This window comes from Salvelinus alpinus, chromosome 12 (assembly GCF_045679555.1).
Source record: "Salvelinus alpinus chromosome 12, SLU_Salpinus.1, whole genome shotgun sequence".
Classification (NCBI taxonomy): Eukaryota; Metazoa; Chordata; class Actinopteri; order Salmoniformes; family Salmonidae; genus Salvelinus; species Salvelinus alpinus.
Window position 1 is genome coordinate 16,931,600 of NC_092097.1, and position 120,093 is coordinate 17,051,692.

At 42.7% G+C, this 120,093-nt stretch overlaps 5 protein-coding genes and 3 non-coding genes across 11 annotated transcripts in view; 2 read left to right on the forward strand and 6 right to left on the reverse strand.

The window, feature by feature from the left end:
• LOC139535624 (inter-alpha-trypsin inhibitor heavy chain H3-like) overlaps positions 1 to 6,129 on the reverse strand; it is a 10,296-nt gene extending 4,167 nt beyond the window's left edge. Inside the window, exons 1-15 of the mRNA XM_071335222.1 lie at positions 5,917 to 6,129; positions 4,361 to 4,384; positions 3,786 to 3,940; positions 3,518 to 3,622; positions 3,028 to 3,190; positions 2,819 to 2,929; positions 2,572 to 2,700; positions 2,356 to 2,472; positions 2,046 to 2,214; positions 1,701 to 1,826; positions 1,376 to 1,557; positions 979 to 1,164; positions 650 to 789; positions 209 to 369; positions 22 to 48 (exon numbers count right to left, since the gene is read on the reverse strand). Coding sequence (XP_071191323.1) covers positions 22 to 48; positions 209 to 369; positions 650 to 789; positions 979 to 1,164; positions 1,376 to 1,557; positions 1,701 to 1,826; positions 2,046 to 2,214; positions 2,356 to 2,472; positions 2,572 to 2,700; positions 2,819 to 2,929; positions 3,028 to 3,190; positions 3,518 to 3,622; positions 3,786 to 3,940; positions 4,361 to 4,384; positions 5,917 to 6,018 — 1,897 coding nt within the window. The 5' untranslated portion in view covers positions 6,019 to 6,129. The remainder of the gene's footprint in view (positions 1 to 21; positions 49 to 208; positions 370 to 649; positions 790 to 978; positions 1,165 to 1,375; positions 1,558 to 1,700; positions 1,827 to 2,045; positions 2,215 to 2,355; positions 2,473 to 2,571; positions 2,701 to 2,818; positions 2,930 to 3,027; positions 3,191 to 3,517; positions 3,623 to 3,785; positions 3,941 to 4,360; positions 4,385 to 5,916) is intronic.
• A 3,949-nt stretch (positions 6,130 to 10,078) lies between these two features.
• On the reverse strand, positions 10,079 to 12,280 carry mustn1b (musculoskeletal, embryonic nuclear protein 1b). The gene is made up of 3 exons (XM_071337215.1): positions 12,111 to 12,280; positions 11,762 to 11,885; positions 10,079 to 11,195 (listed from the first exon to the last, which is right to left on the reverse strand). The coding sequence occupies exons 1-3, from the start codon at positions 12,117 to 12,119 to the stop codon at positions 11,089 to 11,091; spliced, it is 240 nt and encodes a 79-aa protein (XP_071193316.1). The 5' UTR covers positions 12,120 to 12,280; the 3' UTR covers positions 10,079 to 11,088.
• Positions 12,281 to 13,471: 1,191 nt separating this feature from the next.
• trnae-cuc (transfer RNA glutamic acid (anticodon CUC)) lies at positions 13,472 to 13,543 on the forward strand. Its single transcript has one exon. It is a non-coding gene; the product is annotated as a tRNA-Glu (tRNA).
• A 3,341-nt stretch (positions 13,544 to 16,884) lies between these two features.
• Positions 16,885 to 41,276, reverse strand: LOC139536575 (store-operated calcium entry regulator STIMATE-like). The gene is made up of 8 exons (XM_071337214.1): positions 40,071 to 41,276; positions 38,224 to 38,272; positions 37,913 to 38,008; positions 35,283 to 35,404; positions 34,679 to 34,791; positions 34,412 to 34,489; positions 34,036 to 34,185; positions 16,885 to 24,045 (listed from the first exon to the last, which is right to left on the reverse strand). Exons 1-8 carry the CDS (start codon positions 40,270 to 40,272, stop codon positions 23,911 to 23,913), a joined length of 945 nt encoding a protein of 314 aa, XP_071193315.1. The 5' UTR covers positions 40,273 to 41,276; the 3' UTR covers positions 16,885 to 23,910.
• Positions 24,376 to 24,447, forward strand: trnae-cuc (transfer RNA glutamic acid (anticodon CUC)). The gene has a single exon. It is a non-coding gene; the product is annotated as a tRNA-Glu (tRNA).
• trnae-cuc (transfer RNA glutamic acid (anticodon CUC)) lies at positions 25,146 to 25,217 on the reverse strand. Its single transcript has one exon. It is a non-coding gene; the product is annotated as a tRNA-Glu (tRNA).
• An 80-nt stretch (positions 41,277 to 41,356) lies between the features above and the next one.
• On the reverse strand, positions 41,357 to 58,864 carry LOC139536574 (scm-like with four MBT domains protein 1). 2 transcript variants are annotated; one of them, XM_071337212.1, is made up of 22 exons: positions 58,756 to 58,858; positions 58,349 to 58,413; positions 56,124 to 56,181; positions 55,935 to 56,029; positions 55,591 to 55,834; positions 55,350 to 55,438; positions 54,932 to 55,184; positions 48,050 to 48,147; positions 47,840 to 47,941; positions 47,283 to 47,445; positions 47,087 to 47,169; positions 46,835 to 46,961; positions 46,568 to 46,681; positions 46,367 to 46,409; positions 46,172 to 46,239; positions 45,928 to 46,067; positions 45,609 to 45,718; positions 45,278 to 45,453; positions 44,694 to 44,872; positions 44,390 to 44,611; positions 42,494 to 42,622; positions 41,357 to 42,380 (listed from the first exon to the last, which is right to left on the reverse strand). In XM_071337212.1, the coding sequence occupies exons 3-22, from the start codon at positions 56,146 to 56,148 to the stop codon at positions 42,240 to 42,242; spliced, it is 2,601 nt and encodes an 866-aa protein (XP_071193313.1). In that variant the 5' UTR covers positions 56,149 to 56,181; positions 58,349 to 58,413; positions 58,756 to 58,858; the 3' UTR covers positions 41,357 to 42,239. The 2 variants fall into 2 exon arrangements, with proteins under 2 accessions (XP_071193313.1, XP_071193314.1); XM_071337213.1 differs by lacking the exon at positions 58,349 to 58,413 and having other exon boundaries at positions 58,756 to 58,864.
• Positions 58,865 to 68,662: 9,798 nt separating this feature from the next.
• On the reverse strand, positions 68,663 to 107,038 carry LOC139535625 (protein kinase C delta type-like). Of its 3 annotated transcripts, none has more exons than XM_071335225.1 (17): positions 106,829 to 107,038; positions 82,344 to 82,476; positions 81,895 to 82,164; positions 78,025 to 78,190; positions 77,072 to 77,103; positions 76,801 to 76,886; positions 75,908 to 76,037; positions 75,653 to 75,753; positions 75,421 to 75,535; positions 74,664 to 74,788; positions 74,181 to 74,354; positions 73,955 to 74,046; positions 72,315 to 72,377; positions 72,054 to 72,192; positions 71,699 to 71,887; positions 69,679 to 69,807; positions 68,663 to 69,521 (listed from the first exon to the last, which is right to left on the reverse strand). In XM_071335225.1, exons 2-17 carry the CDS (start codon positions 82,450 to 82,452, stop codon positions 69,363 to 69,365), a joined length of 2,079 nt encoding a protein of 692 aa, XP_071191326.1. In that variant the 5' UTR covers positions 82,453 to 82,476; positions 106,829 to 107,038; the 3' UTR covers positions 68,663 to 69,362. The 3 variants fall into 3 exon arrangements, with proteins under 3 accessions (XP_071191326.1, XP_071191324.1, XP_071191325.1); XM_071335223.1 differs by having other exon boundaries at positions 78,025 to 78,193; positions 106,829 to 107,037; XM_071335224.1 differs by lacking the exon at positions 106,829 to 107,038 and adding an exon at positions 82,646 to 82,750 and having other exon boundaries at positions 78,025 to 78,193.
• Positions 107,039 to 120,093: the final 13,055 nt, after the last annotated feature.

The window sequence follows — 120,093 nt, forward strand, 5'->3', positions numbered from 1 at the left end:
CCATTCATGGCAGGTGCTTACCAACTCTCTGGGCTTTCTGCCTTTCATCTGTCAAACAGTAGCAGGAGAAAACAGTCAGACACACACATTTGACAATCGATGCAAGGATTTCCATAACCACTGAGATAAACATGTCAGATAAGACACGCCAGATCTACTAGTGTCTCCCCCTGCCCCTGCCTCTCTCCCAACCCACTGGGTCACATACCCTCGGTCAGCTTGTTGGCGATGAGGGGGCCCTCTGGCCCCTCGTCAGTCTCAGGCTTGGTGACCACCATGGAGGTAAGGGGGGTGACGAAGCTGTACTGCAGGGACATCTCCAGAGCCTGGGCAGTGGCATTCCCCTTCTCCTCCGCAGTACCAGTCTCTCTGACAATAGAAACATAGGACGAATGGTGTTATTGCATTAGGTTTGGATTAGAGGTTAGGTTCGGTTTAACTTGGGTTAGGTTTGGTTTAACTTACACCGCAGGGCAGAAAAGAATGTAATATTTACGAACTGAGTTCCTTTAATATACCCAGCTCCATTCATTAGATCCCAAAGCTAAGCTCTCATCCACCAGTGAGTTTTAGGCATTTGGATAATGCTAAGAAACCATTCAGTTCATTCACCAGACATCAGTAATAGCAGTTAGCTGATCACACAGACCTCTTGCTTAACAGTTCTTGGATGGTGAGGTAGGCCCAAAGACGCTCAGTGAAGTCCCCAAATATATACTCCTGCTCAGGGTACAGTATGTCCCACTCCTGGGCACTGGCCTGGCCTTTGACAATAAAGTCCTCCTCAAACTAAAAAGAGAGTGAGGGAGTGAGAAAGAAGAGAAAGAGGTGTTAGACACAGAGAAGGAGTGAGAGAGAAGCATTAGTTGGGTTGAGCATTGTACAATACTTGAGTCGCAATGCCCTTCAGGTGCAAAGAAAGATCCATATTTCTAAGCTCAGTATCCGGGTGGTGTGTTGTGCCTGTCTGCTCCTCACCCCCTGTGCAAACACCTCCACCAGGAAGTTATCCAGGCTATAGTCAGTGAGCCGGCCAGCTACCACAATCTCTGAGCCGTTGAACAGCTGCTTGTAGTGACTGGTGGTCAGAGAGTTCACCAGGTTGTCAGGGTAACGTAGGTCCACCTCGGAGAGGAGGGGGCTGGCTACTTCATCATAGAAACCCTGGGACACAAATGCACACATCACCAAGTCATTTGTCTATTGTAATTTTTGACAGTACATTATCAATAATGCCAAAAAGTAGGATCGATATAAGACCTCGACCTACATAGTTTCGTCTATCCTGTGACGCTCCCCATAAGTGATATGGTCAAACCAGAAAGACACAGAAAAGTGACTATTGTGAGATTTCAGACAGAGCCCTGGTCCACACCTGAAGCTGGACGGTGGCATCAGAGCCCTCGTAGATCCTCCGGGCCAGTCCCTGGTTCTGTCTAGACATCACATCCAGAAAGGAGTAGTCCACGTCATCCCCAAAGCCCAGACAGAACAGAGACATGTTCCCACCCATAGCAAGAAGGACATTCTCCTGAATCCGTGGTACAGAAGACTCTCCTGTACACAAACACACGTGGCATGTACCATGACCTTACTGGCTGAATCTGATATAGAGCAATAAATCAGATGGCTACTTCAATGTTAAAATGGCAGTCCCAAACAAATAAGTAAGATCAGAAGGGAAGGAAACCTGTACGCACCTGAGTTGGGCATTCCATCTGTCATTAAGATAACAATAGACACACTCCTCTCCGAGACCTTCTTGTCTCGTATGCCTTTCATTATCATGTCCACAGCTTTCATCACAGCATCATTTATATTAGTGGCTAAAAGGAGAACACCCAAAATCAATCCAGATGTTATCAAAAATAAATATTTGATAGACAGAATTTTGTAACATAAATGCACCTCACTCAGTTTTATCAGACTGCTTGCCCAAGTGTTGTACTGCCATAATTTTACTACTAAAGTCCTAATGACAGAAACATCATTAATGATCCATCTCTGTATGTCACCCTGTTCACATGAAACACATAATGGCTCACATCCCAAATCAGTTATTCCTTGGATAAATTTTTGGGCTTCAGACACATTTTCCTTGGTGGCCTTGGTAAGAGATTCCTTCCATGTTGAGATGCTAGCGTCAAATAGGACAATGCCGAAGTAGTCGTCCTCAGCCAGGTCATTCAGGATGGTCAGCATAGCTTCCTTTGTCTATGAGGGATCAAAGGCTCTCAGGTCAATCTGAACATGAACTACAATTACAGCACCAAGTGATATGTTTCCTGTATCCTTCTCTCTTTCATCTTCTCTGATCTTTCTTTCATTCGCTCAGACACACTGTTTCTCTCTTACCTGCTTCATTTTGATTCCGCTCATTGACCCACTCCTATCGATCACAAACACCACATTTTTTGGAACTCGGGGTAAGTCCGGAGGCGCAAAGAAGTGCACAAAGTACCCATTCACTATCTGAAAAATACATACAATGAATATCATTATGACATGAACACCCTGAATTGATGGAATTGACCCCAATATCGATTCTATATTATATTCAACACAGCTGACCTGGATGTCACCGATGGTCTCAGCTCGGTTCACGTCATATTTGATGAAGAAATCCCCGTCAATCAGGGTGCCTTCACAACCCAGGCACTTCCTCTGCTGGTCCAGTGTTGGGCAGAATGAGATGTGTGCCTGAGTGAGGGAGGGCAATACAATTAAACACAAAACAACACAGCAAAATAGTATTCATCTCTTTCGGAGGATATGTTCCATATGCAGTTGTTTCATAGAACAGAACCGCATCATATACCTTTTTGTCGGTGACTGTTTTCTCCACCAGGGGGAGAAGCTCGTTGGAGATGAAGGTTCCATAGGCCTCCAGGAAAGCAATGCCCTGGGGTTCATAGATATCTGCCACAATCTGTCACAGAGACATGAACAGGACTGATGAGACACAGAACTGAGGAGTCAAAATGATGACAAGATGTTTTGGGGTATAGGGTGTAAACATCTACAGACCTCAAAGTGCTGGACCAGCTGCTTGGGTTTGACTCGGGTCATGATCTCGTATTGGCCCAGTTTACGCTGAAGCAACTCCTCATGGGTCAAAATGAAGGTGACGTTACTATTGGCCGCGATGTTCACAGACACAGTGAACTTCTCCATCTTCCTCCCTGATGCCCTAGAGTACACAAACACAGGCCCAGTAGGAGGACAATCACATTTTAAACAAAACACTCTCACACAGGCCCAGTAGGAGGACCATCACATTTTAAACAAAACACTCTCACACAGGCCCAGTAGGAGGACAATCACATTTTAAACCAAACACTCTCACACAGGCCCAGTAGGAGGACAATCACATTTTAAACCAAACACTCTCACACAGGCCCAGTAGGAGGACAATCACAATTTAAACAAAACACAGGCTGTGATAAAAGAGAATAGGAGTGCTTGGTGTAATGGAAACATCATGTTTGTCCCCTCCTCATTGCCCTGGTCCACTCACTTGACCAGTCCTGCGGTCTGCCCTGTGGAAACAGCTTTCTGATACTGCTTCTTGGCTTTCTCCTTCGCCTTCACCTCACCCGTGTACGTCTGACCCTCTATCTCCCTGAGATGCAAAAACACAGTCATTCAAACAAACAGAAACACATATGCACTCACACGCAGATATACACACAGACAAACACAGCACAGAGTAACAGTCCTATGGATTGGTGTTATCATTTCTAGACATAACGTGGCTTCTACACATGCTGTGGGTGCTGACTGACATGCTGAAGTTGGTGATGAAGGCGGTCTTGGGCAGATCCACCTCGAAGAACATTTCCTGAGAGGAGTTGGCCTTGTTCAGAGCACTGGAGGTTATGACCGTGTGAGCAAAACGAGAAGCAACCTTACAGTCCACCTTTACACTGTACACCTCCACCTGAGAGAGTAAGAGAGAACATAAGAGAGAGAGAGAGGAAGAGAGAGAGATAGAGAGAGAGGATGAGAGACAGGGAGAGAGTGAAAGAAAGAAGAAAGAAACAGAAGGGTTTTGAAATGTTTGCTTGTGTGAGTAATGACTGTCTAATGTGCCTATAAAACGTTCACATACTTTCTCAAAATGTATTTTCCTGTTACAGCTGAATAGTGTGAAGTAAGCTGCATTGACTACAAGATTACTGCCAAAACAAATGATTACCGCTGTACTCTTGTGAAAAACATTAACTCAGTGTTTCCAGTAAAAAGACTAGATGAGTCCATCTAGGTGAGCAAAGGCACGGATTTCTAGTGTTGAAGATAGTGGTGGCGGTGCATCATCATCATCCTCACAAATAGAACGTAAATATTGTGATTTCCTTACCTCCGCATTATCTGTACTTCTTTTCTGCAAAAAAAGAAGAACATTTAGACACAGTATTATAAAATGAGTTTTTTACAGAGTACACTGTACGACTTAGACATGTTTTACTTTTCAAGTGGCGGAAACTTCTAGGTGCCAATGATACTGCTGTATTTACTGAAATAGAGAGGAGGGTAACCGTGGCAAAGAGCGAAGGATTTCCTCAAATATTTACTCAACCACGTTCTCAAAGATCTGTTTTTGGGAAAAATACAAATAACAATATATTCATCAGGTATCATCAGATGCACCACTGGGTGTTCAAGTAGAAGTCTGACGGATTCTGCAACAGATTCCTGTTTTGGATTTGTGTCAGACAGTACAGTTTATGTCGATGCTGAGCTACCGTGATACCTTTAGTAGCCGTGTAGCACCATCAGAGCCATGGGATACAAAGCACAAGGGAGAAGTTTGAATTTAGGGTCAGAATGTCAACGTAATTTAACATCTCACAGTCTAATTCATTGTAAAGCATATACATATTGGCATGAATATAAATCGATTAATGTACACAGACGCATGCACAGACACCCACACCCACATACACGAAAGTAGACCAGGTATGAATCAAAGTAGAGATGTGTTAACAGAAAAGTAGATACGGTACAGATACATATCAAGTAAATAGAGTAACAGAGAGAGTATTGCCGGAGGTGTGAGATGTAGTAACAGCAGAGTATAGCAGGAGGTAAGAGATGTAGTAACAGTAGCGTATAGCAGGAGGTAAGAGATGTAGTAACAGTAGAGTATAGCTGGAGGGGAGAAATGTAGTAACAGTAGATAATAGCCGGAGCGGATAGATGTAGTAACAGTAGAGTATAGCAGGAGGTGTGAGATAACAGCAGGGGAGAGATGTATTAACAGTAGAGTATAGCAGGAGGTGTGAGATGTAGTAACAGTAGAGTATAGCAGGAGGAGTGAGATGTAGTAACAGTAGAGTATAGCAGGAGGGAAGAGATGTAGTAACAGTAGAGTATAGCAGGAGGTGAGAGATGTAGTAACAGTAGAGAATAGCAGGAGGGGAGAGATGTAGTAACAGTAGAGTATAGCAGGAGGGGAGAGATGTAGTAACAGTAGAGTATAGCAGGAGGGGTGAGATGTAGTAACAGTAGAGTATAGCAGGAGTGGTGAGATGTAGTAACAGTAGAGTATTGCAGGAGGGGAGAGATGTAGTAACAGTAGAGTATAGCAGGAGGGGTGAGATGCAACAGTAGAGTAAATACTACAGATGTTGGATCTTAATTTGAGCCATATTGCTACAGCAGGAAAATAATCCCGCAGAAACAGGAAATGTAAATTATTATGTGGTTTGTAATTCATGGACATTTTTGTAGGAGTTGATTTTTCTTAAGGGAAAATCAAGTTTGACATTTCAAAGTGGAAATTGTAAACTTCCAAAGCCTTTTTAAACCTCACATTCAATACAAGTTTAACATGTCCTGCAGTGCAGTAAGTCCTCCTGCAACAGGGGGATCAAATTGAGAACCTGCATCTTTATAGTAACAATGGAGAGTCACCTGTGGTGTGGAGGCATCCTGTGAGATAACCAGAGCTCCATGCGACAGAGGCGGGAGAAAGACACATCCCAAGAGCAGCAGCACAGTCCACACTCCAGACATGACCAAACTGCAGCTGAACACTGACTTCACTGCTTAGAAAACTCAACTCTTTCCTACCGCCCAGCTCAAAGGAGAAGTGGCAGAGTGTGTGTGTTTGTCTGCTTTTATACTGGAGCAACGACCAGAAGACCTTACCTCAGCGTGGCAGGAGGCCCGAGGTGTGTGTAGGTCTGTGTTCTTGTATGCCTCTAGGGATGTATGTGAGCATGTTTACATATATTTGTTTGTCTATCTGTCCACATAGCCTACTCTCTCTACCTACTGTAGTAAAAAAAAAGCAACTGAACATTTGAGGTTGCTTTTTATTCTGACTGCGTGGAATCTGGTAAGCACAAAAAGTAAATAAGTTAGTTTTTGTAAGAGCTGTTATGCAACAAGTATGGGCTTCATTCTATCGGTCAATATAACACCAGGCTACTTCAACCTCTGCTTGTCCATTGTTTGTTAGTTCTGTTGACAAACAAAGTTTCTGAGAAGGCTCTATCCTAACTGGTCAGTGGAGTGGCCTTTGACCAGAGTCGTTTTTGCCTCTCCACTCTGTGTATATTCCTTTGCATGCCAATGGCCTATTCCCAGAATACATTGCAATTCAGCAAAACTAAAATCAATACACACCGAAGTCCTGTATTCACCACCCATTCCTGTCCTTCTCTTTGGCTCACACATTGCTCCCACTGGTACAGTATTGTATGTGTGTTCCTGTTCTCACTCATTACCAGAGAAGTGTGTACATACAAGTACAGTAGGTATATGTTCCCTCACTGAGGGTTGATTGCAAAATGCTAAGAAAATGAGTAATTTTGCCGACTCATGGAGGGTAGAGCTGGAGAGAGAGATATATTTGGACACCATATCAAGGAGGGCTCTGTGTGCCCGATACTGAAGCTTCATTCAGACCAGAGGGGTAGACTAATAATCTTGCTAGATGTACTCAAGCTTTTCTGAATTGAGCAAGTTTCAGTTAGTTACACAATCCAGATCAGGCTTCATCCATGTTACGAAGGTAGATATTGATCGTGCACCCGCCACACTTGTAACTGTGTGTGCATGTCGCATATGGCTAGTCGAATGCCAAACTCTTCATTGAGACAATGTTGAAACTTAATTCCTGGGCGAGTCAGTGACCCATTTTTTTATTGATGCCGAAATCAAAATGAAAGAAAAGTCAACATGCAAATTCATCAGGCTTTGTTGTGAAATGGCCACATAGAAGTGCTGTCTTTCTTCGCATATTGTTAATTTGGTGCGCTTATCAATGCACAAATCCCTTTTTTCCCCCACTACTCAGTGGCGTGTACTCATGGGTGCTAAGAGAAACTAGTCTTCCGCAAAAGAAAATTGACCAAGAAAAAAATACAACATAAAATATATTTTGTCTCTCGGTGTTTCATCATTTCCCTTCAATTCGCAAGCATCCGAGCGAGCTAAACAGCAGCCATCTGTCTCTCTACGTGTAGGCCATCTATCTGATGCTGTCTGGTCCAAACGAGTGTGACGACCCTCCCACTCTGTCTTCCGAATTCTTTCTCTTTGCTCTTGTTTTCCTTATTAGGATGTCGGTGGGCGTAGCCGGGAGGGTCGTCAGCAAAATAGGGCACACCTGGGCCCGGTTGTGTCCTGGGATAAATACACCTTTTTCCTATTCATTGAGGAGACTCTCTCCCTGCAGACACACTGTTTTATTTTGGTTTGTTTGGGCATCTTTCAACACTCCTCACATCTATACACGCAACCACTCACTTACACACACCATTGTAAATTGTATATACAGTTGAAGTCGGAAGTTTAAGTACACTTAGGTTGGAGTCATTAAAACTCGTTTTTCAACCACTCCACAAATTTCTTGTTAACAAACTATAGTTTTGGCAAGTCGGTTAGGACATCTACTTTGTGCATGACACAAGTAATTTTTCCAACAATTGTTTACAGACAGATTATTTCACTTATAATTCACAGTATCACAATTCCAGTGGGTCATAAATTTACATACACTAAGTTGACTGTGCCTTTAAACAGCTTGGAAAATTCCAGAAAATTATGTCATGGCTTTAGAAGCTTCTGATAGGCTAATTGACATACTTTGAGTCAATTGGAGTTGTACCTGTGGATTTATTTCAAGGCCTTCCTTCAAACTCAGTGCCTCTATGCTTCACATCATGGGAAAATCAAAAGAAATCAGCCAAGGCCTCCGTACAAAATTGTAGACCTCCACAAGTCTGGTTCATCCTCGGAAGCAATTTCCAAACGCCTGAAGGTACCACATTCATCTGTACAAACAATAGTACGCAAGTATTAACACCATGGGACCATGCAGCCGTCATACCACTCAGGAAGGAGACGCGTTCTGTCTCCTAGAGATGAACGTAGTTTGGTGCGAAAAGTGCAAATCAATCCCAGAACAACAGCAAAGGACCTTGTGAAGATGCTGGAGGAAACAGGTACACAAGTATCTATATCCACAGTAAAACGAGTCCTATATCGACATGACCTGAAAGGCCGCTCAGCAAGGAAGAAGCCACTGCTCCAAAACCACCATAAAAAAGACAGACTATGGTTTGCAACTGCACATGGGGACAAAGATTGTACTTTTTGGAGAAATGTTCTCTGGTCTGAAAAATATAACTTTTTGGCCATGATGACCATCGTTATGTTTGGAGGAAAAAGGGGGATGCTTGCAAGCCGAAGAACACCATCCCAACCGTGAAGCACGGAGGATGGCAGCATCATGTTGTGGGGGTGCTTTGCAGCAGGAGGGACTGGTGCACTTCACAAAATAGATGACATCATGAGGTAGGAAAATTATGTGGATATATTGAAGCAACATCTCAAGACATCAGTCAGGAAGTTAAATCTTGGTCGCAAATGGGTCTTCCAAATGGACAATGACCCCAAGCATACTTCCAAAGTTGTGGCAAAATGGCTTAAGGACAACATGGTCAAGGTATATTTTATTTGACTAGCGGCACCACTCGGTGGTTCTAAATCAATTGTTGTTTAGTGTCAAATAGTTATTTAAAGTCAAACATTAACTTGGCTGACCACTCTGTAGGTCATGTCTGTTACTGTACATGCAATATGCTTTGTGGACTTCACAGGACAGAGGTTGCTATCCGGTTTTGTGATAAAACAAAGGTGTGGTTTTATCCTGTTACCGTCTTCTTGTCTCTGCCTTTAGGCCTATATATCACGGTCGCAAAGCATCTGAATTAACAGGTTATAGAGCAAACAATGCAATTATCACAACACAGTTGTAATATGGCTATCGATAAAATTGTAATATGGCTATCGATAAAATTGTAATAAGTCATACAAAAGTTTCAAATGCATCCTGTCATTACTAATTACTTTGTGTGATATTGCATTTCAATACTATAATTTTTCAACTCACATTTGATTAATAAAATATTTAAAATCAGTCATCTGCCCCAAATATGTTTCAGGAGAATGAAGGGATGATGGTGCACTCTTTACGGCAATTGCTAGAGGGAACCTAATTTGATTGGTCCTTAACTTAGGCTGCTCCGGGGCAGGTTAGTTCTGAAGGATTCGTTGCCATATACATTTAGCAGGTTGGCATGTCATGAAGCTTGTGCTGGAGGCAGCTCTGCAGAGTGGTTACTAGCTGGCACAGCCACAGTCATAAAACCTGATTTTAAACCTCACACACACACAGCTAACCTTAATGCCTAACCATACATTTTTATGATAGCCAATTTTGACTTTGCAGCTAGCCCATCTAGCAGAAATAATTTAGTTCTGCCTCCAGTGTAAGATTCATTACAATAAACGTCAACCTGTAGAAATTTGCCTGGCTTAAAGGTGAGTCACTTTCGTGTCAAAAGATCCCGAGTTGAACTCAGAGCTGACCAAAGTTAGCTCACTAACTACTCTGTCTAGATTCAAGCCAGATCCGGCCCGTATGTTTGACACCCCTACTTTTACATGACTTTGTCCACGTGTTTAAGACGCTAATCTTGTAGTAACAACATTGTAGTGTAGTAATGCTGTGACATTGCAATATTTTTTAACACTCCAAACAATGGGATACAGAACCAATAAGTAGGGAAGTCATTCATTTGTTTATAAAAACATAAGACAAATATTTCAGCATTTACAATTTGAGCAACTTCATAGTAAGGTCAACCTGAACATGAAAAAAATAGCTTATTTCCTAATTAAAAACTTTCATATTTAGCGAAAATATTTAACATATTTTCACTACACCCGCAATAACATCTGCAAAATATGTGACCAATAAAATTCTATTTGAATGTGTGTATTTTGAAGTAAAGACTACATTTGGCCTTTATAATTGCCAAATTTAATTACTACAAGTAGGCTACATAGTCTCAAAATAAGTATTTTCAGTCAACCATATTTCATAGCTTTTGGCAATGGCTCACAGAACTTGTTTTGGTACTCACATCTGTCCCTCTGTTTCTGACCAAGTCGGAAGGTTAATGAAACACATTTTTGTCCTTTGATTGCTAGTCTAGAATTGTACAGTCTGGTGAAGATAGAATGCTGATTTGGACATGGACATCTGGACATGTTTTGAGTATGATTGTATGCAAACTTTCTGTGCAAAGCTAACTTCATCAAGGGCTTATGTGATGTAGAACTGGTTTCCTTTCTCTCTGTAGGTACTCGTTCTAAGCGTAACGAATGTGACCGCTACGGACACGTCATAACATGATCAATGACTCACTAGTCAGCATTGCTGTGTAACGCAATCATGATATCAAGTAGAAATGTAAGTGCTAAGTCAACTCTGTGAGACATTTTGTTTCTCATTGTGTGTGCAAATATCACATCCATAATGCTGGAATTGCCCTTGAAATTCTCAATCATAAACAGTCATCATACAGTATGAACAAACCCTACTATGAACAACCTGCTCAAAATGAGATGGGCCTATTTCCGTGCTGAAAATGGAAAAACAGGTATCAAACCATTCAATAACAGCAAGGTTTGGCTTCTTCATTGCCATTTGTCCATTGATGCGTCTGTCCCGTCTCTCCTCTAGACTCTAGCGCAGTGATGATAGCCAACACTCCACACTGGACGGCTCTACTTGCCAAAGATGCTGGCTCCTGGGGCTTTAGGCTTCTCCAGTACCGTCTCTCCTCCAGACTTCACCCCACTGAACACTGAGGGAGCCACCTTTCCCATACGCTCTGTGGATGGACAGAGACAAGGCTGTGAGCAAAGATAGTGCTTGGCATGCCACACTACCACAGAAACATGACACAATATACACACACTGACAAATCTATATACTGAAATGTGTCTATAACCTTTAGAAGAAGTGCTGTAGTTGTTGTATTTTATCCTCCTTTCTAGTTATCTTGCCACCAACTATATATACCCTTGGTCTTACAGACTGACTATACAAGATTCAGTCTCTATAGAAGGAGTGGAAACTTTGTCACTACCTCAATCCGAGCTGGGCTCGGGCCAAATACATGCCAGAGTTCAGAGATAACATTCTAAAAAGTATAACCGAGCTCACGTCTCACTTGACTGTAACTTTACTCCCCCTGATATGTTCCCTACGCTAGTGTCTACAACTAGTGAAAGTGATTAATTACTTATATTTGACACACAAGTAGAAAAAAATGTTAGGCAAGCAACAGTACTATAGGTACTGAGTCTGTAGAGCCAGAATGGAAACCTACAATAGTGCCAATGTGTAAAACACTGTTCCGATGACACACTGTGGAGTGGTAAAGCTCCTACTCACCACACTCTACCATGACTTCATAGGTCTTACTCTTGGGCTCGCCCTTTAGCCCCAGTTTGCTGCGGGCTCCTTTCAAGTCCTCCTCCTTCATCACAGGACGCTTCTTCTTCTTCACCTCAACGGGCTATGAAGGGCAGGAAAGAATGGAGGTTAAAGACAGGGCAAAATCTCACACCTTTCTCTGATCCTACAACGCTCCCTCTGATTTGTCTCAATCTTTCTATTCTAAAGTAAACATTGTGGAATCCTTAACATAGGAAATAATATGGAAATGTAGCTATCATCAAAAACAGTGACAAATAGTTGATACAGTAGGTCAGTACTGTAGGATACAGGGAAGTTGGCTTACCTGAGACATGGTGTATGGGTTGTGTCTTAATCCCAGAGTTCTGGTCACTGGAGCTGTGTGCGCGCGTTGGTGTATCTGGACTGCTCCTCTCTGTCCAGTCCATTATATTTATACCCCCAGATCCTCAGGGGGCTATTCTCTCTTATTGACCCTGTGAGTGAGTCAGTGGACCCCCACCCTCTTTCTATTCCTCTCTCGCTCTATGACCATTATCAGGGTGTATTATTAAGTCTGACGTGAGTGATTGTGCAGCTGGAACGGGTCTTCCGTCGTTTACGATGTGGTTACAGCGAACAGCTGAGGGAACGAGAAACAAATAGCCCTTTCCCCACAACATTCTGCTAGGAGTGATTCCAAGGAACAGAAATAACTCTGGGAAGCCACGCTAGTCCCTAGTGGTCAGGATTCAGCACTCACCACTGTGGCCTGGGTTTGATTCCCAGGCAGGGAATGTCCTTTTGGGCCTCATTGAATGCACTTCAGCTCAACTGGCAGAACACATTAGATGAATTCAACATGACAAAGTAACTACTAACCCCATAACAGGCCTACACCCAACTGCACAATACAAAGAAAACGGTTTTATTGTCACATACACCAGACTGGTGCAGTAAAATGTGTTTTACAGGGTCAGTCATAGTATGGCACCCCTGGAGCAAATTAGGGTTAAGTGCCTTGCTCAATGGCACGTCAGCATATTTTTCATACATTGTCAGCTCAACTATTCAAACCAGCGACCTTTCGGTTACTCTCTAACCGCTAGTCTACAGGCAGAGTTCTTCTTCCATCACATTAAACATGAGGTCAAAAGTACTTTTCTGAATGGATTACGGATTACCTAAAGGTGTAGAGATTTTGCAGACAACACTTGGTCATACAATTTCGAGAGGGGGCAAGACCATACATACCACAGGGAGACTAGTGAGTCAACCTTTCTGTTTGGGAGAAAAGCCAACGCTTGCCTGTCAACATGTGTCTGTGTGCAGTCAAATGGCAAGCGAGTCAGGACAAGAGGCAAAAAGTGTTTGAGAGCCAGGCTTGTGTGTCAATAATAGTTTGAGTCATTTTGAATGCTTGAAAAGTCTGTAGTGAGGAGTCTATTTGTGGATACTGAGACATTACTCTTGGAGTCAGTGTACTCCTCTATGGGAAGAAATAGGTCCTCACTCAGTGCTGTATGTCTCACTGCACCTGTTACTGTTTACTGAGGGCCCACTCTGTCACTGTGAAAATGTGTACCCTGTTGGCAGTCTAGAGTATTACGAAGACCTATGATCTCAGAGACTGTCATGTAACTCTCATTGTCCACCCGCTCCATTCCAAGAGACTTATTACTACAAATCATTCTATGCTCTGGCAGCTCCCTGGTGGTCTAGTGGTTAGGATTCGGCGCTCTCACCGCCGCGGCCCGGGTTCGATTCCCGGTCAGGGAACACACGTTTTTTTAAAACCCTGCTACAACCCTACTAAATTGACAAAACAGAACACACTCTCTGTTCAGAGACAAAATCTGTTATTTCAGTGTTTTAGAAACTTTATTGTAAAATCATTTTTAATAGTAATGTAAGTCCATCATTTGCCAGTCATTTTAGTTTTTACAATAAAATCCCTCTGTTGAACTGAGGACAACCTGCACCACCGTTTACCAAACCCCACAGTCAGTTATTCCTTTGCCTCAGCCAACAACATCCTACTCAAACAGTTCATCATCACCACATTTACTGTATCACCACTCCTTACTTACAGAAGCATTAAGACAGACACTTGGTGTTGTGTTACAGGTCACCTAAAGCGAGACAGATTCAAGACCTAGACCTGAGGAAGAGGGTGAGACAAAGTCAAGACCAGAAAAATGCGAGTCCAATTCAAGACCATGAATGTTATTGTCAATTCACCACCATAAGAGTTCAAAATGTCCAGTATTTCTGTGTTCATATTTCAGAACAACATATGGATACTTTAGATATTCAGAAGTTAAAATGCATGCGGAGTGTAAATAGAGCCACTCTACAAGTTATTACTAACCCAAACACACTGGGGAACAATGGGGCTAAGGATTTATAAAATAATAATAAATTATACTATTTTAAAATGTTGTTCTGATTTAATCATCAGTTTTTGTTGGATGGAAAGGGTTAACAGTTTACAGGAGCTGCAGCAGGTGTTATCAAAGAGGATGTTGTTGCTAATTTGTTAGCTTCTCCCATTTCAAGAATAACTTTCAACAAGAAGTTTCAAATGATCATCATCTGGTGAGTGGAACTGTTTTCTATTGCAGCGTGCTTGCTGTTAGCCATCAATCAATCAAATGTATTTATAAAGCCCTTTTTACATCAGTCGATGTCACAAAATGCTGTACAGAAACCCAGCCTAAAACCCCAAACAGCAAGCAATGCAGATGTAGAAAGAAGCACGGAAATAACTTATTTGTGTGGAACACTGTTGCATTTAAAGTGGAACTGACCGCATTTTTTCAACATGAAATCTTAATCTGTTCATATACACCCCCAGGAATAATAACACCTTTAAAAAACTATTCTGACAAGTGACAAATTAGATATGGTCATTTTCATGGTTTCCTAAATTCTTAGAATACATAATTCCAAAACATTCTAAGGCATTTGTGAAAATTCTATAGCAATATAGAGTGGGAAAGCGGCCGAGCGTTTGGACAATTAATAGACACTGCAGTACAAAAAAACGAATAAAAACATTGGTCTTGTCCAGGACCGGAGTCGACACAGACCGGTAGCTAATCAGAGCTATACAGTAGACCTTCATACAAACAAGCCATTTGAAACACGGTCCTGCCATCATTCACTTTGAACTGGACTGTGTGTTTACAGGCAGTTGCAACAGCGCGACTTTAAATCATTATAACGCATTCAACCAAAAAAATACACCTGACTGGATTTCAGCAAAACGTAAACACCACGGGAGTCCTCTTACATTTGGGAACTTTACGGTCCTATTGATCAAAGTTTACAATTGGCTCATTCATCCTGTGGGGTTTTATAAAGGTTTTTTGACATGCTTAACTAACTATAAGCTAGTAGGGCTTCTTATGTATTAAGGTTTGAATTGCTGACTCTTGTGAACCTGCATTTTCCATTGTTCTCACTCTTACCAGTGCTCAGGGCCTAACCATGAATATCAGCCTGAATTGTGTGTGTGTTAAAGATAGCGCTGTACTGTATGAAATATGTGTGTGTATGAAACAAATGTATCAGCAGTGTGAAGCTGTACTGTGTGACCGAGACTGTGCTAATCTTAGAGAGACACAGGAGGGGTTGAATCATGAGACTGCTGACTGTGGTGTACAATGGACTATAACTGTTGATAATTGGATATGGAGAAGGGCGAGCCGGTCAAGGATCGATTCGGACAAGGTGGTAAATTGTATGACAAGCGACAGCTTTATTTAAGAGTAAAGATATCTGGTACAAGCGTATACGGTCTCGTTCCTTTAGCTCATAGAGAACCTCCAGAAAAAAGCCCAGATAACAGAGTGCATATACATTTTATACAGTACAGAAAGTAGGTTGAGTCTGGAAGTTCTGGTCCTCTGGTTGGTTCTGATGAGTTGGGCGTCATCCTTCTGAGTCTTATAGCAAAAGTTCTTTGTTATCAAATGTTCAGCTAAGCAGGAGATTTTGTGTGTGCGTAGTCAGCCCTCTGTCCTTGGTTATGTGTGTGTGTCTCATTATTTCGTGAAATGCGGACCCAAGCACTCTTTTGATCAAAGCCTTTCCTTATCAGTGTTTATGAAAGGTTTACGTCAGCCCTCTGTCCTTGGGTGTGTGTGTGTCTGTCTCTGTATCTGTTTATAAGTGTGTGAGAAACCCTGCTTAGAAAGAAGTTAGTTATAACAATGTAATAGCAATATGCTTGTGTTATTTTAAATGGTATTTATTACAAATCCCTCTCTTCACGTCTCCAAAGAGACGTGACATAAACTAGGTAAAAGTAAGAAAAGCAAAAGTAAACAACCAGGGAAACTTTCTCAGAGAGAAAGTTTTGATTCCCTCTCTTCACGTCTCCAAAGAGACGTGACATTCTCCTTAACTCTGTGATCATTCGGCAGTGTCAGTGTGTCTCACCCTCCAAGTGCGATATGCCCCCAGGTCGAGTGAATCACCTTCTCCTTTAATTCATCTGTAATGCATAAAATCTTGGACATACAGGTTTGGTTAACAAACAGTTTCTCATTTGTTTTATCTGATTATATATTTAACTTCTATACCCATTTGTTAGCTAGTAATTTTAAATTAGTTTATTATCCAATAGGCCCCATCCTATCCTAGACCACAATGTACCCCTCCCCCGTTTGATACCTGGCTCTGGCCAGGTATCAACCTTACCTATTCTAAATAATGACTTAGTAAAATATTCTTATGTTCTACATTATTATGTAGGAGCGCCCCTTTCATTTTCCACATGTCCAATTCTCCCTTTTGTCTCCATTCAGTAACTGTTATCTACCCATTCTGTTATCTCTGTCCTGGCGCCCCCTTCCAAAACTCCCTTCTCTGCTCTCAAACCTTCAAGGTCTCAGCAGTGCGGGGAGGGCCACTCTGTCTGCCCTTTCCCTTATCTGTCTGTAGCTTGGTCCCAAACATTAACTAAGTGTCTCACTGTTTTGACTTTATCTAAAATCATGGATTTAAAATTAACAACATGTCTTATAGTGTCAATCTCTAAAGTCCTTACATAACCTTAATAAACCTATCTCTATCTTCTTATGGCCAAAACAAATGCTAACCATATAAATTCCTTTCTTTACTAATAAGCTCTCTATCACTTTTATTTCCATGCCCTATAGGCTTAAAATATCTCCTGTTCAAACCAATTCAATAACAGCCCATTCAAAACCGTCATAGCCAATGTTTAAAACCAGAAACCTGACTCCTCTGTGGTTAATTGCAATTATGGTCAAGAGTTATAAACTCTATTATCTCAAAATTAGTATTCCAAATGACCACGATTTCATTATCCTCACTACATTTCCCTGTGGGTGATCAAACCACATGAAAATGCAATGAAAATAGGTCAAAAGGTTACACCTACATTCGTGTTCCATGCCATATCTAGACATACCAAAAGAACTGGGGTGCCACTCTTCCAGTCTTGTTCTTTTCCCCCTTACTTGTCTTGTATCTTCTGATCTAGAAAATCGTTAAATTTTAGCTTTGGAGTATTTGGGGTCGTCATATTTTATTTTAATGCAGTGGAATTTAGTACAGAATAGTTTTGGTAATGTGTGTGTGTATATCAGTGTATATGTTTGACTATCCGACTGTACTTAGCCCGTCACTGGATAAAATCCAGAATCCAATTTTTTTTTTACATGTATACATTAAACATTTACATTTTTCCCACTATGAACATTACCCTTTAGACGTTGAACACTTAGACTTTAGACATTGGAAACATTACACTTAAACATTGAACATTTTTCAACCTGGCGCCTACAAACACAAATAGACTATTCTTCACCGGACAATCGCCTGGACTATTGAATAAGTCTAGCCTACTCCTCACCGGACACAAGCCGGACCATACTAATAGGTCTTGACAAACTTTACCCCACTCGTCACTGGTCACAGCCGGACTATATGAATGGGGATGGAACAAGCCTATCCTTCACCGGCTGAATAGCCGGACTATTGAATAGTGCCTATCCCAATTTTAAGCCTACCCTTCACCGACTGAATAGCCGGACTATTGAATAGTGCTTACTATATTCCTCACCGGTCACAAGCCGGACTATACGAATAGATCTTTTTATCACATTAAGCCTATTCCTCACCGGTCACAAGCCGGACTATATAATAGCGCTTTTAACACAAATTAAGCCTATTCCTCACCGGTCACAAGCCGGACTATATAATAGCGCTTAAGACTTACAAATTATTCCCACATATGTTCACTTCACTGTCGTTCACATGTCATCTATGCTCATAAATTTAAACAAGAATTCTTACCCAGACTCGGTACCACTGATCAAAATTTGGAAGAACTATACGACAATATGCAAAGTTTGATTTAACAGGTCTTGCTTACCTTATTTATGGTCGACCAGGAGATCAGTTTCTCGAGCTGAGCAGAACTGCTGTCCTCCCCCCCAAAAGATTTCACCTGTCCTCCGTGAACCTTCCTTTCACCAACTCGCCCCCTCACATCCACATCAACCACTCTGGACCGGGTATCTAGATAACCATCCTCTGCTTACCATGTTTCTGTTGATAATTGGATATGGAGAAGGGCGAGCCGGTCAAGGATCGATTCGGACAAGGTGGTAAATTGTATGACAAGCGACAGCTTTATTTAAGAGTAAAGATATCTGGTACAAGCGTATACGGTCTCGTTCCTTTAGCTCATAGAGAACCTCCAGAAAAAAGCCCAGATAACAGAGTGCATATACATTTTATACAGTACAGAAAGTAGGTTGAGTCTGGAAGTTCTGGTCCTCTGGTTGGTTCTGATGAGTTGGGCGTCATCCTTCTGAGTCTTATAGCAAAAGTTCTTTGTTATCAAATGTTCAGCTAAGCAGGAGATTTTGTGTGTGCGTAGTCAGCCCTCTGTCCTTGGTTATGTGTGTGTGTCTCATTATTTCGTGAAATGCGGACCCAAGCACTCTTTTGATCAAAGCCTTTCCTTATCAGTGTTTATGAAAGGTTTACGTCAGCCCTCTGTCCTTGGGTGTGTGTGTGTCTGTCTCTGTATCTGTTTATAAGTGTGTGAGAAACCCTGCTTAGAAAGAAGTTAGTTATAACAATGTAATAGCAATATGCTTGTGTTATTTTAAATGGTATTTATTACATAACCCAATACTATAACAAACGTGATTAGCAACTATATCATATGTGATTGAATAATATAACAAACGTGATTAGCAACTATATCATATGTGATTGAATACTATAACAAACGTGATTAGCAACTGTATTAAATGTGATTGAATATTAGCTAACTGTTGGTCTGGGCGCCTGGGTGTCTGTGTGTGTGTGCCGAAAGTAACAGTTAGCTCAGATAAGAAGCTGGGAAGCTGTAGTTAGCCTTGAGCGAGAACAGTGGACATTGTATAACAGGTGTGAATAGCTCAGACAATATTACAGAGCTGTCTGACCCCAGTCTTTGGGGTGAAGAAGCGTAATCTACACAGCAACAGCGACGGGACAACAGAGAGCGCAAAGGGGCTAGGACTAGCTTATGTGCCAACATCAACGATAGGCTGGGTGAGTCTAAACCACGCCCAGTCTCTACTCTGACAGGCCGGCTCGGAAGTGGGAACTATCTCTGTCATGAGTATTTATTATAATGTCTTTGTCAGTAACAAGTGTCTTCTCTGTTACCACCCTGCGGGGTGGTGCAGTGGACCCGTATATACGAAAAATGTATTTGCCATTTATTAACTTTTGAATTAAACAATTATTTTAATCAAGTTCAGGTGTCCTATTGTTCCTATCTCAGTTGAACTTTCGCAACCCTAACAATCCCCCTCCTCTCCCCTGTAACTATTCCCCAGGTCGTTGCTGCAAATGAGAACGTGTTCTCAGTCAACTTACCTGGTAAAATAACGGTAAAATAAAAAATAAAAAAACAACCATGAAAAATGTAGGCTCTTCCTCAGTTATGCACATCAACTCATGCTAGCCAGAGCAAGATTAGCTCAAATCTAACAAAGGAACATTAGATAAATCCTCTCAAACTTTCAGCTAGTTAGCTTTCAAAATTGCACTCATAAACGATGGGGAACTGTAGCCTCCGCGCCCTTCTGCAGCTTGTCCAAACCAAGCACCCAACTGGCTAAAGTTGGCTTGCTTGCTAACGTTAGCTAGCTACTTCGACACAAATGAGAGAACACCTCAATGACCATCCCCGTAGCAAACCTGGTTACATGTTATCTAGAGCGTTCTTGACTAACTTATATATATATTTTTTAACCTATGTTTACTGACAAGGACATATTCGGCAGGTGTTGCGCGTTCGTAAAGTCATCAGTTCAGCGCTCTGGCACACAGACAAGAGTGCTCTGAAATCGGAGAGATAGCATATCTCTTGCGTTCAAGTTCCCTCTGGCTAACTGTATAACAGTCATTCTTGCTAGCTAACCTTGCATCTCTAGCTGTGTATAGCCATCAAAATAAATGTTATGAGGGTAAAAAGTCAGTCACTCACCCACTCCTCCAAAGATCCTCCTATCTAGTTAACGTTAGGCTGTGTTTTTAGCTTGATACATAAATAGATACGCTGGCCTATTAGCCACGTTATGACTAACTTGATCATTGCCCTTGCTAGTTTAATTGTATTGACATTCCCAGCCTTAGTTACATTTGTACATTTTTGTTCAGAATATTGAGTGTTTGAAACTGAAACAGTGCATCCCGAATGGAGGCAGCAAACAATGTACCAGACCAGCTGTGATTTACAACCTGATAGCAATATTTTTGGGACTACCAAGAAATCTATTGGTGAATTATATTAATCATGCATTGAACTGCATCCATCTACTCTGCCAACAATGCCTTAGTGTATGTCATGGAACGTTGAGTCAAATATAACCTATTTTTAAAACCTCTAATGTTGGTTTTGTCGCATGAACTGGGAATTAGATATTTTTGACTGATATGATTCTGTTTTATATCTGCAAAGTAGTTAAAATGCTGTCAGTTCCACTTTAAACTTTAGGTCACCGCTTACTCTGTGTGCTAAACGTGAAGTAATAGCTGTACATTTCGATTGGGAAATGCTTAATGGTTGCGTTTTTGTATTCTTATTATTGGGACCTACAGGCTTATTATGTCAGAGTTTATGGACTGCTCATCCTTTAACATGCTGTGTGTGACTGCTGTCTTTCCATCATCCCTATGCAGTGGTGCCTGGAGTAGTGGATATACTCTAATGTTGTGAAATAGTTCCCAAACAGCCCGCCCAGCGAAGGAAAAGCACCCACTCTGTGTGAAATGTTTTCCTGTTTTGGTGTGTGTTTTTTTATTTTTTTAAACGAGTTTTCCTATAGATTTCTGATTTTCAACCTCAACTATTTCCATATTAAGCAAAAACTGATTTAGACATTTTGCTAATTTATTAAAAAAATATATATATAATTTACGTAAGTATTCAGACCCTTTACTCATTACTTTGTTGAAGCACCTTTGGCAGCGATTACAGCCTCGAGTCTTCTTGGGTATGGTGCCAGGTTTCCTCCAGATGTGACGCTTGGCATTCAGGCCAAAGAGTTCAATCTTGGTTTCAGATCAGAGAATCTTGTTTATCATGTCAGTCATTTAGGTGCATTTTAGCAAACTCCAAGTAGGCTGTCATGTGCCTTTTACTGAGGAATGTCTGGCCACTACCAAAAAAGCCTGATTGGTGGAGTGCTGCAGAGATGGTTGTTCTTCTGGAAGGTTCTCCCATCTCCACAGAGTGACCGTCGGGTTCTTGGTCACCTCCCTGACCAAGGCCCTTCTCCCCTGATTGCTGTTTGGCCGTGCGGCCAGCTCTAGGAAGAGTCTTGGTGGTTCCAAACTTCTTCCATTTAAGAATGATGGAGGTCACAGTGTTCTTTGGGACCTTCAATGCGGCAGACATTTTTTGGTACCCTTCCCCAGATCTGTGCCTCGACACAATCATGTCGTCTCGGAACTCTACGGACAATTCCTTGAACCTCATGGCTTGGTTTTGCTCTCACATGCACTATCAACTGTGGGACCTTATATAGACAGGTGTGTGCCTTTTGAAATCATGTCCAATCAATTTACCACAGGTGGACTCGAATCAAGTCATAGAAACATCTCAAGGATGATCAATGGAGACAGGATGCACTTGAGCTCAATTTCAAATCTCATAGCAAAGGGTCTGAATACTTACGTAAATAAGGTAGCAGTTTTTATTCTGAATAAATTTGCAAAAAAATCTGTGTCCGCTTTGTCATTATGGGGTATTGTGTGTAGATTGATGAGGATTTAAAATTATATATATTTTAGAATAAGGCTGTAACGTAACAAAATGTGGAAAGTCAAGGGGTCTGAATACACTGTATATTTGGCCTGGCGAAGTGGTTTTATGTACTGACTGAATGGAAGTTGATAATTATGTTTTATTTTTTTACTCTGCTGGTATCGGGAAGAAATGACGAGTCGTCACTGTTCTAGACCGAGTCAAGACAGAGTACAAATGTATCCGACACCAAGACAAGAACGAAACACTCAATATGTGGTCTCGAGACCAGTCTCGAGTACTACAACACTGCACACACAAACATACAAACATACCCGCACTGCTCTCTCCACTGTACACCGGTCCAAAAGTCACTCCCAGTCTAGAGGTCTGTGTTTCTGTCAAGTTCTCAACATCTGAGCCAAACCAACTGAATGCTACTGCAAGTCTGAAGATCTGAGGCACAAGACGAACATCCACAAACACGGTAAATTCACACAGGCACATTGTCGAAAAAAAAGAATGAACAAAACAAATACAAAAACACAAAACAAACAAAGAACATCCTTAGACCAGTGATGTGGGCAAGAGCAGAGAGTTTGAACATTGGTTGTGAGGACACACCCTCAGGTCCCATATCTACTGTCTCTGAATTAAGAACACATGGTGTAGGTTCAGTCTCATGGTTTTAGCCCAAAATAACTGTAAAAAAATACAGGACACACCAAAGACAAGGAATAAATAGGTAACAGAAGAGATCCTAGCTAAGTCACACACACAGGGAGAGAAGGGCCCGATCCAGGCCTGCAGACCTAAAGCCTGGCTGTACCGTCACTGGGATAGGGGTCTCAGTCCCTTAGGTTAAGGTTGGGTGGTGCATGGTTGAGACACACACAGCCAAGCTGCACTGTCTTGACCCGTCCTCCCTCTGCAGTCATGATATAGGCTTAGAGGAGTTAGAAATGTGAGTGTTGTGGTTATTATAAAACACTGCATGTTTACAGAGCAAAGCCTCCATAGGAGCATCATCCTAAACTTCCCACATTCCCGCACATGCATGAATGGGAAGTTCACACAGACAGACACACACCTCCACCAACTCTTATAACAAGCCACTGCAGTCAGCCTAGCTGAGGAAGAGACATACATTTTATATACGGAATCTAAATGAGGAATACAATCACTTTTAGATTCGGAAGATAAGTATCAAATGTATTAAAATGTTAAAATGACAGAGGTTTGCTTGAAGGCAGGGGAAAAGGCCGAGTGCAATCCCAGGTGCCTGATCTCTCCCTCTACATCCAACAGAGGTCACCTGTTAAACCACAGAAAAAGTAACAACCATTCACAGCTTAACCTGATGCAGTTAATATTATCCTGGGCCTCTTAAGAGTTTGTGTGGAACCACAGTGAAGGGGTGCTAGCAATTATACTGCGTCACCCACTCAACCAGACCCAAACGTTCCTATAATACACCAGTGTTAACGGTTTTCCACAATCATAACAATTAATTTATTCAATGAGTGTCACGACCATAAGTGATAGATCTATGGTGAAATCTCAGATGTGGTTAGCTGCAGCAAAATACTTTCCCAAGTGTTTCTATTCCCAGTGTAGAGGCTGCAGGAGTCCCATGTGAATGTGTAGTAAAGGCAGTCCAATAGTCTCCATGATCTGCAGTCCTCCATGATCCCACCTCCCTACAGAGGCGCCCTACTCACAAAGACCAATGCTAGCCTGCTGTTAGAGGAATCTAGACGACATGTTCCCAGGAGGCTCCAGTCAGGGCAGCGGGCCTGGAGAGGGAGAGTGGGGACGTGAAGTGAGGCGAGTGGACACAGGAGTGGGTTAGACCAGGTCAGCCTGGGTAGGCCCAGGTTAAACAGAGGATCCCCATACGGTGCTTCTTTTTCTTGACCGTTTTGAGGCCGGTGAGCCGGCGCACATCCTCCTCCTCCGAGTCGTCCATCTCATCGTCAGCCGAGAACAGGATCTGAGAGAGAGAACGAGAGAGATTGGAAATGAGGCAAAAGGAAGTCACACAGCCTGGATGGATGATATTCAAAGAACACTGAGATATGGGTCAAATGAGTTGAATCCCAGAGTTTAAATGCTCACAGCCGCCAGCAAATCTCCCATGTCAGAAGAAACACATCATTCTTCATCCATCTGCCTCAGAGGGGTGGAAAGATGGGGGTAGGGGCTGATTGCTTAGGGTAAAAAAGTGCTCACCCTGGTGGCAGTCTGGTATATTACATCTCTTGGAGAGGCGCCTCCCTTTTGTCACGCATTCCATCTGACAAATTCAGGCTCCACACAGAGCTCCCTGGTGGTCTAGTGGTTAGGATTCGGCGCTCTCACCGCCGCGGCCCGGGTTCGATTCCCGGTCAGGGAACACACGTTTTATTCTTTCCAAGAAGGCCCGACAACCATAGCCCAGTCATCAAACATTTTTTATTTACACTAGCGTACCTCTGCTTTTACCCGTTCATTCAGATCTTAAAATACACATGCATACGGTGCATTGAGAATGCATTCAGACCTCTTGACTTCTTCCACTTTGTTACATTACAGCCTTATTCTAAAATGTATTAAAATAGTTTTTTCCCCCTCGTCAAACTACACACAATACCCCAAAATGAAAGTGAAAACAGGTTTAGAAATTGTTGCAAATGTCTTAAAAATAAAACCCGAAATACCTTATTTACCTAAGTATCCAGCCCCTTTGCTATGAGACTCGAAATTGAGCTCAGGTGCATCCTGTTTCCATTGATCATCCTTGAGATGTTTCTACAACTTGATTGGAGTCCACCTGTGGTAAATTCAATAGATCGAACATGATTTGGAAAGGCACACACTTGTCTATATAAGGGCATTGTGTGTAGATTGATGAGGGAAACATCTATTTAATCCATTGTAGAATAAGGCTGTAACGTAACAAAATATGGAAAAGGTCAAGGGGTCTGAATACAAATGTATTTCAAGATCTGAGTGAACAGGTAAAAGGAGAAGTACTCAAGAGTGTAAATAAAAGAATAGTTGTGATGACTGGGCTACCGTTGACGGGCATTCTTGGAAACAACAAAAAGCTTGTTCCCTGACCGGGAATCGAACCCGGGCCGCGGCGGTGAGAGCGCCGAATCCTAACCACTAGACCACCAGGGAGGTGTGAAAGTGGAAGGAACAAATGTCACTGGACAGAGAAGTCTGTCAAAGTATCTGGGTGTAGTATAGAGGGTTGCCATCGGGGTTGTTTACAGCATAACCAATATGTCAGCATCAACTAGGTCCAACTCATCACTAAAAAACAAGCCTGCTATTTTCCACCTTCTATAAGATCACTGCTCTTAATCTCCATGTAGACAGACTGTTCATTTTTTTTATATAGCTTGAGGCAGATTACTAAAGCTATATATGCTCTGTGTACACCTGTACAGGAAGGTTAATTTAATAGTGGGTTTGGGCCCCACTGGTGATTTGCAGATGGTTCTTCTGATTGGAGGAAGTGCGCAACGTGGTGGCAGTCTGCTACACTACATCCAGCTGTCTATGAGAAACTACTCCCATCACACATGCCACGGCCAGTCGTGTGTAGTGCCACAAAGTCTGTGTGACGGTAATGCCATAGGACATGCATTCCTAAGATTAGATACAGCTCCCTGGTGGTCTAGAAGTAAGGATTCGATGCCCTCACCGCTATTATATACATTCAAGTTATTTAGCAGATGCTATTATCCAGAGCGACTTTAGTCACTCAACAATGTCAATAGTGCTATTAGAGATGGGTGATATGGACAAAAAGTAACAACAATATAAATTGACCCATTTGTCTTGATAACAATAAATATATACATACATAGTACCAGTCCAAAGTTTGGAAGCACCTACTCATTCCAGGGTTATTTATTATTTTTACTATTTTCTACATTGTAGAATAGTGAAGACATCAGAACTATGAAATAACACATATGGAATTAGGTAGTAACCAAGATGTGTTAAACAATTCAAAACATATATATAGCCAACCTTTGCATTCTCTCAACCAGCTTCATTCATGAGGTAGTCATCTAGAATATATTTAAAATTAACAGGTGTCCCTTGTTAAAATTTGTGGAATTCCTTTCCTTCTTTTGAGCCAATCAGTTGTATTGTGACATGGTAGGGTTAGTGTACAGAAGAAAGCCCCATTTGGTAAAAGACCAAGTCCATATTATGGCAAGAACAGCTCAAATAATCAAAGAGAAACAACAGTCCATCATTATTTTAAGACATTATCTGCATTGACTGACTTTCATTTCATAAAACTTTTAAAGTTTATTCAAGGGAAGTCGCAAAAATCATGATGAAAACTGGCTCTCTTGAGGACCGCCACAGGAAAGCAAGACCCAGAGTTACCTCTGCTGCAGAGGATACATTCATTAGAGTTAACTGCACCTCAGATTGCAGCCCAAATAAATGCGTCAGAGTTTCAGTAACAGACACATCTCAACCTCAACTGTTCAGTAGAGACTGCGTGAATCAGGCCTTCATGGTCAAATTGCTGAAAAGAAACCACTACTAAAGGACACCAATAAGAAGAGACTTACTTAGGCCAAGAAACACGAGCAATGGCCATTCGACCAGTAGAAATCTGTCCTTTGGTCTGATGAGTCCATATTTGAGATTTTTTGCTTCCAACCGCCGTGTCTTTGTGAGACGCAGAGTAAGTGAACAGATGATCTCCACATGTGTGGTTCCCACTGTGAAGCATGGAGGAGGAAGTGTGATGGTGCTATGCTGATTACACTGTCTGTGATTTATTTAGAATTCAAGGCACACTTAACTAGCATGGCTACCACAGCATTAAGCAGCGATACGCCATCCCATCTGGTATGCGCTTAGTGGGACTATCATTTTTTCCCCCAACAGGACAATGACCCAACACACCTCCAAGCTGTATGAGGGCTATTTGACCAAGAAGTAGAGTGATGGAGTGCTGCATCAGATGATCTGGCCTCCACAATCATCCGATCTCAACCCAATTTAGATGGTTAGGGATGAGTTGGACCGCATAGTGAAGGAAAAGCAGCCAACAAGTGCTCAGCATGTGGGAACTCCTTCAAGACTGTTGGAAAAGCATTCCAGGTGAAACTGGTTGAGAGAATGCCAAGAGTGTGCAAAGCTGTCATCAAGGCAAAGGGTGACTACTTTGAAGAATCTCAAATATATTTTGATTTCTTTAACACGGTTTTGGTTACTACATGATTCCATGTGTTATTTCATAGTTTTCATGTCTGCACTATTATTCTAATGTAGAAAATAGTCAAAATAAAGAAAAACCCTTGAATGAGTAGGTGTCCAAACTTGACTAGTACTGTATAATTTTTTATACCTAAAGGGGTCCTAAAATTCTAAATCAAATAGCTAAATGATCTGTGGTATTACGATCTAAAAACAATTCCATATGTTAGCTTAGTAGAACCCAGACTGAATAGTTAACCACATAGATACCTGGACTAACTTTTTTTGGACTGATCACATACGCTGTTGCTGCGGTTTACTAAATCGGTCACTTTATTCCTAGTTATATGTACATATATCCCTCAATTACCTCGGCAGTGGTACCCCTTGTATAAATTATTGTTACTAATTATGTTCATTGGATTTAAATTGGCAAGTCAGTTAAGAACAAATTCTTATTTACAATGACGGCCTACCAAAAAGGCAAAAGGCCCCCTGAGGGGGCTGGGATTAAAAAAATATACACTGTTCAAAAAAATAAAGGGAACACTTAAACAACACAATGTAACTCCAAGTCAATCACACTTCTGTGAAATCAAACTGTCCACTTAGGAAGCAACACTGATTGACAATACATTTCACATGCTGTTGTGCAAATGGAATAGACAACAGGTGGAAATAGGCAATTAGCAAGACACCCCCAATAAAGGAGTGGTTCTGCAGGTGGTGACCACAGACTACTTATCAGTTCCTATGCTTCCTGGCTGATGTTTTGGTCACTTTTGAATGCTGGCGGTGCTTTCACTCTAGTGGTAGCATGAGACGGAGTCTACAACCCACACAAGTGGCTCAGGTAGTGCAGCTCATCCCGGATGGCACATCAATGCGAGCTGTGGCAAGAAGGTTTGCTGTGTCTGTCAGCGTAGTGTCCAGAGCATGGAGGCGCTACCAGGAGACAGGCCAGTACATCAGGAGACGTGGAGGAGGCCGTAGGAGGGCAACAACCCAGCAGCAGGACCACTACCTCCGCTTTTGTGCAAGAAGGAGCACGAGGAGCACTGCCAGAGCCCTGCAAAATGACCTCCAGCAGGCCACAAATGTGCATGTGTCTGCTCAAAAGGTCAGAAACAGACTCCATGAGGGTGGTATGAGGGCCCGACATCCACAGGTGGGGGTTGTGCTTATAGCCCAACACCGTGCAGGACGTTTGGCATTTGCCAGAGAACACCAAGATTGGCAAATACGCCACTGGCGCCCTGTGCTCTTCACAGATGAAAGCAGGTTCACACTGAGCACATGTGACAGACGTGACAGTCTGGAGATGCCGTGGAGAACGTTCTGCTGCCTGCAACATCCTCCAGCATGACCGGTTTGGCGGTGGGTCAGTCATGGTGTGGGGTGGCATTTCCTTGGGGGGCCGCACAGCCCTCCATGGGCTCGCCAGAGGTAGCCTGACTGCCATTAGGTACCGAGATGAGATTCTCAGACCCCTTGTGAGACCATATGCTGGTGCGGTTGGCCCTGGGTTCCTCCTAATGCAAGACAATGCTAGACCTCATGTGGCTGGAGTGTGTCAGCAGTTCCTGCAAGAGGAAGGCATTGATGCTATGGACTGGCCCGCCCGTTTCCCAGACCTGAATCCAATTGAGCACATCTGGGACATCATGTCTCGCTCCATCCACCAACGCCACACCACAGACTGTCCAGGAGTTGGCGGATGCTTTAGTCCAGGTCTGGGAGGAGATCCCTCAGGAGACCATCCGCCACCTCATCAGGAGCATACCCAGGCGTTGTAGGGAGGTCATACAGGCACGTGGAGGCCACACACACTACTGAGCCTCATTTTGACTTGTTTTAAGGACATTACATCAAAGTTGGATCAGCCTGTAGTGTGGTTTTCCACTTTAAATTTTGAGTGTGACTCCAAATCCAGACCTCCATGGGTTGATAAATTTGATTTCCATTGATACTTTGTGTGATTTTGTTGTCAGCACATTCAACTATGTAAAGAAAAAAGTATTTAATAAGAATAGTTCATTCATTCAGATCTAGGATGTGTTATTTTAGTGTTCCCTTTCTTTTTTTGAGCAGTGTATATATATACAGTGGGGAGAACAAGTATTTGAAACACTGATGATTTTGCAGGTTTTCCTACTTACAAAGCATGTAGAGGTCTGTAATTTTTATCATAGGTACACTTCAACTGTGAGAGACGGAATCTAAAACAAAAATCCAGAAAATCACATTGTATGATTTTTAAATAATTAATTTGCATTTTATTGCATGACATAAGTATTTGATACATCAGAAAAGCAGAACTTAATATTTGGTACAGAAACCTTTGTTTGCAATTACAGAGATCATACGTTTCCTGTAGTTCTTGACCAGGTTTGCACACACTGCAGCAGGGATTTTGGCCCACTCCTCCATACAGACCTTCTCCAGATCCTTCAGGTTTCGGGGCTGTCGCTGGGCAATACGGACTTTCAGCTCCCTCCAAAGATTTTCTATTGGGTTCAGGTCTGGAGACTGGCTAGGCCACTCCAGGACCTTGAGATGCTTCTTACGGAGCCACTCCTTAGTTGCCCTGGCGGTGTGTTTTGGGGCGTTGTCATGCTGGAAGACCCAGCCTCAACCCATCTTCAATGCTCTTACTGAGGGAAGGAGGTTGTTGGCCAAGATCTCGCGATACATGGCCCCATCCATCCTCCCCTCAATACGGTGCAGTCATCCTGTCCCCTTTGCAGAAAAGCATCCCCAAAGAATGATGTTTCCACCTCCATGCTTCACGGTTGGGATGGTGTTCTTGGGGTTGTACTCATCCTTCTTCTTCCTCCAAACACGGCGAGTGGAGTTTAGACCAAAAAGCTCTATTTTTGTCTCATCAGACCACATGACCTTCTCCCATTCCTCCTCTGGATCATCCAGATGGTCATTGGCAAACTTCAGACGGGCCTGGACATACGCTGGCTTGAGCAGGGGGACCTTGCGTGCGCTGCAGGATTTTAATCCATGACAGCGTAGTGTGTTACTAATGGTTTTCTTTGAGACTGTGGTCCCAGCTCTCTTCAGGTCATTGACCAGGTCCTGCTGTGTAGTTCTGGGCTGATCTCTCACCTTCCTCATGATCATTGATGCCCCACGAGGTGAGATCTTGCATGGAGCCCCAGACCGAGGGTGATTGACCGTCATCTTGAACTTCTTCCATCTTCTAATAATTGCGCCAACAGTTGTTGCCTTCTCACCAAGCTGTTTGCCTATTGTCCTGTAGCCCATCCCAGCCTTGTGCAGGTCTACAATTTTATCCCTGATGTCCTTACACAGCTCTCTGGTCTTGGCCATTGTGGAGAGGTTGGAGTCTGTTTGATTGAGTGTGTGGACAGGTGTCTTTTATACAGGTAACGAGTTCAAACAGGTGCAGTTAATACAGGTAATGAGTGGAGAACAGGAGGGCTTCTTAAAGAAAAACTAACAGGTCTGTGAGAGCCGGAATTCTTACTGGTTGGTAGGTGATCAAATACTTATGTCATGCAATAAAATGCAAATTAATTACTTAAAAATCATACAATGTGATTTTCTGGATTTTTGTTTTAGATTCCGTCTCTCACAGTTGAAGTGTACCTATGATAAAAATTACAGACCTCTATATGCTTTGTATGTAGGAAAACCTGCAAAATCAGCAGTGTATCAAATACTTGTTCTCCCCACTGTATATATAACAATATTGGACAAAACACACATCACGACAAGAGACAACACTACATAAAGAGAGACCTAAGACAACAACATGTATTATTACGTTTGACTATTTTATTATTTCTAAATGTTGTTTTTCTCTGTATTGTTGGGAAAGGCCTGTAAGTAAGAATTCAATGTTAGTCCACACCTTTTGCAACTTTGAAATTGGCTACTAGTGGGAACTTACACAACTGTCAATAACATCTGATTGGCTTGGAAGAAAAAAACTGTTATGGATATAACCAGATGAATTGGTTAAAACTAGAGGTCGACCGATTAATCGGAATGGCCGATTGTTTTCATAATCAGTTTTTTTTGTTTTCACCTTTATTTAACTAGGCAAGTCAGTTAACACATTCTTATTTTCAATGACGGCCTAGAAATGGTGGGTTAACTGCCTTGTTCAGAGGCAGAACGACAGATTTTTACCTTGTCAGCTCAGGGATTCAATCTTGCAACCTTACGGTTAACTAGTCCAACGCTCTAACCACCTGCATCACGAGGAGCCTGCCTGTTACGCGAATGCAGTAAGAAGCCAAGGTAAGTTGCTAGCTAGCATTAAACTTATAAAAAAAACTATCAATCATAATCACTAGTTATAACTACACATGGTTGATGATATTACTAGTTTATCTAGCGTGTCCTGCGTTCCATATAATCGATGCGGTGCGCATTCGCGAAAAAGGACTGTCGTTGCTCCAACGTGTACCTAACCATAAACATCAATGCCTTTCTTAAAATCAATACACAGAAGTATATATTTTTAAACCTGCATATTTAGCTAAAAGAAATCCAGGTTAGCAGGCAATATAAACCAAATGAAATTGTGTCACTTCTCTTGCATTCATTGGACGCAGAGTCAGGGTATATGCAACAGTTTGGGCCGCCTGGCTCATTGCGAACTAATTTGCCAGAATGTTACATAATTATGACTTAACATTGAAGGTTGCGCAATGTAAGAGCAATATTTAGACTTAGGGATGCCATCCGTTAGATAAAATACGGAATGGTTCCGTATTTCACTGAAAGAATAAACGTTTTGTTTTCGAAATGATAGTTTCCGGATTCGACCATATTAATGACCTAAGGCTCGTATTTCTGTGTGTTATTATGTTATAATTAAGTCTATGATTTGATAGAGCAGTCTGACTGAGCGATGGTAGGCACCAGCAGGCTCGTAAGCATTCATTCAAACAGCACTTTCGTGCGTTTTGCCAGCAGCTCTTCTTGAAGCATTGCGCTGTTTATGACTTCAAGCCTATCAACTCCCGAGATTAGGCTGGTGTAACCGATGTGAAATGGCTAGCTAGTCAGAGGGCTGAGCGCTAACGTCACTCGCTCTGAGCCTTGGAGTAGTTGTTCCCCTTGCTCTGCATGGGTAACGCTGCTTCGAGGGTGGCTGTTGTCAATGTGTTCCTGATTCGAGCCCAGGTAGCGGCGAGGAGAGGGATGGAAGCTATACTGTTACACTGGCAATACTAAAGTGCCTATAAGAACATTCAATAGTCAAAGGTATATGAAATACAAATCGTAGAGAGAAATAGTACTATAATTCCTATAATAACAACAACCTAAAACTTCTTACCTAGGAATATTGAAGACTCATGTTAAAAGGAACCACCAGCTTTCATATGTTCTCATGTTCTGAGCAAGGAACTTAAACGTTAGCTTTCTTACATGGCACATATTGCACTTTTACTTTCTTCTCCAACACTTTGTTTTTGCATTATTTAAACCAAATTGAACATGTTTCATTATTTATTTGAGGCTAAATTGATTTTATTGATGTATTATATTAAGTAAAAATAAGTGTTCATTCAGTATTGTTGTAATTGTCATTATTACAAAATAAAAATAATAATCGTCCGATTAATCGGTATCGGCTTTTTTGGTCCTCCAATAATTGGTATCTGCGTTGAAAAATCATAATCGGTCGACTTCTAGTTAAAACAGCAGAATTTGTTAAAGAAAAATACCTATATCCAAAGATAAAAGTGGGCTTAATAGGTTCACTTACCCTAACAGTAAGTGTTTAATTTTATTTAATTTTTTAATAATCCCGTATTTACATTTAAAATTGTTCCTCAACAGTCGTATGCTTGTGCTTATCAGGATGCATCTCTCCCTTCACTCTGTGTGCAAAGGGGGGAGAGGGAGTGCGAGCTGGAAACGAAAAACAGGGACAGGGTAGATACTTTCATTGCAGGAAGCATGCAAATGCATATTAATTCTAAACAAATAATTGTTTTGGAACCAAAAAATATTCAGGAAAGTGGTGTAGCCTAATCACCTAATATTACAGACGTAAGCAAATTTGCCTCAATAAGAGGGAATGTCGGTGTCGGTAATCCTTGCCTAATTAAATAAAAGGTTAAATAAAAATTGCTATGGATGAGTCATGAGTTACCCTCTTGTTACTGAAGAAACCAATTGCCTAGGTTTCACAATCAGCTCAACCTTTGATACCAAAGCAACAACTCTGGACTCGAAAAAAACTCCTTATAACGGATGGGCAGTTTGTTTTTACAGTTTCTGATTCATAAGAATTCCCCCTGCTCGAGGCAGACTGTTAAATGACTTAATGTATGAATGTTTGTGAGTGTAGTGGTTGTCTCTGGTCTGTGGAGGAAATTACAGGCCTGTAAAGTGACTGATCATGGGCACCAGGTGTAATGATTTACAGCCCAGAGTGAGGCTCCTGCTGGTGCTGGGCAGTGTTTGTCTACACAGCCAGTGGAGTTCAGGGAGGATGTAGCTTAGCACAGTGGCTACATCAGCCCGAGGCAATGGAGGAGAGCGAGAGGCCACACAGGGTTAACAAGGAGAGGGATTTTGGGGGTAAGGAGGAGGTGGACAAGGCTCAGAATCAAATCAAGGACTTTAGTCGATATTCCCCCTAAGGATTTTCCCGAGCTCTTTCCAAAACCAGCTTGTGTGTGTAATGTATGTATGATTGTGTTTTTACAATTTTTTTGTCCATGACTTTATAAATGGCCCTGTGTTAGTGGCGGGGTCCAGGTCTTACCTCAGACTCCGAGTCGTCGTGGGAAAGTGCCCGTCTGTAGCGCACCTTACGGTTGCCCCGCACATCATCCCCCACCTCCCGCTCCTCCAGCTTCGCTTTTGTCCTCCCCTTCTTCATCAGGAAGTTATCTACCACCCAAAACATCAGGGCCTGAGGACAACATATGGTACACAGCCCATTGAGCAAGTACATCACCAGACACACGACTGAGACAGTTTGATCACACACAAACCTAACTGGCTAAAATCTGTCAACAAACAGAACATCAAATACACATAGTTGTAGCAAACAACAACCTATGAAGTAATACCATTCCATATGATACTATGTTCTTCATAGAGCCCTGCCTCACGGAGGCACTGCACACTTAACTTACATTAACGAAGAATGGGACGATGAGCATGACGATGGCCAGCTCCAACTGAGGATTGTTTATGGGGTTCAGGAGAGCCAGCTGTGATACACAGACACACGAATGAGCACAACAAACAAGACAGGAAATAAAAACATTAACACAACCGAGTTAAAACAGACAAACTTTACAGTACTGTTAGAATTCATACACTTCCCACAGGGATAATATAAATGAACTGATACAAATGGTCATAGGTCAGGACCCTACCCAATATGCCCCCTTACTCACCTTCTTCCACTGGGGGATGAGTAGGACCAGGATGATGAGGACCTTCTCAAACATCATGATGAGGATGTAGAGAGCACACTGGCCCGCCCACGCTGTGCACTGCACGGGCTCTCCTACACACACACACATCTCTTACTATACTTGTGAGGACTTTTTTGGGAACAACAATTGAATCCCACTCCAAATACTGTTTTCCCTAACCCCTAACTCTAAACCTAAACCCAATTCTAACCCAAACCCCAAAATACTATTTTACAAGTGAGGACCGGCAAAAATGTCCTCACTTCTCTGAATATTTGTTGAGTGGTTACATTTCTCCAGGCCCATCTCAGCCTTTTACCAAAACAGAAGCAGGGTGACTGCTTTGTAATTGTTTTAACTGCAGATTGTGTCTTTAAATCAAAGAACCAGGGAAAGTTCATTGTGGCATCCATAAACTCTGCCTCAGTTGAACAAGTTAACAGTGATCCACTGTTTGATCTGGATGACATTGCAGCACTGCAGTGCACGAGGTAGCCTCTGCCCTCTTCTGGACATCATGTGTACTACAGGGTGAAAGGATCTCATCCACACCAACAAACACACACACTCTCCTGATCCTCACCGTATTCTCCGAAGCGTAGAGCATCCCACTGCCTCCACTCTACAATGGCACTGACAGTCCTCACCCCGGCGTATATCAGCAGCATGCCCAGAGACGCATCCAGGAGGAAGTTTATAAGGTAACTGAGGAAGAGAGAGGAGACATTACCTACTTCAAGGTTGAGGTATTTTTATTTAATTTTTTTTATTTCACCTTTATTTAACCAGGTAGACCAGTTGTCATTTACAACTGCGACCTGGCCAAGATAAAGCAAAGCAGTGCGACAAAAACAACAGAGTTACACATGGGATAAACAAACGTACAGTCAATAACACAATAGAAAATCTGTATACAGTGTGTGAAAATTAAGTAAGGAGGTAAGGCAATAAATAGGCCATAGTGGCGAAGTAATTACAATTGAGCAATTAACACTGGAGTGATAGATGTGCAGATGAGGATGTGCAAGTATAAATACTGGTGTGCAAAAGAGTAGAAAGAAAAACAAATCAAATATGGGGATGAGGTAGTTAGTTGGTTGGATGGGCTATTTATAGATGGGCTGTGTACAGCTGCAGCAATCGGTAAGCTGCTCTGACAGCCGATGCTTGAAGTTAGTGAGGGAGATATGTCTCCAACTTCAGTGATTTTTGCAATTCGTTCCAGTCATTGGCAGCAGAGAACTGAAAGGAAAGGCAGCCAAAGCAGGTGTTGGCTTTGGGGATGACCAGTGAAATATACTTGCTGGAGCGTGTGCTACCGGTGGGTATTGCTATGGTGACCAGTGAGCTGAGATAAGGCGGAGCTTTACCTAGCAAAGACCTATTGATGGCCTGAAGCCAGTGGGTTAGGAAACAAATATGTAGCGAGGACCAACCAACGAGAGCATACATGTCGCAACGGTGGGTAGTATATGGGGCTTTGGTGACAAAACGGATGGCACTGTGAGAGACTGCATCCAATTTGCTGAGTAGAGTGTTGGAGGCTATTTTGTAAATGACATCGCCGAAGTCAAGAATCGTCAGGATAGTCAGTTTTACGAGGGTAAGGAGGATTTGTTGCGAAATAGGAAGCCGATTATACATTTAACTTTGGATTGGAGATGCTTAATGTGAGTCTGGAAGGAGAGTTTACAGTCTAGCCAGACACCTAGGTATTTATAGTTGTCCACATATTCTAAGTCAGAACTGTCCAGAGTAGTGATGCTAGACGGGCGGGCGGGTAGCGATCGGTTGAAGAGAATACATTTAGTTTTACTAGCGTTTAAGAGCAGTTTGAGGCCACGGAAAGAGTGTTGTATGGCATTGAAGCTTGTTTGGAGGTTTGTTAACACAATGTCCAAAGAAGGGCCAAATGTACACAGAATGGGGTCGTCTGCGTAGAGGTGGATCAAATAATCACCAAGAGCGATATATATCATTGATATATACAGAGAAAAGAGTCGGCCCGAGGATTGAACCATGTGGCACCCCCATAGAGACTGTCAGAGGTCCGGACAACAGGCCCTCCAATTTGACACACTGAACTCTATCTGAGAAGTAGTTAGTAAACCAGGCGAGGCAGTCATTAGAGAAACCAAGGCTGTTGAGTCCGCCGATAAGAATACGGTGATTGACAGAGTCGAAAGCCTTGGCCAGGTCGATGAAGACGGCTGCACAGTACTGTTTTGTTTATCAATGGTAGTTATGATATCGTTTAGGACCTTGAGCGTGGTTGAGGTGCACCCGTGACCAGCTCGGAAACCGGATTGCATAGCGGAGAAGGTACGGTGGGATTCGAGATGGTCGATGATCTGTTTGTTCATTTGGCTTTCAAAAACTTTAGAAAGGCAGGGCAGGATGGATTTAGGTCTGTAACAGTTTGGATCTAGTGTCTCCCTCTTTGAAGAGGGGGATGACCGCGGCCGCTTTCCAATCTTTAGGAATCTCAGACGATACGAAAGAGAGGTTGAACAGACTAGTAATAGGGGTTGCGACAACGGATAATTTTAGGAAGAGAGGGTCCAGATTTTCTAGCCCAGCTGATTTGTAGGGATCCAGATTCTGCAGCTCTTTCAGGACATCAGCTGTCTGGATTTGGGTGAAGGAGAAGGGGGCAGTAGCCGCAGGGAGAGCAGAGCTGTTGGCCAGGGTTGGGGTAACCAGGTGGAAAGTGTGGCCAGCCGTAGAGAAATGCTTATTGAAATTCTCGATTATCGTGGATTTATCAGTGGTGACAGTGTTTCCAAACCTCAGTGCAATGGGCAGCTGCTCTTATTCTCCATGGACTTTACAGTGTCCCAAAGATTTTTGGAGTCAATGCTGCAGGATGCAAATATGTTTGAAAAAGCTAGCCTTTGCTTTCCTAACTGACTGTGTATATTGGTTCCTGACTTCCCCGAAAAGTTGCATATTGCGGGGACTATTCGAAGCTAGTGCAGTGCGCCACAGGATGTTTTTGTGCTGGTCAAGGGCAGTCAAGTCTGGAGTGAACCAAGGGCTATATTTGTTCTTAGTTCTACATTTTTTGAAAGGGGCATGCTTATTTAAGATGGTGAGGAAGGCACTTTTGAAGAAGAGGTAGACAATGTTATAAAGAGACTATCCTACATAGTCATACGCACAGTCAGACAAACACAATGACTGATGGACACATACAAATATACAGAGACTCACAGTGAACAGGGGTCCTCCTCTGTGAGGTCAGACAAGTAGACATTGGCAAAGTGAATAAACAGCATCCCAATGGCTTGTTTGGAGGTGTCCAGGAACCTGGAAGAGTTGGCCAGGACAGGAGGATATTTTTAAAACTCTTTGAGCATTCAAGTTGTTTCAAAAGCTGAACATAACATTACAACATGCACCAGTCTTGTGTTTATCTTAGTTGCAATTCACTGTTCACATTGTAACTAGGTCATAAGAAATATTGAAGAGGATAAGCTTGAATACACTGGTTGGGAGTGGGTGTGAGATGGCTCCTGTCTTACCAGATCCTCCAGGGCCTTCTCTCATGCTTGGGCTCCCTAAAGCGCTTTACTGTGGAGAGGAGACAGACAGAGAGTCACATATAGGACTGCTGCTCTCTTTCTCACACGGACACACACGACAGCAGTGGGATGAATCAGTACCTCTGTCCTAATTATGTCAAGGAGTAGATTCAATCAGCCTATTCATGTAAATTAATTTAGGACTGTTCAAGTCTGAAGTTAACTAGGCTTTACATTTTCATCATCAAGTTTAGTATGATGGTCAACATATCAGCATGACATGTAAGGGGCCTTTTTCTATGAGTATTGGCCAGTGTGATGGGAAATGCAGTTCAGTGTTCCCTTTTAACTAGGCTACACCTGGCACCATAGCCTAACTAATAGACTTAAGACTGAACCAAACAATGTTCATTAGGCTACATTCTCTTAACAAGTCAGCTATTGAGATGCCATGTTAACACAAGGTCAGACTATAGAGGAAGGGTGAATGGTAAAAGAGGAAGTGGCACACTACTGTACTAAAATTGTAGTCAAGCTGATGTTACTGTGACTATCATTATCAGCCAAATCTCACTTGGCCTGTCAGCAGAGGAAATACTTGGTTTGTTTCTTATGAGCTAAAAGAAATGTGCCTTTAGCACTGTAATCAAGAGGACCGGCTAGTGCTATTAGTATGTTACACCAGGCATTGTCATATTACATATCACACTGTCCTGACCACGTGACTGGTATATCAGTGACCTGAATCTTTCAGCATTATCACCTGGGTTACCAACCTGGCTATGGAAGAATGGGGAAGAGATACTGTAGGTTGGGAGAATGTGTTCAAACATTGTTCCCTACAGACACAATAGCCTACATGAAAGAAACTGCCCGACTGCTACTCTGGGGTTCAGGCCCCTATGTGTACGAGAGGCACAAGCCACTGGGTTATTTTAAAGTCTAGGCCTACACTTTAATTAATCCCTGTGTGAGCGTGTGTATTCTCTCAACGTGACATAATGGCTGACAAATAAAGCTCTGGCTGTTCCCAACAATAGTAATCTTGTTTCCATGCCCCCCCCCCCCCCCCCCCTCTCCTAACACCCATTACACATGATTGATTGCTGGGTGAGAAGTGGTTCAATGCTTTATGACTCAACTGGTCACTAATCTACTGGACATACCCTAATCCTCAATTTGTGTTTCAGCCATGGTACCACTAGACAACAATCTCCTAGTGTGTGTTAAGTACTTTACTGTGTGCGTGCATGCGTGTGTGCAAAGTATGTGTCTATGTCACCTGTCAAAAGGGGAGCTCGTTTTCCTAGTGTGATGCCCAAACGAATGTTTACAGTGGCATTTTCATATGGTTATGCTGTAACTTCAGGCTCCCTCATACATACTCAACACATAACAGAGTAGTAACTACTGACACACCCTGCATGTAAGCTGTGGGCTGTGTGACTGATGCAGGCTCAGGCCCAGCCAATTCCTGCTTAGAAAGCTGCATCAGGCATCATCGCTGCTCTGAGCTGAACATTCCTCACCTCTTGCTGATGTGACTGAAGTTCCTCTTCACCAGGGCAACATTGACACTGAATCAAAGGGGAGGACAAACTACATGGCCAAAAAGGCACACTAAGGGGATGGGCCAACATGGATGTCTGTTGTGTCCAAAGTAACTCCGTCCAATCCAGTCTTTTGAGACACAGTGAATGCTATGACTGCCAGTGATTCTTGCCAATTGAAAACAGACAATTAAAAACAAGTAGCCTAAGCAGGTTATTCAATTACAACAATAAGCCTATACTGAACAAACAAGTCAAATTTCCAGTCAGGGTGTGCGTCTGGCTGGCTGTACTCACACATCAGCGTACTGAAGGCCACCATCGCTAGCAGGCCTTGCAGGAAAATGCCGAAAGAGTCCATCAAGGCACCGTTCTCGCAGCCACGGGTGTCCGCATCTGGCGTGGGACTGGCGGACACTGACGTATTGGAAGAGGACATAGCGGCGGGTGCAGCCACGTCCCCGGCTTGAGAAAGGAGACTCACCCAGCTAACCGCCATAGTTGACCAGATAAAAAAATGGGTTGTTGGGGCGATGGCATATAGGTAGATAGCCAAGCAATAACTTTAATTGAAATGTCTCATCCACATAGAATAGGTGTCTTCGTCATCCAGCTAGCAATCGATTAGTTAGCTATGCAGACAATATCGGCAAAACAGAGAACGATAACTAGCCACTAGTAATGGAATCTTCTCCCTTTTAACTGCGGATCCATATATTTCCGTTTCCTATGTAGCCAGTGTCAGCAAACAAATGCCATTGTTGATAATATTAATCCCGAATAGCCACAAAAGGACGAGATACATACCATGCGTCAGCATCTTCTTTTACGACAAATTAAAACCCATCTTGGGTCCCTACCTAACGTTAACTAGCTTTAGCTTAGCTAGATACACAGGCAAGCATGGACAAGGATACTTCACGGAAATACCACACTTACATGCATGCAGCTACTCAATGTTTTACTAAAGGAAACATTAGCAACAAAGTTGCATTTAACATCAGTCGGGTAAAAGATGAGTCATCCCAAGGCATGTTCTTCATGTGATTTTAGCAGTGCGCGAGAGGGTTAACGTTAGCTAACAAATGAAGCTAGCTGATTTCGGCTATTTTTGTACCACTTAACGTTAGCTAGCTATGCTATCAAGCTCCTTGAGTAAATACAAATGTGTTGCGCTAATATCGCGTCAGGTACAAACCACCAGTTATCATTTTAGCTAGCCTAACGTTACCAGGGTGAAGCAGGTAGTTGCTAACGCCGGTAATTTAGCTAGGCTAGCTAAATTAGCTACATAGTCTGGTTCAGTCCAAGTAACGTTACTTGCAATTGATCTCTCCTGCATGTATGACATGCATGATATTGATCTTTTCACGACTCCAGATGTTATTGTATTTGAAAAAAGCTGTTTAGCATAAAATCTATGAATAATGACCTGAGTATCCAGTCCATTCGTTGCATAGCTAGCTAATTTACCACTAGAATTTCAAGCTACATCCCTTCTGAGTCTGTTCAGACTGCCCACTCATGTTGACAAGACGTAAAGGTTCATGTGCTCGACGTGACACAATTAACAGCATCATGGGAAGTGTAGGAAAGATCGTGAATCTCATGGGGAAGAGATTCAGGCTTTTATTCCATATTCTCTTAAATATCATATTCCACAAACATAGATACAGTCAAATTAATCAATTTTATCTCATGTAAAATATATTTGATCTCAGTGGCAGAGACGGGTAAATGAGGGAAACTAAAAACACAGCAAAGAGTTAGTTGGCTAACGAAAATAAAATACCACACAATATCCAGTAATCTACCGAGGGTTGTAGGAAAAAGGTAAAACTATAAAATGTATCTGATTTCTGCTCCAAAAATACCTCAATCCTAATGCTTTTACCACAGGGCCTAATGTCTTCAATATGATTATTAAGTTCAAATCATTTTCAGAGAAAACGAAAAGGCTGTTTTGAATGAAGGCCTTCACAAATACTTTCAAAGCAAATATGTTTTGTAGAAAATCAAGCTATAACCATGAATCACCCTGTTATACTAGAATATCTTTTAAATATGTACACTATACACAAATACACCCTGTTAGATACACTTTGCATACCACAATATAGTACAGTGGCTTATTTGTCTTTGTGCTTAGAACCTTGCATTGTCCATGCTTGCAAGTTGATCAAATGAAACCAGGAGTCATTTTGAGACCGTGGGCGACAAACCTGAATATGAATATCCATGTGAGGTGTCTTTACCTAGAATAAAGTGGGGTAAACCCCTCTCTGACCATACAGTAGAAATAGCAAAGAAACAATGCAAGTCTTGACTCATCTGATGTCCATGCCTGACTGCTGCTGTTGTGCTGGGCCTGGGTGCAGGGTCCAAAGGATGTCCAGTGGTAAATCAGTTATGGAATCATTTCAGGTTACTGACTATGTAAAGATTCTCTTATTTTAGAACCCTCAGCTACGTAGCAAATTGCTGGTAGAATGCCAGTTTGACCCTTTCTATATGGTGACACAGCTTTATGGCTGGTCCCAGTTTCAGGTCCATACACTCCTGCACCGTGGGCAGGTTGAGAAGGAGCAGAGCCTGTCCATCAATCTCCTGAAAACACAAGCACGGTTATGGGGTAAGACAACAATGGTCATGGATGTAGGCCACAGCGTACACACAGTTATACAGTAAAGATAATTATCGTGTGTGTGTGTAATTATTACCTGATCCAGGAAAATGCGAGCCAGGGGAGCACAGTCGGTGGTCCTGATGAAATGCACCACATCAGTCACACTCCACTCTAGGGGACTGGTGTCCAAACACAGCTTCTGGGGAGTCTCACCTCTTGAGCGCTGCAAAACAACATGCAAGACACAAAGATGCAGTTAAATTATGGTTTTTAACTTGAACAGGGACAATAAAGTCTAGACAATACAACGTACTGTATATACAGTGCCTTGCAAAAGTGTTCATCCCACTTGGCGTTTTTCCTACTTTGTTGCATTAAAACCTGTAATTTAAATAGATTTTTATTTGAATTTCATGTAATGGACACACAAAATAGTCCACATTGGTGAAGTGAAAAAAATAACTTGTTTCAAAAAATTATATTAAAAAAAAAATGTAAAAGTGGTGCGCGCATATGTATTCACCCCCTTTGCTACGAAGCCCCTAAATAAGATCTGGTACAATCAATTACCTTCAGAAGTCACATAATTAGTTAAATAAAGTCCACCTGTGTGCAATCTAAGTGTCACATGATCTGAGTATATATACACCTGTTCTGAAAGGCCTCAAAGTCTGCAACACCACTAAGCAAGGGGTACCACCAAGCAAGCGGCACCATGAAGACCAAAGAGCTCGCCAAACAGGTCAGGGACAAAGTTGTGGAGAAGTACAGATCAGGGTTGGGTTACAAAAAAATATCAGAAACTTTGAACATCCCACGGAGCACCATTAAATCCATCATAAAAAAAACTGAAAGAATATGGCACCACAACAAACCTGCCAAGAGAGGGCCGCCCACCAAAACTCACAGACCAGGCAAGGAGGGCATTAATCAGAGAGGCAAAGAAAATACCAAAAATAACCCCTAGGAGCTGCAAAGCTCCACAGCGGAGATTGGCGTATCTGTCCATAGGACCACTTTAAGCCGTACACTCCACAGAGCTGGGCTTTACGGAAGAGTGGCCAGAAAAAAAGCCATTGCTTAAAGAAAAAAATAAGCAAACATGCTTGGTGTTTGCCAAAAGGCAAGTGGGAGACTCTCCAAACATATGGAAGAAAGTACTCTGGTCAGATGAGACTAACATTGTGCTTTGTGGCCATCAAGGAAAATGCTATGTCTGGTGCAAACCCAACACCTCTCATCACCCCGAGAACACCATCCCCACAGTGATGGTGGTGGCAGCATCATGCTGTGGGGATGTTTTTCCATCGGCAGGGACTGGGAAACTGGTAAGAATTGAAGGAATGATGGATGGCGCTAAATACAGGGAAATTCTTGAGGGAAACCTGTTTCAGTCTTCCATAGATTTGAGACTGGGATGGAGGTTCACCTTCCAGCAGGACAATGACCGTAAGCATACTGCTAAAGCAACACTCAAGTGGTTTAAGGGGAAACATTTAAATGTCTTGGAATGGTCTAGTCAAAGCCCAGACCTCAATCCAATTGAGAATTTGTGGTTTGACTTAAAGATTCCTGTACACCAGCGGAACCCATCCAACTTGAAGGAGCTGGAGAAGTTTTGCCTTAAATAATGGGCAAAAATCCCAGAGGCTAGATGTGCCAAGCCTATAGAGACATACCCCAAGATACTTGCAGCTGTAATTGCTGCAAAAGGTGTCTCTACAAAGTTAACTTTGAGGGGGTGAATATTTACGCACGCTCAAGTTCAGTTTTTGAAAATAATTTCTTGTTTGTTTCACAAAAATAATTATTTAACATCTTCAAAGTGGTAGGCATGTTGTGTAAATCAAATGATACAAACCCCCCAAAAATTCATTTTAATTCCAGATTGTGAGGCAATAAAATAGGGAAAATGCCTAGGGGGGTGAATACTTTCGCAAGCCACTGTATTAACAGTGAACAAACAAAAAGTCAAGGCACAGTAGTTTACCTTTGGTGAAGGTGGGTGGTTCTCATCATCAGAGTAGGATGGGGAGCGAGGTTTCCTGCGCTTTCGGGTTGGCCGGGGCGTTGCGGGAGGAGAAGGGGATGGGGTGGGTGGTTGTGACTTCCCAATGGAATATTCTGAATCGTCCTGATCATCCTGGAGTTCAGAGCCAGTATCGTCACTCAGAGAGTCCTCATCATCCAGATCCTCCTCCTCTCCACTCCCCTGTGTTAGAGAAAGGGATGGTTCAGTTTAAAGATGTCTGGATAGATAGAGATATATGTGTGTGTGTGTGTGTGTGTGTTACCTGTGGTGAACCGGCAGGTGTGTTGTCCAGTGAGGCTGAGGAGCGTCTCTTCTTATGGACGAAGAGTTGCTTCCTCCTCTTCCTCCTCCTACCTCTCCTCTTCACCCCCCCTTCCAGGTTAGAGTGCCCCCCTGGTGGGCGGCCCACTCTCCTACTCTTCTTCTTACCATAGTAATAAGCTGTAGGGAAAAAAATCTATATTACAATCTTTGTCCTCCTGAGGATTATGCATCCAATACTTTACCATCGACATAGATGAATAAACAAAGTACACATAAAAACAGACACTGGTTCCCTTAGATTTTTCCCCCCTGCATATCAGCATGATCTCAATAACACCAGATATTTTAATACCAGTTTTCACAGATATGCATTAGATCTAGATTGATTGATTGATTAGGGCAGGGGCTCACCAGAGCTGAGTACGGCACGTCAAATGTTCTACTGCTTGAGTTCCTGCCCCTCTTATAGAATATTAACTCAAAAGTATTGTGGAGCGCCTGCACCTAAATATAAACAGTAAAAGCACCCAAAATGAGTACCGGCACCTATTACAGTTCAAGTCAAGCACCGGTGACACATACTATATTTGGTCTTGGTGAGCACAGAACAGTTCTCTGAGCAGCGCTCCAGAACCATGCGAGGTCCAAACAGGTTTGGGCAACACTCCAGCTTCATGCAGGTCTTCCTACAAAACTCAGCCACGCAGTCTGCTGTACGCACTATCTCCACCGTAGCCCGGTAACTCTTTCCCTTGTACCTGCCGGCCAAAAATAGATCCTCAGGTTAGCAACGCTAGGACTGCTTAGCCAGGCCCAGTACACACTTTAATGAATCAACTCAAGCACAAATATGAGCAGAAAAGTTACAAAGGGGTGATGTTAATGACGTAATGACAGAGAATGTGTTCCTCACTTGGCTTTGAGCGTCTCTCCATGGCCGTGCCAGCGGCCCTCCTGGTCCAGCTGCAGCTCCCTGAGCACCCGGCTGGGCTTATAGGCAGAGTTGATCAGCAGCGTCAACACCTGGACAGGACACAGGGAGACGGAGAGAGACATGAAGGGATTAGCATGGATACTATTCAAAGTGGGAAGTGATCTTTAGGGATAGTACAATTTTGCCCTATTACTAACCGCTTTTAGAAGAATTGAGTAGTGTACTTTACTTTTGAGTATATTGTAATATAGTTATAATATCGTGTAGTATGGTTTTCCAATCCCACTAGGGTGCTCACCTCTTTGAGCACCAGGACACAGTTGCCAGGGCCGACACACTGGGGCAGCTCAGCGATGCGGCCCTTGTTCAGGTAGGGGCCAGAGAAGCAGCGGTGGTTGAAGTAGATCTTGGGACAGCAGTACTTCCCATTCCCCTGTCCTGTACAAAAAACATCACACACATAATGTAATAGCTGTGCCTCACCTCAGAAACAATCCTAATGTATTTGTCTGGGATGTCTAGATGAGACAGAGAACACTCACCAGTCTCTGATTGGCTGGTCATCTGCTGCTTGAGTGCGTCAGGTGTTGAGGATTTGGGTGGAGCTCGGCTTTAGGGACAAAGATACAGGTTAGTGGTCAAAGTGCACGGGAATGGAATATTAACCAATCAAAAGTGGACAAACAGCCAATGAACAGCCAATGATAGAGTCCTTCCTTTCCCATAGGCCTACTTACTGTTTCTCAGGCTGCACCACAGCAATCCTCCTCTGCTTCTCAACTGTAAGACAATGTATAATCACCATGAAACTACTGAAACTATACACAGTACTGTCAAATATTGTGACTGCAATATTAACAATTCCATGCATATTGTGGCATGGCACCCCTTCAGATTAGAGAGAGGAACACAGAGGGATCCTATTTTGGGACGCCCACCTTCGGGCTTGATGGGGTACAGCAAAGGGTAACCGTTGGTCTCACACCAGCTGACAGGAAAGATGTCCAACGAGTCCACATGAGCTATAAGGTCTGGCATAGCCTGTTTCAGCCCTGGACACACAGGGAGACAAATGATTTAATCACACAACTTATTAATGATCTAATATCAATACCATCATTGTGAACAAGCTCACACTTAAATGGTCTCAAACTAAGCTTTAAAAATGCAGGGCCCAGATATGAGGCGTAGCTACAGGTTCTCACCTTCCAGGCCTAGCCAGATATGTTGCCCTTTAACCTTGATTACTGATGCCACGTGAATGTGCTCAGGTGAGAGTGGGTTGACCGCTTCTAGCTTCATGGCCTCTTTAAAGCTGTGATCAGACTGTTCCTGAGACAGACAGAGAGACATCAGGAGAGAGAGATTATTCATTGCCCCTGTTCACCCATGCTATACACTCATGTGATAACATGCATTGTTCTATGAGGCCATTTGTCAGACAGCGCTTGACTCACTGTGGGGAAGCAGTTTTGGGGTGCTGCCTCGGCATCACACTGTTTCAGGTAGTCTGCCCAGTCAAAGTCCTGCCCCTGGTACCCTACACAACCGGAGAGAGAGAAAGAGACCACAATACAATTAGCTTAATGTTTAAAAAAAAAGTTGAGCACAGTTTTAAAAGTAGTTCTGTAAATGTTACTAGTGTTTCCCCACCTGGAGGGGGGCTGAGCGGGAGACCGTTCTTCAGGCTCCACTGGGCAGGAAAGATCCCAGGACTGTCCCTGTGACACAGGAAGGACTTCCCACTGCCTTCTGACACCAAATCATCACCACAGAGATTGTCCATCTCTACCAGGAAGTACTGGTCACTGAACACCTGAAGAGAAGAGGTAGGTTATTACATCATACTCATGTTGGCTCCATGCAGTAGTTACCCTACCCTTCCTCCATGACCATATCACACCCAAAGCTAGCCTCATACACTACCATACTGTATCTCACTGACTACCCACTTCCACATGGAGTGGATAGACTCCCAGAGTTAACATGGGTACTATGTCAGGATTCATCTTTACTCTCCTAGCCCTGAGGTGAACACTGATCTGAGTGGACTGAATATGCAGCAACAATATGGTGGAAACTGTTGGGTGGAGTACCTTCATTACTGTACTGCCATCATCCAACCTAGTCAATAATTTTGGCCTGGGAAGGACACATTCATATAAATCCAGGAGCCTGAGGTGAGAGGGGGACAGTAAAGAGGTTGTTACCTTGGTAACGGTGGCAGGACTGATGCAGAATGGGGATGCAGGGTCAACGGCCTCCAGTTTCATCCCCTCAGTGAAGCAGTGGGCAGCGATGACAGGCCGGTCCTGATGCACGCACACACACCACACAGTGATGGCTTATTATATTAATATTGCACAGGTATTCCACAGACCCTTGTAATGTTAGTAAATAATGCTTGGTAGTGCCATCACCTTATAGAACTCCTCAGAGAGGGCTTCATCATGAGGCTGATCAATCATTCTCTGTCTGACCTCCTCCCACTTCTCCTCTGTGTGCAGGGCGACCAGGGCTGAAACAAGCAAGCACACACACAAATTATCACGTTAAAAGGGTAAAAACCGCAACCTCCGATTTATTCATAAATTATGTTTTGCATCTTAACCCTTTGATGCATAAGATCACATATTTGTGATCATTGTTGAGTGGTCCCTGCAGCGTACCATCACAAATAGCAAGTAAGCAAGTAGCAACAGAACGCAGGATGCAACCAACATGTCTAAACAGCATTGCTGTCTGAAAAACAATGTTATGTACTGATGGGAAATAAAAGGTATTCACAACTTTATTCCTCAATTTCACCTTTTATTGTAAAAGATAAACGCAAACTTCATCATCCAAGCAACACACGGAACACATCCACAGCCAAACTCGTTCCATAAACCAGTCTAAATAACAGGCTCTGCTGAGAATTATGCAAGTGGCTGACTGTACAAATCCTCATTTAAACATAAGTTAGCAACCTAACAGCTAGACTTGTTTGCAATGTACCACATCTCTGGTGAGCACAAGGGAGAAATGTAATATTGTTTAGAAAAGAGATGCATGTCAGCTAAAATAACAGCAGCTAAATCCTTTATGATGGCAGCCATGTTTGTTTATGATTGACAAGCGAAAACTCCCTAATCCCCGAATGCCATTCACTATAAGACACAAATAAACAAAGTCAAAGTCAAAGATGGCTGCGCCCATTTTCTAAAAAACATGAACTTTGTTTGGCCACTTTTCAGCATATTACAAATCTTCGATGTACTTGTTACAGCATATACAAGAACCGGAGTACATGACTTGACAAGTCATTTACAGTGTTTGACAAATCACATAGCAAATAAAATGTTATCAACTCACAGATCATCACCCCAAATAAAAGCCTCCTGCCTAGCCTAACCATAGCATGAAAGCTAAACAGGGTTGCCAGATTTAGTTAAAACCATTTTAGGATGTGTAATGGGAATTTTAATGTTTGTGCTTTTCTTATAACTAATTTCTGTATTCTATTCATGTGCTGTTCGATAAGCCAATTTCTGTGTTCATGCAAGTGGCTGACTGTACAAATCCTCATTTATCAGTAGCTGCAATTTGGCAGTATGCCCAGATGTTGTTTTGAGAACGAATGAAAGATATCTCAGTTAAGGTCTCAGCTTAGAGAGGAGAAGCCTTGCGAGATGTTGGTCTGTCACATGTTATGAAACAGTATTGGTTGGTCACATGAATGAAACAAAAACGGTAATGATGAATGAATTATGCTAAATCTTGTAAATATAACTTGTTTGTGTATAGTCATATATAAGACAACTGCTGTATCTGCCCAAGGAGAGCTCCTGATTGACATGTGTACTATGGTGCATTGAGTTGTTTGGAACCTCTCCAGCACTCTGACAAATAAACAATGATTCATTTAAGATTGACATCGAGTGCCCCTGTGTAAGAATTTCGACAACAGATGGTTTGTGGGGGGGGGTTAATTTAATTTGTGGGGGATTTCAAGTCGATAAGGGGTAGAAATGGGGGAAGGTATCGTGGGGGGATATGATGCAGGAAATATTACTGTGTTGGGGATTTATCAATATTTGGGGGGCAAACACAGGAGAAGTTTATATGCTAAATAAAAATAAACCCCCCTGGAAAGGAGGGGGGGGGAATCTGAGCTAGCAACCTGGAGTAACGATAGTTACAATCGAAGTCAGTTGAGTGAACCATCCCTTTACCTTGTTCTGTTATAACATCTTTGGTCTGAGATATTTACGTGACAACCAGAATGCTTTATATGATGTCAACAAACATGGTGCCACACATAGCTGGCATTAGCTCATCATAATCAGTACAACTTTCCAAAAAGTATTTTACACGTCATACACTACATGACCAAAAGTATGCGGACACCTGCTCATTGAACATCTCATTCCAAAATCATGGGCATTAATATGGAATTGGTCCCCCCTTTGCTGCTATAATAGCTTCCACTCTTCTGGGAAGGCTTTCCAATAGATGTTGGAACATTGCTACAGGGACTTGCTTCCATTCAGCCACAAGAGCATTAGTGAGGTCGAACACAGATGTTGGGCAATTAGGCTTGGCTCGCAGTCGGCGTTCCAATTCATCCCAAAGGTGTTCGATGGGGTTGAGGTCAGGGCTCTGTGCAGCTAGTCAAGTTCTTCCACACCTATCATCTCAACAAACCATTTCTGTATGGACCTCGCTTTGTGCACGGGGCATTGTCATGCTGACACAGGAAGGGGCTTCCCCAAACTGTTGCCACAAAGTTGGAAGCACAGAATCGTCTAGAATGTCATTGTATGATGTAGCGTTAAGATTTCCCTTCACTGGAACTAAGGGGCCTAGCCCAAATCACAAAAAACAGCCCCAGAGCATTATTCCTCCACCACATTTTACAGTTGGCACTATGCATTAGGGCAGGTAGCGTTCTTGGCATCTGCCAAACCCAGATTCATCCGTCGGACTGACAGATGGTGAAGTGTGATTCATCACTCCAGAGAATGCGTTTCCACTGCTCCAGACGCAAATGGCTACGAGCTTAACACCACTCTAGCCAACACTTGGCATTACGCAAGGTGATCTTAGGCTTGTGTGCGGCTGCTCGGCCATGGAAACCCATTTCATGAAGCTCCCGATGAACGACAGACTATTTTTTCGCACTACGTGCTTCAGCATTCGGTGGTCCCTTTCTCTGCTGTTGTTGCTCCTAGACGTTTCCACTTCACAATAACAGGACTTACAGTTGACCGGGGCAAGAATTTGACAAAGTGATTTGTTAGCAAGGTGGCATCCTATGACGGTGCCATGTTGAAAGTCAATGAGCTCTTTAGTAAGGTCATTCTACTGCCAATGTTTGTGTGCGGAGATTGCATGGCTATATGCTCGATTTGGTACACCTGTCAGCAACGGGTGTGTTTGCAATACCCAAATACTTATTTGAAGGGGTGTCCATATGATTTTGTAAATATAGTGTGTGTCCATTACAATCTATGCAAGAATCGGAATGCATGATTTGTCACCAGTACCTGAAAACGTGAATAAAACAGTAAATATATTATGCTCCATACATACAGTTGAAGTCGGAAGTTTACATACACATAGGATGGAGTCATTAAAACTTGTTTTTCAACCACTCCACAAATTTTTTGTTAACAAACTATAGTTTTGGCAACTCGGTTAGGACATCTACTTTGTGCATGACACAAGTACTTTTTCCGACAATTGCTAACAGACAGATTTACTTAACTTATAATTCACTGTATCACAATTCCAGTGGGTCAGAAGTTTACATACACTAAGTTGACTGTGCCTTTAAACAGCTTGGAAAATTACAGAAAATTATGTCATGGCTTTAGAAGCTTCTGATAAATGATGTCAATTAGCCTGAGTCATTTGAATCAAAAAGAAATCAGCCAAGGCTTCAGTAAAAAAAATTGTAGACCTCCACAAGTCTGGTTCATCCTTGGGAACAATTTCCAAATGCCTGAAGGTACCACGTTCATCTGTACAAACAATAGTACGCAAGTATAAACAACATGGGACAAAGCAGCCATCATACCGCTCAGGAACGAGACGCGTTCTGTCTCCTAGAGATGAACGTACTTTGGTGCGAAAAGTGCAAATCAATCCCAGAACAGCAGCAAAGGACCTTGTGAAGATGCTGGAGGAAACAGGTACAAAAGTATCTATATCCACAGTAAAACGAGTCCTATAATCGACATGACCTGAAAGGCCGTTCAGCAAGGGAAGAAGGCACTGCTCCAAAATCGTCATAAAAAGCCAGACTACGGTTTGCAACTGCACATGGGGACAAAGAATGTCCTCTGGTCTGATGAAACAAAAATATGGCCATTATGACCATCATTATGTTTGGAGCAAAAAGGGGGATGCTTGCAAGCCGAAGAACACCATCCCAACCATGAAGCACAGGGGTGGCAGCATCATGTTGTGGGGGTGCTTTGCTTCAGGAGGGACTGGTGTACTTCACAAAATAGATGGCATCATGAGAAAGGAAAATTATCTGGATATATTGAAGCAACATCTCAAGACATCAGTCAGGAAGTTAAAGCTTGGTCGCAAATGGGTCTTCCAAATGGACAATGACCCCAAGCATACTTCCAAAGTTGTGGCAAAATGGTTTAAGGACAACAAAGTCAAGGTATTGGAGTGGCCATCACAAAGCCCTGACCTCAATCCTATAGAAAAGTTGTGGGCAGAACTGAAAAAGTGTGTGCGAGCAAGGAGGCCTACAAACCTGACTCAGTTACACCAGCTCTGTCAGGAGGAATGGGCCATAATTCACCCAACTTATAGTGGTTTGTGGAAGGCTACCCAAAACATTTGACCCAAGTTACAAAATTTAAAAGGCAATGCTACCAAATACTAATTGAGTGTATGTAATCTTCTGACCCACTGGGAATGTGATGAAATAAATCATTCTCTCTACTATTATTCTGACATTTCACTTTCTTAAAATAAAGTGGTGATCCTAACTGACCTAAGACAGGGAATTTTTACTAGGATTAAATGTCAGTAATTGTGAAAAACTGAGTTTAAATGCATTTGGCTAAGGTGTACAGTCGAGGCCAAAAGTTTTGAGAATGACACAAATATTAATTTTCACAAAGTTTGCTGCTTCAGTCTTTAGATATTTTTGTCAGATGTTACTATGGAATACTGAAGTATAATTACAAGCATTTCATAAGTGTCAAAGGCTTTTATTGACAATTACTTGAAGTTGATGCAAAGAGTCAATATTTGCAATGTTGACCTTTCTTTTTCAAGACCTCTGCAATTCGCCCTGGCATGCTGTCAATTAACTTCTGGGCCACATCCTGACTGATGGCAGTCCATTCTTGCATAGTCAATGCTTGGAGTTTGTCAGAATTGGTGGGTTATTGTTTGTCCACCTGCCTCTTGAGGATTGACCACAAGTTCTCAATGGGATTAAGGTCTGGGGAGTTTCCTGGCCATGGACCCAAAATATCGATGTTTTGGTCCCCAAGCCACTTAGTTATCACTTTTGCCTTATGTCAATGCGCTCCTTCATGCTGGAAAAGGCATTGTTCATCACCAAACTGTTCCTGGATGGTTGGGAGAAGTTGCTCTCGGAGGATGTGTTGGTACCATTCTTTATTCATGGCTGTGTTCTTAGGCAAAATTGTGAGTGAGCCCACTCCCTTGGCTGAGAAGCAACCCCACACATGAATGGTCTCAGGATGCTTTACTGTTGGCATGACACAGGACTGATGGTAGCGCTCACCTTGTCTTCTCCGGACAAGCTTTTTTCCGGATGCCCCAAACAATCGGAAAGGGGATTCATCAGAGAAAATGACTTTACCCCAGTCCTCAGCAGTCCAATCCCTGTACCTTTTCCAGAATATCAGTCTGTCCCTGATGTTTTTCCTGGAGAGAAGTGGCTTCTTTGCTGCCCTTCTTGTCACCAGGCCATCCTCCAAAGTCTTCACCTCACTGTGCGTGCAGATGCACTCACACCTGCCTGCTGCCATTCCTGAGCAAGCTCTGTACTGTTGCTGCCCCGATCCCGCAGCTGAATAAACTTTAGGAGACGGTCCTGGCGCTTGCTGGACTTTCTTGGGCGCCCTGAAGCCTTCTTCACAACAATTGAACCGCTCTCCTTGAAGTTCTTAATGATCCGATAAATGGTTGATTTAGGTGCAATCTTACTGGCAGCAATATCCTTGCCTGTGAAGCCCTTTTTGTGCAAAGCAATGATGACTGCACATGTTTCCTTGCAGGTAACCATGGTTGACAGAGAAAGAACAATGATTCCAAGCACCACCCTCCTTTTGAAGCTTCCAGTCTGTTATTCGAACTCAATCAGCATGACAGAGTGATCTCCAGCCTGGTCCTCGTCAACACTCATACCTGTGTTAACGACAGAATCCCTGACATGATGTCAGCTGGTCCATTTGTGGCAGGGCTGAAATGCAGTGGAAATGTTTTGGGGGGATTCAGTTCATTTGCATGGCAAAGAGGGACTTTGCAATTAATTTCAATTCATCTGATCACTCTTCATAACGTTCTGGAGTATATGCAAATTGCCATCATACAAACTGAGGCAGCAGACTTAGTGAAAATGTATATTTGTGTCATTCCCAAAACTTTTGGTCACGACTGTATGTAAACTTCCGACTTCAACTGTATATACGGTGTGCTACAGTTGAAATGACATCACAATAAAGACACTATAATGATAACGTAATAAGGCACTTACTTTGATAGGAACGCACACATGTTCAAAGTTTTTATTAGTAAGGAAAACAAATATTAAGGCAATGTGGGCGCCAGCTGGATAATATGCCAGGGGAAGAAAGTTTGTGTTCTGACTGGAGATCTGCAAATGTCTGCATACTTGATCTGGGGAAACACTTGGGAAGTGCTTGGGATCTCCTCAAAGAGAGAAGTTTGTCCAGCTCAGTAAAGCCTCAAACATAAATTGTCCACAACAGTGAAATGGGCTACTTCTTATGTGAATTAACAAGGAGGCGGAACACACCTCAATTGAAACTGTTGTTAGAAAATAAAACTTGTTTGAAAATAACTTGAAATTGTTAAGTTAAAACATAGCCTATAGATAATTAGCAGGCAGTGTGCCTTGGTTTGAGGACAGCACAGGTTGACTGTCCTGTTGTGTAATAATCACATTTTGGAACAGTGAGTGCATTCTGACATCACACACATAAAAACGTTGGGGCGACCGTTAGAGATGTGGAACACGCGTGAAAAGGTTAAAACTGAATTTCCCCAAGGTCTTTCTGAAAAGAAGATCAGCTTACCTGAAGGAGGCCTGAGGGTGCAGCCATGCTCCTTGGCCCAGCCAGGTGGGTGGAGGCGGTGGTGCAGGTAGTAGAGCCAGAGGGTGGAGTGTGTTTCAGGGAGCCCCTCTGTGCCAGCTAGGCGTAGTCTCAGCCTGCCACCCACATTCTCCTCCACCTCAGCGCCCCACGCCAGCCCAGGGTCAACACGGTCCTGCAGCTCCACACTGCAGCCTGGAGACATCAGGTCCACTGGGTCCTTACGACGCTGAGGCTACACACACACACACACACACACACACACACACACACACACACACACACACACACACGTAAGAACTCACGTAAGGACGTAAGAACTCACGTAAGGAGTTCAAAACCCTTGCTTATCTGTCATACATTCCCAGTTGTTCCAGTTTATAACTGAGCACCCCCTTACCCCTTCCAGCAGGTTGGCAGGTGCACTGCACTTCTCAGCCAGGGCTTTCTCCAGGACGCCCTCCCAGTCTGGCTGTTTCTCTCTCACACCTGAGGGGGGGCAATGGAGAGGCACGATTACAGAATATGGAAAGAAACCTCAGAAATGTTTTTAGAAAACTAAATTTTAGATTTTACTGTAATAACACTTGTAAAACAACACCCGTCCAACTGAGTTTCCTCCCCAGCCCTAGTTCTCTTACCCTCGGAGGGTCTCATGGGCTTGCCCTGCTGCCGGCTCCAGCCCAGTGGGTGGAGGTCCGCCGTCATGATGTCACACCAGAAGTCAGCGCGGCGGTCATCGTGGTAACCCTCATAGCGCAGGAGGAGCAGCTGGCCACAGGTGGTGATGATGGTGGCCACCCAGTAGGGTTGGTCAGGCTCTGAACGCACACACACCTCCAGCTTCATACCTGGAGTCAGTCCTGTCTGCAAGCCCTGGTCCACCTGGGGGATATTGAAATATCTTATAAGGTGAATTTGGGATCAAGAGTGTGTGAGTATTGTGTGTGGTTATGAGAGGATTGTGAGCGGTCTCAGTACTTACGTGTTTGAATGCATGGTGTGGCACAGACACTGTCCCGTTTTCCTCCAGATATTCATCCCAGTTAAAGTCAGACACATGCTGACTAGAGTCCTCATCTGCAACACACACATACACCAGTTCGGTTCATTTTGTTACGTTAGAAAGCCCTCGTCACCAATAACAAAGCTGGAGGTCCATGTAATTACTCACCAGACTCCAGTGACTCGTGACTCATGGTAGCTCCTCCCACAGGCCAAGTCTAGAAGCTCTGGGGAAGAAAGGAGAGCTGGATTATTATTTGTGTTTGACAGCCAAAATCAGGAGAGCAAGTAAGAATAGTAGGTGGTTGGTAAAAGTGGCACAGCTGGTGAACGAGATGTAATTTGTCCAGTGATTACATTTATTTTTGTGAAAGTTGAGGGGGCTTGCCAAATAAAAGCATAAACAAAGCTTAGTTAGTGTGTGTGAGAGAAGTGAAATGGAGAACATTTAGGTAAGGGTTTTGAAAATACAAATGATCCTTCTAGCTAAGTTTCTAAAAGCATGAGTGAGGCCTCTTAAAGACACGATAACTTTGAACCAAAGTTGAGCTGTAGGCTTATAGCCAGTCTGTGACAAAGCAGATTAAAGAATTTAACACAAAAGAGAAATGGCATTTATATACCGGGCATGAGAGAGCATTGGAAATGACAATAGCTGAGAGGTTTGTGTATAGGATGTAGAAGATAGCTGCTCTGTCACTGCTGCTCCATTCAGCAGGGCTGTCAGGCCTGTCTTTGTCAAGTCTGATGTCTCTATTAAAGTAGAGACAGCCATCAGACAGGGTCCTTCTGACCACCGCACGGACACCGCGACCCAGGATCAGCCCATCCTTTCACCCACGACCCTGCCGCCCTCAGAGTACACACACAGAGCTATCCAACCAAGCCCGACTGAATTTTCTGACACACACAGACAGTCTAAAGGGCCTCATTGTGCTGGAGGTCATACTCACGTCTCACACTAGGGAGGATAAAAAGAGCAGCAGAGCCATTTAGCCATTTGCAAAGAGCCTCACTGTTGAGGTGTATTCTAATACCTGATGATCACACAAAAAAACTATTCTAAAAGTTGTTGATAAAGATTGAAAATGTCTGCAAGTTTATTTTAATATGATATAGACAAGTTAGAATGAAGCTGAGAAGGGAAGGATGAGGGGGTTGATGAAATATTATTTTATTATGCTGATATTTCTGGGAAATCATAGCTAATTCGGTTAAACAAACTCTCAGTTCATCACCAAAGTGAACAGGATGACTAACAACTTCCCCTATCGTTTGAAAGAGGCCTGCCCAGTATCCACACACACCACCAGGCTCCCTGCCAGTCTGACTCTCTCCACCAAAAGACAGACCAGCAGAAATACACTGACTCGCCCTGAAAGAGAAACTAGAATGCATACACAAAAACAAAACATATTTTTAACATGCCGCTGATTGAATCAAGTCCTCTTAGTCACTGGGTGATCAATGGGCAGGAAATGCAAGCAGAAGAAATGCATTGATTGAACACACAAGGGTTTGAGAAATGTAAATGAAAGTGAAGTCTTGATGACAAGGGTTTATGTCAAGAATAAAGTTAGACTATTGGGAGTATTTTCATCAAGTGTAACACATTACACAATCATATTAGCCTATTTGTTTATGAATCCTTTTTGTCAGCAATTTGCCTTCACATAGGCTACTTGTTCTTTGAGAGATTGTATTATTTCAGGGTTGCATGTTACCAATGTCAAGTAGGGGCCTAATGTTAGTGGGGTGCCCGTGAGCCCCTCGCACGTCAGAGGGCAGTGTTGTTGTCCCAGTGTTGTTGTTGTCCCAGTGTTGTTGCAGTGTTGAAACTGTTATTTGAACTGGATTTTTCGTGTAAATGGCCATAGAAGAGCCTGACCATAAATAGCTCCAACTTAATTAACCAATGGCAGAAGTAAATATAAAAGTTTTGCGCAAAAAACCCCACTTCGCATTGCTATTTCATTGGCAAGTCAGAAGAAACAATGTAGCATTTTAGGCTATAGATGCACGTCAATGTTTCACAATGTTGCAGTTTATTGCCGCAGGTCAATTGAAAAAATGTTGCTGCGATCACTCAAGTTGCATAACTGGGAAGTTGGACCTGGAGAGAAATTGGCAGTTTAGTGCTTAGAGTAGCCTACGTTGAAATATCAATGTGTATAGCATAATTTAGGCCTTATCTGTTAGGCATATTCAATCAACTACAATTTAATTAAAAATATTACAATTTAAAAAATGGCTAGGCTATTTGTAAAATAAAATACATCCGCAGACGTCCATCAAGCTTGTGCAACCGTTATTATATAGGAGCGATATCCAACTAAATAAATGGATTAAGTACATTAACAACATTTGTGGGAATTCCGATAAAAGGTTACTTACCGCAATATGGATATTAATTTGAACGAACGAGCGCCGATGATCCAACTTTCACACTGGAACGTGCACTAAAGAGAAGAACACCGAATGCAATAAAGAACATGTATTTCATAGCTTCTCTGTGTTTATGCCATATAGGTCAGTTCAGATGCCAACGGCACCGCAGTAGAATGCGGCTGATTCGGCACATGCTAAAAACGCCTGTGACCAAGTCAAGTTACTGAAACGTCATGGCTTGAGCGATAGGCTATACTAAGCAATACGGGCGCTTGCACTCGACCGAGCCAGAGTCATCTTTTTTAGAGACGGGAAAAAAGACGTAGACAGCACCAAATTACATTATGTCATATTAAGATCTTAATAAACAAAATATTGTATGTGAGTATTTGGTCACAAAATCTGATTCTTACCAGTAAATAGTTTTTCAAGTCGGTTTTAGATGCCGTCTCTTTCCGCCTAGTCGTTCACGACCTCATTCCAATATGGCACAAACTGCCACTGCGCATGTTCTGCCGCCTATATCTACGTTCTAAACCAGAGTAGCTGATATTGTCGGCGTTGAGAATAAAAATATGACTTCCACCTTCAAACACAATAAAAATCTAATATCCAAAACCAGAATTAACAGATGCAAAGAAACAGAAAACAATGTTTTCTTTAACGTTGTTTAATAATGTTAATAATGTTAATCTTCTTTAACGTTGATTGAGAAAGAACATTTAGCCTACGTTTGGCAAATTCCCTTATGGATTCAACACTTTGTTAATCGTTGAACTAGAATATGGATTGCATTGGCCTATATAATCGAGCCACTTTCGTTGAATGGCATTTCTTTCTCCCCCAAACTGTCAAGGTGATATCGACTTTTGACTGAAACCGCATAAAATAACTCGATGTTGCTTAATTTTGCTCCATTGTTCGGCACATTAATTATCCCCCCGCCTCCCAGATTTTTTTTGTGGGGGGGGGGCGGTGATAAGGTGTTTATGAAATGTTTGGGTGTAGAGCTTTTTAGAAATATGCTTTCATGGCGAACCCAATGTGTTCTAGATTTGAAAATCGTTATAAAGAGACCCGTTTGTTCAAAGCAGGTTCCCACTAGGCTGTTGACTCTATAGGCTAAAGCTTAATCCCCACAAATACCAATCCATTTGGTAACAAAAAAATGTCTGAGCTGTCCCACAGTCGTTGAGAATGGAAATGGCATAACTACAATTCAATAAATGTAGAATAACAATAATCCATTCGCTAGAATGAACATGTACGAATGGCTTGAACATTAAAACAACAACAGTTTATTAGCCTATTTCTTTCCAATTTTACAAAATCGATTTGATCTTTCTAAAATATTTTTTTCAACATGAAGTAGCCGCAGATATGATAATCATCAATAAATCAAAGGGGAAATAGGTCTAGTGCCATTTTGAGACATAACATGGGCCTATGTGGTTTTATTTTGGAGGGGAAAAAAGGATGTGGATTTATATTCCTAATATAAACCTCAAATGTCAATGGTGTCCGAGTTGCAAGGGATAGAATAATATGCAGCCATAACATGAGATAATCTTAATTTATACAGGCTTTTATGAGCCTTCTAAAGGCTTGGAAGCTTGGCAGATGTCCCAATGATGCAACTTTTCAACCATTGTTGGTTAGTGCAGTGAGTTTATGTGATGCCAGGCAGAGAGGGAGGGAGCGGACAGTTGCCGTGCGCACTGCAGGAATGTCGTCGGCCTCGGAGGCTCAGACAATGAGATGAATAGTAATTGTAGAACCTGACCGCTAGATGGCAGTGTAGTCAACCTATTGTAACCTACAGTCAAAAGCAGGGGCGTTACAACGATTTGATGACATTGGGGGCTTAGCCCAAAGCCAGAGGAGGAAACCTAGCAGGGGTTTCTGGGGGTCTCCACTGGAAGAAAAAAACTATAATTTCAACAGCTAAATGCATCAATATAGTGGACTTTGAGATGAACATTAATAAGAAGAATCAACATGTCAATTTTATTCAAAAGCCAATACAATATAAATACCATACAAGACATTCAGGTAACTTGCACCTTCCCACCTACCACAGCAGTGGCGTCAGTTCAGCCAAACCTAGGGGATGGCAAAGTGGGGTGTTGGGGGGATGGAATTTTTTGGAAGTTGAAGCTCATTTACTGCCTTTGTTCACAATTTATATACTAAAAAAATACATATTTGGAGAACAGCAAAAAGAAACAAAATGTATTATCACCCGAATATTAGGTTTAAAGGTCTGTGGAACAGCATGTACAATGTCAACCACTACTCAACCTCATAAATTGACTAATTTACTTGTGGAACGGCACATATACCAGTGCAACGTGAAATAGATGCATAAAACACGCTATCAAGTCAGAACAAGGCCGACTTCAAATGTCGACGTCCATGAGTTTCAAGTTTGGTTTTTCTACCATAAAATTGCACCTTCATAATAATGGATTGCATGCATCTATCATCAAATTTGCAGACCAATGTAAGATAGGCTACTTTTCCTAATGTGATGAATAGATTACATAGTCATAATTTAGGCTAAAAAAGCTAAACAGACAGTTCTGAACAATGCATGCCTGAGTGCGTAGTGACAGGGTAGGCCTAATCAGAGACATTTCTTCTGTCTTTGCACAGGAAAAATGAGACCTTCTATAAACATAGTTCATGCAATTCTACTACACTTTATATGACTGGAGACATAACATCATTTTTAACATGACACAAATTAGTAGCCTACTCAGCTGAAGAAATTTGGACACAACCACAACCTCCTCATCTAGCCCTATGAAAAGGGGAGACACAAATTGTACGACCATGTGACGACCATCTAGCCTGGAGGAGGAAATTATTGTCCCCCAAAAACCGTTCAAGTGGTACTGATCCAATGATAAAGGCAGTGGTTGTGTCCAAATACCCATACTTGCATCCTTAATAGTAGGCCGTTTGAGTACGTGAAAAAATAATGTTTAATATTATGAGACAATTTGAAAATCAAGTATACTTTAAATGCCCGGATGTCATACTTATTTCGGCTTTGACAAAAGCTGATCAATTAGATGGGGAAGCGATACCGAAATCAACTAATAGCTGTGAAACAACGCAATCGCACATGACACATTCTCAGTATTTTCTAAAATCGAATATGGTTTAAATGCCATGATGTTATACTAATTTTGGCTCTTCATTTAGTAGAATTCGATGCACACTTTTCCACAATGCGTTGGAAGAGCTGGGCTGCGAGTGATAGTCCCTGGGTCTCTTCAAGTAGCTAAACAACAGCTAGGCCACTTAATTGGGAAGAGTCGATTAGTGAAGCTTCTGCAGTGTTGTTCAAATGTAGGCTAAGTAGTTTTTGTTCTCCTTAAACTTATCACGAGTATAGGCTACATCTTTGAGAATAAAAATATTTGGATTTGTTTTACCCAAAGTGGATTTCTGTTTTCTCATTGAAAAGTGTTTATTGTTCTCTTGGACTTCATCAGAGCTTTTAAACTAAATTCTAAACTGTCCTTTACGTTTCTGAATGTCTCGGCACCAGGGACTCGGGATGTGGCTGCGTTATTGATGTCACGTTAATCAGGCCTTTTAATTTGAAAATATGGATTGTTTAGTATTTAATTAATGGATTAAGCCTTAGCAGTAATTCTCATCTCATTCCCAATCATCAGTGCTTTAGTTTATTATGTTGCTGTCCAGCGATTCTGAATTTGTGATGCATCTGACTGTCCATATTTTTCTGTACAATAGCCTTTTGATTTGGTGTGTGTACTAGGCAATTTGATTTAATTTATATATGTTACTGCACTTTGGTTATACTAATAAATATGTTGAAATGTAACCAAATAATCTGTTTCTGTCTTCAGTCCTTTTAAAATAAGATAGATTGGCTTTATGGGCTATGGTACAGGTCGCACGTGATAGTCTGCCTATAACCAGACTGAGAACTCCATTCCTATTCTATTCAGTGTTTTGATAAATTAATCGAATTGGAAATTAGCTTCACTGAACAAAAATATAAAGGCAACATGTAAAGTGTAGGTCCCATGTTTCATGCGCTGAAATAAAAGATCCCAGACATTTTTCATATAGACAAAAAGCTTTTTTCTCTCCAATTTTGTGCACAAATTTGTTTACATCCCTGTTAGTGAGGTTTTCTCCTTTGCCAAGATAATCCATCTACCTGACTTGTCTGGAATATCAAGAAACTGATTAAACAGCATGATCATTACACAAGTGCACCTTGTGCTCGGGACAATAAATGGCCACTCTAAAATGTGCAGTTTTGTCACACAACACAATGCCACAGATTCATCTGCCACCATCACGTTTCAGCGTGATAATGCATGGCCCCATGTCGCAAAGATCTGTATACAATTCCTGGAAGCTGAAAATGGCCCAGTTCTTCCATGGCCTCCATATTCACCAAACATGTCTCCCATTGAGAATGTTTGGGATGCTCTGGATCAATAGTGTGTTCCAATATCCAGCAACTTCGCACAGCCATTGAAGAGGAGTGGGACAACATTCCACAGGCCACAATCAAAACCCTGATCAACTCTATGCAAAGGAGATGTGTTGTGCTGCATGAGGTACAGTGCCTTGCAAAAGTATTCATCCCTCTTGGTGTTTTTCCTATTTTGTTGCATTACAGCCTGTAATTTAAATAGATTTTTATTTGGATTTCATGTAATGGACATACACAAAATAGTCAAAATTGGTGAATTGAAATGAAAAAAATAACTTGTATCAAAAAATACAAAATGGAAAATTGGTGCGCGCATATGTATTCACCCCCTTTGCTATGAAGCCCCTAAATAATATCTGGTGCAACCAATTACCTTCAGAAGTCACATAATGAGTTAAATAAAGTCCACCTGTGTGCAATCTAAGTGTCACATGATCTGAGTATATATACACCTGTTCTGAAATGCCTCAAAGTCTGCAACACCACTAAGCAAGCGGCACCACCAAGCAAGCGGCAACATGAAGACCAAGGAGCTCTCCAAACAGGTCAGGGACAAAGTTGTGGAAAAGTACAGATCAGGATTGGGTTATAAAAACATATCAGAAACTTTGAACATCCCACGGAGCACCATTAAATCCATTATTAAAAAACGGAAAGAATATGGCGCCACAACAAACCTGCCAAGAGAGGGCCGCCCACCAAAACTCACAGACCAGGCAAGGAGGGCATTAATCAGAGGCAATAAAAAGACCAAAGATAACCCTACAGGAGCTGCAAAGCTCCACAGCGGAGATTGGAGTATCTGTCCATAGGACCACTTTAAGCCGTACACTCCACAGAACTGGGCTTTACGGAAGAGCGGACAGAAAAAAGCTATTGCTAAAATACAAGAATAAGAAAACACGTTTGGTGTTCGCCAAAAGGCATGTGGGAGACTCCCCGAACATATGGAAGGTACTCTGGTCAGATGAGACTAAAATGGTGCTTTTTGGCCATCAAGGAAAATGCTATGTCTGGCACAAACCCAACACCTCCCATCATCCCGAGAACACCATCCTCACAGTGAAGCATGGTGGTGGCAGCATCATGCTGTGAGGATGTTTTTCATCAACAGGGACTGGAAAACTGGTCAGAATTGAAGGATGGTGCTAAATACAGGGAAATTCTTGAGGGAAACCTGTTTCAGTCTTCCAGAGATTTGAGACTGGGATGGAGGTTCACTTTCCAGCAGGACAATGACCGTAAGCATACTGCTAAAGCAACACTCGAGTGTTTTAAGGGGAAACATTTAAATGTCTTGGAATGGCCTAGTCAAAGCCCAGACCTCAATCCAAATGAGAATCTGTGGTATGACTTAAAGATTGCTGTACACCAGCGGAAAACACATCCAGCTTGAAGGAGCTGGAGCAGTTTTGCCTTGAAGAATAGGCAAAAATCCCAGTGGCTAGATGTGCCAAGCTTATACAGACATACCCCAAGAGACAGGCAGCTGTAATTGCTGCAAAAGGTGGCTCTACAAAGTATTGACTTTGGGGGGGTGAATAGTTATGCACGCTGTTTTTTAGTGTTATTTCTTGTTTGTTTCACAATAAAAAATATTTTGCATCTTCAAAGTGGTAGGCATGTTGTGTATATCAAATTACACAAACCCCCCCAAAAATCTATTTTAATTCCAGGTTGTAAGGCAAAAAAATTGGAAAAATGCCAAAAGGGGGGTGAATACTTTTGCAAGCCACTGTACTTCTCTGTAAACAAATTAACAACGGACTTTCAGCATGCTTATAGAGAAGGGCACTCAACATGTACTGCACTGACACAAATGACTGATGATTGGTTGAAAGAAATTGATAAGAAGATTGTGGGAGCTGTACTGTTTGATTTCAGTGCAGACTTTGATATTATTGACCATAACCTGTTGAGAAAATGTACAGCACCAGTCAAAAGGTGACACACCTACTCATTCCAGGGGTTTTCTTTATTTTTACTATTTTCTACATTGTAGAATACTAGTGAAGACATCAAAACTATGAAATAACACATATGGAATCATGTAGTAAACCATATATAAACCATATAGTAAACCATATGCCATATGATAACCAGATATCGTTACTCCATTGATTTTCCCAAAAAGATAGAGCGGAAGAACAAGCATGAGTCTCTTGTAGAAAGTAAAAGTCTGCATTAAACCGTTTGCAATACAGGAAAATAGCCTTACGTTTGAGTAAATTACGAATACCACTGACATTAATTGAACAAAGAGATAGACATAAACATCAACCAACAACCTTATAAGCTTTTCCTAAGGATATGTAACTCAAAAGGATTTCCATCCCATTATTAACCTCTCCAACAAAAACAAACAAATACTGGTCATAAAGTTACCAGTATTCTTACTCCCACAAGGGGGAGACATTGTGTAGACTTTACAATAAGCAGTTATTCCCCTATAGTTAGTGTTTAGTTTACCAGTTTTCATGTCAGCCTTTTCTCATTCAAGTGTTTGTGTATATTTTTTTTATAATAAAAGGCTGCTTTTCACCTGGCAGTTAGGCAGCTTTTTGGCCTGCCAGTTCTGTCCGAGTTAGATTCTGGCTCTCTCTCAAATGTTCTGATTCGGCCACATTTCTTTCCCATCGATGATCACTCTTGCACCGACAAAAAAATGAGGTTTTCCCTGCCTTTCGAGCTGCAGCCACATCGGCCACAATTTCTCTCTTGTCACTTTGTCCGCTGAGGTCAGATCCTCCGTGAACCTCAATTTTTGCTTGATGAGGAATTCACAATTCTTCGCTCGCCTCCAGAGAAGATCCTGTGTAGATCTGTTGGTGAACCGGATGATGGTTGTCCTCTGTCTCTTGTCTTGATCACTGAGTCTTCCCAAACGATGAACGATGTCTACATCTTCCTGAAGTTTGGCTTTTGAGTCGGGAATGTCAGCTCCACAGATGTCAACAACTCTGCATTTGATGTTCTCACCCTCCTGCTCTGGAATTCCATGGAGCCTCAGGTTCCACCTGCGCTGGTATCTCTCCGCCTCATTCACCTTTTGCTAGAGTTCAGCCCCTTTCTCAACATTTTCATGGCAGATAACTTCCACTTTCTTCATGTCACTTTTGAGAGTTTTCACTTCTTCAAAGATAAAGTCAACAGATTTTTTCATGGCCTCAATTTTCATTGTATTCTCCCTCACCATGTCCTCCAAGCCACTTGCCCTTTCATCTATCTTTGCTGTTAAAAGCATTACAATATTGTTTTGCATCTCAAGAAGTGACATACCCTCTTGGCCTCATCTTTTTCCCCTGGGGCTTGACTGGAGTGCCGGAGTCATAAGGTAACGGCCTGAGCTGTGGACTGGAGGGGCGCAAGTAGTGAGCATTGTTGTCCGTGCTCACCACATTTTCATCACCCATTGCAGTATTTCTCCCCACAGTTACATTCTGAAGAGGAGTACCCAAAATTATACCATCTTTTGTGGTTAATTTTCCATCTGACGATCTCCATTTATTTTCTTTTGGTTCTGGAAGTGTCCATGTACGTTCGACAAGTTAGATTTCGAGCTAGCTATCTAGTGTTGTCGTAAACTAAACTAAATCATATTCATACTGGGTTTTATGACCGTAGAAATGACCAAATGGTCATATTTGGGTAAGGATATCCAATAATTCCTTCAGCTACCAAAACAACTTATCTGCACTGACCGCCTCCGCATCTTGCGCGCCCTCCGTAAATTGTATTTTGTCTGTAATGTGTTATTTCGTTATATGTCAGAGCCCAGTAAGACTAGCCATTGGCGTCAGCTAATGGTGATCCTAATAAATCAAATTAAATCAAGCCCGCCCCCAATGACGCCGATGGTCAAAAGATCATCTTCCTGTGTAAGTGTCTCTGAGGAGCAAAGTTGTGACAAAACATTTATGAGAAAGTGTCACATTTTGCAAATATAGAGGCAATCAAAACGTGATGGAAAACACATCACCATAAATAAAAAGACGTGTTTATTTATAATCAAATGTAAAATATGAAGACAGTAAAAAAGTACATCCTTTATAAATATTGTGTCTGCTTAGGGCAATCAACATTTTCATTTCATATCCAGCATATCATTATTTTCTTGTTACAATACCAGGGGCCTCATGCACCCATTATTTTAGAGGGGTCATATAGTACACGAGGATGGATGGTGAGGGGATCTGAGAATTCTGAGAAGTTGGAGAGTTTTGCATTTTTCAAACACCTGAAACAGCTTTTTCCTGCAATATGGAGCCATAATTGTTATGCCTAATTCTATGTAACTATATTATATTTTTCTGCATAGGTTATTTAACCTGTTCAATTGTCATTTTAATTAATGATGCACATTGATTCTTTAAGAACTTTTATATCTTAATAAGAGTTTAGTACAACTGCCACACTGGTATATAGTCTCATAACCCAAGAATTAAAGACATTTTTGTATTTTCTAAAGTCTAGCAACCTTGCCAGCAGACATTCCAGCTAAGATAGTTAGACAAGCTACTCTAACTTGATGGATAGCCTGAAATGGCTGGCATAAATATGAGGTTGGGAGATTAGGAAACTATCCATAATTATTGGGACAGTGAAGCATTTTTTATTTTGGCAAAATACTCCAAAAGTTTGGATTTGAAATCAAACAATGACTGAGGTTAAAGTGCAGACTGTCAGATTTCATTTGAAGGTATTTTCATCCATATCGGGTGACCAAAAGTATTGGGACAAATGTACTTGTATGTGTATTAAAGTAGTCAAAAGTTAAGTATTTGGTCCCATATTCATAGTACGCAATGACTACATCAATCTTGTGACTCTACACATGTGTTGGATCCATTTGCTCTTTGTTTTGGTTGTGTCAGACTTTTGGAGTATAGAGCCAAAATAAAAAATGCTTCACTGTCCCAATAATTACGAAGGGCACTGTAGCTGGCTAGCTCAAGTCAACTTCATAAAATTGCTAGGTGGCTAGTATTACAGAGAAACAACAAAACGTGTTTTATTTACTTATCAAGAATGCATACATAGCGTGATCAAATGTATTTTCATACATAGCTCCTGTGAGACCTGCCCATAACCGGCAGTAAGAATCAACTGTGATTCACTCGACACTCCTCCTCCACTGACAATACTCTCTGCACGCATATCTTTGGTCTGTGATACACCTGGGAAGGAACCACTTATTGGTCCAGACTATGTGGCCCCTCCGCAACATAATGCTGACAGATCTTTTTTTAAATAATGATGAAAATATGTGGGCTCTCTAGGTTTATTCCTAGGTTCCTGCCTTTCTAGGGAGTTTTTCCTAGCCACTGTGCTTCTACATCTGCATTGCTTGCTGTTTGGAGTTTTAGGCTGGGTTTCTGTATAGCACTTTGTGACATCTGCTGATTGTAAAAAGGGCTTTATAAATACATTTGATTGATTGGCTTAAAAATTATATTTAGTAATTAATGTAACATCTGAGGAGGCACGTGCGCTTGTGCCCCCTATGAGCATGACGCCTCTGACAATACTTTCAAGTAACACAAGACCCAATTATCCATCCTTTTGCTAATGGAATACCCCCCAACACACCCATATCCTTCAAAACGACACCTCGTATAGTACCGTTAAATTTACTCCCTTCAGAAAGATGTCCCACTCTGTTTCACACTTACTCAGGTCTTAATCAGAGTAGCTGCATTGGGTTCAGGAAAGTGGGAAAGCTGCAGTACTGGTTGCAAACCCTTAGTTTTATACCATGTGGATGGGCAGATAGATCCACACAGTGAGAGGGGAATGAGACTATCCATGCCTGTGTAAATCTGTGTGTTCTCTACTGGTCCTGTTTCTTGGGTATTCTACAACAAGCTTTTATATGCAGCACCCTTTCATTTTGTACCTGAAAAAGTACAAACTTTTTTTCCCATTATAGACAATTCATAACTGCCACCAGCAAGTGACTCCAAATCAGAGTAACTGCTACAGCTAGGGGGAAATACTAGACATACATGCTGTCACTCACAAAGACACATTCATTTATGCATTTACGCACAGCGAGTGCTGACACGCACACACACAAAATATTACGTGAATGATCAGGAAAGTGTGACAGACAGTAGGTAGGGCACACAGGGGTGTGATAAGAACCACATTTGATCCCTGACTTCCCAGCATGCAAAATATTAAACAACAGTCTGAGCTATGGGGTGTGCAAGTGTTGTTGGGGGATAAAGTACAGTACATGGACTGATTCATATTGATTCAAGATTTGATCACAAGGAAAAGAAAGACACCACTATTGATTGGACCCACCACAGTGATACATGCTACACTGGTCTCTCCTTCCTTCCTTCCTTCCTTCCTTCCTTCCTTCCTTCCTTCCTTCCTTCCTTCCTTCCTTCCTTCCTTCCTTCCTTCCTTCCTTCCTTCCTTCCTTCCTTCCTTCCTTCCTTCCTTCCTTCCTTCCTTCCTTCCTTCCTTCCTTCCCTGTGTGTTTATATGTTTATAATGGAGAGATGGAGGAATCATGTTGTGCCTTCAATTGACCATAATGCATTCCATCTTGGGGTTGATGAAAGAGAAGCCCGCAAAGGCCGCCTGGTCCATAGAGTCAATCAGGTTCTTGTCCGCGTGGGAGAGGCGGGGCTTCTCACGCAGGAACTCCCGGTCAAAGTTGCTGCAGTCATTGGGCGCTTTCTGTGCTCAGCAGAGAAGGGGTGTCAGTTCAACAAGTGACCAATAGAAACATTCACACCACAACTCCAAATAAGTAATTCACAATGGCGTAAACAAATCAAAAGCATCCGTGTGTGAGTTTCACTATCCACATCAAAGCCAGAGAACCAGATCGTACCACTTTAGGTTTGAAGGGGGGTTCCAGCTCTCTCTTCTCCAGGGCAGGCCAATTGAGGGTCTTGAAGAAGGAGTGTGCTTGGATGTTCCCCACCACCCCTAGTCTGTTAATAGGGTCTCGTTCAAACAGCTGGGGATCGAGCACAGAGACGCACAAGAGCTTAGAAACATGCATCCCATCTGAGATGTAAGGTGTGTGTGTGTGCAGAACTTGAGCTTGTGAGTGTGTAGGTGGGAGGGGTCGAGAGGGTTATACTGTAATTGCAACATTGCTTGCATATTTATGGGAAAAAAAACTTTTATTCACGGGCAACGTTGTGACATTCCAATGCCTGACATTCTCTGTATGTCTAGGTGTGACTAAACTCAGCAAAAAAAGAAACGTCCTCTCACTGTCAACTGGGTTTATTTTCAGCAAACTTAACATGTGTAAATATTTGTATGAACATAACAAGATTCAACAGCTGAGATATAAACTGAACAAGTTCCACAGACATGTGACTAACAGAAATTGAATAATGTGTCCCTGAACAAAGGGGGGGGGGTCAAAATCAAAAGTAACAGTCAGTATCTGGTGTGGCCACCAGCTGCATTAAGTACTGCAGTGCATCTCCTCCTCATTGACTGCACCAGATTTGCCAGTTCTTGCTGTGAGAAGTTACCCCACTCGTCTACCAAGGCACCTGCAAGTTCCCGGACATTTCTGGGGGGGAATGGCCCTAGCCCTCACTCTCCGATCCAACAGGTCCAAGACGTGCTCAATGGGATTGAGATCCGGGCTCTTCGCTGGCCATGGCAGAACACTGACATTCCTGTCTTGCAGGAAATCACGCACAGAATGAGCAGTATGGCTGGTGGCATTGTCATGCTGGAGGGTCATGCCAGGATGAGCCTGCAGGAAGGGTACCACATGAGGGAGGAGGATGTCTTCCCTGTAACGCACAGCGTTGAGATTGTGTGCAATGACAACATGCTCAGTCCGATGATGCTGTGACACACCGCCCCAGACCCTCCACCTCCAAATCGATCCCGCTCCAGAGTATAGGCCTCGGTGTAACGCTCATTCCTCCGACGATAAACGCAAATCCGATCATCACCCCTGGTGAGACAAAACCGCGACACGTTAGTGAAGAGCACTTTTTGCCAGTCCTGTCTGGTCCAGCGACGGTGGGTTTGTGCCCATAGGCGAAGTTGTTACCGGTGATGTCTGGTGAGGACCTGCCTTACAACAGGCTTACAAGCCCGCAGTCCAGCCTCTCTCAGCCTATTGCGGACAGTCTGAGCACTGATGGAGGGATTGTGTTCCTGGTGTAACTCGGGAAGTTGTTGTTGCCATCCTGTACCTGTCCCGCAGGTGTGATGTTCGGATGTACCGATCCTGTGCAGCTGTTGTTACACATGGTTTGCCACTGTGAAGACGATCAGCTGTCCGTCCTGTCTCCCTGTAGCGCTGTCTTAGGCGTCTCACAGTACGGACATTGCAATTTATTGCCCTGGCCACATCTGCAGTCCTCATGCCTCCTTGCAGCATGCCTAAGGCACGTTCACGCAGATGAGCAGGGACCCTGGGCATCTTTCTTTTTGTGTTTTTCAGAGTCAGTAGAAAGGCCTCTTTAGTGTCCTAAGTTTTCATAACTGTGACCTTAATTGCCTACTGTCTGTAAGCTGTTAGTGTCTTAACGACCGTTCCACAGGTGCATGTTCATTAATTGTTTATGATTCATTGAACAAGCATGGGAAAACAGTGTTTAAACCCTTTAACAGGAAGATCTGTGAAGTTAATTGGATTTTTACGAATTATGTAGAAAGACAGGGTCCTGAAAAAGGCACATTTCATTTTTTGCTGAGTTTACGTGTGAATGTCTGTGTGTGCATGGTTAGTGTGGATGAAAGACAGGGGAGATTGCAAGATTACATTGTTTACTAGTGGAGCCCCATCTGCCACCTACTGTCACAGACATACAACATTGTGAAAAGGAGGTCAGGGGTCAGTGAGAGAAGAGAATGAGCAGCAGCTTCACCCTCTCCAGCAGGTCCTTGGCCTCCTTGGTGAGCCAGCCAGGGTAGTGAGGCACGTCCATCCTGATGGACTCAAACAGCTCTTCCTCGTCATCACCCTGGAATGGCGACTGGCCAATCAGCATCTCATACACCAGCACCCCAAACGACCACCAGTCCACGGAGAAGGTGTACTTCTGTCCCAGCAGGATCTGAGGATGGACAGACAGAGAGACACATGTCAAGAGTCAACTATGTTAAGAGTTAACTACAGTCAGGATCAAAACACAGGCTAACAAATACAGGACAGAGAGTAAATTGCTTTAAACAGAATCCTACAAAACCCTATCCCGCATAGACACAGACAGTCACACAAACCTCTGGTGCGATGTAGTCTGGCGTCCCACAGAAAGTGGTGGCCCGATTTTCTCCAAACATGTTCTCCTTGCACATCCCAAAGTCAGCAATCTTAATGTGGCCGTCCCTGTCCAGCATCACATTGTCCAGCTTCAGGTCCCTGTAGCAGGAAAGGGTTAGGGCAGGGGGGAGAGGGGTTCAATCAGTCCATCTATTAAGCACTAATACAGGGGTGAATCATGTACACGGCAATATCAGGCCATCGCAGTTCATGGAGCTCACCTGTAAATAATTCCTTTGGAATGGAGGAACTGCAGTCCAATTACAATCTCTGCTGAGTAGAACCTAGGGGAGAACAATGGTAGAGGCCAACTTACTTCTGTGTGCATAAACATTATGAAAGGCCTACAGTCTGCCCTTAACCTGCTATCAAACCCTCTTGGATGAGTTTTAAAGTAACATATGTCATGAAGTTGGCCTGGGGGTAGGTTTATGACTGTCATAAATACCTCTTCCCCCCTTTTTCCTCTCTCTACCCTACTGATGTGACATTTGAAAATCCTTTGGTTAACATAGAGATTCTGGGAACATCAGAAGGTGGGGGGAAATGAACTATATTCTGGTAATCCGACCAATTGAACATATGCGGTGGTACTTAATGAATATGATGTCAGTTCGGTTGTCATCTGAGACATTCTCATCAATAATAGGAGGACATCAACTCTACAGTGGAAAAGTCTGCACATTGTAGTTATCAGATTCACATGGAATTGTTGTTCAATTTAAGTGTTTGAATATAAAATTATTGGTGAAGAGATGAAATGTAATTTTAGCTTCCAAATGAGAGATTTGGGTTTTCATAAAGTTAGGGCTCTGCTCAATCAGTGGCCCGCCCCTATGAAGAGATAGGGGTTATAAAACTTTTCAAACACACCCTTCTCGCTCCACTATATAAAGCCTTGACGAAAATATAACCTCCTGTTCCAAGTACGTGAGGTCTGCAGCCTCTGCGTTAAAAGGACTAACATGTCAACTACAGAACTAAGCCAACCTCAGCGTGAGCTTTGGTTGCGAATGGTATGAACTTTGAACTCTTATTCACTACAGAAGTGATACCTCCTAGCCATTGAGTTAGCAACAGCAGCTGCAAACGTGGGCTAGGAAAGAACAGACAGAGAATCCCGTCTACCACACAACGACGTTACTACAACGTATCCAATTGACCAGCAGAGACATTCTTCAAAGGACAAAGGACTCGGTTGGGCAACACAGCCTTCCATCTACCACCAACCTACCGAAGTGCAGCTCAGAGTAAATATTTATTGCATTTTCCTTTTCCAAATGGGCGGTAATTTAGAATGCATAAGATACTGTATTTACGATAGCATGGCGTCTCCCTTTGTTCCTCAAGTCTTCCCGCTCTTTCACTCAAACACAGCCCCCTTTTCTTTTGTGTAACCAGCTGTCATATCTGTTCCGTCCGCAAGGGACGTTTTCCTTTATGACGTAATTTGTAATCAAGGTATGATTCATTCTGTGTATATGTAATTCTGTGTGATTAGTTAGGTATTTAGTAAATAAATAATTAAACCCAATTTTGTATTGCTGATTCAACTTGTTAGCCAGGGTGAGACTGAATTAAGGTGACGATTAATATTGACTGCTATTGATGTAAAATATGACTAGGTCTTTAAGAGTTTATTCGGAAGAAAACAGCTCTATAAATATTATTTCGTGGTGCCCCGACTCTCTAGTTAATTACATTTACATGATTAGCTCAATCAGATAATATTAATTACGGAGAAACGATTTTATAGAATAGCATGTCATATCACTTAATCCGGCATAGCCAAAGACACTACACATAACTACTTAGTGGCTGCTGGATGGTGAGATAGAACCTACATAACACTGTCACTCACGTGGCTCTGTGGAGATCAAAGCGACCCTTATCTTGTATGTGGAACATCAGATCCCCTCCATTCAGGTACTCCATCACGAAAAACAGGTGTTCCTGGGAAAACACACACACGCACATAATCCTATCATTTAAACTACCGTCTACACAGATAAGTATAGTGACACAAATCAGTCTGAGGGAAAATTGTTCACATAATGAAAGATAAAGCTAATGGAGAGGGGTCTCACCCTGGTCTGGAAGGTGGAGTAGAGGTGTGCGAGGAAGGGGTTGTCCCAGGCCAGGGCCAGGACTCTCTTCTCCACCATGGTACACTCCACATCATCATCCATCAGAACCACATCTTTCTTCAGGGCCTTCACAGCAAAGTATTCCCCTCGCCCCTTCAGCTCTGTCAGCAGGACCTGGAGCGCCATACGGGAAAGGTGATGCTGTTAGGCTGCATACTCCCAGAGAGAAAACACATGTTGAACAACTATGAGACCAGAGCAGGCCACTGAGATGCTATTGTCACTCCGACAATAGATAATAACATATACTAACTAAACACCTAAAGTAGGTCAGTTTGCAGCAGTTGAAGAGTGCCTTGGAACCTTTTAGATAAAGCAGTATTAGCATGTGACACTTGTGGGAAGGACATTGAGTGTGTGTGCATGGGTGTCAGTGGTGTGAGGGTAAATGTAGCAGAGTGGTTGGCCTGGGGCCTACATTACCTTGCCAAAGCTGCCCTTGCCCAGCACCTTGTGGAACACAAAGTCGTCGATGGTGAGGTGGATCGTGGGGGTGATGCTGGTGGGGGCAGGGACCTTACCACCCTCCCACAGCTTCTCATTGGCTTCTGTTGAACACACACACACACAAAGAGGGGCATAATATCAATAGATACATTTACACATGTAAAGACACAACAACAACAAAATATGGATAAGAAAAACAAAAAGTGTGGTTTACTTAAGCAATAAGGCTTGAGGGGGTGTTGTATATGGCCAATATACCACGGCTAAGGGCTGTTCAGGATACAGCCCTTAGCCGTGGTATATTGGCCATATATCACAAACCCCCGAGGAGCCTTATTGCTATTATAAACTTGTTACCAACGTAATTAAAACAGTAAAAATACATGTTTTGTCATATACCTGGGATACTTAAGCAATAAGGCATGAGGAGTGGGTGTGGTATATGGCCAAAATACCACGGCTAAGGGCTATTCTTTCGCAGACACAACATGGAGTGCCTGGATACAGCCCTTAGCCGTGAATATTGGCCATATACCACAAACCCCCGAGGTGCCTTATTGCTATTATAAACTGGTTACCAATGTAAGTAGAGCAATAAAAATACATGTTGTCATACCTGTTGTATACGGTCTGATATACCACAGCTGTCAGCCAATCAGCATTCATGGCTCGAACCACCCAGTTTATAAGGCAGAATACCGTGCTCTCAGCTGCAACAGTGACAGCTACTCACCACTAGGGTCCGCTACTGGGCTTTTGTCGTCCTGGTAGATTGGTCCTGGTAAGTCCTGGTAGATTCCAATGTCCGTTGACTCGGATTTGTTGGACTCAGACCTACTTATAGATTTCTGAGGAAGTAAAAATGCCATTACAATAGGTTTATGAATGTGCATTAATGATTCTAGAAAACACATTCATGTGTGTGAATGTGGGTAAGACAAAGTGCATATCCCTGCCTTTCACACCTGGCTAACTTGGTTGAGGGCCTCAGACAGAAGTTTCTGGTTGATTCCACAGAGATTGCCCACTTTCTTCTGACACTTGTGATGGATGTTCATGGAACAATCTGACAGGAGAAAGGAGAGAAGAGTAAGACACTGGTTGTGAAAAGATGGAGAGGGAAAGAGATAGAGGGCCAGAGCTAACAGATTGCATATATTGAAGATAGATGGCAAGAGACAGAGGGAGAGGGAATGAGAGAGAGGGGGCATCACACCCACCTTCACACTTGATGCCCTGCTTGACCATTCCCCACAGCATACTGCCACAGTGGTCACAGAAGGTAGGGCTCAAGTAGTTGTGGCTCTTGAAGCGATGCGGCATGTCGATCTTAAAGCGCTCCTTCTGGAACTGTAGACACAGAGCTCCCGTCATCAAAGAGACAGTCCATAGTACCAATGAGCACTGCCCAAAGACCTGGGAGTCTGTGGGGCCTCACAGCCCTTCTGAAACTCCTCATGGTTCCCCAAAGGGAGCAGGGGGCACTCACCTACACCCTTAACTGGTGGACTGACTCCACCCTCACAGCACTGACTGGCCTATAATTCCACCTACACACCCAGGGGAGCTCCCATACAGGCTGCAGACAGGGGACTCTGACCACTAACCCCTGAAGAGAAGGCAGATCTATCCTAGCTGCATCAGGTGCTGAAGAGCTGATCCTACTGCTGCAGATACTAGCAGCCTTACAATCTCCCTGGCTGTATACTTCATAAGCAACACTGCAACACTAGTTAAAAGTGCTCCACTACTGGTAACAACGGTCTTATGCTGAATCCACTGGCACTATACTGGCTACTTTGGTCCTGTGCTAGCTAAATTACAACTGGAACGGAGCACCACTGTTCAGTTTTAAACACGAGCCCATTTATTTGCCTGGCCTCTGATAGCCGTTGACCTCCCTGAATGGGTCTCGTCTTGCCGTTAAAGGGATGCAGAGAAACGTGACACAGTTCCCTCACAGCTGCATGACCGCGATGCAATCAGAGGAATTGTCGTGGGAAATGACAATCCAAGTAAACATATTGATCAAGGGAATTGCTCGGTTGAAAACTGATCTTCAAACACCAACTACTATTTGGAATGTATTCTGATAGGTGGTCATAATGCTTACCACAGTGTCTCTACTGTTCTCTGCTGTTCCGGTGCATCTCCCAATGATTTTGTCGATGCATTTCTTGTGGATAGCCGCGTTGCATTCTGAGGACAGAGATAAAGCCACATTAGGGCAAGCTCATAGTTAAGACATTCACCTATTGATGAGAAATGTGTATGTTTTTGGGAGTGAATGATTGCACAGCGAACGTTTAGGATGCCTCCAAGCTACAAAACAATGTCCATATAGTGGAAAAATCTAAACAGCAAGTGGTTAGAGAGACACTCACGTCGGCACTTGTAGCCTTGCTTGTTGAGTCCCCTGTTTGAAAAGAAAACAGGGTGCAAGAGTCATACAATACATTTCTAATCTTTGTGCACTTTTCCCAGAAGGTGAGAAAATCTCATGAAAAGTATTGATGGTGACAATAAACAGCAGTAGCTTAACAGGATGAAAGAGAGGAGAGACATTCATTCATCTTTTGCACAAACACCGTCCGCACACACTTCTAAGGCCAAAAGGGACATTGGTCATTCCTCAACCTGTCGCCATTAGGAACCAATAACAGTTTTCTTCTCTGGTAGGAAGGGGACAGCCCTGCCCTGGGGATTGTGCTGAGCCGCTGACCTTGTTGGAACACCCTGTGGGTTTTCCCAAGACAGTGACTTACAGAGCTCACATTACAGGTCGTGCCAGCCAGTCTTATTGTTATTATTGGCCTGGCTACTCCAGTCAGGGAACAATTAGGGCTGCTAATCGGTCTACTTAGAGACCCCATGTGGGCTGGTTTTGGGGTAATCAGTCAACTCTCTCTGTACTCTGGTTTACTGCTAGGCCAAGGCATAATACCGTTTGCGTGTAAAACAAACAACTACACAAGTAAACCAGGTTGAAAGCCCACTGTTTGATGCAGTAATGACGTGTGAGAAAGTTATGCTCTTTTTCCATGGTCAGTGTGGAGGTCAGTATGGATGGTATTCTACACCATCTTGCCTATGCTGCTCGGTCATCGCTCATCCATATATTTATATGTACATATTCTTATTCCATCCCTTTACTTAGATTTGTGTGTATTAGGTAGTTGTTGTAGAATTGTTAGATTACTTGTTAGATATTACTGCACTGTCAGAACTAGAAGCGCAAGCGTTTCGCTACACTCACATTAGCATCTGCTAACCATGTGTATGTGACCAATTTGATTTGGTCATGGTGGTGTTAGGATAGGTTTTCTCCATCTCTCACCAGACAAACTCCCTGCAGACAGAGCAGAAGGTGGGCTGTCCGAAGAAGGTGGCGGTGAATTCATGGTTCTTGATGAAGTGCACCTTGGGCTGTTTAATGGCTTTCCTTCGGTTCAGTGTCATCGGCACGTCCTCCCCTTCACGTGTCTTCACTGTCGATTTAAACGCTGCTGGGGACACATGAAAATGTTAAAGTTAATGATTCTATGTACTCAATCATACCATTGTGGATGATATTGAGACATTTTGTTACAGTAGCTAGGATTCCATCCAATTTGCGACAGATTTTCAAGCAAATATAAACAAATCTGCATAAAACAATATGCACATTTTTAACCAGAATGTTTTTCCATCAAAATTACTTTTTGCGTATAAAAGGCTGTCCGTGTTGATGTAGTACACATAAAAATAACTTTTTCTGTTAAATTCCCATGTACCAAATGAAAAATAGAAAGTTAAATGGGTTTCCATCGCATTTTCAACTCTACTGATGGTTTTATCACAACAACTGTTGCGTTATATAGCGAAGGTGGCTACAATGGTTTTGACACGTGCACTTTAAATCATCATCTTGCAGCGGGTAGGCTACCTACATTATGAGATTATTATGGTTAACAGTGATATTATTTGTATTTGTCAAACGGCAGCCAAGCATCGATAATCATATCACCAGAATAAGACCCTCGATATTTATTGTAAAGGAGCATCAAGCTCATCACCTTGCACTTTCACCACCCTGTGAAGTTCTTCATAACTTATTTCATCTGTAGCCTAATAAACTGTATGGTTTCCCGAGTCATAGTGGGAAGACCACACAATATATCATCGCATGACTCCAAGTTTACTTCAATATGATGGTTTATATTTCAATATTTGCACATAAAAGGTGTTTCCAATCACCATTTCTCGCATAATACATTTTATAGAGACAAAAAGATCCCACCATGTCGAACAAACAAATTGTCTGTTGGCATTTCCATCAGCCCGGTCGTGACTTTTTTCATGTGTCAGGTAAATCATCTGCATGAAATGGTGGAAAACTGGTGATGGAAACGTTGTTACAGTGTTGTTGCTACAAATGGCACCTTGGTAAAAAAATAAATACATGGAATTGCAAAAAATCATGCACCTTGTATCTACATTGTTATATTCTAAACGTGCATAAATTGAGTCTCAGAGTTAGAGATGATCTATTTGCTATAGAAATACCATTTATAAAACATGAACCATCAAATTGGGATAGATTAAGGAAAAGAGATCTAAAGACTGAGGTCACACTTGTTTGACTTTCAGAGTAAACCGTGACGACCTTCTGGGAAATGTGGCTGCAGCTGGCGGAAGCCAAGGGGCCTGGGTCAAAGGTCATGAAAAGAAAATGAGAGCGGCGTGAGAGAGGTAAACAAAGAAAATAAAAACTGATATGAGGACTGTGAGAAGACACAAAAGAGAGTGAGGGAGGACACAGACAGACGGGAAGATGAATAGATAGAGAAGAAAAAAAAACATCTCATTCCATTGACTGGTGTGTATGTTTAGAGAGGAGTTGCTCCTGCCTGCCAACTCTGGATACAGGGTGGTGACAGAGACAGGCAGAGAGGGCTACTCAGACACACAGGCCTAAATATACCACAGTCTGGGCTGCATTTCAGGAAACCTGCAGAGAGAGGGGTGTATGGATGCTGCTCCAGCCTAGCCCGGGCCAAGCCAGAGCAGTTTCAGCCTGACTGGGACACTCCCACATACAGCCTCCCCCTATGCCTGGGTCATATGCCAGCTGTAGATACACACACTCCCCCTTTCAGGGCCTGCAGTGCTTCTGGGCTAGGCTGAGCTCAATGTGACGAGCTGGCCTGGCAGACTCGTGCAGCAGCATATTTCTCTAAATCAAATCAAATATATTTCTCACATACAGACTTTACCATGAAATGCTTAGTCTTTTCCAACAATGCAGTTGCAATGTAAGAAAATTAACAAATAGATAAAAATAAAATATTAACATAATAAAATAACAATAACGAGGCTATATACAGGCTATATGTAAGGAGTACCTATAGAGTCAGTGTACTAGAGTTTGAGGGAGTTGGGTGAGTGATTGAGGTAATATGTAGGTAGGGGGTGAAAAGCAGATTAAGTGTTCAGCAGTTTATTGGCTTTGGGGTAGAAGCTGTTCAGGAGCCTTTTGGTCAGAGACTTGGCGCCCCAGGACTACTTGCCGTGCGGTCGCAGAGAGAACAGACAAAGTTGGGTGGCTGGAGTCTTTGACAATTTGTAGGGCCTTCCTCTGACACCACCTGGTATAGAGATCCTGGATGGCAGAGAGCTCGGCCCCAGTGATGTACTGAGGTATATGCACTACCCTCTGTAGAGCCTTGCGGTGATGTAGCCAGTCAAGCCTACCGGCTGTTGCCTACCCTCACCACCTGGGGGCATCCCATCAGAAAGTCCAATATCCAATTGCAGAGGGAGGTGTTTAATCCCAGGATCCTTATTTTAGTGATTGGAGGGCACTATGGTGATGAATGCTGAGCTGTAGTCAATGAACCGCATTCTAAGTGTTCCTTTTGTCCAGGTTGGTAAAGTGCAGTGTGGAGTGCAATAGAGATTGCGTCATCTGTGGATCTGTTGAGGCGGTATGCGAATTGGAGTGGGTCCAGGGTGAGCATTTTCTTGTTTGCTTATGGTCTTATACAGCTCGTTGTGTGCAGTCTTAGTGCCATCATCGGTTTGTGGTGGTAAATAGACAACTATAAAAAAAGAAAACTCTCTTGGTAAATAGTGTGGTCTACAGCTTATCATGAGGTATTCTAACTCAGGCGAGCAGAACCTCGAAACTTCCTTAATATTAGAGATTGCGCACCAACAGTTTCTCTGATCACGTTGATAGGATCGTCTCGAACGGAGCTCATCCAGTTCTTTTCCAATGATTGCACGTTTGCCAATAGAACGGAGGGTAATGGCGACTTATCCACTCGCCATCGCAGTCTCGTTAGATATCCGGCACGTCAACCTCTATAGCGCCGCCGCCTCCGAGTGACGGGGATTTGGGCCCGTTCTGGGATGAGCATTATGTCCTTTGCCTCTGATTCGTTGAAATAGAAGTCCTCAACCAAATCAGGTTATTGATCTCTATTTTGATGTCCAGAAGCTCTTTTCAATCATATGAAATGATGGATGAAACATGTTAGGAGCAGCACAAAAGAAAAACACACAAAATAGCACATTTGATCAGGAGCAGCTTTGAGTATGACTATCTGAGGCCTCCCGAGTGGCGCAGTGGTCTAAGGCACTGTATTGCAGTGCTAGAGGCGTCACTACAGACGGTGATTGGGAGTCCCATAGGGCGACGCACAGTTGGCCCAGCGTTGTCCGGGTTAGGGGAAGGCCTGGCTGGGGGGGGTTTACTTGGCTCACCGCGCTCTAGCGACTCCCTGTGGCGAGCCGGGCGCCTGCAGGCTGACCATGGTCGTCAGTTGAAAGACTATTTCCTCCCACACATTGGTGTGGCTGGCTTCCGTGTTAAGCAAGACGGGTGTTATAAGAAGCGCGGCTTGGTGGGTCATGTTTCGGAGGACGCATAACTCGACCTTCGCCTCCCGAGCGTGTTGGGAAGTTGCAGCAATGAGACAAGATCGAAAATGTGGGAGAAAAAAGGGTGTCAAAAAAAAATCTAAATAATTATAATAATAAAAATGTTTAACTATTGGTCAGGAGCCCGTAAAACGGCGGCCATCCCCTCCAGCACGATTATCCATATACCACTAGAGGCCACTGTTTACTGTCTAACCAGTGTTTATGAGTGCTGGAGAGTACAGAGAGAGACAAAGACATACAGTAAGTGCCAGATTGAGAGCATGTATGTTTGGGCTACTACCTGCTGTGTCTGTGTCCTGCGTAAAGAACTGGATGGCCATTTGAACCTTCCCAGAAGGCTGCAGGTCTACCCAGAATTCAGCACAGCCATTGCCCTTCTTACAGCGCTCGGCCAGCACGGACACGCCCACCGTGGCCTCGGCCAATGGTTCCTCTGTGGTCTTCATCAGAATCACCTGCAGGACACGGCCCTCATAGATGTGGGCGTCGAAACAGGACTTCCAGGCTGGGTACATAGTGGGTTTCCTCTGGACCAGGGTCTTCCCCCGCTCTGGAGAGCGAGAGGAGCGAGGGAGAGAGATGAGTTACACTACTACATTCAGATTACACATGTGCATGTCATAAAGTGTGGTTGTGTACATGTGAAAGGGAGGGAGATAGAGAAAAAGGTGAGAGGGAGAGGTGTGTGTATATACAGTTTGGTAGTACCCTATGGGTAGTGCTACTGACCAGTGCTGAGGGACTCCTTCATCTTAATGGCACAGAAGGGAGCGTTAGTCAGGGGGGGCAGGACCCCCACATCAAACGCATTAAAGGCGATGCGCAGGAAGGGTTCCATGGTGACCACTCAGCCAGCAGCCTCCTGTAAAACAGACACAGTCAGGGTTACAATTATGAAAGACATAAGGTCGCACAGCACAAACAAACACTCATATCCTAAAAACACGAAGTAGCCTAGCTGTAGGCACAGCTGTGGGCCACCAAAGAGACAGGAAATACAGAGGAAGTGGAAGCTACCAGCTGTCACGTACCATGCTAAAATAAAACCCTACATTGCGACATCAGAGGGGTGAAAGACTCAGAAGAAGAAGAAATTCCTCTCCTGTCCCAGGGACTGTGTGAGAGAGTTAGAGAGAGAGCAATATAAGACAGCGGGAGAAGAAGAGACAATCAGACAGAAAATCAAAGGGATCAGAAACACACGCCACATTAAGTCACAGAGAGGGAGAGTGCTCTAAATTTGGTGCGCCGGCATTTCCTTTCCCTCCGCCAATAGTTTTTTTTGGCTGACTTAAGACACGCCATTGAGATGTAGTCCTAGGGGTCCTTTCCTGGGTCATGAGGCCAACCAAATCCCTACACCTGTAAAAACCTTCCCTATCGAAACCCAGAAAGGATGAGGTCGGTTTTGACGATATAGTGACTAAAACCTCTACCAAAGCGGAGACCAGGGGCATAGAGGAGACAAGGCTGTGAGACAGCTGACTGGATACACAGCACAGCAACACAAAAGACTGTGGCCAGCATGTTGATTGTGAACTCCACAATCCTACATACCACAAAAGGCCTGACAATGTTTCCCGTACAGCTTCAAAGCTAAACAAACCACATTTTTTCATGAAGGCTGCACATACTGTCAAAGGATACATGACGTTGGCTGGATAAATGTGAACTGGTAAGTCCAGTAAGACTGCTCACTCCTCAGCTTACTGCTACCAACAATTTGAAAGGTGACAGCCTAAATCTTCAGTTGCTTTTTAAGAATGCCATGTAGTTTCCCGGGTTAGGACACCTTTTGTTCCTACATGTCGGGGAATCAATGTCTTTCATAACCCAACAGGTCTAATTAGGGCTGGGAATTGCCAGGGACCTCACAATATAATACTATCACGATAGGTGCCGATACAATATGTATTGCAATTTGCACGATTGTCTTTGTATTGCGATTTCAATGTTCCAAATAAATTGCTCTATAAAAATAAAGAGAGTTGCACACTCTATATACAGTACCAGTCAACGGTTAGGACACACCTACTCATTCAAGGCTTTTTCTTTATTTGTACTATTTTCTACATTGTAGAATAATAGTGAAGACATGAAAACTACGATAACACATATGGAATCATGTAGTAAACAAAAAAAAGGGTTAAACAAATCAAAATATTTTTTATTTTAGATTCTTCAAAGTAGCCAGCCACCCTTTGCCTTGATGACAGCTTTGGACACTCTTGGCATTCTCGCAACCAGCTTCACCTGGAATGCTTTTCCAACAGACTGTGTGAAATCAGGCCTTCATGGTCGAATTGTTGCAAAGAAACCACTACTAAAAAGGACACCAATAAGAAGAAGAGAATTGCTTGGGCCAACAAACACGAGCAATGGACATTAGACCGGTGAAAATCTGTCCTTCAGTCTGATGAGTCGAAATTTGAGATTTTTGGTTACAAACGCTGTGTCTTTGTGAGACACAGAATAGGTGAACGGATGATTGCCGCATGTGTGTTTCCCACTGTGAAGCATGGAAGAGGAGATGTGATGGAATGGGGGTGCTTTGCTGGTGACACTGTCAGTGATTTTATTTAGAATTCAAGGCACACTTAACCGGCATGGCTACCACAGCATTCTGCAGCGATACGCCATCCCATCTGGTTTGCGCTTATCATTTGTTTTTCAAAAGGACAATGACCCAACATACCTCCAGGCTGTGTAAGGGCTATTTGACCAAGAAGGAGAGTGATGGAGTGCTGTATCAGATGACCAGGCCTCCACAATCACCCGACCTCAACCCAGTTGAGATGGTTTGGGATGAGATAGACCGCAGAGTGAAGGAAAAGCAGCCAACAAGTGCTCAGCATATGTGGGAACTCCTTCAAGACTGTTGGAAAATCATTCCTTGTGAAGCTGGTTGAGAGAACGCCAAGCTGCAAAGCTGTCATCAAGGCAAAGGGTGGCTACTTTGAAGAAAATATTTTGATTTGTTGAACACTCTTTTTGGTTACTACATGATTCCATATGTGTTATTTCATAGACGATGTCTTCACTATTATTCTACAATGTAGAAAATAGTAAAACTAAAGAAAAACCCTTGAACGAGTAGGTGTGCCCAAACTTTTGACTGGTACTCCATATATGAGTATGCGACTCTTTATTTTTTATAGTTTACAGTTTATTCACTGTTAGTCAGCACCTCTAAACTAAATTCATTTTTCTCTGTGTGTCCAGCTCATGCTTTACATTACCCAAATATATTGCTCATCATGTCTGCTGCAGAGGGACAAGAGAGATCCATGAGAAAACTGCTGAAAGTGTAGATTCTCCCACTATTTAAAAAGATAAGAGGGTGCAGGCAACTAGCGCAAAAATATTGCGAGATCGTCAAAACTATTCGATACATCGTCAAAAATAATATGCAGCTGTATCCATTTCCCCCCCATCACTAAGGCTAATGGTAAGTGAGTGAATGGTGAACTACCTTCTTACATCAGAATAGCTTTTTTAGGCCAAAACATTTGAACAGCGGAGCTACAGTTCGTCACAGAGTTAGCATGCCAAAGAGGCAGCATTAGCCTACATCATAATTCCCCAAGCAGCCATGAAATCCTACAGAATTCCTTCAAGAATTTCCACACAGCCATTTCTTGTGAGCTTTGTGTTGTAACTACCCCACTTTCCTCTTTTCAGTCTTTGTGGCAATACTCATGTGGATTAACAAACTGTGATTTCAGTGAAGTACTACTCTGTAACCCAACTAATGTGACATCTCGTGACTCAAGCCACTCAGAAGTCCTATGGCTGTTCTTAACAAAGCTCTATAGTGTTGGTACAGTGTGGTACTAGCTAAGGATATGATATGGTCTTACCCTTTAACTTCTCGGCATCACAGCATACAGTATGTACTGCCAATGTAGTGGTACAAGTGTCCTTGTGTGTAAAGAGATAAATCATTCAGACACTGCTTTGTGTTCATGCTCATTTTCACATTATTGCATGTCAGTCATTATCTGGGTTAGTCATGTAGACTGGAACACCTTGTGGCATTGAGGAGCATTCAGCTCAGTTACTGGTATTGTACATGTCTGAAGTCAGAACTGGTTCTGGTTTCATTAGGTTAACTAATTCTGAGAATCTGTAGTATTGTTCTTACTCATTTCCCTCTCCGGGACTTAAAGTGAACTGTGAATCTGATCCCATTGCGGGATAGTAGTTAGTGATATTGGGTGATATCCCGATTTTCATACCGTTTCTGTACCATACCAGGGTATACAGTATTACCAAATGTGCACACAAAACATGATAGGCAACAGGGATCTTGATCCAGGAGGGGATTGAATGTATCTGCTGTAACCAAGAAGCTTGACATCTAGCAAGTTAGCAAACCAAATGCATAGCTGGAGCCCTGAGCTGGATATAATTTATTTGACACATCTTAGATTTCTTATAGTTATACTTAACTTATAAGCAGTGACGCAGCACGTATTGAAAATCATACCGTCGGTATTTTGAAATACCCCGGTATACAGTATATCACCCAAGCCTAATGGCCTGAGGTCAAGAGGGCTGAAACAGTTGGGAGTGAAACTCTCCCACTGTCTTCCTCCGCCCACGCACTACCCATGTAGATAAACACAAAAGATATGGTTGCATGGGAAATTGGGAATCCCTGCTTCCGGAAGTAGACTTGAGTCGACTTGGAAATAAGCCCAAAAAGCAACTAAAAACTGGATGCCAGCGGTCTGAAACAGCTACAGTACATTGCATAACATTGATATATACCATAGACATAGTAAATACATTTGCGCTCTCTTGTAGACTGGCAGCCATATGCACACAATGTTGTAAAAGTTGTAAAAGAGAGAGCTGTTGTCTCCCCAGAGAGACTGGAAAAAATGTGCACAAGCAGCCAGGGAGGGAGTGTGCAAAAAAAACAGGAGAGGGGAAAGAGAGACGGAGGGAAACAGCGGAGGTGGGCAGCATACTGGAAGGCAGGCTAGTGGACAGGAGTGAAAATCAAACATTACCGACATATACAGTCTTCAGACCTCTCGAGAGTGGAGTCACAGAGACGTCCACTTGAAGAGGCCGTGGGTAGAATAGGTTTCTCTGTGTGTGTGTTTTCTTTAGGGAATATGACTTGGAGCCAGAGGGTCTCAACTGTGCTATTTAGATTAGGCACTCAAGTAACTATTTAGCTGTTGTGCTGAAATTATAGGGCCAGAGTAACCATAAATATAAAACTAAAATATCGCATTTAGGTACAGTACGTGTAAATATACACTGAGTGTACAAAACATTAAGAACACCTGCTCTTTCCATGACAGACTGACTAGGTCAACCCAGGTGAAAGTGATGATCCCTTATTAATGTCACTTAAATCCACTTCAAATCAGTATGGATGAAGGGGAGGAGACAGGTTAAGGAAGGATTTTTAATCATTGAGACAATTCAGATATGGATTGTGTATGTGTGCTATTCAGCGGGTGAATGGGCAAGACAAAAGTTGTAAGTGCATTTAAACGGGGTATGGTAGAAGGTGCCAGGTGCACCGGTTTGACTGTATCAAGAACTGCAACGCTGCTGGGTTTTTCACACTCAACAGTTTCCTGTGTGTATCAAGAATGGTCCAACACCCATATGACATCAAGCCAACTTGACTCAACCTTGGGAAGCATTGGAGTCAACATGGGCCAGCATCCCTGTGGAAAGCTTGACACCTTTTACAGTCCATGCCCCGACAAATTGAGGCTGTTCTTAGGGCAAAAGTGGGTGCAACTCAATATTAGGAACGTGTTCCCAATGTTTTGTACACTCAGTGTATATATCTTGAGGGAAGGAATATTCAGTGGAACAACACAGACCGGTATACATTCGTAGAAAGGTTGGCATTCAAGAGAGATGTCATTAGAGAGGGAGGCAGTGGCCTCAGCACTAAGCACAGGGCTCTGCCCAAGCAGGACTGGCAGGTTTAGACTGGGAGCTTCTGTTTGGCTCAATCATCATAAATCATCCTAATTATTAGCTGAACTGCTATCTACAGTATGGGACAGGGACAATGACAATGACAGTGCGTTTCCATCATGCAGTGTTTCAGTAGCTGTTGACTCCTGGCTGCTACCTACATACATGGATTAGTAATCTTTGCCTCTCATAGTTGGTTAAAGTCACATGATGCACACCAGATGTTATCAATGTCTCCGGCTGATGTCCACTGAAACACTTATCTTTCATCTTTTAGACTACAAAAGCACAGACACCTGCAACTTTTACATGTTGATGTTGGGACGGTGGCTGGAGATAATGAATTTGATGTTGAAAAAGGGTGAACATTCCCTTTAAAGCTGGAATCCTTAAATGGTGAAACTGCCACGTCCATTTGTGATATTACAATATCAAAAAAAGTTACTGAAAACAAAGAAAACCCAATAACAATTACAATGTCTGTGGGGCTGACAGTGGCGCCGTTTCCCTCTACTGTGGATGCCATATTTGGGACGGCAAGTAGCCTAGTGGTTAGAGCGTTGGACTAGTGACCGAAAGGTTGCAAGATTGAATCCCCGAGCTGACAAGGTAAAAATCTGTCGTTCTGCCCCTGTTCCTAGGCTGTATTTGAAAATAAGAATTTGTTCTTAACAGACTTGCCTAGTTAAATAAAATAAAAATATTTAAGAGTGGAGGAGGTTCCGGCCAATAAGGAGTTCCAGGAGAATACAGATGACTAGGTTTATAAAGGTGAACAGCTGAGGGAATTTCCATGTAAAAAGCCACAGTGAGCTCTAACGTAAAGTTTATAGGAGTACATCATATTTGGTTTCAAATGAAAGCTAAGGGTCTATCTTTTTTGGAAATGAAGGCATATGTAAAATGTTTCAACCATTTTCCATCCTAAAAATTAGGACTAACCTTAGATTTCTGGTCACACAAATGGAAAAGAGGTTTTAGGAAACATCTTGCAGAAAAAGTATTTTAAAAGTATTAGAAATACATCAAAGCACAATAATGTTGAAGAACCTGCCAACTACCAACATTTATATTTAGTTTAGCAGAAATAATGTTGAAGAACCCTGCCAACTACCAACATTTATATTTAGTTTAGCAGAAATCCTTTGCCTTCTGTAAATTGAAGAAATATTTCCTAGTGTCTTGTCTTTCGGTTACCAAAACCCCACAAATCTGTAAGATAATTTTCAAAATGTCATCCTTCATGAGGAGGGAGGATAATGAAAGTTCACAGTAACTAAAATGTGTCATTCTGTTAACAAAGCTGTCAACAAGGCAAAGGGCGACTACTTTGAAGAATCTCAAATATATTTTGATTTGTTTAACACTTTTTTGCTTACTACATGATTCCAATATGTGTTATTTCATAATGTTGATGTCTTCACTATTATTCTACAATGTAGAAAATAGTAAAAATAAAGAAAAACCCTTGAATGAGTAGGTTTGTCCAAGCTTTTGACTGGTACTGTACGTTTTTAACCTGAGCACTGCTGCGTGAGGGAGAGGCTGGCAGTCTATTGCTGCAGCTGCGGAGGTTATACGGGGAGAGCAGACTGAGGGAGGGAGAGAGAGAGAGACACCAAGGCAACTCTGCTACAGCAAAGAGTAGCTTGAGGCCACATGCTGCACATTCTCCCCAACCCCATTCCGATAAAAGAACAGCCTATCGGTTGGTTGCTCGTTGTAGACTACTCCTTCTCATTTTGCTAAATGTTATATTGCATTAGTGAACTCTCACTCCACCTGCTACACATTGAGCCTCTCTTTGCCACTTTGACTGGCCAACAAAAACAACAAGCTACACATGTGAAGGCTACTGGTCTTTTTTATGGCGGCATCAAACACACACATCATAAAAAAGACATTGAAAAGTTGTACGTTTTATTAAATGAATTATTTGAAATGTCATGGTATATCCTTGTATGTACCAATGTCACATGGATATTTTAATTTCATTTAGAAAAATAATTTTCAGGGTTAAAAATCAGGTCAAAATAGGCCTATATATATATATATATGAACCAATCAGACATCTGTTACACAAGTTTGGACAGTACAGTATAATTTACTCTACTGTACTGTGATGTCCAAACTTGTGAAACATAGACATCTTTGATTGGTACAGATTTGGTCCGGTCCGGACCATCCACATTTCTAAATGTTTTTTTTTGGGGGTGCTGAGCTCATTAGAATAATAGCCAGTGTGTAGAATAATACCCAAATATGCAAGGGAGGATATTACGTGTTTCTACCTTTTGTGTACCGATAAGGATACGTCACTATGAAGAGAATGACATTCATAATTACGCATTTCTGTATTGTACAGATCAGGGACCCATGACCTAATTCTGTTACCATCATTCTGTTACCGTGTGTTAATCGACTTCACTTACACGTAGTAATACCAAGTAGTAATAGGTAGTTCAACAACCCAACATTTTTTTCAAACTCAAGGGGTTATATCATAGCTGACACCCCATTCTTTCTGCAGAATTTAACTGTTTTTTTGGAAAACGTGGTCACAACTGAGGGAGATTTTACCGTCATTCTGTTACCAAATTTTACATCTGCACTGTTCTTTGAGTTCATGTGTTTTTGTAAAATGTTCTGTGGAAATTGTTAAAGGTACTCCTTGTGCATAGAGTTGAATGGTTTGTTTAACTTTTCCCATCAATGGATTTAGTTAGGAATACTTTTAAAGTGAACATTTGGAATTGACCAATATGTTCTGATGATGACAGAACTGAAGAAGAGATTTCCCACAGATACCAGGAGGTGCTTTTGGCAATAAAGCCTTATATAATGTTACTGTATAGAATACTGTCAGAGGTAGAGCTTCTTTAAAAACACCCTAAATCAAAGACCTAGTTTTCTGCTCTTATTATATAGATACAGGTGAAAGGTGGGACTAGGTGGGCAGAAAGACCTGCTTTAAAGGGGCAGGTCAGGGAAAATGTGGAGTTTTCTGTGTTTTATATATGCCCACAATATGAGATTGGAAAAATACTGTGAAATTGTGAAAATTATGATAATGCCATTTTAGTGTAAGAGCTGTTTGAAGACACCGGCTGAAATATCAGCTTGTTTGGCTAGGTGAGGTTTTTGGACGTATAATTTAATAAAAGAGAGTTAGCCCTGCTCTCTGCCAATAACATCTAGTTAAGGTTACACATCCCTCCCATTAGGCTCCTCCAATTAGGCCCCTCTCTCAGACCACTCCCAGACTGTCCGAGCAAAATTCTTGCTTAGAGAAATTGCATTTTGCTATGAAATAATTTAAAACAGCAAAGTAATTCATTGTTACCCAGAAATGATGTGATATTGAGATGCCCTGTGGATGCCATACTAAGATTTGTGGGAATCCTCTCTGACCACACATACAGCAGGCTGTTTTAGGACAAATGGGTGGAACCAAACAGCTGACCTGATGGTCTGTTTACTGTAGACGAATAAACAGTCAGTCTCATCTTCTTTTCTATCGCTCTATCAAACACGCTCTCTCTCATACTGTACACGGTCTGCTGCTGGGCTGGCTCAGGGTCTGTGTTGGTCCATTAATCAAAGTGCCTTGATGTGAATTCTCTGTTCAACAACCGAATATGGATCTGTCAATCTGTCTGTGTTCACAATGAGTGTGTAGAGTATGTGCACAGGCCCCATCACAACCAAATGTGCACTCAACAGGGAAATATGACAAACACAGCTGGTGCACAATGTTAAGAATGAATCTTACACAAACCATTTTCCAGGCAGTGGGATTCCTCGAGCACCAGGATTATGAGATTAGAACCCAGGCTATTCCATGCCAAGCTCAATTCAGTTCAAACAGCATTTTGTCACTCTGACTCCAAGACTGAGCAGCGAAGACTGTGTCCTCTGAACGGTAAAAGGCTCTGTGCTGTTGACAAAGTTCTACTTAGACCTAGATGGCCAGAGTGACTGGAACCTGAGATGTGAGAGCGAGGAGAGATGGGGGGGAAGAAACGTCTCCAACCAGAGGACAGGGTGGGTCTATTGAGCAGGGCCAGGCCCAGCCCTAGCAATTACAGTTAAGCAAACAGCCTCCACGCAATAATGAACCTGAACCTACGTCAGCCTGGATTAGATAATAGCTACTGTGTGTCAACTCAAAGAAGAATGTTTTCTACTGAAGTTATTGCTCATTGTGAGGACTGAAATTGCCATTTTGACTTTGGAAAAAAAGGGCGTCAGTGTAATTTACTACTCTATGTCTGTTAATACGTCATCTCTTTGTGTTAATATGGTTAAACTATATGGCAGCTGCTTGTGCAAGATAACCCTACGTCCTTACACACAACTAGAGCAATAGAGCAAGCATAAATTAGGTAGGGAGGGGGTAGTCTGATTTTGCCATACCTCAAAAATCACATTGTTGTTTGGAGAATTCTGTATTGTATTGAATTCTGAATTCTGTATTGAATGGTCCACTGGCTCCCAGATGCAAGATTTTGATTGGCTGTTACATTTCTTGGACCCTCCCTCTTCTGCTTGAACACTCTCAAAGAAAAGAGACATTTTGGTGAGTTTACCTACAGGCTATGGTAAAAGTGTAGTGTATCAAGTGTGGCCAACAGTCTGTGATTTATTGAAAGTGGATAAATCGATGGTAATAGTAGTTTCACAATAATCAAGGATCAGGTTTTTCTATTCTGAAGGAATAGCCGGCACATACACAGGTCAAAGTGAGAAGGAGGGTAAGAAATTTGCCAAGGGTGAATACACGATTGTCTTCTGGACTCCGAAAACTTTAATTGGCTCAGAGAAAGGGTGAGGCCTACTTCAAACGTCATTGTTCCACGAGCGTCTCATTGGATTGGCTGTCGATGAGGTCCACACTATGGTTCAATGGTGATTTGTGTGTAACAAAAATGGGGTGGAGGGGGGATGGAGGTACGGCTATGTGGTGAGAGAGGGAGTGGTGAGTGGATATGGTTGCCGCTATGTGGGGTGGGGTGCATGCCATGTGTATGTACCTATGATTTGATATGCCCTGGTATTATTTGACTTGTAAAATGAGTGTCTGATGTCTGTTATCTGCTAATTCTTTGATCAGTTGTGTTTGTGCATTTTAGTATATACACTACCGTTCAAAAGTTTAGGGTCACTTAGAAATGTCCTTGTTTTTGAAAGAAAAGCAAAAAAAATTGTCCATTAAAATAACATCAAATTTATCAGAAATACAGTGCAGACATTGTCAATGTTGTTAATGACTATTGTAGCTGGAAACCGCTGATTTTTAATGGAATATCTACATAGACGTACCGAGGCCCATTATCAGCAACCATCACTCCTGTGTTCCAATGGCATGTTGTGTTAGCTAATCCAAGTTTATCATTTTAAAAGGCTAATTGATCATTAGAAAACCCTTTTCCAAGTATGTTAGCACAGCTGAAAACTGTTGTCCTGATTAAAGAAGCAATAAAACTGGCCTTTTCGACTAGTTGAGTATCGGGAGCATCAGGTGTTCATGGGAGTGTCTCTGTTTATTGCACATCAGCCAATGAGGGTAACCGTGACAAAATTGTCAACAACTTTCTGAGCGCAATTCCCTTACTTTTCTGAAATGAGGAAAATAAATTCTGCTCTGCCCATTACTGAAATGAGACATGCAATAGCCCTACTGTCTATCACCACTGAGGTTTTGGAGGATAATGAACACTTGAGTGATGATGATTTATGACAATTTAGGGCTTTGGATTAATACTGTAGGTATTGTCTCATCTGCTTAACACTTCAAAAGGCTTATGGTATGTAGTCTAAGATATTATTGTTGTGGAAACAGGCCCTTTTACCATTGAGCTGTATGGAAAAGTAGAATGTATGCCATACACACACTGTAAATAAATCATTTAGCTTAAAGATTTGTTCTAATACTCATTTATCTATAGCAGTGGTTCCCAACCTTTTTCGGTTACTGTACCACTAACTGAATTATGTGCATTTTACCTGTAAGCCTATGGTCTCATGAATCCACCGTACCCCCTGTGGATAAGCCAAGTACCCCCGGTTGGGAACCACTGATTTAAAGTATAGAGTGGGCCAAGATGTGACCTGTCACCCATAGTTACCTGTTCATAAAGTTAATTTTTTTATCTTTCGCTTTTCACTTGACCAATAAAATCCAGATTTGTAATCATCCATGTTCAGTGGACTGTATGACATTATTGTAAATGAACTTGTAGTTGCCATTTCTGGATGAAACAAGTAAAGTGTACTACACAACTTTCAAAACAGAAAAAGTGTGGGCTTTCCCCCCAGTGTTAGCCTAGAGAATTGTGAAAAGGCTATAGCAGTTGTGTTACTGTTTTTGCAGTGTACACATCACAGCCCATAAAACATATTCCTATATAAAGTTTCAGACAGCAACAACAGGAACAATGTTAACAGTACATCAAATTGTAAGTAAAAATAATTACCAAAATAAACAGTAAAAAAAGGAACACAGAATATGTTCTATTCAAATAATTACACAAATTACACAACAAAGAATGTAACATTAGAAAAGTAAATACACATGTTTTGTGAGTCTACATTGTCATTGTCTTCTTTCCTCTTTCTTACATTACTTCTCTGTGGAATTGAAGATCATTTCCATTCTAGGGTCTCAGCACTACAGCTGAAATCAACTGTCAACGTTTGTGCCTCTGTCTACATGCCAAATGAGCAGACAGTTTCTTCTTCTCACGGTGTAAGTTCAGTTTGTGGTTGCTGATCCACCACACTAGTTCCTCGTAGTTCAATTTGTGCAACAGATTTTTTTAAAGTTCTGGAAGCTTGGGTAGCACCTTCCAGGTGTCAAAGCAAACACCTTCTGATCAAGAAGCACACATACTATATGTCTCAGATCTACTTGAGATTGAGTGCTTTCCAGACTCTGGCTTCAGCTAACAGTCATCAAATCACTGCATGAGGTCTGTCTGCTCTGCAACGGTCCTGCTGTCTTTCTGTGCAATGTCAAACTGGACATGGACCCCTGGATGTTGGATGAGGTATTTTGTGAGGCGCACATGGTGTTTGCAGTTCTTGCATCAAATACTTTGGTATTGCTCTGGGCTGACTATGTTGAAGACATATACCATTGCATCATATGATGCAAAATGCACCGTACTGGGATGATTTCTGTATTTTGAAAGTTACATATTTAGAAAACTTGATTGCTGACAAAGCAAAACATTTTGGGACTACGTCAACAATGGACTAATGAAACAAATACCAAAAGATAATTAAAAAGGACAATTCCACCCAAAAACTGTGATCACTTTAGTTGTCACTTCTAGCCGAGGTTGCACCAAAAACGATGCTTGTAGCAGTTGAATTCCTATATCTGGCGGCTGGTCATCTGTCTCTGGGTCCCTGAAAAGGCCTTGTCTCGCCGGAGTGTCAGTGCTTTCCTGAACAGACAGTCTTTTGGTACTTCTGGGGTTTGAGACAGCTGCAGCACACCTTTTCGTTCTAACTCTAGAATTTGCACTTTCCCTCACAAAACAGATAATTCTTACCATGTCACTGGCACATTTATATATATTGCATTCGGAAAGTATTCAGACCCCTTGACTTAATCACATTTTGTTACGTTACAGCCTTATACTAAAATGGTTTAAATATTTTTTTCCCTCATCATTCTACACACAATACCCCGTAATTACAAAGCAAAAACAGGTACATTTTTTTTTGCAAATCTATTAAAAATAAACAGAAATACTTTATTTACATAAGTTCTCAGACCCTTTGCTATGAGACTTGAAATTTAGCTCAGGTAAATCCTGTTTACATTGATCATCCTTGAGATGTTTCTACAACTTGATTGGAGTCCACATGTGGTAAATTCAATTGATTGGACATCATTTGGAAAGACACACACCTGTCTATATAAGGTCCCACAGTTGGCAGTGCATGTCAGAGCAAAAACCATGCCATGAGGTCAAAGTAATTGTCCGTAGAGATCCGAGACAGCATTGTGTCGAGACACATACAGTGGGGCAAAAAATTATTTAGTCAGCCACCAATTGTGCAAGTTCTCCCACTTAAAAAGATGAGAGGCCTGTAATTTTCATCATAGGTACACTTCAACTATGACAGACAAAATGAGAAAAAAACATCCAGAAAATCACATTGTAGGATTTTTAATGAATTTATTTGCAAATTATGGTGGAAAATAAGTATTTGGTCACCTACAAACAAGCAAGATTTCTGGCTCTCACAGACCTGTAACTTCTTCTTTAAGAGGCTCCTCTGTCCTCCACTCGTTACCTGTATTAATGGCACATGTTTGAACTTGTTATCAGTATAAAAGACACCTGTCCACAACCTCAAACAGTCACACTCCAAACTCCACTATGGCCAAGACCAAAGAGCTGTCAAAGGACACCAGAAACAAAATTGTAGACCTGCACCAGGCTGGGAAGACTGAATCTGCAATAGGTAAGCAGCTTGGATTGAAGAAATCAACTGTGGGAGCAATTATTAGGAAATGGAAGACATACAAGACCACTGATAATCTCCCTCGATCTGGGGCTCCACGCAAGATCTCACCCGTGGGGTCAAAATGATCACAAGAACGGTGAGCAAAAATCCCAGAACCACACGGGGGGACCTAGTGAATGACCTGCAGAGAGCTGGGACCAAAGTAACAAAGCCTACCATCAGTAACACACTACGCCGCCAGGGACTCAAATCCTGCAGTGCCAGACGTGTCCCCCTGCTTAAGCCAGTACATGTCCAGGCCCGTCTGAAGTTTGCTAGAGAGCATTTGGATGATTCAGAAGAAGATTGGGAGAATGTCATATGGTCAGATGAAACCAAAATATAACTTTTTGGTAAAAACTCAACTCGTCATGTTTGGAGGACAAAGAATGCTGAGTTGCATCCAAAGAACACCATACCTACTGTGAAGCATGGGGGTGGAAACATCATGCTTTGGGGCTGTTTTTCTGCAAAGGGACCAGGACGACTGATCCGTGTAAAGGACAGAATGAATGGGGCCATGTATCGTGAGATTTTGAGTGAAAACCTCCTTCCATCAGCAAGGGCATTGAAGATGAAACGTGGCTGGGTCTTTCAGCATGACAATGATCCCAAACACACCGCCCGGGCAACGAAGGAGTGGCTTCGTAAGAAGCATTTCAAGGTCCTGGAGTGGCCTAGCCAGTCTCCAGATCTCAACCCCATAGAAAATCTTTGGAGGGAGTTGAAAGTCCGTATTGCCCAGCAACAGCCCCAAAACATCACTGCTCTAGAGGAGATCTGCATGGAGGAATGGGCCAAAATACCAGCAACAGTGTGTGAAACCCTTGTGAAGACTTACAGAAAACGTTTGACCTCTGTCATTGCCAACAAAGGGTATATAACAAAGTATTGAGATAACTTTTGTTATTGACCAAATACTTATTTTTCCACCATAATTTGCTAATAAATTCATAAAAAATCCTACAATGTGATTTTCTGGATTTTTTCCCCTCATTTTGTCTGTCATAGTTGAAGTGTACCTATGATGAAAATTACAGGCCTCTCTCATATTTTTAAGTGGGAGAACTTGCACAATTGGTGGCTGACTAAATACTTTTTTGCCCCACTGTATGGGGAAGGGTACCAATTTTTTTTCAGCATTAAGGGTCCCCAAGAACACAGTGACCTCCATCATTCTTAAATGAAAGAAGTTAGGAACCACCAAGACTCTTCCTAGAGCTGGCCGCCGGCCAAACTGAGCAACCGGGGGAGAAGGGCCTTGATTGGGGAGGTGACCAAGAACCCGATGGTAACTCTGACAGAGCTCCAGAGTTCCTCTGTGGAGTTGGGAGAACCTTCCAGAAGGACAACCATCTCTGCACCATTCCACCACTCAGGCTTTTATGGTAGAGTGGCCAGGCGGAAGCCACTCCTCAGTAAAAAGGCACATGACAGCCTGCTTGGACTCTGACCATGAGAAACAAGATTCTCTGGTCTGATGGAACCATCCCTACGGTGGTTGTGCTCCCGAGAGGCGCAGCGGTCTAAGGCACTGCATCTCAGTGCAAGAGGCGTCACTACAGTCCCTGGTTCGAATCCAGGCTGTATCACATCCAGCTGTGATTGGGAGTCCCATAGGGCAACACACAATTGGCCCAGCGTCGTCCAGGTTTGGCCGGGGTAGGCCTTCATTGTAAATAAGAATTTGTTCTTAACTGACTTGCCTAGTAAAATAAAGGTTAACTGTAAAAAATATTTTAAATTACAGTGAAGCATGGTGATGCATGCTATGGGGATGTTTTTCAGCTGCAGGGACTGGGAGACTAGTCAGGATCGAGGGAAAGATGAACGGAGCAAAGTACAGAGAGATACTTGATGAAAACCTGCTCCAGAGTGTTCACCTTCCAACAGGACAGCGACCCTAAGCACACAGCCAAGACAACGCAGGAGAGGCTTCGGGACAAGTCTCTGAATGTCCTTGAGTGGCCCAGCCAGAGCCCGGACTTGAACCCGATCAAACATCTCGAGAGAACTAAAAATAGCTGTGTAGCGACACTCCCCATCCAACCTGACAGACCTTGAGAGGATCTGCAGAGAGGAATGTGAGAAACTCCCCAACTACAGATGTGCCAAACTTAGCGTCATACCCAAAAAACTTGAGACTGTAATTGCTGCCAAAGGTGCTTCAACAAAGTACTGAGTAGAGGGTCTGAATACTTATGTACATTTTATAATTATTTAGAATTTTTTATACATTTGCTAAAATTTCTAAAAACTTGTTTTTGCTGTCATTATGGGATATTGTGTGTAGATTGAGGAAGGAAACAAACAATTTAATCCATTTTAGAATAAGGCTGTAATGTAAAAAATTTGGGAAAATGTCAAAGGTTCTGAATACTTTCCCGAATGCACTGTATATACTTTTATATGAGTAGAAAATTGCGACAGGAGCCACATTCTGCTTTTGAAAATCCATCAGTCAGCGTGACAGGTCCCATTATCTCTTCTAAAGCCCGTGTGTAGTCAAGTCGCAATAAAGAAGATTTACTTTGCAAAAGGTTATGTTTGCTCCTGTTACAGTCGTACGGTTCACCACACACAAGGTACAGGCTACATCGACATATTTTGATGGGGTCTTAATCTGCGATTTCACAGCCATACTCATGCACAATTGCACCTACGACACTAATCTATTGAGCTCCTCCGCCCAAACAAGGCATTTGATTGGTTTGATGTGTTGCGAGGCACCACCGATTTAGACCAGGTTCCCACCGGTTGATTTTGTGCATGGGACTTCCCCAGGCTTCCCGTTTAGGGAGGAGGTTACAATGAATAGTGAATATTTAAAGGACACTTTTGTGATCAACTTGGAATATGACCATTCCCTAAAGTGTTCCACTTTCACCTAAGCTTTGACAAACAAAATGAATAAAAACTACCATGACATGCTCTCTTTAATGGTGACTACTGCTGTGGCAAGAAAGTATTACCATGATTTGATTTGACTACATTTGATAGTGTTACTAGCATTTTGGGCTTTTGATTCTATCTGGATCTGTCTTACAACACACACTGTAATATAATATGTAAACCCATTTCCACAGTTTTGCGTATCACTTTAACACCCCTTATAACTTTGAGTGTGAGGAAGTTTGTATTCTACAGTAGAGACTATACTGAGTAAATGAAAACCTTCCTTTCCCGTTCATCAGATGATAATGCATCACTCTACCTACGCCACACACACTGACAAAGGTCATGACAGCAGACACAGCCTAGAGCGCACATGGGCAGACACCAACACACACAGGTCAATGAGACATTCCAACCAGACAGACAGAGAAAGTCAGAGGGAGAGAGGTGGAATAACGAGTTCAAGGTCAGAGCAGCATGTCTGTGGTCATGGAGTGCTTTCGCATTCACTTTCCCCACTCTCAAATCAATACAAACACTTACACAATGTCTTTGTAATACATAAAGGGTTACACTAAATTGTTGCCATTATAATTTTTGAGCGATGGCCTTAAGGTTTTTGCCTGTGGCTATGGGTTCAAATGGTTAATTTTCGGTTTTTAAACAACTAATTGACCGATGTCGGTTCAATTATTTGAATTCCATTGCATTCTGTTTCCCCCCCCCTCTGTGAACTCGATGCTCAGGTTCTGTAGAGATAAATCAGATCAATCCCGAACTGTGCTATGTAGTAGGGAGTTGTAGTTTCCAACAAGCCAATATTCTACATAGTTTAGCACTGGAAATGTGGTAATTAACTACAATGCCCATAATCCATTGCACCTTTGCTTACTTGTCCGGTCTGTGTTGAGCAGACATGGTTAAACCGAGAGAAGAGAGAACGCACGAGAGGGATAGAAAGCAGTTACTTGCGAGGTATCTCTACCTGAAAATACATTATCTAAGTGATTGATAAAAGTATGCCTTATTTACTTGAAAGAACTACTAAAATAGTGATTTTGACAGCATAGGTAGCAGCTCTATACAAATGAGATTATTTATAATGAAATAAAGTCAAATAAAATAAATATTTTGTTAAAGTAAATGAATGGGAATAAATGGTAAATAAAATAAGGAAGTCACTACCATCGTGGGATTTTTATTATTTGTTCTATTCTGTGTTGTTACAGCATTCCACCCACATAATGCATAGTGATTTAATGTAAAAAATATAAAAATCTAGTTCCTTCTGCATGCCTTAAACCTGCTCATTCACACTCAGTATAACTCATTAGTGTGTGTGTGTGTATGTGTGTGTGTGTGTGTGTGTGTGGTCGTGTAGGCGCCTCTCTCTCTCTGCGTTAAGGTATCCATTTCTGCTTTGCTCACAGTCGACACGGTCTTGATTACCACAAGCCGCAGACAGCACCGTGCAATGGCCAGACAACAGAAAGCACAGTGGGGACTGAGGTAGACCGACAAACAATACACCACAGGGTAGGATGGAGACAAGCATGGTGCTGAGAGAGATGCTAAATGATGTAAGAAGACAACATTGGGTGCTACTAGACTGCTGTCATCCAAGGTGGGTGACAGAGAGAACGTGTTTCGAGAGTGTCACTATAAGTAGCAGAACGTGTAAAAAAAAAAAGAAGCTAACTCATCACCTCTCTAACTGCTGGGATAAATAATGGAGTATGGGAGCGTGTTGTAGATTCAGCCCAATTACCCGTGTTTCTCTTCCACTCACTCTCGCTGTGTGTGATGTGCTGAGAGCCATGTCTGGGAGCAGTTATGGTCAAAATGAATAAATAATACATAATTGCCATGTAGCCTAAACCACAACAGAGCAGACAACAAAACGTCTGTGTTTGTGTGTTTTATAATCGTGTTTGCCACCCTGTCTGTCATACAATGCCCACAAACTGCGCATTACTCATTATAACAAGGTGGACAAGACCAGACACTAACTAAATCAGAGTGGGGGAAAAAGATCGTCATTAAATGAATACGTCCTTTTCCACACAGAAGATCATACAAAATGATTGCCTGATGATCTTCTGAACTTCCCAATAACTTTCTGGTGCATTTCAGTCACTTCATACCATACTTCCTTCAGATTGAAATAGTCAAAAGTACTGGCCAACGGATTAGTAATAGACTGTCATTGTCCCAATGAAAAAAAGTTAACATTGCCCGTTGATTGTATCACATTTTTACATGGTGGGGTCATTATTATTATTTGTATATAAAAATGGGCTCACTGGAGAAAAAAGTTTAGGAACCTCTGCTCTACCACCATCTCTCCTTCCTGAGATTAGGGACACAAAGACAGTTGCGCTTCGTAAAGATGACTCACCCTCTTAAAAGAGTTTGCCTTATTGGCTATGCTAGTGTGGAGAGTGTTATTATTTGTCTTTAGCCTCAGCTTAATAATTTGAGAGAGAGAATCAAAGCAGAGTTAATTATAAATCACATGTACAAGCACACACGTTGTGCTCTAGCAGATCCATAGAGGGTAGCTGGCCATATTTGTTGTGCTTCCTTGTTGATTAGTGCTGCATTGGGAGCTCTTCACTGAGCCGCTGTCACAACGGTCTCCTCATACCCAGATGCAAAGCAGAGTAGCCAATAGACACACCTCTCCTGTCTCCTACTGCATCCAATGCAGGTGTATAGGATTACCTTTACTGTTCTATTTTGGCCCGTCGAAGAGATAATGAAAAACTGTATCTGACAAAATATGTAGCCTGGGTGACACACTGTTTCTGCCTTAGTCGACTTGTTGTCTTGCCAAACAAATCATTGGCAAGGCAATGAAGTAGTATGGTCAAGTACAAAAACGGTCAGATTATGTATCAACTAAGGCTAACAGATACCAGATAAGACAGCAAAGGAGGAACTTCTTTCCTGTACTCTCTAAATGATGTGGCACAGACAGGGAGGAGGGTCACACACCACAACATTCTTCACTGGGTCTTGAGGATTCTGGATACCACGCTGTCTCTCAAAAACAAGGATGTGATGTGATTAGATAGCTACAACGAGCTGTGGCTCAAAGCAGTCAGACTTTCACGCTTGCCATACAGACTTGAAATATCTAGCCAATACATTTGGAATTGAATAACATTGTGTGTAAAGAGTTTGTCAGAGCTGTAACGATTTGACACTACGGCAAGTACAATACTAGTAGCAGTCATTGCTCCTGCTCGAGAGTCTACACATTCTGGGTGACGCGATACAACATCATCCTCTCACTGGCTTCTCCTCTGGCGAGCTCTCATTGGCTATTACTAATCACCGTTTTCAAATCTTGTCGTTACATCTCACTAAAAAGAACATAGCAGATATGAGGAAGCGTTTATAAAATATTTCCATCAACATTTCTACGGTCAAATTTTGTCTTGGTTACTTCAAAGCAAGGTAAGACATGCCTCTTTAAATCTGCGTATTCCTCCAAAACTCAGCTGTCCTGAGTCTGCACAACTCTGCCAGGACCTAGGATCAAGAGAGACACTTAAGTGTTTTAGTACTATATCTCTTGACACAATGATGAAAATAATCATGGCCTCTAAACCTTCAAGCTGCATACTGGACCCTTTCCAACTAAACTACTGAAAGAGCTGCTTCCTGTGCTCGGCCCTCCTATGTTGAACATAATAAACGGCTCTCTATCCACCGGATGTGTACCATACTCACTAAAAGTGGCAGTAATAAAGCCTCTCTTGAAAAAGCCAAACCTTGACCCAGAAAATATAAAAAACTAATCGGCCTATATCGAATCTTCCATTCCTCTCAAACATTTTAGAAAAAGCTGTTGCGCAGCAACTCACTGCCTTCCTGAAGACAAACAATGTATACAAAATGCTTCAGTCTGGTTTTAGACCCCATCATAGCACTGAGACTGCACTTGTGAAGGTGGTAAATGACCTTTTAATGGCGTCAGACCGAGGCTCTGCATCTGTCCTCGTGCTCCTAGACCTAAGTGCTGCTTTTGATACCATCGATCACCACATTCTTTTGGAGAGATTGGAAACCCAAATTGGTCTACACGGACAAGTTCTGGCCTGGTTTATTCTTATCTGTCGGAAAGATATCAGTTTGTGTCTGTGAATGGTTTGTCCTCTGACAAATCAACTGTACATTTCGGTGTTCCTCAAGGTTCCGTTTTGGGACCACTATTGTTTTCACTATATATTTTACCTCTTGGGGATGTCATTCGAAAACATAATGTTAACTTTCACTGCTATGCGGATGACACACAGCTGTACATTTCAATGAAACATGGTGAAGCCCCAAATTTGCCGTCGCTAGAAGCCTGTGTTTCAGACATAAAGAAGTGGATGGCTGCAAACGTTCTACTTTTAAACTCGGACAAAACAGAGATGCTTGTTCTAGGTCCCAAGAAACAAAGAGATCTTCTGTTGAATCTGACAATTAATCTTGATGGTTGTACAGTCGTCTCAAATAAAACTGTGAAGGACCTCTGCGTTACTCTGGACCCTGATCTCTATTTTGACTAACATATCAAGACTGTTTCAAGGACAGCTTTTTTCCATCTACGTAACATTGCAAAAATCAGAAACTCTCTGTCCAAAAATGATGCAGAAAAATGAATCCATGCTTTTGTTACTTCTAGGTTAGACTACTGCAATGCTCTACTTTCCGGCTATCCGCATAAAGCACCAAATAAACTTCAGTTAGTGCTAAATACGGCTGCTAGAATCCTGACTAGAACCCCAAAATTGTATCATATTACTCCAGTGCTAGCCTCCCTACACTGGCTTCCTGTTAAGGCAAGGGCTGATTTCAAGGTTTTACTGCTAACCTACAAAGCATTACATGGGCTTGCTCCTACCTATCTTTCCGATTTGGTCCTGCCGTACATACCTACACGTACGCTACGGTCACAAGACGCAGGCCTCCTAATTGTCCCTAGAATTTCTAAGCAAACAGCTGGAGGCGGGGCTTTCTCCTATAGAGCTCCATTTTTATGGAATGGTCTGCCTACCCATGTGAGAGACGCAGACTCGGTCTCAACCTTTAAGTCTTTACTGAAGACTCATCTCTTCAGTGGGTCATATGATTGAGTGTAGTCTGGCCCAGGAGTGTGAAGGTGAACGGAAAGGCTCTGGAGCAACGAACCGTCCTTGCTGTCTCTGCCTGGCCGGTTCCCCTCTCTCCAATGGGATTCTCTGCCTCTAACCCTATTACAGGGGCTGAGTCACTGGCTTACTGGTGCTCTTTCATGCCGTCCCTAGGAGCGGTGCGTCACTTGAGTGGGTTGAGTCACTGACGTGATCTTCCTGTCTGGGTTGGCGCCCCCCCTTGGGTTGTGCCGTGGCGGAGATCTTTGTGGGCTATACTCGGCCTTGTCTCAGGATGGTAAGTTGGTGGTTGAAGATATCCCTCTAGTGGTGTGGGGGCTGTGCTTTGGCAAAGTGGGTGGGGTTATATCCTTCCTGTTTGGCCCTGTCCGGGGGTATCATCGGATGGGGCCACAGTGTCTCCTGACCCCTCCTGTCTCAGCCTCCAGTACTTATGCTGCAGTAGTTTATGTGTTGGGGGGGGCTAGGGTCAGTTTGTTATATCTGGAGTGCTTCTCCTGTCTTATCCGATGTCCTGTGGGAATTTAAGTATGCTCTCTCTAATTCTCTCTTTCTCTCTCTCTCTCTCAGAGGACCTGAGCCCTAGGACCATGCCTCAGGACTACCTGGCATGATGACTCCTTGCTGTCCCCAGTCCACCTGGCCGTGCTGCTGCTCCAGTTTCAACTGTTCTGCCTGCGGCTATGGAACCCTGACCTGTTCACCGGACGTGCTACCTGTCCCAGACCTGCTGTTTTCAACTCTCTAGAGACTGCAGGAGCGGTAGAGATACTCTTAATGATCGGCTATGAAAAGCCAACTGACATTTACTCCTGAGGTGCTGACTTACTGCACCCTCGACAACTACTGTGATTATTATTATTTGACCATGCTGGTAATTTATGAATTTGAACATCTTGGCCATGTTCTGTTATAATCTCCACCCGGCACAGCCAGAAGAGGACTGGCCACCCCTCATAGCCTGGTTCCTCTCTAGGTTTCTTCCTAGGTTTTGGCCTTTCTAGGGAGTTTTACCTAGCCACTGTGCTTCTTCACCTGCATTGCTTGATGTTTGGGGTTTTAGGCTGGGTTTCTGTACAGCACTTTGAGATATCAGCTGATGTAAGAAGGGCTATATAAATACATTTGATTTGATAATGTAAAGTAAAACATCCAGGTTTCAAACAATTAAGGAACAGGGAAATATAGTGATGCTAATGATAGGCCTAACTGTCTTTTGATAGACCGTAGATGGAAAGGCTTTCCCAGAAACTTTCTCAATTAAATGTTAACTGGCTACAAAGTAGCCTATGCCTACCTGGTAGAATGATATCATGATTACTTGCATCAATCCAGTGGCCATCTGTTTTGCAAACTCCATCTCATGTGCGCTACAGAAACACCGCTAACCAAACAGTGCTAGGTTGCTGCCACTTGATTTAAAGGGTAACTACACTCAAAAATCATAATTTCTCCCATACCTCAAAAGTGGACTTTTCCCAGACCCCATTGTTGTGGACTTAAAACATCCAATGTTGTTGTCAATAAAAAATAAAATGTAATCTGAAACTTGTCAATTTCAATAGTATGCCTACTATTCATCTACCTGCACAATACATCTTAGTTGGCCCAATATGGGATTTATCCTTTTAGGTCATTCAGAGTACATGTCACTGTTTCTCAAATCATTTTTCACACAGGACACCTTTCCTTCACCTGGCGAGCTGTTTGGGAAACATTTGAGTAACTTAATTTCTCCAGACACCACTACACCACTGAGTACAATGAATTCAACCTTACCAAAATAATTAGTTTACCATCTTTCTGCAAATTTCCTCTCAGTGGGCAGCACAGACAAATGTTGAAAAACAACTGGGCCAGTGTCCTCACATCTTTAATTTATAGATCATATACTGTATAAACTTACTGTACTATGTGGTGATTGGCACCATGGACAACAAATTACACAATTTGGGGTTGTGGACTTGTGGTGCAGCATTCCTAGATCACAAGTGGCACTAGCAAACAGGAGTGACTCAAATCTGTGGCAAACATGATAATATATAATTAGAATATTGTTGTATGTGTGGAGAAAAATGAAAGTGAAACATCACACACATCAAGGACTGGCGGTGGGCAAGATCCCTCCGCACAAATAACAATCCATTCTAAATACCATGATAGCATCAAGACCCATGGAAAGAAATACACTAGACAAGGATAAGTTGCTTGATGTTTCTTTTTGCTCAACTTCATTCTCACAAACTGAGTGTGAGTAATGCGTATTAAATGACTAACCAAAATACATTTGACAGACAGTTAATCTACCAAGAGCAAGCGGGAAAGGTTTGTGCAAGGATTCCTACAGAACATATCAACAGAGATGGAGGGTTCTCGCATCGGTTTTTGTGCTTTGAAGCGCACATAGGTTACCGAACACTTTACCGCAGTGATTATTTTGTAGCCAACTTGCTCATTTTCAACAATCAGCAGACGCGGTAGTGTCAAAGTCTCACTCAAACTTTAAAATACACTAAAATTAGTTAAAAAAATATACATAATGCACTTGTGTGAATATATCGAAAGTAATTCGTCCCCTGGTGCTGTCAATGTGCAGTTATACTGTCTGATTTGTCAAGTATCTTAATTCTGTCAACTGTTGAAGATTTCCTTCAATACTGTTGCAATGATATAAATGTTAGGGAGTCGACTTACCTTCGTGTTCCTGATCAAGTTTGCTTTCCCTTGTGCTCGGCACCTAGACTGGCAGGTATCTTACACTGGAAATCTAGAGCGTGTTTGAGGAAACGTTCGACAGTTCACTCACTCGCAGGCTTGTCATTGGTGACGTCGGGCAGGTGCATTCCCAAGAGAGTGAGAAAGAGAGAGAGAGAGAGAGAGAGGGGTTTCGTTTGAGTGGTGAGGCGAAAGCAACCGACTGTAGACGAAAGTCGAGGAGTGAAGTCGGGGGAGGTGCATCTGCGACAGCCGAAAGTCTAACATTAATGTGGTTTTCCAACAGCAAGACACAATGGCAGTGTTGCCGTTGTTTATAGAAGTTGTTCTTTATATTGTCAAAATAAACATGTCTCCAACCTCCATATCACACACTCACAAACTTTGAAAGTTTCATCAAGTGCACTCATGATGAAACTGGCTCGCATGAGGACCGCCACCGGAAAGGAAGATCCAGAGTTACCTCTGCTGCAGAGGATACGTTCATTAGAGTTACCAGCCTCAGAAATTGATGCCCAAATAAATGCTTCACAGAGTTTCAGTAACAGACACATCTCAACCTCAACTGTTCAGTGGAGACTGCGTGAATCAGGCCTTCATGGTCGAATTGCTGCAAAGAAACCACAACTAAAGGACACCAATAATAAGAAGAGACTTGCTTGGTCCAAGAAACACGAGCAATGGGCATTAGACCGGTGGAAATATGTCCTTATGTCTGATGAGTCCAACATTTGAGATTTTTGGTTCCAACCGCTGTATCTTTGTGAGACGCAGAGTAGGTGAACGGATGATCTTCGCATTGTTCCCACCGCGAAGCATGGAGGAGGAGGTGTGATGGTGTGGGGGTGCTTTGCTGATGACACTGTCAGTGATTTATTTAGAATTCAAGGCACACTTAACCAGCATGGCTGCCACCACATTCTGCAGCGATACGCCATCCCATCTGGTTTGGGCTTAGTGGGACTATCATTTGTTTTTCAACAGGACAATGACCCAACACACCCCCAGGCTGTGTAAGGGCTATTTGACCAAGAAGGAGAGCGATGGAGTGCTGCATCAGATGACCTGGCCTCCACAATTACCTGACCTGAAAAGCAACCAACAAGTGCTCAGTATATGTGGGAACTCCTTCAAGACTCTTGTAAAAGCATTCCAGGTGAATCTGGTTGAGAGAATGCCAAGAGTGTTCAAAGCTGTCATCAAGGCAAAGCGTGGCTACTTTGAAGAATCTCAAATATAAAATATACACTACCGTTCAAAAGTTTGGGGTCACTTAGAAATTTCCCTGTTTTTGAAAGATTACATTTTTTGTCCATTAAAATAACATCAAATTGATCAGAAATACAGTGTAGACATTGTTAATGTTGTAAATGACTATTGTAGCTGGAAACGGCTGATTTTTAATGGAATATCTACATAGGCGTACCGATGCCCATTATCAGCAACCATCACTCTCCTGTGTTCCAATGACACGTTGTGTTAGGTTACTACATTATGTGTTATTTTATAATTTTGATGTCTTCACTATTATTCTACAATGTAGAAAGTAGTAAAAATAAAGAAAAACCCTAGAATGAGTAGATGTGTCCAAACTTTTGACTGGTACTGTATGTATGTACATTGTACAATCAATTGGAGAGAGAGATTGTACATTTACCCGCACAGTACAACGTGTAAATGTCTGCCCTTGAGGATCTAGTTTTACCACATTTGTCCTTTTCACTGCTTGGAGACATGCCTCAAAGAAGATATACAGGTTTCTATTGTTGTAACAAACAGTATCAACAATGGTACCTAAGATGCAGTCATCTAAATGTCTGCCACAGGTGGCCAGTGGCACCTCATTTGGGGAGGATAAGCTCCTGTGATTTGTCTGCCCTTGAGAATCTATTTTTACCACATTTGTCCTTTTCACTGCTTGGAGACATCCCTTTTTAGCCAATGTTTATATGTTGAAAATAAAACCCAGTAAAGTTCATAAATAGGCTACAGAATTCAAGGCTGTGTCTGTAACTTTCTTTCCAGGAAAACATGTTTTTGGCAGAGGTCAGACACACACACACACACACACACAGAGAGGGAGAGAGAGAAAATGTAGTCCCTCACTCCATAGGTTAGAGCAGGGATTTATTTGGCCCCCCAAGTTTTCTGAGCAAAAAATATATAAATATTAGTTTTTTTTTTAGGGGAATTTTTATTGTTGGATATAAAAAATCAGCTCTAAGTGATCTTCATTTAAGAAATATGTTTCCAAGTATTCCCACACGTAATAGAAAGACATGAAGTGATCGTATACAAATGCCAGCAAGGTTGGAAAAGAGTACGTTTTAGTCAAACATCTGTTTGGGCTTCTTGCGGTCAATTTGCATTCTATAAATTATTTATAATTATGTTCCGGCCCCCCGACCATCCGATCAAGAAAGTGACGGCCCGCGGCTGAATCTAGTTGATGATCCCTGGGTTAGAGCAGCCAGAAACGGCCTTTGGAGGCTTGGCTAAACCAACACAGTTCCACCTACATGCTCCCAGTCATCCATCCTCCTCACCCATACAAGGCAGTGAATCAAAGAGTCATCATACCCCACTCGCCCACCTCTCTGGCTATAAGAGACAAGAAGCTTCTAAATTTACCCAATCTGTCCCAGCTTCTATAGGGCTATTTGTAGTCCCATTCCAAGTTTATTGGTGGCACACAGACTTGTATTTCTAATTGGAAGTGAATGCTGACACAGATTTGGTTTCTCATCAATCACATCCATAATCCCCATGGTGTGGTGTTGTACTCCCAACTTTAAATAAAATACAGTGGTTTCTAATAAGAGGTGCCAGTGGGTGAGTTAATCATATTCAACCTCCTAATGCTTATGCCGTACCTATGACCGTGGCACTGCTGTGAGAGAAGAAAGTAAAGTGTGTGTTATTAATGTGTTTGTGTACTGTCTTATGTAAATGGTATAGACGTAGCACATTCCCTAGACAAGGTAAGGTAATGTAAATGTTATTGTACTATTTCACACACACAATATCTTTCAGGTTGGTTATTTCCCTAAAGTATGCATGTGTTTGACATGTACAGTGTAGTCAACCATTTACATTTACATTTAAGTCATTTAGCAGACGCTCTTATCCAGAGCGACTTACAAATTGGTGCATTCACCTTATGATATCCAGTGGAACAACCACTTTACAATAGTGCATCTAACTCTTTTAAGGGGGAGGGGGGGGTTAGGAGGATTACTTTATCCTATCCTAGGTATTCCTTAAAGAGGTGGGGTTTCAATTGTCTCCGGAAGGTGGTGATTGACTCCGCTGACCTGGCGTCGTGAGGGAGTTTGTTCCACCATTGGGGTGCCAGAGCAGCGAACAGTTTTGACTGGGCTGAGCGGGAACTGTACTTCCTCAGAGGTAGGGAGGCGAGCAGGCCAGAGGTGGATGAACGCAGTGCCCTTGTTTGGGTGTAGGGCCTGATCAGAGCCTGAAGGTACGGAGGTGCCGTTCCCCTCACAGCTCCGTAGGCAAGCACCATGGTCTTGTAGCGGATGCGAGCTTCAACTGGAAGCCAGTGGAGAGAGCGGAGGAGCGGGGTGACGTGAGAGAACTTGGGAAGGTTGAACACCAGACGGGCTGCGGCGTTCTGGATGAGTTGTAGGGGTTTAATGGCACAGGCAGGGAGCCCAGCCAACAGCGAGTTGCAGTAATCCAGACGGGAGATGACAAGTGCCTGGATTAGGACCTGCGCCGCTTCCTGTGTGAGGCAGGGTCGTACTCTGCGAATGTTGTAGAGCATGAACCTACAGGAACGGGTCACCGCCTTGATGTGAGTTGAGAACGACAGGGTGTTGTCCAGGATCACGCCAAGGTTCTTAGCGCTCTGGGAGGAGGACACAATGGAGTTGTCAACCGTGATGGCGAGATCATGGAACGGGCAGTCCTTCCCCGGGAGGAAGAGCAGCTCCGTCTTGCCGAGGTTCAGCTTGAGGTGGTGATCCGTCATCCACACTGATATGTCTGCCAGACATGCAGAGATGCGATTCGCCACCTGGTTATCAGAGGGGGGAAAGGAGAAGATTAATTGTGTGTCGTCTGCATAGCAATGATAGGAGAGGCCATGTGAGGATATGACAGAGCCAAGTGACTTGGTGTATAGCGAGAATAGGAGAGGGCCTAGAACAGAGCCCTGGGGGACACCAGTGGTGAGAGCACGTGGTGCGGAGACAGATTCTCGCCATGCCACCTGGTAGGAGCGACCTGTCAGGTAGGACGCAATCCAAGCGTGGGCCGCGCCGGAGATGCCCAGCTCGGAGAGGGTGGAGAGGAGGATCTGATGGTTCACAGTATCAAAGGCAGCCGATAGGTCTAGAAGGATGAGAGCAGAGGAGAGAGAGTTAGCTTTAGCAGTGCGGAGCGCCTCCGTGACACAGAGAAGAGCAGTCTCAGTTGAATGACTAGTCTTGAAACCTGACTGATTTGGATCAAGAAGGTCATTCTGAGAGAGATAGCAGGAGAGCTGGCCAAGGACGGCACGTTCAAGAGTTTTGGAGAGAAAAGAAAGAAGGGATACTGGTCTGTAGTTGTTGACATCGGAGGGATCGAGTGTAGGTTTTTTCAGAAGGGGTGCAACTCTCGCTCTCTTGAAGACGGAAGGGACGTAGCCAGCGGTCAAGGATGAGTTGATGAGCGAGGTGAGGTAAGGGAGAAGGTCTCCGGAAATGGTCTGGAGAAGAGAGGAGGGGATAGGGTCAAGCGGGCAGGTTGTTGGGCGGCCGGCCGTCACAAGACGCGAGATTTCATCTGGAGAGAGAGGGGAGAAAGAGGTCAAAGCACAGGGTAGGGCAGTGTGAGCAGAACCAGCTGTGTCGTTTGACTTAGCAAACGAGGATCGGATGTCGTCGACCTTCTTTTCAAAATGGTTGACGAAGTCATCAGCAGAGAGGGAGGAGGGGGGAGGAGGGGGAGGAGGATTCAGGAGGGAGGAGAAGGTGGCAAAGAGCTTCCTAGGGTTAGAGGCAGATGCTTGGAATTTAGAGTGGTAGAAATTGGCTTTAGCAGCAGAGACAGAAGAGGAGAATGTAGAGAGGAGGGAGTGAAAGGATGCCAGGTCCGCAGGGAGGCGAGTTTTCCTCCATTTCCGCTCGGCTGCCCGGAGCCCTGTTCTGTGAGCTCGCAATGAGTCGTCGAGCCACGGAGCAGGAGGGGAGGACCGAGCCGGCCTGGAGGATAGGGGACATAGAGAGTCAAAGGATGCAGAAAGGGAGGAGAGGAGGGTTGAGGAGGCAGAATCAGGAGATAGGTTGGAGAAGGTTTGAGCAGAGGGAAGAGATGATAGGATGGAAGAGGAGAGAGTAGCGGGGGAGAGAGAGCGAAGGTTGGGACGGCGCGATACCATCCGAGTAGGGGCAGTGTGGGAAGTGTTGGATGAGAGCGAGAGGGAAAAGGATACAAGGTAGTGGTCGGAGACTTGGAGGGGAGTTGCAGTGAGATTAGTGGAAGAACAGCATCTAGTAAAGATGAGGTCAAGCGTATTGCCTGCCTTGTGAGTAGGGGGGGAAGGTGAGAGGGTGAGGTCAAAAGAGGAGAGGAGTGGAAAGAAGGAGGCAGAGAGGAATGAGTCAAAGGTAGACGTGGGGAGGTTAAAGTCACCCAGAACTGTGAGAGGTGAGCCATCCTCAGGAAAGGAACTTATCAGGGCGTCAAGCTCATTGATGAACTCTCCAAGGGAACCTAGAGGGCGATAAATGATAAGGATGTTAAGCTTGAAAGGGCTGGTAACTGTGACAGCATGGAATTCAAAGGAGGCGATAGACAGATGGGTCAGGGGAGAAAGAGAGAATGTCCACTTGGGAGAGATGAGGATCCCAGTGCCACCGCCCCGCTGACCAGAAGCTCTCGGGGTGTGCGAGAACACGTGGGCAGATGAGGCGAGAGCAGTAGGAGTAGCAGTGTTGTCAGTGGTAATCCATGTTTCCGTCAGTGCCAAGAAGTCGAGGGACTGGAGGGACGCATAGGCTGAGATGAACTCTGCCTTGTTGGCCGCAGATCGGCAGTTCCAGAGGCTGCCGGAGACCTGGAACTCCACGTGGGTCGTGCGCGCTGGAACCACCAGGTTAGAATGGCAGCGGCCACGCGGTGTGAAGCGTTTGTATGGTCTGTGCAGAGAGGAGAGAAGAGGGATAGACAGACACATAGTTGACAGGCTACAGAAGAGGCTACGCTAATGCAAAGGAGATTAGAATGACAAGTGGACTACACGTCTCGAATGTTGAGGAAGTTAAGCTTACGTTGCAAAAATAAAATAAAATCTTATTGACTAAAATGATATAGTACTGCTGGCGGTGAAGTAGGCTGGCTAGCAGTGGCTGCGTTGTTGACTTTGTTTGAACGTGTAGCTGGCTAGGTAACCTCTAACTGGCTAGGTAACCTCGACAATTTCTCAAAACTACACAATTATCTTGGATACAAGGACAGCAAAGACAACTATGTAGCTAGCTAACACTACGCTAATCAAGTCGTTCCGTTGTAATGTAAGTTGTAATGTGAGTTTCTACAGTGCTGCTATTCGGTAGAAGTTGGCTAGCTAGCAGTGTTAGCTAGCAGTGTTGACTATGTAGGAGACGGCAGCGCAGCGCGGCGGACGAAAATAGCTGGCTAGTTAACCGAATAATTACTCTAACCAACTCTAAGCTACACAATTATCTTAGATACAAAGATAGCAAAGACAACTATGTAGCCAGCTAACACTACACTAATCAAGTCGTTCCGTTGTAATGTAATCGTTTCTCCAGTGCTGCTATGCTGCTATTCGGTGGCTAGCTGGCTAGCTAGCAGTGTTGACTACGTTACGTTACGAAAATAGCTGGCTAGTTAACCGAATAATTACTCTAACCAACTCTAAGCTACACAATTATCTTAGATACAAAGATAGCAAAGACAACTATGTAGCCAGCTAACACTACACTAATCAAGTCGTTCCGTTGTAATGTAATCGTTTCTCCAGTGCTGCTATGCTGCTATGCTGCTATTCGGTGGCTAGCTGGCTAGCTAGCAGTGTTGACTACGTTACGTTACGTTCGGACGAAAATAGCTGGCTAGCGAACCTCAATAACTACACAAATATCTTTGATACAAAGACGGCTATGTAGCTAGCTAAGATCAAACAAATCAAACCGTTGTACTGTAATGAAAATGAAAATGGTAAAACTACCTGTGGAGCGAAGCGGAATTGCGACTGCACGCTCCAAACCGGAAGAACAGATACAACAGCAAGCAACAGCAAGCTAGAAAGCTAATTTGTCATAAATGTTTCATGCTTTTTGACCTGTCCCCAAATTAATAATTGGTTCAGAGTTTGTTTTGATATTTCAACCTGCGCGTCGTGATCGCTTCTGGTGTTAGTGAACAAAATCAACTTGCGCGCGATGGTACACGCAGACACACGCGTGCGTGCGGTTTAGTCAGCATGTTAGGGTTCTTGGCACTGAAAATTTCCCCCAAAAGGTTCTTCCAAGAACCCCATAGGAGGAGGGGTTCATCGAGGATCCTCCTTAATTGGTGGGGGTTCTTGCAGGAACCTAACTGCCCAACTGAAACATTTTGATTTGAATTTGAAAGGACAGCAAGTCTCTTCAATTTAAGGTAAGGTTTGTCCCTTGTATGGTCAAAGTTGATATTATTTTATGATGATTCCATCTATCTTTTCATATATGTGCAAATCTTTCTAAAACAGAAAATCAACAAGAGGTAAGAATATGTATGCTCTAAGAATATGTTGAAGCCTAGCTGTAGCGCATGTTTTGTTAAACATCTGTATAATGACATTTTTGGGGATTCACAGACTTCACCCTCCCTACACCTCTGATGAATATAACAGGAAACCTGTTTGATCACCATGAACAACAAAATCATTCTGGCTATGGATACGGAGAACATCAACACATTAACATCAGCATGCCAGAGGATATACCCATTGGACTTGAGGCTCTGCTGGGAGTTTACCTCATATTTAGATTTTTTTATTCTGCTTTGCCACTAAAATCAAAATAAACACTGACAACTAAAATATTGTGTTATTGTTCTGTGTATTATTAATAATAATAATGGGGGGGGGGGGGGGGGGGGGGGGTTGAAAAATGAACCCCAAAAGGTTTTTAGAAGATCCATTAAAAGGGGTTCTTCGAAGACCTTATAGGTTCCCCCACAGTTTCAATTTGAAGAACCCCTAAAGGATCCTCCAGGAACCTTTTTAGAGTGTGTCCTGCCCCAGACAGTGTGTAACTTTGTTTTCATATTGGCACTGGACGTTAGGGCAGGGAACACAGACGTTTCCTGCGGTTATGCCTGCTGCTGTTGTCCCTGTGGTGCCAGGGCAAACATCAGGGTGAGTAATGAGAGGAAGGGATGGATGGAGAGCAAAGCAAAAACACCTAAACATGGAGAGAATTGTCCTTTCATCCTGACCTCTGCTAAAGCAGCAAACCTTTCTCTATATGTCCTTCCTCTCTCACTATTCCATCCATTCTCTCTTCTTCGTCTCCTCCTGTCATTTTTCGCTTCCTCTTGTCTCCTTCCTTCACATGTCCTAAAGCCTGTCTTTATTCATGTGAGCTTCATCAAACCATAACATTGCTCTTAAACTGACACAGTGGCTTTCTGTATGAATAGGCTACTATTTGTGGTGTGTGTGTGTGTGTGTGTGTGTGTGTGTGTGTGTGCGTGCGTGCGTGCGTGCGTGTGTGCACACGTGAAAAGGAGAGGAGAGTAAGATATCAGCTTCCCGTTAAATTGGCTTACACACAAGCATGTGGTAAACCAATCCATTTCGCTCTGGCCAACACTGAGATGTTTTACACATACATGGAGACAGTGTGAGTGTCAAACATTGAAACACTTTATTGAACACGTATCACTCTCTAAAAGCAGCAAAACCTTACTTTCCTATTTTTTTTACCTTGAAAACTTGAAAGGTTTAAAGACATTACAAACACCTAGAGGCTTGTCCATCTGTTTGACATGCTTTACATGCCATGCTAGCCTATACTGTAGATGACATAGATGGCCTGATTATCAAATGGACACTGGTACATTCTGATCTGAAGCACAAAATACATTCTGTACTAAATCTGAACTAGATATGTTCTATTGGTAAACACATTATCCCTTCCTGTGTACTGTACTCTCCATTTCTTACTTTGGACTTTCACAGAAATCGAACGCTTAAAAAAAAAAAGACTATTATTTATTTTCAAATAAACACCCTGCTTCCTGATGATTAACTGACCCCTGACCCTGAAACCTGGTCAGGTGTTTCCTGTCTGCAGTGTAGAGGATGGACCATCCCTGGAATGCTGACAAGGAGGAAAGGTCACACTGGAACCACTGGAGAGAAAAGCCCTTTTAATTAAACATGCCTCAATTAAACATAACCTTTCTCTCTCTCTGTCTCTGTCTCTATCTCTAACTCTTTATCGCTCTGTCTCTCTGACTCTCTCTCTCTTTTTCTACATCCCTCCACCAGTCAATTAATGACACACTGTAACTCTCCTGATCCAAAACTTTCCAAGGAGGGACAGAATTGTCATTGTATATCTTTAGAGCTCCACTCTCACCTTGAGGGCTCTACAGAACACAGACAGACTCCATTGATCTGAGCATGCTCACAGTGACCGGTCTCTGATTCCTCTTTCCTTGGCTCCTGCAGAGAGAGAGATAGAGATATATATATATAGAGAGAGAGAGAGAGAGAGAGAGAGAGAGAGAGAGAGAGAGATAGAGAGAGAGAGAGAGAGAGAGAGAGAGAGAGAGAGAGAGAGAGAGAGAGAGAGAGAGAGAGAGAGACTGAGGGGAGACAGGCTCAGGTAGAGGGAGAGCACAACCCACTTGGCAAAAACTGGTTGAATCAATGTTGTTTCTAACTAATTTAGACAAAAAATAATTGATTATGTTGAATCAACGTCGAAAACTAATAGTATTAGCAAAAAGCCATCAACATAAGGGCATTTAATTATTTATTTTTTCACCCAACGTTTAACCTAAAAGCAAAGACATGGTGACATTTAGTTGACAACTCAACCAATTGTAAATCAAAACTAGACGTTGAACTGACGTCTGTGCCCAGTGGGAAAGGACGTGATGGATTAGCGAAAACTAGAGCAAAATGTCTTTGAGGTTTTTTTAGAGAGGGATTTTTTTCCTGTAGTCTCTCTCTGTTTCTCTCCCTCTCTTTCCTTCTCAGCACTGACTTAGTATTGGGTCACAATGACTCCAGGGATGGTGGTAACTAGAGCAACCCCATTTCTTTCTTCATCCATCCTTCACTGCTTCCTCTGATCTCACTCACTCCATCTTTCTATCTTTATCTAACATATCCAAACATACTTCATACTTCAGTCTTGAACCCTGCTACTTCCACATTACCCCTCAACCCCTGCACCATACATCTTCCAGTCTTCTGTCCTCTCTCATACTATCACTTTATCAAGTTCCCCTCATTTCTCCTAGCCTCACTGACCTTAATAAGGCTCTGTTAGTCTGTGTACTCTGAGATCAAACCCAGGCTTTGATATAGTTTCAGGGAACCTGGCTGTATCAGCCATTAAAGTGAAAACAAGGTCTTGTTTTGCTGGAAAGCTCTTGCTGTTGGCCTTCAGTGTTCTGTTTAACTTGTGGCCATTAATATTGCAGGCGTTGAAAAGAAGTAGGACAAAATGTTTTGTGCTGTTTCTTAACTTTAATTATTCATACCAGCTGCTGCATTACTTTCCTTGGTCTGCTGGTCGGTTGGGGCTCAGTGGAACTCTTTGATATGGCTAATTAGCTTATCTTATTTGTGTCATATTACCATCAGTTGAGTCATAACAGGGAAGCAGGGTAGGTACAAAGACAGTATGGGATGAATGCACCTGTAGAGATAGAACCTGAAGCTACAGTAGACTTGAGATAGAGTCCGTATCAGAAACCCTTCACAATTACTGTTCTCAAGATTCAACACAACACCCATGCACTTAGATTACTGCTCCCAAATTTCATCACACAGATATACTGTAAACATAAATAAAATAAATCAGGAAACCCCAGGTGCTTTAGATTACTGCAGGTAGGCAGCATAGTTACACAGAAACAACAACCACAAGAGCCCAGAGACACACCTGTTTAGGTACTTACCTGAGATATGAGTGTGTCAAAGGCTGATGACATGCCAATGTCTACGACAGCCATACCAGTAATATCGATCATCACCTGATAAAATCATATAACAGAACAATCACAATGAAAATAAGAGGCAGGAATCTTTCAATGTGTATCACGCGTATCATCATCAGCTTTAACCCATGTTATGTGGAGAGGGGAATTGAAGTAAAAGGCATCACATCATGTATGTTTCTGATGTGTGTGTCTGAGGTTCTCTCAAAAACTGTATTGCATAGTCTTCAAAAGGGGAGAGCACACACAGAAACAATATGGTCCAATACTTATTCATTTGTATACTTTACATAGTGTAGGGGGGATAAGATAAGTGTAAATATGTCATTTCTTTGATGTACATACCATCAAAGAAAAGGCCACCTAATTGACAACTCCATTGTGTCCTCCTCCCAGAGTGCTAAGAACCTTGGCGTGATCCTGGACAACACCCTGTCGTTCTCAACTAACATCAAGGCGGTGACCCGTTCCTGTAGGTTCATGCTCTACAACATTCGCAGAGTACGACCCTGCCTCACGCAGGAAGTGGCGCAGGTCCTAATCCAGGCACTTGTCATCTCCCGTCTGGATTACTGCAACTCGCTGTTGGCTGGGCTCCCTGCCTGTGCCATTAAACCCCTACAACTCATCCAGAACGCCGCAGCCCGTCTGGTGTTCAACTTTCCCAAGTTCTCTCACGTCACCCCGCTCCTCCGCTCTCTCCACTGGCTTCCAGTTGAAGCTCGCATCCGCTACAAGACCATGGTGCTTGCCTACGGAGCTGTGAGGGGAACGGCACCTCCGTACCTTCAGGCTCTGATCAGGCCCTACACCCAAACAAGGGCACTGCGTTCATCCACCTCTGGCCTGCTCGCCTCCCTACCTCTGAGGAAGTACAGTTCCCGCTCAGCCCAGTCAAAACTGTTCGCTGCTCTGGCACCCCAATGGTGGAACAAACTCCCTCACGACGCCAGGTCAGCGGAGTCAATCACCACCTTCCGGAGACACCTGAAACCCCACCTCTTTAAGGAATACCTAGGATAGGATAAAGTAATCCTTCTAACCCCCCCCCCTTAAAAGAGTTAGATGCACTATTGTAAAGTGGTTGTTCCACTGGATATCATAAGGTGAATGCACCAATTTGTAAGTCGCTCTGGATAAGAGCGTCTGCTAAATGACTTAAATGTAAATGTAATACAACAATATAAATAGTGATGCAGGTAGCCTAGCGGTTAAGCGTGCTGGTCCAGTAACTGAAAGGTTGCTGGTTTGAATCCTTGAGCCGACTAGGTGAAAAATCTGTCGATGTGCCCTTTGAGCAAGGCACTTAACCCTAATGGCTTCTGTAAATCGCACTGGATAGTAGTGTCTGCTAAAATAATAAAACATCTATAACAATTTTGGTTATGATAAGTTAAAACAGGTATTCTAATCTCAGTAAAGTAGGATACTTAAAAATCACCAAGAAATTAGACTGAAGTAGAATAAACAAATCAACAAAGCAATACCACTGGTCAAGCCTGTTACAAAAAGGAAAACAATCTCTCGTTTATAGTCCAATGGTATCTAGCACTGGCTTCGTACAAACCATCCTGATCTCGCATGTTTACATTCTGTTTCGCTTCATCATTTTCCTCATAGCGTTCTCCTCTTACAGGCGCCCCTGCACGTTGACTGTGTATAGCTGTAGACTCATCCGTAAGAGTTTGATAGTTTATCAAGTGACCTTCCAAGGCAAGATCTTTTCTTCTTGATAGTTCCATTTTTAAATGTTAGGTAGCTTAGTCTGAGACTATATTTCTAGGACTAGACCGGGCTCAAGCTTCAACAATATCGCTAAACCACCGCTTGATCGACAAATGCACCTGCATGACTTGTTAGCATTATACGGGTATCAGCCCCAGGCTCAAAGCTCGAGAGAAACAGAGGGCCATGATCTGCACGGGTATCAGTTTGTTTATGAGTTTGTCTGTTTGTGAAATGACCTTCACTAGGACGTTCACCTGGACATAACCCACTGACCATTTCGCTAAACCCGCAATAACATCTGCTAAATATGTGTATGTGTA

Bases quoted from the DNA above. Each gene is read 5' to 3' on its own strand.
- mustn1b (XM_071337215.1), bottom strand. The intron at 11,196-11,761 runs GTGAGTAGGAGC...GTCCATCCACAG, and splicing joins TGAAGTCATGGTAGAGTGTG to AGCGTATGGGAAAGGTGGCT.
- LOC139536575 (XM_071337214.1), bottom strand. From the start codon at position 40,272: ATGGCGGTTAGCTGGGTGAGTCTCCTTTCTCAAGCCGGGGACGTGGCT. The intron at 34,186-34,411 runs GTAAGTTAAGTG...TGTTGTCCTCAG, and splicing joins TCGTCCCATTCTTCGTTAAT to GCCCTGATGTTTTGGGTGGT. The intron at 24,046-34,035 runs GTAAGACCTGGA...TCTCTCTCTCAG, and splicing joins ACGACGACTCGGAGTCTGAG to ATCCTGTTCTCGGCTGACGA.
- LOC139536574 (XM_071337213.1), bottom strand. From the start codon at position 56,148: ATGAGTCACGAGTCACTGGAGTCTG. The intron at 46,410-46,567 runs GTGGGCGTCCCA...ATTGTCTTACAG, and splicing joins GTACCCCATCAAGCCCGAAG to TTGAGAAGCAGAGGAGGATT. The intron at 44,873-45,277 runs GTATGTGTCACC...TTTTCCCTACAG, and splicing joins GCTCACCAAGACCAAATATA to CTTATTACTATGGTAAGAAG.
- LOC139535625 (XM_071335223.1), bottom strand. From the start codon at position 82,452: ATGGAACCCTTCCTGCGCATCGCCTTTAATGCGTTTGATGTGGGGGTC. The intron at 76,038-76,800 runs GTAAGCATTATG...CTGTGTCTACAG, and splicing joins AGAACAGTAGAGACACTGTG to TTCCAGAAGGAGCGCTTTAA. The intron at 74,355-74,663 runs GTAATGTAGGCC...ATGGCGCTCCAG, and splicing joins GCAAGGGCAGCTTTGGCAAG to GTCCTGCTGACAGAGCTGAA.